General features: G+C 47.7%; 2 protein-coding genes across 2 annotated transcripts in view; both read left to right on the forward strand.

Annotated features, from left to right (window-relative positions):
• Positions 1 to 22569: 22569 nt before the first annotated feature.
• On the forward strand, positions 22570 to 93966 carry eif2ak3 (eukaryotic translation initiation factor 2-alpha kinase 3). Its single transcript, XM_042325049.1, has 17 exons — positions 22570 to 23228; positions 45731 to 45860; positions 53864 to 54058; positions 60814 to 60944; positions 63098 to 63398; positions 65780 to 65951; positions 66350 to 66478; positions 67920 to 68042; positions 68369 to 68598; positions 68860 to 68972; positions 72658 to 72780; positions 72867 to 73013; positions 75216 to 76029; positions 76474 to 76647; positions 83090 to 83191; positions 83315 to 83377; positions 90819 to 93966. The coding sequence occupies exons 1-17, from the start codon at positions 22909 to 22911 to the stop codon at positions 91002 to 91004; spliced, it is 3453 nt and encodes a 1150-aa protein (XP_042180983.1). The 5' UTR covers positions 22570 to 22908; the 3' UTR covers positions 91005 to 93966.
• Positions 93967 to 107959: 13993 nt separating this feature from the next.
• The window catches only part of atrn (attractin), a 224784-nt gene continuing 197038 nt past the window's right edge, over positions 107960 to 135705 (forward strand). The window contains 3 exon segments of the mRNA XM_042325050.1: positions 107960 to 108472; positions 129252 to 129335; positions 131665 to 131778. Coding sequence (XP_042180984.1) covers positions 108198 to 108472; positions 129252 to 129335; positions 131665 to 131778 — 473 coding nt within the window. The 5' untranslated portion in view covers positions 107960 to 108197.

Here is a 135705-nt window from a genome sequence, read left to right on the forward strand (position 1 = left end):
ACACCTGCTATACACCTGCTATACACCTGCTATTCTCCTGCTATACACCTGCTATTCTCCTGCTATACACCTGCTATACACCTGTTATACACCTGCTATACACCTGCTATACACCTGCTATTCTCCTGCTATACACCTGCTATACACCTGCCATACACCTGCTATACACCTGCTATACACCTGTTATTCTCCTGCTATACACCTGCTATACACCTGTTATTCTCCTGCTATACACCTGCTATACACCTGTTATTCACCTGCTATACACCTGTTATACACCTGTTATTCACCTGTTATACACCTGCTATACACCTGTTATTCTCCTGCTATACACCTGTTATACACCTGCTATACACCTGTTATTCTCCTGCTATACACCTGTTATACACCTGGTATTCACCTGCTATACACCTGCTATACACCTGTTATTCACCTGTCATTCACCTGTTATACACCTGTTATACACCTGGTATTCTCCTGGTATTCACCTGTTATTCACCTGTTATACACCTGCCATCCCCCCTTCTATTCACCTGCTATACACCTGTTATACACCTGCTATACACCTCTTATACACCTGGTATTCACCTGTTATTCACCTGTTATACACCTGGTATTCACCTGCTATTCTCCTGGTATTCACCTGCTATACACCTGCTATTCTCCTGGTATTCACCTGTTATTCACCTGTTATACACCTGCTATACAGCTGCTATTCTGGTATTCACCTGTTATTCACCTGTTGTACACCTGCCATCCCCCCTTCTATTCACCTGCTATACACCTAATATACACCTGCTATACACCTCTTATACACCTGTTATTCACCTGATATACACCTGTTATACACCTGCCATCCCCCCTTCTAGTCACCTGCTATACACCTGTTATACACCTGCTATACACCTGCTATACACCTCTTATACACCTGTTATTCACCTGTTATACACCTGCCATCCCTTCTATTCACCTGCTATACACCTCTTATACACCTGCTATACACCTGCTATACACCTCTTATACACCTGTTATTCACCTGTTATACACCTGCTATACACCTGCTATACACCTCTTATACACCTGTTATTCTCCTGCTATACACCTGCTATACACCTGTTATTCTCCTGCTATACACCTGCTATACACCTGTTATTCTCCTGCTATACACCTGCTATACTCCTGTTATACATCTGCTATACACCTGTTATACACCTGCTATTCTCCTGGTATTCACCTGTTATTCACCTGCTATACACCTGTTATACAGCTAATATACACCTGCTATACACCTGCTATACACCTCTTATACACCTGCTATTCTCCTGCTATACACCTGCTATACAGCTGCTATTCTCCTGGTATTCACCTGTTATTCACCTGCTATACACCTGTTATACACCTAATATACACCTGCTATACACCTGCTATACACCTCTTATACACCTGCTATTCTCCTGCTATACACCTGCTATACACCTGCTATACACCTGCTATTCTCCTGCTATACACCTTCTATACACCTGCTATTCTCCTGCTATACACCTGCTATACACCTGCTATTCTCCTGCTATACACCTGCTATACACCTGTTATACACCTGCTATACACCTGTTATACACCTGCTATACACCTGTTATACACCTGCTATTCTCCTGCTATACACCTGCTATACACCTGTTATACACCTGCTATACACCTGCTATTCTCCTGCTATACACCTGTTATACACCTGCTATTCTCCTGCTATACACCTTCTATACACCTGCTATTCTCCTGCTATACACCTGCTATACACCTGCTATTCTCCTGCTATACACCTGTTATACACCTGTTATACACCTGCTATACACCTGCTATACACCTGTTATACACCTGCTATACACCTGCTATACACCTGTTATACACCTGCTATACACCTGCTATTCTCCTGCTATACACCTGCTATTCTCCTGCTATACACCTGCTATACACCTGTTATACACCTGTTATTCTCCTGCTATACACCTGCTATACACCTGCTATTCTCCTGCTATACACCTGCTATACACCTGCCATACACCTGCTATACACCTGTTATTCTCCTGCTATACACCTGCTATACACCTGTTATTCTCCTGCTATACACCTGCTATACACCTGTTATTCACCTGCTATACTCCTGCTATACACCTGCTATACACCTGCCATACACCTGCTATACACCTGCTATACACCTGTTATTCTCCTGCTATACACCTGCTATACACCTGTTATTCTCCTGCTATACACCTGTTATACACATGCTATACACCTGTTATTCTCCTGCTATACACCTGCTATACACCTGCTATACACCTGTTATACACCTGCTATACACCTGTTATTCTCCTGTTATACACCTGCTATACACCTGTTATTCTCCTGCTATACACCTGCTATACACCTGCTATACACCTGTTATTCACCTGTTATACACCTGCTATACACCTGTTATTCACCTGCTATTCTCCTGCTATACACCTGCTATACACCTGCTATACACCTGTTATACACCTGCTATTCTCCTGCTATACACCTGCTATACACCTGTTATACACCTGCTATACACCTGCTATACACCTGCTATTCTCCTGCTATACACCTGTTATACACCTGCTATTCTCCTGCTATACACCTTCTATACACCTGCTATTCTCCTGCTATACACCTGCTATACACCTGCTATTCTCCTGCTATACACCTGTTATACACCTGTTATACACCTGCTATACACCTGCTATACACCTGTTATACACCTGCTATACACCTGCTATACACCTGTTATACACCTGCTATACACCTGCTATTCTCCTGCTATACACCTGCTATTCTCCTGCTATACACCTGCTATACACCTGTTATACACCTGTTATTCTCCTGCTATACACCTGCTATACACCTGCTATTCTCCTGCTATACACCTGCTATACACCTGCCATACACCTGCTATACACCTGTTATTCTCCTGCTATACACCTGCTATACACCTGTTATTCTCCTGCTATACACCTGCTATACACCTGTTATTCACCTGCTATACACCTGTTATACACCTGCTATACACCTGTTATTCACCTGTTATACACCTGCTATACACCTGTTATTCTCCTGCTATACACCTGTTATACACCTGCTATACACCTGTTATTCTCCTGCTATACACCTGTTATACACCTGCTATACACCTGTTATTCTCCTGCTATACACCTGCTATACACCTGTTATACACCTGCTATACACCTGTTATTCTCCTGTTATACACCTGCTATACACCTGTTATTCTCCTGCTATACACCTGCTATACACCTGTTATTCACCTGCTATACACCTGTTATACACCTGCTATACACCTGTTATTCACCTGTTATACACCTGCTATACACCTGTTATTCTCCTGCTATACACCTGTTATACACCTGCTATACACCTGTTATTCACCTGTTATACACCTGTTATACACCTGCTATACACCTGTTATTCACCTGCTATTCTCCTGCTATACACCTGTTATTATCCTGCTATACACCTGCTATACACCTGCTATACACCTGCTATTCTCCTGGTATTCACCTGCTATACACCTGTTATTCACCTGCTATACATCTGTTATTCACCTGCTATACACCTGTTATTCACCTGCTATACACCTGTTATACACCTGTTATTCACCTGTTATCACCTGTTATTCACCTGCCATACACCTGTTATTCACCTGCTATACACCTGTTATTCTCCTGCTATACACCTGCTATTCTCCTGCTATACACCTGTTATTCACCTGCTATACACCTGCTATTCTCCTGCTATTCACCTGTTATTCTCCTGCCATACACCTGTTATTCACCTGCTATACACCTGCTATACACCTGCTATACACCTGCTATACACCTGCTATTCTCCTGCTATACACCTGTTATTCACCTGCTATACACCTGCTATTCTCCTGCTATACACCTGTTATACACCTGCTATTCTCCTGCTATACACCTGCTATACACCTGCTATTCTCCTGCTATTCTCCTGCTATACACCTGTTATTCACCTGCTATACACCTGTTATTCACCTGCTATACACCTGCTATACTCCTGTTATTCACCTGCTATACACCTGCTATTCTCCTGTTATTCACCTGCTATACACCTGCTATTCTCCTGTTATTCACCTGCTATACACCTGCTATACTCCTGTTATTCACCTGCTATACTCCTGTTATTCACCTGCTATTCTCCTGCTATTCTCCTGTTATTCACCTGTTATTCTCCTGCTATTCTCCTGCTATACACCTGCTATACTCCTGCTATACTCCTGTTATTCACCTGCTATACACCTGCTATTCTCCTGTTATTATCCTGTTATTCACCTGCTATTCTCCTGCTATACACCTGCTATTCACCTGTTATACACCTGATATACACCGGTTATTCACCTGTTATACACCTGATATACACCTGTTATTCACCTGTTATACACCTGCCATACACCTGCTATTCTCCTGTTATTATCCTGTTATTCACCTGCTATTCTCCTGCTATACACCTGCTATTCACCTGTTATACACCTGTTATTCACCTGCTATACATCTGTTATTCACCTGCTATACACCTGTTATTCACCTGATATACACCTGTTATACACCTGTTATTCACCTGTTATACACCTGTTATTCACCTGTTATACACCTGTTATTCACCTGATATACACCTGTTATTCACCTGATATACACCTGTTATTCACCTGTTATACACCTGATATACACCTGCTATACACCTGTTATATACCTGTTATTCACCTGTTATACACCTGATATACACCTGTTATTCTCCTGCTATTCACCTGCTATACACCTGCTATACACCTGTTATACACCTGTTATTCACCTGCTATACACCTGTTATACACCTGTTATTCACCTGTTATACACCTGCTATTCACCTGCTATTCACCTGCTATACACCTGCTATACACCTGTTATACACCTGTTATTCACCTGCTATACACCTGTTATACACCTGTTATTCACCTGCTATACACCTGCTATTCTCCTGGTATTCACCTGCTATACTCCTGGTATTCACCTGCTATACACCTGTTATACACCTGTTATACACCTGCCATACACCTGCCATACACCTGCTATACACCTGCCATACACCTGCTATACACCTGCTATACACCTGCTATTCTCCTGCTATACACCTGCTATACACCTGCTATACACCTGCCATACACCTGCTATTCTCCTGCTATACACCTGCTATTCTCCTGCTATACACCTGTTATACACCTGCTATACACCTGCCATACACCTGCTATACACCCGCCATACACCTGCTATTCTCCTGCTATACACCTGCTATACACCTGCTATTCTCCTGCTATACACCTGCTATACACCTGCTATTCTCCTGCTATACACCTGCTATACACCTGCTATACACCTGCTATTCTCCTGCTATACACCTGCTATTCTCCTGCTATTCACCTGTTATACACCTGCTATTCTCCTGTTATACACCTGCTATACACCTGCTATTCTCCTGCTATACACCTGCTATACACCTGCTATTCTCCTGCTATACACCTGCTATACACCTGCTATTCTCCTGCTATTCACCTGTTATACACCTGCTATTCTCCTGTTATACACCTGCTATACACCTGCTATTCTCCTGCTATACACCTGCTATTCTCCTGCTATACACCCGCTATACACCTGCTATTCTCCTGCTATACACCTGCTATTCTCCTGCTATACACCTGCTATACACCTGCTATTCTCCTGTTATACACCTGCTATACACCTGCTATACACCTGCTATTCTCCTGCTATACACCTGCCATACACCTGCTGTACACCTGCTATTCTCCTGCTATACACCTGGTATTCACCTGCTATACACCTGCTATTCTCCCGCTATACACCTGCTATACACCTGCTATTCTCCTGTTATACACCTGCTATACACCTGCTATACACCTGCTATTCTCCTGCTATACACCTGCCATATTGTACACCTGCTATACACCTGGTATTCACCTGCTATACACTGCTATACACCTGCTATACACCTGCTATACACCTGCTATATACACCTGCTATACACCTGCTATACACCTGCTATTCACCTGCTATACACCTGCTATTCTCCTGCTATTCTCCTGCTATTCCTGTTATACACCTGTTATACACCTGCTATACACCTGTTATTCACCTGTTATTCACCTGCCATACACCTGCTATACACCTGTTATTCACCTGCTATACACCTGCTATACACCTGCTATTCTCCTGCTATACACCTGCTATACACCTGCTATTCTCCTGCTATACACCTGCTATACACCTGCTATTCTCCTGCTATACACCTGCTATTCTCCTGCTATTCACCTGTTATACACCTGTTATACACCTGCTATACACCTGTTATTCACCTGTTATTCACCTGCCATACACCTGCTATACACCTGCTATTCTCCTGCTATACACCTGCTATACACCTGTTATTCACCTGCTATTCACCTGTTATTCACCTGCTATTCACCTGCTATACACCTGCTATACACCTGCTATACACCTGCTATTCTCCTGTTATACACCTGCTATACACCTGTTATACACCTGCTATACACCTGCCATACACCTGCTATACACCTGCTATTCTCCTGCTATACACCTGCTATTCTCCTGCTATACACCTGCTATACTCCTGCTATAGACCTGCTATACTCCTGTTATTCACCTGCTATTATCCTGCTATTCTCCTGCTATTCACCTGCTATACACCTGCTATACACCTGCTATACACCTGCTATACACCTGCTATACACCTGCCATACACCTGCTATACACCTGCCATACACCTGCCATACACCTGCTATTCTCCTGCTATACACCTGCTATTCTCCTGCTATACACCTGCTATACTCCTGCTATACACCTGCTATACTCCTGTTATTCACCTGCTATTATCCTGCTATTCTCCTGCTATTCACCTGCCATACACCTGCCATACACCTGCTATACACCTGCTATACACCTGCTATTCTCCTGCTATACACCTGCCATACACCTGCTATACACCTGCTATACACCTGCTGTACACCTGCTATTCTCCTGCTATACACCTGCTATACACCTGCTATACACCTGTTATACACCTGCTATTCTCCTGCTATACACCTGCTATACACCTGCTATACACCTGCTATACACCTGCTATTCTCCTGCTATACACCTGCTATACACCTGTTATACACCTGCTATTCTCCTGCTATACACCTGCTATACACCTGCTATTCTCCTGCTATACACCTGCTATTCTCCTGTTATTCTCCTGCTATACACCTGCTATTCTCCTGCTATACACCTGCTATTCTCCTGTTATTATCCTGCTATACACCTGTTATACACCTGCCATACACCTGTTATACACCTGCCATACACCTGCTATTCTCCTGCTATACACCTGCTATACACCTGTTATACACCTGCTATTCTCCTGCTATACACCTGCTATACACCTGCTATTCTCCTGCTATACACCTGCTATACACCTGTTATACACCTGCTATTCTCCTGCTATACACCTGCTATACACCTGCTATTCTCCTGCTTTTCACCTGCTATTCTCCTGCTATTCTCCTGCTATACACCTGCTATTCTCCTGCTATACACCTGCTATTCTCCTGTTATTATCCTGCTATACACCTGCTATACACCTGCTATACACCTGCTATTCTCCTGCTATACACCTGCTATTCTCCTGCTATTCTCCTGCTATACACCTGCTATTCTCCTGCTATACACCTGCTATTCTCCTGCTATTCTCCTGCTATACACCTGCTATTCTCCTGCTATACACCTGCTATACATCTGCCATACACCTGCTATACTCCTGTTATTCACCTGCTATTCTCCTGCTATACACCTGCTATACACCTGCTATTCTCCTGCTATACACCTGCTATACACCTGCTATACACCTGCCATACACCTGCTATTCTCCTGCTATACACCTGCTATACACCTGCCATACACCTGCTATTCTCCTGCTATACACCTGCTATACACCTGCTATTCTCCTGCTATACACCTGCTATACACCTGCTATACACCTGCCATACACCTGCTATTCTCCTGCTATACACCTGCTATACACCTGCTATTCTCCTGCTATACACCTGCTATACACCTGCTATACACCTGCCATACACCTGCTATTCTCCTGCTATACACCTGCTATTCTCCTGCTATTCTCCTGCTATACACCAGCTATACACCTGCTATTCTCCTGCTATTCTCCTGCTATACACCAGCTATACACCTGCTATTCTCCTGCTATACACCTGCTATTCTCCTGCTATACACCTGCTATACATCTGCCATACACCTGCTATACATCTGCTATACACCTGCCATACACCTGCTATACACCTGCTATACATCTGCCATACACCTGCTATACACCTGCTATACACCTGCTATTCTCCTGCTATACACCTGCTATACACCTGCTATACACCTGCTATTCTCCTGCTATACACCTGCTATTCTCCTGCTATACACCTGCTATACACCTGCTATACACCTGCCATACACCTGCTATTCTCCTGCTATACACCTGCTATTCTCCTGCTATTCTCCTGCTATACACCAGCTATACACCTGCTATTCTCCTGCTATTCTCCTGCTATACACCAGCTATACACCTGCTATTCTCCTGCTATTCTCCTGCTATACACCTGCTATTCTCCTGCTATACACCTGCTATACATCTGCCATACACCTGCTATACTCCTGTTATTCACCTGCTATTCTCCTGCTATACACCTGCTATACATCTGCCATAAACCTGCTATACTCCTGTTATTCACCTGCTATTCTCCTGCTATACACCTGCTATACACCTGCTATTCTCCTGCCATACACCTGCTATACACCTGCTATACATCTGCCATACACCTGCTATACTCCTGTTATTCACCTGCTATTCTCCTGCTATACACCTGCTATACACCTGCTATACACCTGCTATACACCTGCTATACACCTGCTATACACCTGCTATACACCTGCTATACACCTGCTATTCTCCTGCTATACACCTGCTATACACCTGCTATTCTCCTGCTATTCTCCTGCTATTCTCCTGCTATACACCTGTTATACACCTGCTATTCACCTGCTATTCTCCTGCTATACACCTGCTATACACCTGTTATACACCTGTTATACACCTGCTATTCTCCTGCTATACACCTGCTATACATCTGCTATTCTCCTGCTATACACCTGATATACACCTGTTATACACCTGCTATTCTCCTGCTATACACCTGTTATACACCTGCTATTCTCCTGCTATACACCTGTTATACACCTGCTATTCTCCTGCTATTCTCCTGCTATACACCTGTTATACACCTGTTATACACCTGCTATACATCTGCTATTCTCCTGCTATACACCTGCTATTCACCTGCTATTCTCCTGCTATACACCTGCTATACACCTGTTATACACCTGCTATTCTCCTGCTATACACCTGTTATACACCTGCTATTCTCCTGCTATACACCTGCTATACACCTGCTATTCTCCTGCTATACACCTGCTATTCTCCTGCTATACACCTGCTATACACCTGTTATACACCTGCTATTCTCCTGCTATACACCTGCTATACACCTGATATTCTCCTGCTATACACCTGCTATACACCTGCTATTCTCCTGTTATTCTCCTGCTATACACCTGCTATTCTCCTGCTATACACCTGCTATTCTCCTGTTATTATCCTGCTATACACCTGCTATACACCTGTTATACACCTGCCATACACCTGCTATTCTGCTGCTATACACCTGCTATACACCTGTTATACACCTGTTATTCTCCTGCTATACACCTGCTATACACCTGCTATTCTCCTGCTATACACCTGCTATACACCTGCTATTCTCCTGCTATACACCTGCTATACACCTGTTATACACCTGCTATTCTCCTGCTATACACCTGCTATACACCTGCTATTCTCCTGCTATACACCTGCTATACACCTGCTATTCTCCTGTTATTCTCCTGCTATACACCTGCTATTCTCCTGCTATACACCTGCTATTCTCCTGTTATTATCCTGCTATACACCTGTTATACACCTGCCATACACCTGCTATTCTCCTGCTATACACCTGCTATTCTCCTGCTATACACCTGCTATACACCTGCTATTCTCCTGCTATTCTCCTGCTATACACCTGCTATTCTCCTGCTATACACCTGCCATACACCTGCCATACACCTGCTATACTCCTGTTATTCACCTGCTATTCTCCTGCTATACACCTGCTATACACCTGCTATTCTCCTGCTATACACCTGCTATACACCTGCTATACACCTGCCATACACCTGCTATTCTCCTGCTATACACCTGCTATTCACCTGTTATACACCTGCTATACACCTGCTATTCTCCTGCTATACACCTGCTATACACCTGCCATACACCTGCTATTCTCCTGCTATACACCTGCTATACACCTGCTATTCTCCTGCTATACACCTGCTATTCACCTGCTATTCTCCTGCTATACACCTGCTATACACCTGTTATACACCTGCTATTCTCCTGCTATACACCTGCTAAACACCTGCTATACACCTGCTATTCTCCTGCTATACACCTGCTATACACCTGCTATTCTCCTGCTATACACCTGCTATACACCAGCTATTCTCCTGCTATACACCTGTTATACACCTGCTATTCTCCTGCTATACACCTGTTATACACCTGCTATTCTCCTGCTATACACCTGCTATACACCTGTTATACACCTGCTATTCTCCTGCTATACACCTGCTATACACCTGCTCTTCTCCTGCTATACACCTGCTATACACCTGCTATTCTCCTGCTATACACCTGCTATTCTCCTGCTATACACCTGCTATACACCTGTTATACACCTGCTATACACCTGCTATACACCTGCTATTCTCCTGCTATACACCTGCTATTCTCCTGCTATTATCCTGCTATTATCCTGCTATTCTCCTGCTATTCACCTGCTATACACCTGCTATACACCTGCTATACACCTGCCATACACCTGCTATACACCTGCTATACACCTGCTATACACCTGCTATTCTCCTGCTATACACCTGTCATACCCCTGCAAATCGACTACCTCGTACCCCTGCATATCGGCTACCTCGTACCCCTGCATATTGACTACCTCGACTACCTCATACCCCTGCATATTGACTACCTCGTACCCCTGCATATTGACTACCTCGTATCCCCCTGCATATTGACTACCTCGTACCCCCTGCATATTGACTACCTCGTACTCCCTGCATATTGACTACCTTGTACCCCTGCATATTGACTACCTCGTACCCCTTCATATTGATTACCTCGCTACCCCTGCATATTGACTACCTCGTACCCCTGCATATTGGCTACCTCGCTACCCCTGCATATTGACTACCTCGTACACCTGCATATTGACTACCTCGTACACCTGCATATTGACTACCTCATACCCCTGCATATTGACTACTTCATACCCCTGCATATTGACTACCTCGTACCCTGCATATTGACTACCTCGTACCCCTGCATATTGACTACTTCTCCTGTACCCCTGCATATTGACTACCTCGTGCCCCTGCATATTGACTACCCTCGTACCCCTGCATATTGACTACCTCGTACCCCTGCATATTGACTACCTCGACTACCTCGTACCCCTGCATATTGACTACCTCGTGCCCCTGCATATTGACTACCTCGACTACCTCGTACCCTGCATATTGACTACCTCGTACACCTGCATATTGACTACCTCGACTACCTCGTACCCCTGCATATTGACTACCTCGACTACCTCGTACCCTGCATATTGACTACCTCGTACCCTGCATATTGACTACCTCGACTACCTCGTACTCCCTGCATATTGACTACCTCGTGCCCCTGCATATCGACTACCTCGTACCCCCTGCATATTGACTACCTCGTGCCCCCTGCATATTGACTACCTCGTACACCTGCATTTTGACTACCTTGTACACCTGCATATTGACTACCTCGACTACCTCGTACCCCTGCATATTGACTACCTCGTACCCCTGCATATTGGCTACCTCGACTACCTCGTACCCCTGCATATTGACTACCTCGTACCCCTGCATATTGACTACCTCGTACCCCCTGCATATTGAATACTGCTCTCTGTACCCCTGCATATCGACTACCTCGTACCCCTGCATATCGACTACCTCGTACCCCTGCATATCGACTACCTCGTACCCCTGCATATTGACAACCTCGTACCCCTGCATATTGACTTGGTACCGCTACTCATTATATAATCTCCTTATTGTGGTACTATTTCCTTTTTTATTTTTAGACAAATTGTTCTTACTTTTTAACTCTATCGACTACCTCGTACCCCTGCATATTGACTACCTCGTACACCTGCATATTGACTACCTTGTACACCTGCATATTGACTACCTCGACTACCTCGTACCCCTGCATATTGACTACCTCATACCCCTGCATATCGACTACCTCGTACACCTGCATATTGACTACCTTGTACACCTCATACCCCTGCATATTGACTACCTCGACTACCTGCCCCCTGCATATTGACTACCTCGTACCCCTGCATATTGACTACCTCGTACCCCTGCATATTGAATACCTCGTACCCCTGCATATTGACTACCTTGTACCCTGCATATTGACTACCTCGTACCCCTGCATATTGATTACCTCTACCCCTGCATATTGACTACCTCGTACCCTGCATATTGACTACCTCGTACCCCTGCATATTGACTACCTCGTACACCTGCATATTGACTACCTCGTACACCTGCATATTGACTACCTCGTACCCCTGCATATTGACTTGGTACCCTGCATTATGATAATCTCCTTATTGACTACTATTTCCCTGCATATTTTTAGACAAATTGTTCTTACTTTTGCATATTGATTACCTCGTTAAGGGCTTGCATATTGACTACCTGATGTATTCCCTGCATATTGACTACATTTTACTGCATATTGACTACCTCATCTTTACCAGGTATCTTCATGCATATTGACTGACCTCGTATTGCATATTGACTACCTCCAGTACCTGAGACATTGCATATTGACTACCTCTGTTGTTTGCATATTGAAAACCTCGACCTTACCCTGCATATTGACTCACCTCGACTACCTCGTACCCCTGCATATTGACTCCTCTACCCCTGCATATTGAAAGACCTCGACTACCTGTAATTTTCATGCATATTGACTACACTTCAACTATGCATATCAGACTACAAAATAAGCATAAAAATCCAGAAAATCACTGCATATTGACTACCTCGTATGCATTTTGACTACCTTGTGGCATATTGACTCACCTCGACTACCTCGATTTCCTCTGCATATTGACTACCTGTAACCCTGCATATTGGCTACCTCTGACTACCTCGTTACCTGCATATTGGCACCTCGTTTGAATTGACTACCTCGTCACCCCTGCATATTGAATACTGTGTTTATGCATATTTACTACCTCGTACCCCTGCATATCGACTACCTGTGACCCTGCATATCGACTACCTCGTACCCCTGCATATTGACAACCTCGCCCTGCATATTGACTTGGTACCGCTTTCATTATATAATCTCCTTATTGTGGTACTATTTCCTGTTTTTATTTTTAGACAAATTGTTCTTACTTTTAACTCAATCGACTACCTCGTACCCCTGCATATTGACTACCTCGTACACCTGCATATTGACTACCTTGTACACCTGCATATTGACTCACCTGCATATTGACTACCTGTATATTGACTACCTCGTACCCCTGCATATTGACTACCTCGTACACCTGCATATTGACTACCTTGTACACCTGCATATTGACTACCTCGACTACCTCGTGCCCCCCTGCATATTGACTACCTCGTACCCCTGCATATTGACTACCTCGACTACCTCGTACCACTGCATATTGACTACCTCGCATATTGACTACCTCCCCTGCATATTGACTACAAAGAGACCTGCATATTGAATACTTCGTACCCCTGCATATCGACTACCTCGTACCCCTGCATATCGACTACCTCGTACCCCTGAATATCGACTACCTCGTACCCCTGCATATTGACAACCTCGTACCCCTGCATATTGACTTGGTACCGCTACTCATTATATAATCTCCTTATTGTGGTACTATTTCCTTTTTTATTTTTAGACAAATTGTTCTTACTTTTTAACTCTATCGACTACCTCGTACCCCTGCATATTGACTACCTCGTACACCTGCATATTGACTACCTTGTACACCTGCATATTGACTACCTCGACTACCTCGTACCCCTGCATATTGACTACCTCGTACCCCTGCATATTGACTACCTCGTACACCTGCATATTGACTACCTTGTACACCTGCATATTGACTACCTCGACTACCTTGTACCCCTGCATATTGACTACCTCGTGGGCTCCCTGCATATTGACTACCTCGTACCCCTGCATATTGAATACTTCGTACCCCTGCATATCGACTACCTCGTGACCCCTGCATATCGACTACCTCGTGCCCCTGCATATCGACTACCTCATACCCCTGCATATCGACTACCTCGTTGCATATTGACTACCTCGGTACCCCTCGTATATAATCCCTCGTGAGCATATTTGACTGGCACCTCGTACCCCTGCATATTGACTCCTCGTACCCCTGCATATCGACTACCTCGTGACCCCTGCATCATATGACTACCTCGTACCCCTGCATATCTACTACCTCGCACCCCTGCATATTGACTACCTCGTACCCCTGCATATTGACTACCTCGTACCCCCTCGTGCCCCTATCGACTACCTCGTGCCCCTGCATATCGACTACCTCGACCCCTGCATATTGACTACCTCGTACCCCTGCATATTGACTACCTCGTGCCTGCATATACCACCTCTGCCCCTGCATATCGACTACCTCGTACCCCTGCATATCGACTACCTCGTACCCCTGCATATTGACTACCTCGTACCCCTGCATATTGACTTGGTACCGCTACTCATTATATAATCTCCTTATTGTGGTACTATTTCCTTTTTTATTTTTAGACAAATTGTTCTTACTTTTTAACTCTGCATTGTTGGTTAAGGGCTTGTAAGTAAGTGTTTCACCTGATGTATTCGGCGCATGTGACAAATAACATTTTACTTGAGATTGTTCATCTTTACCAGGTATCTTCATGTAATTGACTGAAATATTGTGAATATTTTCCTCCAGTATTAAATGAGACATTGCGAGTTAATAAATCTGTTGTTTGTCTTAAAACAGAGTTACAGTGGGGCAAAAAAGTATTTAGTCAGCCACCAATTGTGCAAGTTCTCCCACTTAAAAAGATGAGAGAGGCCTGTAATTTTCATCAAAGGTACACTTCAACTATGACAGACAAAATAAGACAAAAAAATCCAGAAAATCACATTGTAGGATTTTTAATGAATTTATTTGCAAATTATGGTGGAAAATAAGTATTTGGTCACCTACAAACAAGCAAGATTTCTGGCTCTCATAGACCTGTAACAACTTCTTTAAGAGGCTCCTCTGTCCTCCACTCGTTACCTGTATTAATGGCACCTGTTTGAACTTGTTTTCACGCCCTGGTCTTAGTATTTTGTGTTTATATATTTATTTGGTCAGGCCAGGGTGTGACATGGGTTTATATTGTGTTGCGTTTTCGTATTGGGGTTTTAGTAGGCATTGGGATTGTGGCTGAGTAGGGGTGTCTAGCATAGTCTATGGCTGCCTGAGGCGGTTCTCAATCAGAGTCAGGTGATTCTCGTTGTCTCTGATTGGGAACCATATTTAGGTAGCCTGGGTTTCACTGTGTGTTTTGTGGGTGATTGTTCCTGTCTCAGTGTGTTTGTATTCACCAGACAGGCTGTATAGGTTTTCACATTTCCATTTGTTGTTTTGTATTGTTCGTTTTCATCGTTATTTAACATGTATCGAACTAACCACGCTGTATTTTGGTCCGACTCTCCTTCAACGGAAGACCACCGTGAACAGAATCACCCACCACACCAGGACCAAGCAGCGTGGTGACAGGCAGCGACAGCAGAAGCAACAAAGAGAGGAATGGACATGGAAGGACGAATTGTTCGGAGAAGGACCCTGGGATCAGCCTGGAGAATATCGCCGCCCCAAAGAAGAACTGGAGGCGGCGAGAGCTGAGAGGCGCTGGTATGAGGAGAAGCAACAGCGGCAGCAGGAGCAACAATATCGGGACTACACTACTTGGGAGGAAATAGACAGGTGGGCTGTCGACCCAGAGAAAGTGCCGGAGCCCGCCTGGGATTCGCTGGAGCAGTGCGAAGCAGGTTATCGGAGAATGGAGTTGGCGAAGCAAGCATGGCGGCGCGGACGGAAGACCGAGAGTCAGCCCCAAAAATTTATTGGGGGGCTCAGGGAGAGAGTGGCAGAGTCAGGAGTCAGACCTGAGCCAACTCTCCCTGTTTAGTGAGGAGCCAAGGAGGAGACCAGAACCAGAGCCGGTGTTAGAGGTGAGCGAAGCAGAGACTGTGAAGGAGTGTTTGTGTTTTCGTATTGGGGTTTTAGTAGGCATTGGGATTGTGGCTGAGTAGGGGTGTCTAGCAAAGTCTATGGCTGCCTGAGGCGGTTCTCAATCAGAGTCAGGTGATTCTCGTTGTCTCTGATTGGGAACCATATTTAGGTAGCCTGGGTTTCACTGTGTGTTTTGTGGGTGATTGTTCCTGTCTCTGTGTTAGTTGTCATCAGACAGGCTGTATTAGGTTTTCACATTTCCGTTTGTTGTTTTTGTATGTTTCGTATTTATCGTCATTAAAGATGTCTCGATTTAACCACGCTGCATTTTGGTCCGACTCTCCTTCGACGGAAGAAAGCCGTAACACTTGTTATCAGTATAAAAGACACCTGTCCACAACTTCAAACAGTCACACTCCAAACTCCACTATGGCCAAGACCAAAGAGCTGTCAAAGGACACCAGAAACAAAATTGTAGACCTGCACCAGGCTGGGAAGACTGAATCTGCAATAGGTAAGCAGCTTGGTTTGAAGAAATCAACTGTGGGAGCAATTATTAGGAAATGGAAGACATATAAGACCACTGATAATCTCCCTCGATCTGGGGCTCCACGCAAGATCTCACCCCGTGGGGTCAAAATGATTACAAGAACAGTGAGCAAAAATCCCAGAACCACACGGGGGGACCTAGTGAATGACCTGCAGAGAGCTGGGACCAAAGTAACAAAGCCTACCATCAGTAACACACTACGCCGCCAGGGACTCAAATCCTGCAGTGCCAGACGTGTCCCCCTGCTTAAGCCAGTACATGTCCAGGCCTGTCTGAAGTTTGCTAGAGAGCATTTGGATGATCCAGAAGAAGATTGGGAGAATGTCATATGGTCAGATGAAACCAAAATATAACTTTTTGGTAAAAACTCAACTCGTCATTGTTTGGAGGACAAAGAATGCTGAGTTGCATCCAAAGAACACCATACCTACTGTGAAGCATGGGGGTGGAAACATCATGCTTTGGGGCTGTTTTTCTGCAAAGGGACCAGGACGACTGATCCGTTTAAAGGAAAGAATGAATGGGGCCATGTATCGTGAGATTTTGAGTGAAAACCTCCTTCCATCAGCAAGGGCATTGAAGATGAAACGTGGCTGGGTCTTTCAGCATGACAATGATCCCAAACACAAGAAGCATTTCAAGGTCCTGGAGTGGTCTAGCCAGTCTCCAGATCTCAACCTCATAGAAAATCTTTGGAGGGAGTTGAAAGTCCGTGTTGCCCAGCAACAGCCCCAAAACATCACTGCTCCAGAGGAGATCTGCATGGAGGAATGGGCCAAAATACCAGCAACAGTGTGTGAAAACCTTGTGAAGACTTAAAGAAAACGTTTGACCTCTGTCATTGCCAACAAAGGGTATATAACAAAGTATTGAGATAAACTTTTGTTATTGACCAAATACTTATTTTCCACCATAATTTGCAAATACATTTATTAAAAGTCCTACAATGTGATTTTCTGGATTTTTTTTTTCTAATGTTGTCTGTCATAGTTGAAGTGTACCTATGATGAAAATTACAGGCCTCTCTCATCTTTTTAAGTGGGAGAACTTGCACAATTGGTGGCTGACTAAATACTTTTTTGCCCCACTGTATGTATTTTCCCCACAAGGGGGTGACAAGTCTGTTAGAAATGTAGAATGTTCACACTTTGTAACAACAATGCAAAGGATTTATTTAGTCATTTAACATTTATAGAACATTTGAGCATGACGTTTATGACCCAGGGCATGTATCTGTTTGTTAGATTGCCACGGTATTAACCATCTGTATGAGGTTGTCATCTGTTTGTTAGATTGCCACTGTATTAACCATCTGTATGAACTATCTGTATGAGGTTGTCATCTGTTTGTTAGATTGCCACGGTATTAACCATCTGTATGAGGTTGTCATCTGTTTGTTAGATTGCCACTGTATTAACCATCTGTATGAACTATCTGTATGAGGTTGTCATCTGTTTGTTAGATTGCCACGGTATTAACCATCTGTATGAACTATCTGTATCAGGTTGTCATCTGTTTGTTAGATTGCCACTGTATGAACCATCTGTATTAACCATCTGTATGAGGTTGTCATCTGTTTGTTAGATTGCCACTGTATTAACCATCTGTATGAGGTTGTCATCTGTTTGTTAGATTGCCACTGTATTAACCATCTGTATTAATCATCTGTATGAGGTTGTCATCTGTTTGTTAGATTGCCACTGTATGAACCATCTGTATTAACCATCTGTATGAGGTTGTCATCTGTTTGTTAGATTGCCACTGTATTAACCATCTGTATGAGGTTGTCATCTGTTTGTTAGATTGCCACTGTATTAACCATCTGTATTAATCATCTGTATGAGGTTGTCATCTGTTTGTTAGATTGCCACTGTATTAACCATCTGTATTAATCATCTGTATGAGGTTGTCATCTGTTTGTTAGATTGCCACGGTATTAACCATCTGTATGAGGTTGTCATTTGTTTGTTTGTCTTTCCTGGATAAATTGGATCACCTCAAAGATGATGTTGACAAGACAGACATGGGACCCGCCCTAACAATGGAAATACACACATGCAGGCATCTCAACCTGACCCTGTGCCAAAGAACTCCAAGGTAACCTGTCTAAATGACTGCCACTCACATCTGCAGCCATGAAATGCTTTGAAAGGCTCAACAACACCATCATCCCATAAGCCCTAGACCCACTCCAATTCATCATCCCGACAACCTATAGGGAGGAGGTCATTGACCGGACAGTGTTGTGCCAGGACAACAACCTCTTCCCCCAACGTCAGCAAGACAAAGGAGCTGATCGTGGACTACAGGGAAAAGGAGGGCTGAACACGCCCCCATTCACATCGACGGTGCTGCAGTGGAACTTGTCGAGAGTTTCAAGTTCCTTGGTGTTCACATCACCAACAAACTAACATGGTCCAAACACACCAAGACAGTTGTGAAGATGACACGACAATGCCTCTTCCCCCTCAGGAGACTGAACAGATTTGTCATGGGCCCTCATATCTTCAAAAGGTTATACAGCTGCACCATTGAGAGCATATTGACTGGAATCCTTGACTTGACTGGCTGCATCACCGCCTGGTATGGCAACTGCTCAGCATCCGATCGTAAGGCGCTACATGGGGTAGTGCGTACAGTCCACTACATCACTGGGGCCAAGCTTTTTTAATTTTAAATGTTCAAATTGAACCTTTATTTAACTTGGCAAGTCAGATAAGAAAAAATTCTTATTTACAACGACGGCCTACCAAAAGTCCTCCTGCGGGGACAGGGCTGGGATTAAAAATTATACATTTTGATATAGGACAAAACACACATCACGACAAGAGAGACCTAAGACAACAACATGGTAGCAACACAACATGACAACAACATGGTAGCAACACAACATGGCAACAACATGGATGAAACACAACATGGCAACAGCACAACATGGTAGCAACACAAAACATGATACAAACATTATTGGGCACAGACAACAGCACAAAGGGCAAGAAGGTAGAGACAACAATACATCACGTGAAGCAGATACAACTGTCAGTAAGTGTCCATGATTGAGTCTTTGAATGAAGAGATTGAGATAAAATTGTCCAGTTTGAGTGTTTGTTGCAGCTCGTTCCAGTCGCTAGCTGCAGCGAACTGAAAAGACGAGCGACACAGGGATGTGTTTGCTTTGGGGACCTTTAACAGAATGTGACTGGCAGAACGGGTGTTGTATGTGGAGGATGAGGGCTGCAGTAGGTATCTCAGATAGGGACAGGTGACGCCTGACAGGGAGCTTCCTGCCATCCAGGACCTATATACCAGGCGGTGTCAGAGGGCCCCCCAAAAATGTCAAAGACTCCAGTCACCCTAGTTGTAGACTGTTCTCTCTGCTACCGCACGGCAAGCGGTACCGGAGCACCAAGTCTAGGACCAAAAGGCTCCTTAATAATAATAAAAAATAAGTTGTACCTTTATTTAACTAGGCAAGTCAATTAAGAACAAATTCTATTTACAATGATGGCCTACCCAGGCCAAACCCAGACGACACTGGGCCAATTGTGCGCCACCCAATCACAGCTGGATGTGATGCAGCCTGGATTTGAACCAGGTACTGCAGTGTTTTAGACCACTGCGCCAATCCAGAAGTTTAACAGCTTCTACCCCCAAGCCATAAAACTGCTGAACAATTAATCAAATGACGCTCCTCCCCTTTGTTTTTACACTGCTGCTACTCTGTTTATCTATGCAGTGTCACTTTAGCCCTACCTACATATTACCTCGACTAACCTGTATATAGCCTCGTTATTGTTATTGCATTTTTTAAAATTTAGTTTATTTAGTAAATCTGTTCTTAACTCTATTTCTTTGACTGTATTGTTGGTTAAGGGCCTGTTAGTAAGCATTACACGGTAAACTCGACACCTGTTGTATTCGACGAATGTGACAATTACAAATGAGATTTGATTTGAAAAGCGTCACGTAGCAAAATAGCAATTCAAGTTTTTGTTGACCGAATTCGACACTCAATAGCTACGTTTCCATTAAAGGTGTCCAGTGATTTTTGTGTGTCGAGATTTATAAAGTTTGCATTGAAAATAGACGCGGACAATTGCCCGCTAGGGTGCGTCTCCATTGAACAATCTTGAATCAATAAAAAATAGCTGGACGTAATGACATACACCCAAAACGGAAAACCAAGTGTGAAGAAAGTGAAGTTAGTGGTTGAAGTGTTTTCATTACCTATTTAGGAAAATTGCGTAAAAATACATGCGTGACAGCCTGCATGCCTTCCCACCTACCGGTTTCATGTCTCCGGTAGCCGGTGAAAGACAGCATGGATACAATACAATACTTGACTAATATTGACCATATTCTAATCATTCTCATGTGCCGAAGCATCGCCACGGTCCCTGTCATGGTGTAATTTACACTCCAGTAGATCTGATATAATTGGGTGGTGAAACTTGCCAGCCAACTAGAAAAGGAAGGCGAAGCAATTCAGGCGTTCTTGAAAGTCAGGACAATCCTTGTCCATCAAATAAAGATGATTTTTATAGTTGTAAAAATGAATTTTGCGGTAGGCATTTAGAATTAGATGTGGAGTGGAGTTTCTAGTTACGTGATAACCTTCATACTGTACTTTCAAACATTTTCGGCAATCATAATTTATTAGAAAAACACCGTTTGTCATTTGTCTCAAAGTTTGACAAAATAAAAATCCACTCCTGTCAAATGGATACACATACAGGTCTCCTATCTGCCGTTTCCATTACACATGTCGCAATGTTTATTTAGCGACATTGTTTTTGTCGAATACATATGGGTCAATGGAAACCTGCCATACAAAAAAAATCCTAACATAGTGGGTTTATTTTCGCCTCTTCCTCTCTGATCATTTTGTTGAGTTCAGAAGACTGCGGTGGCTGCAGTAACTCGTGATAAAACCGGAAGAGGAAACGTAGCGTTTACAGTCCGGCCACGTTGATCTTTCCATCTCGTCCCAGTTTCACTGCTCGTTCGCTGCCTTCTAATCCGCCTATTTAAATGCCACCGTAGCAACGACGGTGATTGACAGCTGGACATATCCACTTGGGGACCTCACTATCTTTCGCGGTCGTGTAAACCAACCAATATCTTTCTCCTGACTTCACAGAGCATTTATATTGGTCCAGCGATTACTATTTTAACCAATGATGTTTTAACCAGAGGACGCGCCACTAGAAACCTCCTGACGTCACCCGGTGCTTTCCCTTGTGGTGGCCGTGACGGCGCATGCGTAGACTCTACCTTGATTTTTGACGGATAGGCGCTTGTCCAATCAGGTTCAGTGTTTGGGGGGGGCCGGTCCGGACCACGGAAATGTTTTTTGAGCGACAAAGGTTTCGTGCAATCGGGTTCTGCTTAGTACACGACTTGTGCAGATTGATGGTGCAGGTGTGCAATCGGCTTTCTATGCTTGTCATTTTCTGTTTAGTTGCTACTTGTCTGTCCTATTGCTGTGTGGAGACGGGGAGGGAGCAGCGTTACTAAGGCCAGTCTTGTGTCAGGTATAAGGGAATAACAGTATGGTGCCTTAACGGTGGTTTGTTTACCTAGCGAAGGAAATGACTTCGAAGAAAGAACAACTCTTATCTACATTTACTTGTTCAAAACCTACTCTGCTATTTTTTAATTTTTACTTTTACTCTGGGCTTGGCATGTAAATAGTCTATGTACTGATGTGCCATTGTTACAAATGGAAAGGGAGTTTCACTTTGGGAACGTGAGCATATCCCTAGTGCTCATGTTGTTTTTGAGGGCTCTGACTGGGACGTCTCCAACTCTAAGCTTTACCTCCGGGAGAGAGCCTCAAACCGCAGCCGCTCTGGGGTCACACAGAGCCGGGGAAGATGGAAACGAAGGGGTGTTGGTGGAACGGGGCTTGGAAAGTATCGGCGGTCCTCTTCCGGGTGTTATCGGAGACGTGACCGTGGAGGATCATGATGATGAGAGCGGGGCGACCGGGAACGGAGAGGAGTCGTACGGAGAAAGTGACGGAAACATCAGACCGAAACGGTGAGAACCATGTTTAGTACTTAACAACTTATAGCGGTTTGTGGTGAGACCACTGCAACTGGCAAACTGTTCAAACCACAATGATTTCCCAACGAGGTGGTTCATCAACTCAGGCAGTTATTGTCTTGTTCTGTTGCAATGGTCGCCTGCTCCCAGTTTGAGAGGAGGGGGAGACAATTGGTGCGCAAACAATGTAACTAAACAGTTCTTTACTCCCAAGTTGGTTTTTCTTTCTTTCTGTTGGATGTAATAGCTACGAACTCGTTCTCAGTAATCTTTGGTACATTGTTCTCTTAATAGTGATCACTCATAACGTTTATGTGGCAAATGTATTTGAAAATGAAGTGATTTGTTGCTTTGCATCTGCTGATTCTGCTGAGTGCAGCAACAGAGCGAGAGCTGTCATCAAACCCAAAGTGTCACACGCTCTGTTATTCTCCAAACCTCTTCCATCATTAAAGTGCATCTGGCTGGCACCCGGACAAACCACTGGGCAACAACTGGTTGAATCACATTGTTTCCACGTAATTTCAACCCCTCCAAATCTATGTGAGGACTTTGAATCAACGTGGAAAACTAATTGGATTTACAAAAAGGGCATTTTCTATTGTTTTCACCCCAAAACATTGTTTACCCCTTTTTCTCCCCAATGTTGTGGTTTCCAATTGGTAGTTACAGTCTTGTCCCATCGCTGCAACTCCCGTACGGACTCGGGAGAGGCGAAGGTCGAGAGCCATGCCTCCTCTGAAACACGACCCTGCCAAGCCGCACTGCTTCTTGACACACTGCTCGCTTAACCCGGAAGCCAGCCACACCAATGTGTCGGAGGAAACACCTTCCAGCTGGTGACTGAAGTCAGCTAGCCGGCGCCCGGCCGCCACGTGTCGCTAGGGTGCGATGGGTCAAGGAAATCCTGGCCGGCCAAACCCTCCCTTAACCTGAAACGACGCTGGGCCAATCATGTGACACAGCCTGGGATCGAACCCGGGTCTGTAGTGATTCCTCAAGCACTGCAATGCAGTGCCTTAGACCACTGCGCCACTCGGGAGTTTTCACCCAACTTTTAACCTTAATCCAATGACACAGTGAAATGTTTTGTTGAATGCACGTTAGTTGACAACACAACCCAAATGTAAATCCAAACTAGACATTGAACTGACATCTGCCCAGTGGGAAGCGACAGTCACTTTACAGAATGGACTGTTCTTTAGTTAATGTATAGCTTGAACCAGTATCTGGGCAGAGGAGAGGATATCATGAGATCTCGTCTATACACAGTTAGCTGCAATACATTGTCCCATTAGGGCGGCGCACAATTGGCCCAGCCTCGTACATATTAGGGGAGGGTTTGGCCGCGGTATGTCATCATTGTGAATTAAGAATTTGTTCTTAACTGACTTGCCTAGAGAAATAAATAAAAGAACACTTGCAGAGCTGTCAAAGTTTTATGTCAAAATACCGTTGTTAGATTACCAACTAAATATGGAGTTTCGCTGGGCAATAAATCATTTACTGCCCTTACGTCCGGTATTTACTACCAAAAAACATCTAAATATGTATGTACATGTCCACTAGGTCAATAACAATATATATTGTGTAGTGGACATGGCAGGAGGATTTGGTCAAAAACAATACATAGATAATTGTACATTTTTATTTAGATGTTTTTGGGAAGTACAGTACTGATCAAAAGGTACCTCCTCCTCCCACCTCCTCCTACCTCCTCATTCCACAGTTCTTTATTTGGACTGTTTTCTACATTTGTAGAATAATAGTGAAGACTTCAAAACTATGAAATGACACATGGAATCATGTAGTATCCAAAAAAAGTGTTAAACAAATCAAAATATGTTTTATATTTGAGATTCTTCAAAGTAGCCTTGATGACAGCTTTTGCACACTCTTGGTATTCTCTAAACCAGCTTCATGAGGTAGTCACCTGGAATGGATTTCAATTAACAGGTGTGCCTTGTTAAAAGTTAATATGTGGAATTTCTTTCCTTCTTAATTTGTTTGAGCCAATCAGAACACTCTTGGCATATATATATGTGTGTGTGTGTATGTATGTATGTATGTATGTATGTATGTATGTATGTATGTATGTATGTATGTATGTATGTATGTATCTAAATATGTATGTGTGTGTGTGTGTGTGTGTGTGTATGTATGTATGTGTCTGTGTGTAAATGTGTGTGTGTGTGTATGTATGTATGTGTGTGTGTGTACAGACCGTAGGTCTGTCCATCTATATATATATGTGTGTGTGTGTGTGTACAGACCGTCAGGTCTGTCCGTCTAAATATATATATGTGTGTGTATGTATGTATGTATGTATGTATATGTGTGTGTGTGTGTGACCGTGTCTGTCCGTCTATATATATATATGTATGTATGTATGTATGTGTGTGTATATATGTGTGTATATATCATACACTATGTATATGTGTGTGTATGCATAAGGAACAGCTGCTCTTTCCATGACATAGACTGACCAGGTGAATCCAGGTGAAAGCTTTGATCCCATATTGAGGTCACTTGTTAAATCCACATCAATCATGTGTGTGTAGATGAAAGGGGAGGAGACAGGTTAAAGATGAAAGGGGAGGAGACAGGTTAAATGTATGTGAAAGGGTGGTAGACATGGTTAAAGATGAAAGGTGTGTGTGACAGGTTAAAGATGAAGGGGAGTCAGACAGGTTAAAGATGAAGGTGTGTGTGTAGACAGGTTAAAGATGAAGGTGTGTGCAGACAGGTTAAAGATGAAAGGGGAGGAGACAGGTTAAAGATGAAGGGTGTGGAGACATGTTAAAGATGTATGTATGTATATAGACAGGTTAAAGATGAAATGTATGTGTGACAGGTTAAAGATGAATATCAGGAGACAGGTTAAAGATGAAAGGAACAGACTGGTTAAAGATGAAAGGTGAATCAGACAGGTTAAAGATGAAATTGAGGTCACAGGTTAAAGATGAAATCAAGACAGGTTAAAGATGAAAGGGGAGGAGACAGGTTAAAGATGAAAGGGGAGGAGACAGGTTAAAGATGAAAGGGGAGGAGACAGGTTAAAGATGAAAGGGGAGGAGACAGGTTAAAGATGAAAGGGGAGCAGACAGGTTAAAGATGAAAGGGGAGCAGACAGGTTAAAGATGAAAGGGGAGCAGACAGGTTAAAGATGAAAGGGGAGGAGACAGGTTAAAGATGAAGGGGAGCAGACAGGTTAAAGAAGGTCTTTTAAGCCTTGAGACAAATGAGACATGGATTGTGTATGTGTGCCATTCAGAGGGTGAATGGGCAAGACACAATATTTAAGTGCCTTTGAACGGGGTATGGTAGTAGGTGCCAGAAACACCGGTTTGAGTGTGTGAATAACTGCAACACTGCTGGGTTTTTTACACTCAACAGTTTCCTGTGTGTATCAAGAATGGTCCACACCCAAAGGACATCCAGCCAACTTGACAAAACTGCGGGAAGCATTGGAGTCAACATGGGCCAGCTTCCCTGTGGAACGCTTTCGACACCTTGTAGAGTCCATGACCCAATGAATTGAGGCTGTTCTGAGGGCAAAAGGGGGTTTAACCTCAATATTAGGAAGGTGTTCCTAATGTTTTGTGCACTCAGTGTCTAATCTGGACTCTGACATTCTATTTTAATTATGTGCCTATTGTTTTGTATTGTTTTCTAGGTATTATTATCACTGTTGGAAACACAAGCATTTCACTGCACCTGTGATGACATCTACAAATCTGTGTGCATCCTAAAGAACACAGTTGATAGGCTATACACCCTAAAGAACACAGTTGATAGGCTTTACACCCTAAAGAACACATTTGATAGGCTATGCATCCTAAAGAACACAGTTGATAGGCTATACACCCTAAAGAACACAGTTGATAGGCTATACACCCTAAAGAACACAGTTGATAGGCTATATACCCTAAAGAACACAGTTGATAGGCTATACACCCTAAAGAACACAGTTGATAGGCTATACACCTAAAGAACACAGTTGATAGGCTATACACCCTAAAGAACACAGTTGATAGGCTATACACCCTAAAGAACACAGTTGATAGGCTATATACCCTAAAGAACACAGTTGATAGGCTATACACCTTAAAGAACACAGTTGATAGGCTATACACCCTAAAGAACACAGTTGATAGGCTATACACCTTAAAGAACACAGTTGATAGGCTATACACCCTAAAGAACACAGTTGACCCTAGGCTATACACCCTAAAGAACACAGTTGATAGGCTATACACCCTAAAGAACACAGTTGATAGGCTATACACCCTAAAGAACACAGTTGATAGGCTATACACCCTAAAGAACACAGTTGATAGGCTATACACCCTAAAGAACACAGTTGATAGGCTATACACCCTAAAGAACACAGTTGATAGGCTATACACCCTAAAGAACACAGTTGATAGGCTATACACCCTAAAGAACACAGTTGATAGGCTATACACCCTAAAGAACACAGTTGATAGGCTATACATCCTAAAGAACACAGTTGATTGGCTATACACCCTAAATGACACAGTAGATAGGCTATACACCCTAAGTGACACAGTAGATAGGCTATACACCCTAAAGGACACAGTTGATTGGCTTTTCACCCTAAAGAACACAGTTGATTGGCTTTTCACCCTAAAGAACACAGTTGATAGGCTATACACCCTAAAGAACACAGTTGATAGGCTATACACCCTAAAGAACACAGTTGATAGGCTATACACCCTAAAGAACACAGTTGATAGGCTATACACCCTCAGGTCTGTCCGCCTGCTCACCGTCACGTCTGTCCGTGTGCTCACCGTCAGGTCTGTCCGTGTGCTCACCGTCAGGTCTGTCCGTCTGCTCACCGTCAGGTCTGTCCGTCTGTTCACCGTCAGGTCTGTCCGCCTGCTCACCGTCAGGTCTGTCCGCCTGCTCACCATCAGGTCTGTCCGCCTGCTCACCGTCTGCCGCCTCTCACCGTCAGGTCTGTCCGTCTGTTCACCGTCAGGTCTGTCCGCGTGCTCACCGTCCGGTCTGTCCGCCTGCTCACCATCAGGTCTGTCCGCCTGCTCACCGTCAGGTCTGTCCGTCTGCTCACCGTCAGGTCTGCTCGGTCTGTCCGTCTGCTCACCGTCAGGTCTGTCGGTCTGTCCGTCTGCTCACCGTCAGGTCTGTCCGTCTGCTCACCGTCAGGTCTGTCCGTCTGCTCACCGTCAGGTCTATCCATAGCCTACCAAGGCCTACATAATGTCTGTGACATCATTGCTTCAGTCCTTGTTTATGCCACAGGGCTAAATAGTTTAAATAGTTTTAATGTTTCCAAATAGTAGGAACCACTTTGTGGGCTAAGCTGTTTCCACTGGGGCAGCTTTCTGTGATGCACCTTTCTTCTCCACAATGGATAATCACTTTTAAAACAAACAAGTCTTGGTGTTCCATAAACAACTGGATCTAAAATCCCTTGAAACACTTTACCCATCTCCCTCTTAATAAATATAAATAGTCCCTCTGAGTAAACAACAAGCTACACACCATACTGTAGACGCTGAGTGGACTGAACCCACTGTAGACGCTACTGCCGCCTCTCCTTCCAGTTCTCTGCTGCCAATGACTGGAACGAACTACAAAAATCTCTGAAACTGGAAACACTTATCTCCCTCACTAGCTTTAAGCACCAACTGTCAGAGCAGCTCACAGATTACTGCACCTGTACATAGCCCACCTATAATTTAGCCCAAACAACTACCTCTTTCCCAACTTTCCCAACTGTATTTAATTGAGTGGACTGAACCCACTGTAGACGCTGAGTGGACTGAACCTACTGTAGACGCCGAGTGGACTGAACCAACTGTAGATGCCGAGTGGACTAAACCTACTGTAGACGCCGAGTGGACTAAACCTACTGTCGACGCCGAGTGGACTAAAACTACTGTAGATGCTGAGTGGACTAACCCACTGTAGACACTGAGTGGACTGAATCCACTGTGGACGCTGAGTGGACTAAACTTACTGTGGACTAACCCTACTGTAGACGCTGAGTGGACTAACCCTACTGTAGACGCTGAGTGGACTAACCCTACTGTAGACGCTGAGTGGACTAAACCTACTGTAGACGCTGAGTGGACTAAACCTACTGTGGACTAACCCTACTGTAGACGCTGAGTGGACTAACCCTACTGTAGACGCTGAGTGGACTAAACCTACTGTAGACGCTGAGTGGACTAAACCTACTGTGGACTAACCCTACTGCAGACGCTGAGTGGACTGAACCCACTGTAGACGCTGAGTGGACTGAACCCACTGTAGACGCTGAGTGGACTGAACCCCTTGTAGACTCCGAGTGGACTGAACCCCTTGTAGACTCCGAGTGGACTGAACCCAGACTGTGGACTGAACCCACTGTAGACGCTGAGTGGACTGAACCCACTGTAGACGCTGAGTGGACTAAACCTACTGTGGACTAAACCCACTGTGGACGCTGAGTGGACTGAACCCACTGTGGACGCTGAGTGGACTGAACCCACTGTGGACGCTGAGTGGACTGAACCCACCGTGGACGCTGAGTGGACTGAACCCACCGTGGACGCTGAGTGGACTGAACCTACCGTAGACGCTGAGTGGACTGAACCCACCGTGGACGCTGAGTGGACTGAACCCACCGTGGACGCTGAGTGGACTGAACCCACCGTGGACGCTGAGTGGACTGAACCCACCGTGGACGCTGAGTGGACTGAACCCACCGTGGACGCTGAGTGGACTGAACCCACTGTGGACGCTGAGTGGACTGAACCCACTGGACGCTGAGTGGACTGAACCCACTGTAGTGGTGGACTGAACCCACTGTAGACGCTGAGTGGACTAACCCTACTGTAGACGCTGAGTGGACTAACCCTACTGTAGACGCTGAGTGGACTGAACCCACTGTAGACGCTGAGTGGACTAAACCTACTGTGGACTAAACCTACTGTAGACGCTGAGTGGACTAACACTACTGTAGACGCTGAGTGGACTAACCCTACTGTAGACGCTGAGTGGACTAACCCTACTGTAGACGCTGAGTGGACTAACCCTACTGTAGACGCTGAGTGGACTGAACCTACTGTAGACGCTGAGTGGACTGAACCTACTGTAGACGCTGAGTGGACTAACCCTACTGTAGACGCTGAGTGGACTAACCCTACTGTAGACGCTGAGTGGACTAACCCTACTGTAGACGCTGAGTGGACTAACCCTACTGTAGATGCTGCTGAGTGGACTAACCCTACTGTAGACGCTGAGTGGACTAACCCTACTGTAGATGCTGAGTGGACTAACCCTACTGTAGATGCTGAGTGGACTGAACCTACTGTAGATGCTGAGTGGACTAAACCTACTGTGGACTAAACCTACTGTAGACGCTGAGTGGACTAACCCTACTGTAGATGCTGAGTGGACTAACCCTACTGTAGATGCTGAGTGGACTGAACCCACTGTAGAAGCTGAGTGGACTGAACCTACTGTGGACGCTGAGTGGACTGAACCCACTGTGGACGCTGAGTGGACTGAACCCACTGTGGACGCTGAGTGGACTGAACCCACGCTGAGTGGACGCTGAGTGGACTAAACCTACTGTGGACTAAAACCCACTGTGGACGCTGAGTGGACTAACCCTACTGTGGACGCTGAGTGGACTTGAACCCACTGTGTAGACGCTGAGTGGACTGAACCCTACTGTAGACGCTGAGTGGACTGAACCCACTGTGGACGCTGAGTGGACTGAACCCACTGTGGACGCTGAGTGGACTGAACCCACTGTAGACGCTGAACCCACTGTGGACTGAACCCACTGTGGACTGAACCCTACTGTGGACTGAGTGGACTGAACCCACTGTAGACGCTGAGTGGACTGAACCCACTGTAGACGCTGAGTGGACTGAACCTACTGTATTTTACCCCCTTTTCTCCCCAATTTCGACCGTCTCTCTTCTCTGCTACTCCCCAACGGGCTGGGGAGGAAAAGGTCGAAACATGACCCGCCAAACCGCGCTTCTTAACACCTACCCACTTAACCCAGCCACAACAATGATGTCGGAGGAAACAAAGTTCAACGCCCGGCCCGCCACATGGAGTCGCCAGAGCATGATGAGCCCCCCTGTCCAATCCCCGGACGACGCTGGGCCAAACCCTCCCCAAACCCGGACGACGCTGGGCCAAACCCTCCCCAAACCCGGACGACGCTGGGCCAAACCCGGACAACGCTGGGCCAAACCCCAGACGACGCTGGGCCAAACCCTCCCCTAACCCGGACGACGCTGCGACGCTGGGCCAAACCCTCCCTAAACTGGACGACGCTGGGCCAAACCCTCCCCTAACCCGGACGACGCTGGGCCAAACCCTCCCCAAACCCGGACGACGCTGGGCCAAACCCCGGACGACGCTGGGCCAAACCCTCCCCTAACCCGGATGACGCTGGGCCAATTGTGCACCGTCCTATGGGACTCCCGATCACGGCCGGTTGTGACAGTTGGGATCGAACCCGGTTCTGTAGTGACGCCTCTAGCACTGAGATGCAGGGCCTTAGACCGCTGCGCCACTTGGGAGGCCTCACAAATCCACATTCTAATTAAGAGGACCATCGCTCTCTCCCAAAAAGATTTGTTGGTGCATGAAACCAGTGAATCTAGATAAGCCTAAATGTACGCACAAGGATGTTGCATAAAGCTGATTCATTACACCTCAAGTCCACATTCTAAGGTGTGGGCTAGGCTGTATAATCCTACTGGACCGGCTATGTAAGCAGTTTGACTTGATAGTAGGTCTACCTGGCAACTGTAGGTCAAACACACCGTGTGGACAGGAGAGACCGTTGTGGTAGCAACACTGTTCAAAAGGCACTTTTGTAGAAACGTCCTGACAGAATCAGTCTGGCTGGGAGGATTGTTGTTTTTAATTCTCCTTTTTAATATTTGTATTGTCTGATATCTCTTTGCTCTTGAAGTCTCTTTCACAGGCTGTCCTAAGTAGGACCCTATTCCCTATATAGTGCCATTTGGGACCTACACTGTTCTGTCTATCAGATCTATAAATAGCGTCAGCCCTCTATGGCGATCTCACTATGATCTGCAGTTTCTGGGCAGCTTACAGTTCTCAGAAGACTGAGAAAAGAAAGTCACCTCACTGGGCTGTGTTGCCATAGTTAAGGGGGTTGATTAGACTGGGCTGTGTTGCCATAGTTAAGGAGGTTGACTAGACTGGGCTGTGTTGCCATAGTTAAGGGGGTTGGCTAGACTGGGCTGTGTTGCCATAGTTAAGGGGGTTGACTAGACTGGGCTGTGTTGCCATAGTTAAGGGGTTGACTAGACTGGGCTGTGTTGCCATAGACTGGGCTGTGTTGCCATAGTTAAGGGGGTTGACTAGACTGGGCTGTGTTGCCATAGTTAAGGGGGTTGACTAGACTGGGCTGTGTTGCCATAGTTAAGGGGGTTGACTAGACTGGGCTGTGTTGCCATAGTTAAGGGGTTGATTAGACTGGGCTGTGTTGCCATAGTTAAGGGGGTTGATTAGACTGGGCTGTGTTGCCATAGTTGGGCTGTGTTGACTAGACTGGGCTGTGTTGCCATAGTTAAGGGGTTGATTAGACTGGGCTGTGTTGCCATTAAGGGGTTGATTAGACTGGGCTGTGTTGCCATAGTTAAGGGGTTGACTAGACTGGGCTGTGTTGCCATAGTTAAGGGGGTTGACTAGACTGGGCTGTGTTGCCATTAGACTGGGCTGTGTTGCCATAGTTAAGGGGGTTGACTAGACTGGGCTGTGTTGCCATAGTTAAGGGGGTTGATAGACTGGGCTGTGTTGCCATAGTTAAGGGGGTTGACTAGACTGGGCTGTGTTGCCATAGTTAAGGGGGTTGACTAGACTGGGCTGTGTTGCCATAGTTAAGGGGTTGACTAGACTGGGCTGTGTTGCCATAGTTAAGGGGTTGATTAGACTGGGCTGTGTTGCCATAGTTAAGGGGGTTGATTAGACTGGGCTGTGTTGCCATAGACTGGGCTGTGTTGCCATAGACTGGGCTGTGTTGCCATAGTTAAGGGGGTTGATTAGACTGGGCTGTGTTGCCATAGACTGGGCTGTGTTGCCATAGTTAAGGGGTTGACTAGACTGGGCTGTGTTGCCATAGTTAAGGGGGTTGACTAGACTGGGCTGTGTTGCCATAGACTGGGCTGTGTTGCCATAGTTAAGGGGGTTGACTAGACTGGGCTGTGTTGCCATAGACTGGGCTGTGTTGCCATAGTTAAGGGGTTGATTAGACTGGGCTGTGTTGCCATAGTTAAGGGGGTTGATTAGACTGGGCTGTGTTGCCATAGTTAAGGGGTTGACTAGACTGGGCTGTGTTGCCATAGTTAAGGGGGTTGACTAGACTGGGCTGTGTTGCCATAGTTAAGGGGGTTGACTAGACTGGGCTGTGTTGCCATAGTTAAGGGGGTTGATTAGACTGGGCTGTGTTGCCATAGTTAAGGGGGTTGATTAGACTGGGCTGTGTTGCCATAGACTGGGCTGTGTTGCCATAGACTGGGCTGTGTTGCCATAGTTAAGGGGGTTGATTAGACTGGGCTGTGTTGCCATAGACTGGGCTGTGTTGCCATAGACTGGGCTGTGTTGCCATAGTTAAGGGGGTTGACTAGACTGGGCTGTGTTGCCATAGTTAAGGGGGTTGACTAGACTGGGCTGTGTTGCCATAGACTGGGCTGTGTTGCCATAGTTAAGGGGGTTGACTAGACTGGGCTGTGTTGCCATAGACTGGGCTGTGTTGCCATAGTTAAGGGGTTGATTAGACTGGGCTGTGTTGCCATAGACTGGGCTGTGTTGCCATAGACTGGGCTGTGTTGCCATAGTTAAGGGGGTTGACTAGACTGGGCTGTGTTGCCATAGTTAAGGGGTTGACTAGACTGGGCTGTGTTGCCATAGACTGGGCTGTGTTGCCATAGTTAAGGGGGTTGACTAGACTGGGCTGTGTTGCCATAGTTAAGGAGGTTCATTAGACTGGGCTGTGTTGCCATAGTTAAGGGGTTGACTAGACTGGGCTGTGTTGCCATAGACTGGGCTGTGTTGCCATAGTTAAGGGGGTTGATTAGACTGGGCTGTGTTGTCATAGTTAAGGGGTTGACTAGACTGGGCTGTGTTGCCATAGACTGGGCTGTGTTGCCATAGACTGGGCTGTGTTGCCATAGTTAAGGGGGTTGATTAGACTGGGCTGTGTTGTCATAGTTAAGGGGTTGATTAGACTGGGCTGTGTTGCCATAGTTAAGGGGGTTGATTAGACTGGGCTGTGTTGCCATAGTTTGATTAGACTGGGCTTGACTAGACTGGGCTGTGTTGCCATAGTTAAGGGGGTTGATTAGACTGGGCTGTGTTGACTAGACTGGGCTGTAAGTTCAAACCACTTTAAAGTTTGCTGATTACATCTGGGCTGTTTAGCCATGTTTTAGAGGGGGTTGACTAGACTGGGCTGTGTTGTCATAGTTAAGGGGGTTGATTAGACTGGGCTGTGTTGCCATAGTTAAGGGGGTTGATTAGACTGGGCTGTGTTGCCATATTTAAGTTCAAACCACTTTGAAAGTTTGCTGTTTACATCTGAACATTTAGCTGTTTTAGAGCTGTGGTGGTAGGAGGACCCTGCTCCATAGGACTGTCAGGAGGTGTTGTTTTAGAGCTGTGGTGGTAGGAGGACCCTGCTCCATAGGACTGTCAGGAGGTGTTGTTTTAGAGCTGTGGTGGTAGGAGGACCCTGCTCCATAGGACTGTCAGGAGGTGTTGTTTTAGAGCTGTGGTGGTAGGAGGACCCTGCTCCATAGGACTGTCAGGAGGTGTTGTTTTAGAGCTGTGGTGGTAGGAGGACCCTGCTCCATAGGACTGTCAGGAGGTGTTGTTTTAGAGCTGTGGTGGTAGGAGGACCCTGCTCCATAGGACTGTCAGGAGGTGTTGCTTTAGAGCTGTGGTGGTAGGAGGACCCTGCTCCATAGGACTGTCAGGAGGTGTTGGTTTAGAGGAACTCTGAGCCGCTGCCAGTAGCTGGCCGGCTCCTACAGCTTACTGCTTAGCAACAGCCAATCAGCCGGTCTGAGTTGGGGAAACTTGTTGGCCAATTACGCTGAAGGACGGGGATAGTGCTTGAGTTGAGGAAGAACAGTAGGCAAGTGAAGGGGGTTGAGGAGAGAGGGGAGGAGGTTTGAGAGGAGAGGGGGTTTGAGAGGAGGAGAGGGAGAGTTGGTTTAAGAGAAGATGGGGAGGAGAAGAGTGGGAAGAAGGTTTGGGAGCAGAGGGGGTAAGGAGTTGAGGAGGGGAGATTTCATGTCATTGTTTTCTTTGTCTCACTAGATTGTCCTGTAACCGGGGAAATTGTTCTGTAACCGGGGAAATTGTTCTGTAACCGGGGAAATTGTTCTGTAACCGGGACGATTGTTGGTGTATAAATACAACTTCTGACCAAAATGAAGTTCCTGTCATTGAGTAAATGTGAGGCTCGTTGTCTTCTCTCTCCCAACTCCTCCGCGAGGAGGCTCGTTGTTTTCTCTCTCCCAACTCCTCCACGAGGAGGCTCACTGTCTTCTCTCTCCCAACTCCTCCACGAGGAGGCTCACTGTCTTCTCTCTCCCAACTCCTCCATGAGGAGGCTCACTGTCTTCTCTCTCCCAACTCCTCCATGAGGAGGCTTCTCTTAAGAAATAGTAGCATACTCAGCTGAGGAGAAAATATTGTTGTAAGTTGTAACTAAATTGTCATCTATAGTCATTGAATAGTTGTTTTCAGTAGTTTAGTTGTCAAGTTTATACTGTAACACATGAAGTAGCAGTCCTTGACATGGTTCTAAAACACACCCTAAAACAGACTGTTCCAGTAGAACTATCACACCCTAAAACAGACAGTTCTACTGGAACAATCACACCCTAAAACAGACTGTTCCAGTAGAACTATCACACCCTAAAACAGACTGTTCCAGTAGAACCATCACACCCTAAAACAGACTGTTCCAGTAGAACTATCACACCCTAAAACAGACTGTTCCAGTAGAACTATCACACCCTAAAACAGACAGTTCTACTGGAACAATCACACCCTAAAACAGACTGTTCCAGTAGAACTATCACACCCTAAAACAGACTGTTCCAGTAGAACCATCACACCCTAAAACAGACTGTTCCAGTAGAACTATCACACCCTAAAACAGACTGTTCCAGTAGAACCATCACACCCTAAAACAGACTGTTCCAGTAGAACTATCACACCCTAAAACAGACAGTTCTACTGGAACAATCACACCCTAAAACAGACTGTTCCAGTAGAACTATCACACCCTAAAACAGACTGTTCCAGTAGAGCTGTATGTTTTAGGGTGTGATAGTTCTACTGGAACAGACTACTCCAGTTGAACTAGTGCCAGTAATATCCTTATAACAGGTTGGACTGATGAATAATTCATGATCAATGACGGTGTTATTAAACTCTGCTGTTGAAGTACATTATTTCATTAATATATTAGTCGCTGTGGACCCATCCTGCACCACTGCAGTATTGGGTGGGGTAGAGGGGAAAGGTGGGGTAGGCGATGGATAGAGGGAGGGAGGGAGGTAGACAGCAGGAGGGAGGGAAACGGAGGGAGGGAGGTAGACAGTCGTTAGGACCATGATGCCATGTTGTTCTGTACATCGCTCCTCACTGCTTAGCAACAACCAATCAGCACCACAGACCAAGACCAGGTACTGACAAATCAGTGGGCTGGAGCATGGTGCTACAGAGTTTGGATTTCACCACATGTGAGGAGAGTAGTGGAGAGAGGAGAGATGGAGAGAGGAGAGATGGAGAGAGGACAGGAGAGGAGAGAGGACAGGAGAGGAGAGAGATGGAGAGAGGACAGGAGAGGAGAGAGGACAGGAGAGAAGAGAGATGGAGAGAGGACAGGAGAGGAGAGAGGACAGGAGAGAAGAGAGATGGAGAGAGGACAGGAGAGAGAGAGAGGAGAGAGAGAGAGAGGAGAGAGGAGGACAGGAGAGGAGAGAGATGGAGAGAGGAGAGGACAGGAGAGAGAGGGATGGAGAGAGGAGAGAGGACAGGAGAGGAGAGAGGACAGGAGAGGGAGAGAGGACAGGAGATGAGAGAGGAGAGAGGACAGGAGAGAGGGAGAGATGGAGAGATGGAGGAGAGAGAGAGGACAGGACAGAGAGAGAGATGGAGAGAGATGGAGAGAGATGGAGGAGAGGAGAGGAGGAGAGGAGAGGGAGAGGGAGAGGATGGAGAGAGGAGAGGAGAGACAGGAGAGGAGAGAGATGGAGAGAGACAGGAGAGGAGAGAGAGAGAGAGAGGACAGGAGAGGAGAGATGGAGAGAGGACAGGAGAGGAGAGAGGAGAGGAGAGATGGAGGAGAGGACAGGAGAGGAGAGAGATGGAGAGAGGACAGGAGAGGAGAGAGATGGAGAGAGGACAGGAGAGGAGAGAGATGGAGAGAGGACAGGAGAGGAGAGAGATGGAGAGGGACAGGAGAGGAGAGGGATGGAGAGAGGACATGAGAGGAGAGGGATGGAGAGGACATGAGAGGAGAGTGATGGAGAGAGGACAGGAGAGGAGAGTGATGGAGAGGACAGGAGAGGAGAGTGATGGAGAGGACAGGGGAGGAGAGTGATGGAGAGGACAGGGGAGGAGAGGTTGGAGAGGACAGGGGAGGAGAGTGATGGAGAGGACAGGGGAGGAGAGTGATGGAGAGGACAGGGGAGGAGAGTGATGGAGAGGACAGGGGAGGAGGAGAGTGATGGAGAGGACAGGGAGGAGAGTGATGGAGAGGACAGGGGAGGAGAGTGATGGAGAGGACAGGGGAGGGGAGGAGAGTGATGGAGAGGACAGGGGAGGAGAGTGAGGACAGGGGAGGAGAGTGATGGAGAGGACAGGGGAGAGAGTGATGGAGAGGACAGGGGAGGAGAGTGATGGAGAGGACAGGGGAGGAGAGTGATGGAGAGGACAGGGGAGGAGAGTGATGGAGAGGACAGGGGAGGAGAGTGATGGAGAGGACAGGGGAGGAGAGTGATGGAGAGGACAGGGGAGGAGAGTGATGGAGAGGACAGGGAGGAGGAGAGTGGGGATGGAGAGGACAGGGGAGGAGAGTGATGGAGAGGACAGGGGAGGAGAGTGATGGAGAGGACAGGGGAGGAGAGTGATGGAGAGGACAGGGGAGGAGAGTGATAGAGAGGACAGGGGAGGAGAGTGATAGAGAGGACAGGGGAGGAGAGTGATAGAGAGGACAGGGGAGGAGAGTGATAGAGAGGACAGGGGAGGAGAGTGATAGAGAGGACAGGGGAGGAGAGTGATGAAGAGAGGACAGGAGAGGAGAGTTCTCTCCTATACTCTCTCGATCCCGCAGGTCAAGAAGCCGGATGTGGAGGTTCTGGGCTGGCGTAGTTACACGTGGTCTGTGGTTGTGAGGCCGGTTGGACGTTCTACCAAATTATCTAAAACAACTTTGGAGGAGGCTTATGGTAGAGAAATGTTCTCTGGCAACAGATCCGGTGGACATTCCTGCAGTCAGCATGACAATTGCACACTCCCTCAAAACTTGAGACATCTGTGGCATTGTGTTGTGTGACAAAACTGCACATTTTAGAGTGGCCTTTTATTGTCCCCAGCACAAGGTGCACCTGTGTAATGATCATGCTGTTTAATCGGCAGGTAGCCTAGTGGTTAGAGCGTTGGGCCAGTAACTAAAAGGTTGCTAGATCAAATCCCCGTTCTGCCCCTGAACAGGCAGTTAACCCACTGTTCCTAGGCCGTCATTGTAAATAAGAATTTGTTCTTTAACTGACTTGCCTAGTTAAATAAAGGTGAAATAAATCAGCTTCTTGATATGCCACACCTGTCAGGTGGATGGATTATCTTTCGAAGGTGAAATGCTCACTAACAGGGATATAAACACATTTGTGCAAAACATTATAGAGAAATTAGCTTTTTGTGTGTATGGAACATTTCTGGGGTCTTATATTTCAGCTCATGAACATGGGACCAACACTTTACATGTTGCATTTTATATTTTTGTTCAGTGTAGTTTTAGTGGAGCTCTTTTTTTCTGCATTCTCTCTCTCTTTCTCTCTGTCTCTCTCTGCAGCCATAACTTTCTCCAGGTGCTCCCCATGTTGCTATATTTTCATTGTGCAGGGCGCGGCTCTCCTCTTCTGCTGTCTGTCTGGTCGGGGAGGGCAGAGGAGGGAATGGAGCAGAACAGCAACACACCAGCATGTAACCAGGGCTACTTGCTGTTGCATGGTTACAACCAGACACTCTCTCTCATTTGCTCAGAACCTGAAGAGGTGCTCCTTGATTGGCTAAGTGAGGAGCGGAGTTGTGGTGTGATTGGTTGTGGCTGGAGGCAGGCTGCTGTGATTGGTCTAGATGAATGATAGGGGCTCCTTGGAGACTGTGCCAGTGTAAACATCCTGGGTACTATTCTTCAATGGAGCTGAAGACTGTTCAGCCCTAGCTCTCATGAACTGCTCTCTCTGTGTCTGTCTCTGTTTACCAGCTCTGGTCTGTCTGTGTGGACACCTTGACGTCTCTCTGAGGACCTCTGTTCTGTGTTTCTGTGGAGAGGAGCGTGGCTAATTGGCTGTGTTGGCACAGACGGCACTATTGTGAAACTTGGGAAATAGTACAGCGTGGGGCAGTTCTCATTCAATACCGTATGTAGTGACCAATATTATTAGTTCATCCTGACGTTGTGGCCCCCCCACGGGCCCTAGTCAAAGGGGCAGTAGGTAGGCTAGCGCAGCGGTCTAAGGCACTGCATATCAGTGCTAGATGCGTCACTACAGACCCTGGTTCGATTCCAGCCTGTATCACAACCGGCCGTGAATGGAAGTCCCATAGGGACGTCGTTAGGGTTTGGCCGTTCGTCGGCCGTCATTGTAAATAAGAGTTTGTTCCTAACTGACTTGCCTAGTTAAATAACGGTTCAATAAAATAAATACAAATTTTAAAAAGTAACAGAAAGTTTGCTGGTTCAAATCCCAGAGCCGACAAGGTGAAAAACCTATTGATGTGCCTTTGAGCAAGACTCTTTACCCTGATTGCTCCTGTATAAGAGCGTCTGCTAAATGACTTCCATGTAAATATCAACAGTAGGTCACTATATAGGGACATTTGGGACACGGTCTTCTTCTCTGTTCTATATTCAGTGTCTAAGGGGGGCGTGGCCTGCACAGTCACCCCGTCCAGCTTCCTGTGTCTCAGAATGCCTACTGCTTAGCAACAACCAATCAGCCTAATATTTTTGGCAGCGTTGAGCAGCCAATCGTGCACGTGAAAGCAAGCTTGTTTGGTGCTGGAGCATTATGATTGGCTGAGAGGAAAACGGTTGATCTGCTGCTGCTCTAGACAGCGTGGTGGTGGTATAAATGAAAACAGATTGGCTGAGAGGAAAACGGTTGATCTGCTGAGAGAGAGAGCTGCCTCTACGGCTCCTCCTGCTGAGAGAGAGAGCTGCCTCTACGGCTCCTCCTGCTGCTGAGAGCTGCCTCTACGGCTCCTCCTGCTGCTGAGAGAGAGCTGCCTCTACGGCTCCTCCTGCTGCTGAGAGAGAGCTGCCTCTACGGCTTCTGCTGCTGAGAGAGAGCTGCCTCTACGGCTTCTGCTGCTGAGAGAGAGCTGCCTCTACGGCTCCTGCTGCTGAGAGAGCTGCCTCTACGGCTTCTGCTGCTGAGAGAGAGCTGCCTCTACGGCTTCTGCTGCTGAGAGAGAGCTGCCTCTACGGCTCCTCCTGCTGAGATAGCTGCCTCTACGGCTCCTGCTGCGGAGAGAGAGCTGCCTCTACGGCTCCTGCTGCGGAGAGAGAGCTGCTTCTACGGCTCCTCCTGCTGAGAGAGCTGCCTCTACGGCTCCTCCTGCTGCTGAGAGAGCTGCCTCTACGGCTCCTCCTGCTGCTGAGAGAGCTGCCTCTACGGCTCCTCCTGCTGCTGAGAGAGCTGCCTCTACGGCTCCTCCTGCTGCTGAGAGAGAGCTGCCTCTACGGCTCCTCCTGCTGCTGAGAGAGAGCTGGCTCTACGGCTCCTCCTGCTGAGAGAGCTGCCTCTACGGCTCCTCCTGCTGCTGAGAGAGCTGCCGCTACGGCTCCTGCTGAGAAAGGGCTGCCGCTACGGCCCCTCCTTCTGAGAGAAGGCTGCTGCTACGGCTCCTCCTGCTGAGAGAGCTGCTGCTATGGCTCCTCCTGCTGAGAGGGCTGCTGCTACGGCCCCTCCTGCTGAGAGAGCTGCTGCTACGGCTCCTCCTGCTGAGAGAGAGCTGCTGCTACGGCCCCTCCTTCTGAGAGAAGGCTGCTGCTACGGCTCCTCCTGCTGAGAGAGCTGCTGCTATGGCTCCTCCTGCTGAGAGGGCTGCTGCTACGGCCCCTCCTGCTGAGAGAGCTGCTGCTACGGCTCCTCCTGCTGAGAGAGCTGCTGCTACGGCTCCTCCTGCTGAGAGAGAGCTGCTGCTACGGCTCCTCCTGCTGAGAGAGAGCTGCTGCTACGGCTCCTCCTGCTGAGAGAGAGCTGCTGCTGGCTCCTGCTGCTGAGAGAGAGCTGCTGCTACGGCTCCTCCTGCTGAGAGAGAGCTGCTGCTAGAGAGCTGCCTCTACGGCTCCTCCTGCTGCTGAGAGAGAGCTGCTGCTACGGCTCCTGCCTGCTGAGGCCCCTCCTGCTGAGAGAGGGCTGCTGCTACGGCTCCTCCTGCTGAGAGAGCTGCTGCTATGGCTCCTCCTGCTGAGAGGGCTGCTGCTCCCCCTCCTGCTGAGAGAGAGCTGCTGCTAGGCTCCTCCTGCTGAGAGAGCTGCTGCTACGGCTCCTCCTGCTGAGAGAGAGCTGCTGCTAGGCTCCTCCTGCTGAGAGAGCTGCTGCTACGGCTCCTCCTGCTGAGAGAGAGCTGCTGCTATGGCTCCTGCTGCTGAGAGAGAGCTGCTGCTACGGCTCCTCCTGCTGAGAGAGCTGCTGCTACGGCTCTTGCTGAGAGAGCTGCCTCTACGGCTCCTCCTGCTGCTGAGAGAGAGCTGCTGCTACGGCTCCTGCTGAGAGGGCTGCTGCTCGGCCCCTCCTGCTGAGAGAGGGCTGCTGCTACGGCTCCTCCTGCTGAGAGAGCTGCTGCTATGGCTCCTCCTGCTGAGAGAGGGCTGCTGCTACGGCTCCTCCTGCTGAGAGAGAGCTGCTGCTACGGCTCCTCCTGCTGAGAGAGAGCTGCTGCTACGGCTCCTCCTGCTGAGAGAGAGCTGCTGCTACGGCTCCTCCTGCTGAGAGAGCTGCTGCTACGGCTCCTGCTGAGAGAGCTGCTGCTACGGCTTCTGCTGCTGAGAGAGAGCTGCTGCTACGGCTCCTGCTGCTGAGAGAGAGCTGCCTCTACGGCTCCTCCTGCTGAGAGAGAGCTGCTGCTACGGCTCCTGCTGAGAGAGCTGCTGCTACGGCTCCTGCTGCTGAGAGAGAGCTGCTGCTACGGCTCCTGCTGAGAGAGAGCTGCTGCTACGGCTCCTGCTGAGAGAGAGCTGCTGCTACGGCTCCTCCTGCTGCTGGGAGAGAGAGCTGCCTCTACGGCTCCTGCTGAGAGAGCTGCTGCTACGGTTCCTCCAATCATTGCGCAACAATTCTAAATGCAATCTTATATTTAAAACTATTTTGATGGCCACGATTTAAAAATAGCTACTATGTTTATTTCTCAACTGGTTATTGAAGCTTGTTCCCCATTAGCCTTTCAAGTGCTTCGCCTGCCTACCGTTGCCTATCAGCACGGCAAACACCACTTTGCAATGAGCTGGAGGCAGTATGCATTTTGAAAACATATGCTTAATTGGTTGAAACCTTAATATGTTACTTCATATTATGAGGCATGTCTTAAATTGCTTCAAAGTAGCAAAACCAAAATTTATTTCTAGAAACGTGGTGGCAATTATTTTATAAAGACTTGCCTTTGAAACCATTCGCTTTTTTCTCTCATTTTCTATTGGTTTTCAAATCAACTTTCTTTCATTGTCCAGCAGCCAAAGGCACAATCCTAGTCATATTAGCACTCCATGCTAGTTGATGATAATCCTAGTCATATTAGCACTCCATGCTAGTTGATGATAATCCTAGTCATATTAGCACTCAATGCTAGTTGATGATAATCCTAGTCATATTAGCACTCCATGCTAGTTGATGATAATCCTAGTCATATTAGCACTCCATGCTAGTTGATGATAATCCTAGTCATATTAGCATCTCTTGCTAGTTGATGATAATTCTAGTCATATTAGCATCTCTTGCTAGTTGATGATAATCCTAGTCATATTAGCACTCCATGCTAGTTGATGATAATCCTAGTCATATTAGCATTTCTTGCTAGTTGATGATAATCCTAGTCATATTAGCATCTCTTGCTAGTTGATGATAATCCTAGTCATATTAGCATTTCTTGCTAGTTGATGATAATCCTAGTCATATTAGCATCTCTTGCTAGTTGATGATAATCCTAGTCATATTAGCACTCCATGCTAGTTGATGATAATCCTAGTCATATTAGCATCTCTTGCTAGTTGATGATAATCCTAGTCATATTAGCACTCCATGCTAGTTGATGATAATCCTAGTCATATTAGCATTTCTTGCTAGTTGATGATAATCCTAGTCATATTAGCATCTCATGCTAGTTGATGATAATCCTAGTCATATTAGCATCCCATGCTAGTTGATGATAATCCTAGTCATATTAGCATCTCATGCTAGTTGTTCCATCTTTCAATTTCTAATGGATATTTTAATCTGTCACATGAGACCGCTACCATGTGCCGTGTGCTTTTTACAACTGCGTTGTCCTGCTAATTGCATTATGGAACTAACATTTTTAAGCTAAACTTTCTGATCTGTTGCATTAGCCTCAATGCTGTTTTAAAGTGATTTTATTGTATGAATTTGGGATCTATCGTCTTGTTTGGAATAGGCTATTTCTTAGGTGAACTTTTCTACCATGGTGGATTAGTAATTGACACAGGCTAGTGATGTTGCTGTTCTTTCCTCATCTTGTCGGCTGAGGAAAAGTAAATGCGGACAGTGATTCTAACATCTTCGTAGTGCTCATCAGAATTCAGTCAGAAGGACGGACGCCGTTGCATCCTCGACTTGGATGTTCTGTTATTCTGAGCACCGTGGGTGGACACCCTAATCAGGTTACTCTGAGCACTGTGGGTGGACACCCTAATCAGGTTATTCTGAGCACCGTGGGTGGACACCCTAATCAGGTTACTCTGAGCACCGTGGGTGGACACCCTAATCAGGTTACTCTGAGCACCGTGGGTGGACGCCCTAATCAGGTTACTCTGAGCACCGTGGGTGGACGCCCTAATCAGGTTACTCTGAGCACCGTGGGTGGACGCCCTAATCAGGTGACACACCCAATGCATATGGGTCCGGTATATATTTTTTCAAATGTCCACATTTTTCCCGAATGAAAACCCTCCTGTAGAGTACCAGAAGTAGACCAGGGAACTAATGAAACCCTGCTGTAGAGTACCAGAAGTAGACCAGGTGTTTTTAAACAGACAGCCTTACCCAGAGGGTTTTACCCTATAGGTTTTCAAGTGTGTGTGTGTGTGTGTGTGTGTGTGTGTGTGTGTGTGTGTGTGTGTGTGGTAAGGGAGGGCTGTATCTGCAGATACCCATTGACTCACACTGATCTGACTAATAGGTGGATAAATCCCCTGCTCCACTGATCTAATAGGTGGATAAATCCCCTGCTCCACTGATCTAATAGGTGGATAAATCCCCTGCTCCACTGATCTAATAGGTGGATAAATCCCTGCTCCACTGACTGATCTCTAACTAATAGGTGGATAAATCCCCTACTCCACTGATCTAATGGGTGGATAAATCCCCTGCTCCACTGATCTAATGGGTGGATAAATCCCCTGCTCCACTGATCTAATAGGTGGATAAATCCCCTGCTCCACTGATCTAATAGGTGGATAAATCCCCTGCTCCACTGATCTAATAGGTGGATAATCCCCTGCTCCACTGATCTAATAGGTGGATAAATCCCCTGCTCCACTGATCTACTGATAGGTGGACTGAAAGCCCCTGCTCCACTGATCTAATGGGTGGATAAATCCCCTGCTCCACTGATCTAATGGGTGGATAAATCCCCTGCTCCACTGATCTAATAGGTGGATAAATCCCCACTGCTCCACTGATCTCTGACTAATAGGTGGATAAATCCCCACTGCTCCACTGATCTAATAGGTGGATAAATCCCCTGCTCCACTGATCTAATAGGTGGATAAATCCCCTGCTCCACTGATCTAATAGGTGGATAAATCCCCTGCTCCACTGATCTAATAGGTGGATAAATCCCCTGCTCCACTGATCTCTGATCTAATAGGTGGATAAATCCCCTGCTCCACTGATCCAATAGGTGGATAAAGCCCCTGCTCCGTTGATGCTGTGTGACTACAGGCGGCGTAGGTATTAACCCTACGGTCTTCCCTTTTTCCCCAGCTCTCTGGTGATCATCAGTACTCTGGACGGTCGTATCTCAGCTCTAGACCCCTACAACCAGGGACGCAAACAGTGGGACCTAGACGTAGGGTCAGGATGTCTGGTCTCATCCAGCCTCAGCAAACCAGAGGTAACCTATGACATAACATATAACCTATAACATAACCTATAACATATAGCCTATTACATATAACCAATGACAACCTATGACCTAACCTATAGCCTATGACATAACGTATATCCTGTGACATACAACCTATGACATAACCTATAGCATATAGCCTATGACATAACATATAGCCTATGACATAACATATAGCATATAGCCTATGACATAACATATAACATATGACATAACATATAACCTATGACATAACATATTGCCTATGACATAACATATAGCATATAGCCTATGACATAACAAATAGCCTATGACATAACATATAGCCTATGACATAACATATAGCCTATGACCTAACATATAGCCTATGACATAACATATAGCCTGTGACATAACATATAGCCTGTGACATAACATATAGCCTGTGACATAACATATAGCCTATGACATAACATATAGCCTGTGACATAACATATAGCCTGTGACATAACATATAGCCTATGACATAACATATAGCCTGTGACATAACATATAGCCTATAACCTGTGATATAACCTATAACCTGTGACATAACATATGACCTATAACCTGTGATATAACCTATAACCTGTGACAACATATGACCTATAACCTGTGATATAACCTATAACCTGTGACATAACATATGACCTATAACCTGTGATATAACATATGACCTATAACCTGTGATATAACCTATAACCTGTGACATAACATATGACCTATAACCTGTGATATAACCTATAACCTGTGACATAACATATTACCTATAACCTGTGATATAACCTATAACCTGTGACATAACATATGACCTATAACCTGTGATATAACCTATAACCTGTGACATAACATATGACCTATAACCTATGACATAACATATGACCTATAACCTGTGATATAACCTATAACCTGTGATATAACCTATAACCTGTGACATAACATATGACCTATAACCTGTGATATAACCTATAACCTGTGATATAACCTATAACCTGTGACATAACATATGACCTATAACCTGTGATATAACCTATTACCTGTGATATAACCTATAACCTGTGACATAACATATGACCTATAACCTATGACATAACATATGACCTATAACCTATGATTTAACCTATAACCTATGACATAACATATGACCTATAACCTGTGATTTAACCTATAACCTGTGACATAACATATGACCTATAACCTGTGACATAACATATAACCTTTGAAAAGATGGCGCTGAAGAACATGGCTGAAGTTTTACATTCTCCCAACTTAATTGTGCTATTTTGTTATTTTTCCGTTTTGTGTAACTTACTTTTTTACTCATTGTGTAAATGTTGCTGCTACCGTCTCTTATGACCGAAAATAACTTCTGGACATCAGAGAAGTGATTACTCACCGCGGACTGGAAGAAACTTTTTCCTTTAGAGTCCGACGAGAAGGATATCCTGCTTTCATGCCCGGCCCGGACCAACTGTCGAGTGTCTTCGCAAACATTTTCAACCTCTCCCTGACCAAGTCTGTAATACCTACAGTGGGGAGAACAAGTATTTGATACACTGCCGATTTTGCAGGTTTTCCTACTTACAAAGCATGTAGAGGTCTGTGATTTTTATCATAGGTACACTTCAACTGTGAGAGACGGAATCTAAAACAAAAATCCAGAAAATCACTTTGTATGATTTTTAAGTAATTAATTTGCATTTTGATCACCTACCAACCAGTAAGAATTCTGGCTCTCACAGACCTGTTAGTTTTTCTTTAAGAATCCCTCATGTTCTCCACTCATTACCTGTATTAACTGCACCTGTTTGAAATCGTTACCTGTATAAAAGACACCTGTCCACACACTCAATCAAACAGACTCCAACCTCTCCACAATGGCCAAGACCAGAGAGCTGTGTAAGGACTTCAGGGATACATTTATAGACCTGAACAAGGCTGGGATGGGCTACAGGACAATAGGCAAGCAGCTTGGTGAGAAGGCAACAACTTTTGGCGCAATTATTAGAAAATGGAAGAAGTTCAAGATGACAATCACCCTCGGTATGGGGCTCCATGCAAGATCTCACCTCGTGGGGCATCAATGATCATGAGGAAGGTGAGGGATCAGCCCAGAACTACACGGCAGGACCTGGTCAATGACCTGAAGAGAGCTGGGACCACAGTCTCAAAGAAAACCATTAGTAACACACTACGCCCTCATGGATTAAAATCCTGCAGCGCACGCAAGGTCCCCCTGCTCAAGCCAGCGCATGTCCAGGCCCCTCTGAAGTTTGCCAATGACCATCTGGCTGATCCAGAGGAGGAATGGGAGAAGGTCATGTGGTCGGATGAGACAAAATAGAGCTTTTTGGTCTGAACTCCACTCGCCGTGTTTGGAGGAAGAAGAAGGATGAGTACAACCCCGAGAACACCATCCCAACCGTGAAGGATGGAGGTGGAAACATCATTATTTGGGGATGCTTTTCTGCAAAGGGGACAGGATGACTGCACCGTATTGAGGGGAGGATGGATGGTGCCATGTATCGCGAGATCTTGGCCAACAACCTCCTTCCCTCAGTAAGAGCATTGAAGATGGGTCGTGGCTGGGTCTTCCAGCATGACAACGACCCGAAACACACAGCCAGGGCAACTAAGGAGTGGCTCCGTAAGAAGCATCTCAAGGTCCTGGAGTGGCCTAGCCAGTTTCCAGACCTGAACCCAATAGAAAATCTTTGGAGGGAGCTGAAAGTCCGTATTGCAGTGACAGCCCCGAATCCTGAAGGATCTGGAGAAGGTCTGTATGGAGGAGTGGGCCAAAATCCCTGCTGCAGTGTGTGCAAACCTGGTCAAGAACTACAGGAAACGTATGATCTCTGTAATTGCAAACAAAGGTTTCTGTAGCAAATATTAAGTTCTGCTTTTCTGATGTATCAAATACTTATGTCATGCAATAAAATGCAAATTAATTACTTAAAAATTACTTTAAAAAATCAGTTCTCGATTTTTGTTTTAGATTCTATCGCTCACAGTTGAAGTGTACCTATGATAAAAATTATAGACCTCTACATGCTTTGTAAGTAGGAAATCCTGCAAAATCGGCAGTGTATCAAATACTTGTTCTCCCCACTGTACATGTTTCAAGCAGACCACTATAGTCCCTGTGCCCACGCACTACATAACCCCACTCGCACTACATAACCCCACTCGCACTACATAACCCCACTCGCACTACATAACCCCACTCGCACTACATAACCCCACTCGCACTACATAACCCCACTCGCACTACATAACCCCACTCGCACTACATAACCCCACTCGCACTACATAACCCCACTCGCACTACATAACCCCACTCGCACTACATAACCCCACTCGCACTACATAACCCCACACGCACTACATAACCATACACTACATAACCCCACACGCACGACATAACCCTACACTACATAACCCCACACGCACTACATAACCATACACATATAATATAACCTATAACATACGAACAGTGGGACCTAAACGAAGACATAGGGTCAGGATGTCTGGTCTCATCCAGCCTCAGCAAACCACGTGTACAAAACATGAGGACAGACTGACCAGGTGAATCCAGGTGAATCCAGGTGATCCCTTGTTGATGTCATTTGTTAAATCCACTTCAATCAGTGTAGCTGAAGGGGAGGAGACAGGTGGTTAAAGAAGGACTTTTAAGCCTTGAGACAATAGAGACGTGTATGTTCAGACCTTCACCCCCATGTTCAGACCTTCACCCCCATGTTCAGACCTTCACCCCCATGTTCAGACCTTCACCCCCATGTTCAGACCTTCACCCCCATGTTCAGACCTTCACCCCCATGTTCAGACCTTCACCCCCATGTTCAGACCTTCACCCCCATGTTCAGACCTTCACCCCCATGTTCAGACATTCACCCCCATGTTCAGACATTCACCCCCATGTTCAGACATTCACCCCCATGTTCAGACCTTCACCCCCATGTTCAGACATTCACCCCCATGTTCAAACATTCACCCCCATGTTCAGACATTCACCCCCATGTTCAGACATTCACCCCCAGATGTTCAGACCTTCAACCCCCCCATGTTCAGACATTCACCCCCATGTTCAGACATTCACCCCCATGTTATACTATCTGTTGTGGGGACTTTTGTGGATGTTAAGTTCCCACAAGGATAGAAGAACAGACACAGGCGCACACATGCACACAGGCACGCATAGGCACACAGACACACGCACACAGACACACACACAAGACACACACACGCAGAGACACACGCACACAGGCACACAGACACACACACACACAAAAGACACACACACGCAGAGACACACACGCACACAGGCAACGCATAGGCACACAGACACACGCACACAGGCAACGCATAGGCACACAGACACACGCACACAGGCAACGCATAGGCACACAGACACACGCACACAGGCAACGCATAGGCACACAGACACACGCACACAGGCACGCATAGGCACACAGACACACACACACACAAAAGGCACACACACAGAGACACACAAAAACAGGCTTACGCCTACACAGAAACAGTTGAAAGGCTATAGAGTGAAGAGTAGCCTGCAGCTAGACCAGTGGGCTGTCTGTTTAAAAACACCCTCTCTGGGTAAGGCTGACTGTTTAAAAACACCCTCTCTGGGTAAGGCTGTCTCTAAGTAGTGGACTGTTTGACGATGGGCCCGGTGTGACGAGGGGCCCGGTGTGACGAGGGGCCCGGTGTGACGAGGAGCCCGGTGTGACGAGGGGCCCGGTGTGACGAGGGGCCCGGTGTGATGCCCTAGGAATACCATTGTATCTCATGTTATTGTTCTACATTCTAAAAGCCTAAATGTCCACAAGCTTTAAACTAGCTGCAGAGGGAGGAGTGTGGTTGTGCATGTCGGTCTGTCAGACAGTCATTGTGAATAAGAATTTGTTCTCAACGGACCTGCCTGGTAAAATAAAGGTACCAAAAAAATATGGGTGAGGGGACGTCAGTGTGTTGACACGAGAGCATCTCATACCTTCTCACCCGTTCAAATCCCCAGCTCCCTGGGATGCCCGACTGCAAGGGATCCATCGCTTTGATTGTCTCAGAGCCCCAGCTGGCCCCTCCCCCAGCCCCAAAGCTATGCAACAGTACGGTGTGATAGGCAGTCGGCACAGTGTCCCTCAACAGTACAATGTGATAAGCGGTCGGCACGGTGTCCCTCAGGCACCAGTCTGCTTGGTGATTAGGGGGGTTGCCCCCGCACCATTGGTTGTTAGGGCCGTGCAGGGAGGAGCAGTCACCTATAGGAGCACACAGAATATTGAGGAGAGAGCGATTGGGAGGGGACCAACTAGAATATTGAGGAGAGAGAGAGAGACAGGGAGGGGATCAACTAGAATGTTTAGGAGAGAGAAAGAGACAGGGAGGGGATCAACTAGAATGTTGAGTAGAGAGAGAGAGGGGATCAACTAGAATGTTTAGGAGAGAGAGACAGGGAGGGGATCAACTAGAATGTTGAGGAGCGACTGGGAGGGGATCAACTAGAATGTTTAGGAGAGAGATGGGGAGGGGATGAACTAGAATGTTGAGGAGAGAGAGAGACGGGGAGGGGATCAACTAGAATGTTGAGGAGCGACTGGGAGGGGATCAACTAGAATGTTGAGGAGAGACTGAGAGGGGATCAACTAGAATGTTGAGGAGAGACGGGGAGGGGATCAACTAGAATGTTGAGGAGAGGGAGAGACGGGGAGGGGATCAACTAGAATGTTGAGGAGAGAGAGAGAGAGACGGGAGGGGATCAACTAGAATGTTGAGGAGAGAGACGAGGAGGGGATCAACTAGAATGTTGAGGAGAGAGAGAGATGGGGAGGGGATCAACTAGAATGTTGAGGAGAAAGAGAGATGGGGAGGGGATCAACTAGAATGTTGAGGAGAGAGAGAGAGATGGGGAGGGGATCAACTAGAATGTTGAGGAGAGAGAGAGAGATGGGGAGGGGATCAACTAGAATGTTGAGGAGAAAGAGAGATGGGGAGGGGATCAACTAGAATGTTGAGGAGAGAGAGAGATGGGGAGGGGATCAACTAGAATGTTGAGGAGAGAGAGAGAGATGGGGAGGGGATCAACTAGAATGTTGAGGAGAGAGAGAGAGATGGGGAGGGGATCAACTAGAATGTTGAGGAGAGAGAGAGACGGGGAGGGGAGGGGATCAACTAGAGGGGATCAACTAGAATGTTGAGGAGAGAGACTGGGAGGGGATCAACTAGAATGTTGAGGAGCGACTGGGAGGGGATCAACTAGAATGTTGAGGAGCGAGAGAGAGACGGGGAGGGGCTCAACTAGAATGTTGAGGAGAGAGAGACTGGGAGGGGATCAACTAGAATGTTGAGGAGAGAGAGAGATGGGGAGGGGGGATCAACTAGAATGTTGAGGAGAGAGAGAGACTGGGAGGGGAGGGGATCAACTAGATTGTTGAGGAGAGGGAGACGGGCGAGGAGGGGATCAACTAGATTGTTGAGGAGAGACGGGGAGGGGATCAACTAGATTGTTGAGGAGAGGGAGACGGGGAGGGGAGGGAATCAACTAGACAGCATTGTCTGTAGAAATGAGCTGTCATTTCAAAAGAGAGCGATGGAGGAAAAGAGGGATGTAGGGGGGAGGAAGAGGGATGGAGAGAAGCCGGTGTGGAGTGAGTCATGCGAGGGGGGTAGGGAGGGAGGAAGGTGGTGAGTGTGATTAGGATGAGGTAATGCTTTAGCCCAGGGATGATGTCATCCCACAGCCCAGATCCCCCCCCCCCACACCCCCAAACACATACTTTATGCACCTTGTGGGGACCTAAAATGTATTTCCATTCTAAATCCTATTTTCTCTAACCACTTCACCCTAAACTTAACTCCTAAACCTAATTCTAGCCTTAACCTTAACCCTAATCTAACCCTAATATTAACCTAAACCTAACCCTAATTGTGACCCTAAAACTATCCCCATAACTTAAAATAGCCCTTCCACTCATGGGGATGTGGGCAATGTCCCCATCAGGGACAATTTTCCTTGTTTTACTACCCTTGTGGGGAATTTTGGTGATTTCAGGTCCCCAGGAACATAGTAACACTCACTCTCAGGTCTCCAGGAAGATAGACAGTAACACTCACTCTCAGGACCCCAGGAAGATAGTAACTCTCACTCTCAGGTCTCCAGGAAGATAGATAGTAACTCTCACTCTCAGGACCCCAGGAAGATAGATAGTAACTCTCACTCTCAGGACCCCAGGAAGATAGATAGTATCACTCACTCTCAGGACCCCAGGAAGATAGATAGTATCACTCACTCTCAGGACCCCATGAAGATAGATAGTATCACTCACTCTCAGGTCTCCAGGAAGATAGTAACTCTCACTCTCAGGACCCCAGGAAGATAGTAACACTCACTCTCAGGACCCCAGGAAGATAGTAACTCTCACTCTCAGGACCCCAGGAAGATAGTAACTCTCACTCTCAGGACCCCAGGAAGATAGATAGTATCACTCACTCTCAGGACCCCAGGAAGATAGTAACTCTCACTGTGAAACATAGGATGTTTTTGATCTGTAAATAATAGCCTGATGAGATCAGTGAATCATTAACATGTGTTTTCCCTCTGTCTCCTCCAGGTTCTCGTGTTGGTTATTAACTGGGGCGGTAGTGTAGCCTAGTGGTTAGAGCGTTGGACTAGTAACCGGAAGGTTGCAAGTTCAAACCCCCAAGCTGACAAGGTACAAATCTGTCGTTCTGCCCCTGAACAGGCAGTTAACCCACTGTTCCTAGGCCAGTTAACCCACTGTTCCTAGACCAGTTAACCCACTGTTCCTAGGCCCTCATTGAAAATAAGAATTTGTTCTTAACGGACTTGCCTGGTTAAATAAAGGTATAAAGAAGATTTAAAAAACTGGTGTCCCTGTTTCAACAAGTGTTGAATTAATAGATTATATATTTTCTGTGCCTGTCTCCGTCTCCAGGTGTTTGGTAATAAGATGTTCATCCCATCATTGGACGGAGAGTTGTTCCAGTGGAATAGAGACAGAGAGAGCATGGAAGCTGTTCCCTTCAGTGTCGAGTCTCTCCTGGAGTCGTCCTTTCGCATCGGGGAAGACACGGTCCTGGTGGGGGGAAAGAGTCTCACGAGCTACGGTCTGGGAGCCTACAGCGGCAAGGTGAGAGGTCAGAGGTTAGGTCCTGGTGGGGATGCAAGACCCTGACCACTTACAGTCTAGGAGTCTACAGTGACAAGGTCAGAGGTTAGGTCCTGGGAGTTTACAGATTGGCGGTACCATGACCACATCTTTCCGTAGTGGTCCAACCGTTCAGACCGATTTGCTGTTTGTCTCCTGGTCTGACAAACACCGCTGTAGCTCGGCCACCTTCCATCCCTGTAGCTCGGCCACCTTCCACCCTTGTAGCTCGGCCACCTTCCACCCCTGTAGCTTGGCCACCTTCCACCCCTGTAGCTCGGCCACCTTCCACCCCTGTAGCTCGGCCACCTTCCACCTCTGTAGCTCGGCCACCTTCCACCCCTGTAGCTCGGCCACCTTCCACCCTTGTAGCTCGGCCACCTTCCACCCCTGTAGCTCGGCCACCTTCCACCCCTGTAGCTCGGCCACCTTCCACCCCTGTAGCTCGGCCACCTTCCACCCTTGTAGCTCGGCCACCTTCCACCCCTGTAGCTCGGCCACCTTCCACCCCTGTAGCTCGGCCACCTTCCACCCCTGTAGCTCGGCCACCTTCCACCTCTGTAGCTCGGCCACCTTCCACCCCTGTAGCTCGGCCACCTTCCACCCCTGTAGCTCGGCCACCTTCCACCCCTGTAGCTCGGCCACCTTCCACCCCTGTAGCTCGGCCACCTTCCACCCCTGTAGCTCGGCCACCTTCCACCCCTGTAGCTCGGCCACCTTCCAACCCTGTTTTTTTATTTTTATTATGCCACATTCCACCCCTGTTTAGCTCGGCCACCTTCCACCTCTGTAGCTCGGCCACCTTCCACCCCTGTAGCTCGGCCACCTTCCACCCCTGTAGCTCGGCCACCTTCCACCCCTGTAGCTCGGCCACCTTCCAACCCTGTAAAGCTCGGCCACCTTCCAACCCTGTAGCTCGGCCACCTTCCAACCCTGTAGCTCGGCCACCTTCCAACCCTGTAGCTCGGCCACCTTCCAACCCTGTAGCTCGGCTACCTTCCACCCCTGTAGCTCGGCCACCTTCCACCCCTGTAGCTCGGCTACCTTCCACCCGTGTAGCTCGGCCACCTTCCACCCGTGTAGCTCGGCCACCTTCCACCCCTGTAGCTCGGCCACCTTCCACCCCTGTAGCTCGGCAGTGGATTCAGACACAGCCCATGCAAAACCCTGATATTTCTACCTTAAACAAACATATTTTGATTTTTTTTTATTATGATATTAAAATATTAAACTCTTCTGTTTAAATCTGCTGGAAAACTCTTCTGTTAAAACGTTTGGACATTGCTCCATCTGACTACTGTGTGCCGCCATCTTGATAACGTGTCTTCAATGGCATCACTTGAATGGTTCGTCTGACAGGCTGCCCAAACTACACTGAACAAAATCATAGTGTTGGTCCCACGTTTCATGAGCTGAAATTAAAGATCCCAGAAATGTTCCATACGCCAAAAAATATGATTTCTCTCAAATGTTGGGCATAGATTTGTTTCCAACCCTGTTAGTGAGCGTTTCTACTTTTCCAAGATAAACTATCCACCTGACAGGTGTGGCATATCAAAGAAGCTGATAAAACAGCATGATCATTACACAGGTGCACCTTGTGCTGGGGACAATAAAAGGCCACTCTAAAATGTGCTGTTTTGTCATACAACACAATGCAACAGATGTCTCATGTTTTGAGGGAGCGTGCAATTGGCATACTGACTGCAGCATAAAAAGACTCCACCAGAGCTGTTGCCAGATAATCTAATGTTATTTTTGTTCAGTGTACAATGCAGGCGTCTTTTTAAAGGCTGTATCCTGTTAGAGACTAGCCAGGTAACATGGCATGAATGAAGCTGTGCAAGGTGGGCTATCACAGCCAGCTAGTCCAAAACCACGGCAAGCTCGGCTATCATTGGTGGATATTGTGCTAGCTAGTGCGGTTAGCGGAACAGCTTGCTACCGTGCAGGGTTTCAGTATGGATTATGGATTTCACTACGTAGCATCATTTGGTACATCTCACAACTAGCTGGGATTGATTTAATATGACTGTTAACAGCCCTACATGTCTGGAGCTAACTCTTTCCGAACAGACAGACATCTAGCTAGCTAGATATAATTTAATACTCCTTTTTCTAGCCAGCCGTGTCTAGCCCAGCTAGCTAGCTAGCCTCTACTATGTTTGGCACATCTGAAGTCCCTCGCTGTAAACCATATTGAATACCGTTCCATGCATAGTGTGCACGATCTGCCTGCAAAAGTGACTGTCATTATTGTGGGCATTGCCATGCAGTTAGCTAGCTTACTAACCTTGTCAGCTCGGTGATTCGATCCAGCAACCTTTCGGTTACTGGCCCAACGCTCTAACCACTAGGCTGCCTGATGGTTACTGGCCCAACGCACTAACCACTAGGCTGCCTGATGGTTACTGGCCCAACGCACTAACCACTAGGCTACCTGCTGGTTACTGGCCCAACGCACTAACCACTAGGCTGCCTGATGGTTACTGGCCCAACGCACTAACCACTAGGCTGCCTGATGGTTACTGGCCCAACGCACTAACCACTAGGCTACCTGCTGGTTACTGGCCCCAACGCACTAACCACTAGGCTACCTGCTGGTTACTGGCCCAACGCACTAACCACTAGGCTACCTGCTGGTTACTGGCCCAACGCCCACTCTAACCACTAGGCTACCTGCTGGTTACTGGCCCAACGCCTCTAACCACTAGGCTACCTGCTGGTTACTGGCCCAACGCACTAACCACTAGACTACCTGCTGGTTACTGGCCCAACGCCTCTAACCACTAGACTACCTGCTGGTTACTGGCCCAACGCCTCTAACCACTAGGCTACCTGCTGGTTACTGGCCCAACGCCTCTAACCACTAGACTACCTGCTGGTTACTGGCCGAACACTCTAACCACTAGTCTACCTGCTGGTTACTAGTCCAACGCTCTAACCACTAGGCTACCTGCTGGTTACTGGCCCAACGCCTCTAACCACTAGGCTACCTGCTGGTTACTGGCCCAACGCTATAACCACTAGGCTACCTGCTGGTTACTGGCCCAACGCACTAACCACTAGGCTACCTGCTGGTTACTGGCCCAACGCCTGGCCACTAACGCTATAACCACTAGGCTACCTGCTGGTTACTGGCCCAATGCCTCTAACCACTAGGCTACCTGCTGGTTACTGGCCCAACGCCTCTAACCACTAGGCTACCTGCTGGTTACTGGCCCAACGCACTAACCACTAGACTACCTGCTGGTTACTAGTCCAACGCTCTAACCACTAGGCTACCTGCTGGTTACTGGCCCAACGCCTCTAACCACTAGGCTACCTGCTGGTTACTGGCCCAACGCTATAACCACTAGGCTACCTGCTGGTTACTGGCCCAACGCACTAACCACTAGGCTACCTGCTGGTTACTGGCCCAACGCTATAACCACTAGGCTACCTGCTGGTTACTGGCCTAACACACTAACCACTAGGCTACCTGCTGGTTACTAGTCCAATGCTCTAACCACTAGGCTACCTGCTGGTTCTGGCCCAACACGCTAACCACTAGGCTACCTGCTGGTTCTGGCCCAACACGCTAACCACTAGGCTACCTGCTGGTTCTGGCCCAACGCTCTAACCACTAGACTACCTGCTGGTTACTGGCCCAACGCCTCTAACCACTAGGCTATCTGCTGGTTACTGGCCCAACCCTCTAACCACTAGGCTACCTGCTGGTTACTGGTCCAACACTCTAACCACTAGGCTACCTGCTGGTTCTGGCCCAACGCTCTAACCACTAGACTACCTGCTGGTTCTGGCCCAACGCTCTAACCACTAGACTACCTGCTGGTTCTGGCCCAACGCTCTAACCACTAGACTCTAACCACTAGACTACCTGCTGGTTCTGGCCCAACGCTCTAACCACTAGGCTACCTGCTGGTTCTGGCCCAACGCTCTAACCACTAGACTCTAACCACTAGACATCACGTTCAACAAGGATACCTAACATTGATATGTAAAACAATGTTGTAGGCTGATTTGAGCATTTCACTTTAAACAGGAAATCTTTGTCCTTCTCTCTCTTTCCCTCCTGTCCTCTTTGTCCTCTCTCTCTCCTGTCCCCTTTCTTCTTGTCTCTCTCTCTCTCCTGCCCCCTCTCCTCTTGTCTCTCTCTCTCCTGCCCCCTCTCCTCTTGTCTCTCTCTCTCTCTTGTCTCTCTCTCTCCTCCTGCCCCCTCTCCTCTTCTCTCTCTCTCCTGCCCCCTCTCCTCTTCTCTCTCTCTCTCTCTGTCCCCTCTCCTCTTCTCTCTCTCTCTGTCCCATCTCCTCTTCTCTCTCTCTCTCTCTCTCTCCTGCCCCCTCTCCTCTTGTCTCTCTCTCTCCTGCCCCCTCTCCTCTTGTCTCTCTCTCTCCTGCCGCCTCTCCTCTTGTCTCTCTCTCTCCTGCCGCCTCTCCTCTTGTCTCTCTCTCTCTCCTGCCCCCTCTCCTCTTGTCTCTCTCTCTCCTGCCCCCTCTCCTCTTGTCCTTCTTTTTCTCTCTGGCTCCTCCCTTCCCTCCTGTCCTTCTCTCTCTCTCTCCTCCCCCTCTCCTCTTGTCTCTCTCTCTCTCCTGCCCCTCTCCCTCTTGTCTCTCTCTCCTCTCTCTCTCCTCTCTTCCCCCTCTCCTCTTCTCTCTCTCCTGCCCCCTCTCCTCTTGTCCTTCTTTTTCTCTCTGGCTCCCTCCCTTCCCTCCTGTCCTTCTCTCTCTCTCTCTCTGCCCCCTCTCCTCTTGTCTCTCTCTCTCTCTCCTCTCTCTCTTGCCCCCTTGTCCTCTTGTCTCTCTCTCTCTCTCCTGCCCCCTCTCCTCTTGTCTCTCTCTCTCTCCTGCCCCCTCTCCTCTTGTCCTTCTCTTTCTCTCTCCTCCCTCCCTTCCCTCCTGTCCCCCTCCTCCTCTTGTCCTTCTCTTTCTCTCTCTCTCCTCCCCTCCCTTCCCTCCTGTCCCTCCTTCTCTTTCTCTCCTGCCCCCTCCCTCTTGTCTCTCTCTCTCCTGCCCCCTCTCCTCTTGTCTCTCTCTCTCTCTGCCCCCTCTCCTCTTGTCTCTCTCTCTCCTGCCCCCTCTCCTCTTGTCTCTCTCTCTCCTGCCCCCTCTCCTCTTGTCTCTCTCTCTCTCCTGCCTCTCTCCTCTTGTCTCTCCCTCTCTCCTGCCCCATCCCCTCTTGTCTCTCTCTCTCTCTCTCTCCTGTCCCCTCTCCTCTTCTCTCTCTCTCCCCTGTCCCCTCTTCTCTCTCTCTCTCCTGTCCCCTCTCCTCTTCTCTCTCACTCCTGCCCCCTCTCCTCTTGTCTCTCTCTCTCTCCTGATCCCTCTCCTCTTGTCTCTCTCTCTCCTGCCCCCTCTCTCCTCTTGTCTCTCTCTCTCCTGCCCCCTCTCCTCTTGTCTCTCTTTCTCTCCTGATCCCTCTCCTCTTGTCTCTCTCTCTCCTGCCCCCTCTCCTCTTGTCTCTCTCTCTCCTGCCCCCTCTCCTCTTGTCTCTCTCTCTCTCTCCCCCTCTCCTCTTGTCTCTCTCTCTCTCTCCCCCTCTCTCCTCTTGTCTCTCTCTCTCCTGCCCCCTCTCCTCTTGTCTCTCTCTCTCCTGCCCCCTCTCCTCTTGTCTCTCTCTCTCCTGCCCCCTCTCCTCTTGTCTCTCTCTCTCTCCTGCCCCCTCTCCTCTTGTCTCTCTCTCTCTCTCTGCCCCCTCTCCTCTTGTCCTTCTTTTTCTCTCGCTCCCTCCCTTCCCTCCTGTCCTTCCCTTCCCTCTTGCTCCATCACCTCTTGTCTCTCTCTCTCTCCTGCCCCCTCTCCTCTTGTCTCTCTCTCTCTCTTGCCCCCTCTCCTCTTGTCTCTCTCCCCCCTCTCTTGCCCCCTCTCTCTTCTTGTCTCTCTCTCTCTTGCCCCCCTCTCTCTGTCTCCCCCTCTCCTCTTGTCTCCCCCCCTCTCCTCTTGTCTCTCTCTCTCTCTCTTGCCCCCTCTCCTCTTGTCTCTCTCTCTCTTGCCCCCTCTCCTCTTGTCTCTCTCTCTCTCTTGCCCCCTCTCCTCTTGTCTCTCTCTCTCTCTTGCCCCCTCCCTCTTGTCTCTCTCTCTCTCTTGCCCCCTCTCCTCTTGTCTCTTGTCTCTCTCTCTCTTGCCCCCTCTCCTCTTGTCTCTCTCTCTCTCTTGCCCCCTCTTCTCTCTCTCTCTCTCCTGCCCCCTCTCCTCTTGTCTCTCTCTCTCTCTTGCCCCCTCTCCTCTTCTCTCTCTCTCTCTCCTGCCCCCTCTCCTCTTGTCTCTCTCTCTCTCTTGCCCCCTCTCTCCTCTTGTCTCTCTCTCTCTCTTGCCCCCTCTCCTCTTGTCTCTCTCTCTCTTGCCCCCTGTCCTCTTGTCTCTCTCTCTCTTGCCCCCTCTCCTCTTGTCTCTCTCTCTCTCTTGCCCCCTCTCCTCTTGTCTCTCTCTCTCTTTGCCCCCTCTCCTCTTGTCTCTCTCTCTCTTGCCCCTCTCCTCTTGTCTCCTCTTCTCTCTCTCTCTCTCCTGCCCCCTCTCCTCTTGTCTCTCTCTCTCTCTTGCCCCCTCTCCCTTTGTCTCTCTCTCTCTCTGCCCCCTCTCCTCTTGTCTCTCTCTCTCTCTTGCCCCCTCTCCTCTTGTCTCTCTCTCTCTCTTGCCCCCTCTCCTCTTGTCCTTCCTCCTGCCCCCTCTCCTCTTGTCCTTCTCTCTCTTTCTCCCCCTCCCCCTTCCTTCCCTCCTGTTCCCTTTCCTCTGTCTTAGCTGAGGTATATCTGCTCAGCAGTTGGTTGTAGCCGCTGGGGGGAGGAGGAAACAGAGCCTGAGGATGTGTTGCTGCTGCAGAGAACCCAGAAGACCGTCAGGGCCGTGCGACCACGCTCCGGCTTGGAGAAGTGAGTCATAACTAACACACATCCCATCCACCTGACTATCCTACCCCGACCATCTTTATGACATAACCCCAGTACTTCCTGTCCTATATTAACCTTAACGTTCTCTCTCTAGGTGGAACGGTAGCATTCTGGTTCTCTCTCTAGGTGGAACGGTAGCATTCTGGTTCTCTCTCTAGGTGGAACTGTAACATTCTGGTTCTCTCTCTCTCTAGGTCGAACGGTAACATTCTGGTTATCTCTCTCTCTAGGTGGAACTGTAACATTCTGGTTCTCTCTCTCTCTCTAGGTGGAACGGTAACATTCTGGTTCTCTCTCTCTAGGTGGAACTGTAACATTCTGGTTCTCTCTCTCTCTGTAACAGGTGGAACTGTAACATTCTGGTTCTCTCTCTCTCTAGGTGGAACTGTAACATTCTGGTTCTCTCTGCTCTCTAGGTGGAACTGTAACATTCTGGTTCTCTCTCTCTCTCTAGGTGGAACTGTGACATTCTGTAACTGTAACATTCTGGTTCTCTCTCTCTCTAGGTGGAACTGTAACATTCTGGTTCTCTCTCTCTCTGGTGGAACTGTAACATTCTGGTTCTCTCTCTCTCTAGGTGGAACTGTAACATTCTGGTTCTCTCTCTCTCTAGGTAGAACTGTAACATTCTGGTTCTCTCTTTCTCTCTAGGTGGAACTGTAACATTCTGGTTCTCTTTCTCTCTAGGTGGAACTGTAACATTCTGGTTCTCTCTCTCTAGGTAGAACTGTGACATTCTGGCTCTCTCTCTAGGTGGAACTGTAACATTCTGGTTCTCTCTCTCGGTGGAACGGTAACATTCTGGTTCTCTCTCTCTAGGTGGAACTGTAACATTCTGGTTCTCTCTCTCTAGGTGGAACGGTAATATTCTGGTTCTCTCTCTCTCTAGGTGAAACTGTAACATTCTGGTTCTCTCTCTATCTCTAGGTGGAACTGTAACTTTCTGGTTCTCTGTCTAGGTGGAACTGTAACATTCTGGTTCTCTCTCTAGGTGGAACTGTAACATTCTGGTTCTCTCTCTCTCTAGGTGGAACTGTAACATTCTGGTTCTCTCTCTAGGTGGAACTGTAACATTCTGGTTCTCTCTCTAGGTGGAACTGTAACATTCTGGTTCTCTCTCTCTCTCTAGGTAGAACTGTGACATTCTGGCTCTCTCTAGGTGGAACTGTAACATTCTGGTTCTCTCTCTCTCTAGGTGGAACTGTAACATTCTGGTTCTCTCTCTCTCTAGGTGGAACTGTAACATTCTGGTTCTCTCTCTCTCTAGGTAGAACTGTAACATTCTGGTTCTCTCTTTCTCTCTAGGTGGAACTGTAACATTCTGGTTCTCTTTCTCTCTAGGTGGAACTGTAACATTCTGGTTCTCTCTCTCTCTCTAGGTAGAACTGTGACATTCTGGCTCTCTCTCTAGGTGGAACTGTAACATTCTGGTTCTCTCTCTCGGTGGAACGGTAACATTCTGGTTCTCTCTCTCTAGGTGGAACTGTAACATTCTGGTTCTCTCTCTCTAGGTGGAACTGTAATATTCTGGTTCTCTCTCTCTGGTTCTCTCTCTCTAGGTGAAACTGTAACATTCTGGTTCTCTCTCTATCTCTAGGTGGAACTGTAACTTTCTGGTTCTCTGTCTAGGTGGAACTGTAACATTCTGGTTCTCTCTCTCTCTCTAGGTGGAACGGTAACATTCTGGTTCTCTCTCTCTAGGTGGAACTGTAACATTCTGGTTCTCTCTCTCTCTAGGTGGAACTGTAACATTCTGGTTCTCTCTCTAGGTGGAACTGTAACATTCTGGTTCTCTCTCTCTCTCTAGGTGGAACTGTAACATTCTGGTTCTCTCTCTCGGTGGAACTGTAACATTCTGGTTCTCTCTCTCTAGGTGGAACTGTAACATTCTGGTTCTCTCTCTCGGTGGAACTGTAACATTCTGGTTCTCTCTCTCTAGGTGGAACTGTAACACTCTGGTTCTCTCTCTAGGTGGAACTGTAACATTCTGGTTCTCTCTCTAGGTGGAACTGTAACATTCTGGTTCTCTCTCTAGGTGGAACTGTAACATTCTGGTTCTCTCTCTAGGTGGAACTGTAACATTCTGGTTCTCTCTCTCGCTAGGTGGAACTGTAACATTCTGGTTCTCTGTCTAGGTGGAACTTCAGCGTGGGGAGCTTTGAGCTGAGGTTTGTTCCCGACAAACAGCTGACCAGCAACTTCCTGGAGGGAGAGATGGCGAGCGGCGAGGCCATGTGGAAGGAGGAGCAGAGGAACAGCGGGCAGAAGGTTATCATGGAGGAGACCACAGACAACCACAGACACACAACCACAGACACGCACACTGACACACCTGGGTCTGGGACACCAGACCTAGTCATCAAGGTGTCTGTTCCTGACTGGAAGGTGATGGCCTTCAGCACCCAGCCTGGAGGAAAGCTGGTCTGGGAACAGCAGGTAATTATACATCTATAACACCTATTAACAGTCCTGGAAGACAGCTGGTCTGGGAGCAGTTTTAATACCGCCCACTGTTCTTCATCATCATTATGCTATTGTTCTAAAGGAAATCACCCTCTTCATCCTCCTCATCATCCAGTTCATTGAAGTCACATGCTCCATTATGAGTTTCTATGTGGTTTCTGTCTCCCATTCATCCACTGACCACAGAATGTTTTAATTTCAAGATTGTTATGTTACTCTTTTTTGCTCATTAGACAGAGCTGCCGCGCGATTGGTCATGTGCTGAATGACAGCATGTTTTGTGGAAAAAGTGACATTTCTAAATGGAGTTGCGCCTCTTGAATTTGGAGTTATTTGACAAAGGGAAGTGTCATAGAAACGGCACATTATGCTCTTTCATATTCTATATAGAAATCACCGTGTTTTACCTGCATGTGACCGAAGGAGGATTTGATAAATCGATGCTCCTTTCCCTGCATCTATCAATTACAATATGCAGTTATCTATTCATGTTCAATTTGACAACTGATAATAGTGTCACTCATCAGATTATTGTCCATTTCATCTGGATGACTCTTAAAATGTGTGAAATTACTTTCCTGTGTAGTTCAGGTGTAGTTTCAATGGGCAGGTTGACTAGCATTGTATGTTTCCCGCTCATCAACTTGGATAGAGGATTTGTTTTGCATTATTCTGAGGGCAACACACAGCATGTTTTCATTTGTCTTACATGTGATTGGAAATAGAGTTTCAGCAGAGACAACAGTCCTGTAGCAGCTTCTTTTTTACACAGTAAAACGTGAAAGAGAAAAGTAATCAAACCCGCGAGACGCGCTGTCAAATGATTACCCTGAACGCTGAGAAATGGCCGTAGCACCAATTCCTCATTACACATATTGTTGTTCTAAATTAAATTGTCTTCTTCACCCTCGTCATTCAGTTCGATCTGATTTACATTGTGTAGCAGCTTGCACCGTTATCGTCCATTTGTCATTCAGTGGGTTGACGTCGTTTGCCTTCGCTGGATAGAGTCAAGGATATGTTTGTTATTATTCTAAAGGCCTACTGCAACACACAACATGTTTTCATTTTTCTACATTTGATTATTAATTTCTTGATGCACCCACCCAGTTAGCGGGATCATTTTCGTCAACATCCGCTGAATTGCAGAGCGCCAAATTCAAATTAAATTACTAAAAATATTTCATTTTCATGAAATCACAAAAAATCCACCTGGCGAGTCAGATTTCAAAAAAGCTTTTCGGCGAAAGCATACCAAGCATTTATGTAAGGACATCTCTCTCAGCAGACAAAATATTACAAACAGCTAGCAGCCAAGTAGATTGGTCACGAAAGTCAGAAAAGCAATAAAATGAATCGCTTACCTTTGATGATCTTCGGATGTTTTCACTCACGAGACTCCCAGTTACACAATAAATGTTCCTTTTGTTCCATAAAGATTATTTTTTATATCCAAAATACCGCGTTGGCGCGTTATGTTCAGAAATCCACAGGCTCGAGCGGTCACGACATCGCAGACGGAAATTCCAAATAGTATCCGTAATGTTCACAGAAACATGTCAAACGTTTTTTATAATCAATCCTCGGGTTGTTTTTAAAATATATAATCGATAATATATAAACCGGGACTGTCGCTTTTTCAATAGGAGAGGGAGAGTCAATGGCTGCCCCACTCTGTTGCGCAAGCAAAACTCTGCGAACACCCAGCCATCCAATGACGCGATGTGATCTTTCTCGCTCATTTTTCAAAATAAAAGCCTGAAACTATGTCTAAAGACTGTTTGACACCTTGAGGAAGCCATAAGAAAAGGAATCTGGTTGATATCCCTTTAAATGGAGGCAAGGCATCCAGTGGAACAGAGCGCCTTCAGGAAAAACAGCACTTCCTTGTTGGATTTTCCTCAGGTTTTCGCCTGCAATATCAGTTCTGTTATACTCACAGACAATATTCTGACAGTTTTGGAATCTTTAGAGTGTTTTCTATCATAATCTGGCAATTATATGCATATTCTAGATTCTGGGCCTGCGAAATAGGCAGTTTCATTTGGGTACGTTTTTCATCCAAACATCAAAATACTGCCCCCTACACTCAACAGGTTAATAGAGCTCTAGTAAATTCAGGGAAAGTCAGGGAAGGAGCAGGACATGGCAGATATTTTCAAACGTCAGTGGCTTTTGACCTATGGCGGTTCTACTGTTAGTTTTCCAACCTAGCCTGATCCCAGATGTATTTGTTCTGTCTCGAGAACTCCTATGGTCATTGTCAAGACAGCACAAACAGATCTGTGACCAGGCTATCTCCAACCTCTCTATTCGGTGTTCAGCCTAGTTTTGACACACGTTTCCCCCTGTAGTTCTGCACGCCCATAGCCTCTGCCTGGTTGGTTGGAGGGGGGAAGGTAACGCCCATCAGCCTGTTTGATGACACGCCCTACAGCAGTCGTCCTGACGCGGAGGAGCAGGAGGAGGAGGACGAGGACATTATGGAGGCGGCTCGGGGAGCTACTGAGTCCAGCGTATACCTGGGTATGTAAAACCCTAAACTCTGACCCCTAAACCGGACGCTAACACCAGACACCATAGGCCTACACAGTCACTACAGGGGAGGCTTTGGGAGCTACTGAGTCAAGCGTATACCTGGGTAACCAAACACGATCGGTAACAGACTATCACAGACACTGTACTGTCAGTCACTATGGGGGAGCCATTTCATTCATCTGTACCTGCTGTAGATCAGAATACAGTCTCAAGGTAGACATCTTGTTATCAGCTGCTGGCAGATTCACCAGACGGTTCTCAGGGGATTGAGTTTCTCACATAGCTGGAGATGTTTTTAAATAATGACTGTTAGTGTCAGTGATAAGCCTCTCCCTCAGGTCCTGTGATTGGTTGTCAGTATCAGTGCTAACCTTCTCCCTTCCCAGGTATGTATCAGGGCCAGCTGTACCTGCAGTCGTCCGTCAAGATCTCAGAAAGGTTCCCATCTAAAGCCCTAAACGGGCCCGGTCCGGACCCGGACACCATCCCTACCATCAGATGGAAACCTCTCATACGTACGTACTTCTATGACTGTATCTGCTGTCTGGAGTTACAGTGTGTCCAGCCTGCTGTCTGGAGTTACAGTGTGTCCAGCCTGCTGTCTGGAGTGATGTCCAGCCTGCTGTCTGGAGTGATGTCCAGCCTGCTGTCTGGAGTTACAGTGTGTCCAGCCTGCTGTCTGGAGTTACAGTGTGTCCAGCCTGCTGTCTGAGTTACAGTGTGTCCTGTCTGGAGTTAGTTAGTTTGTCCAGCCTGCTGTCTGGAGTGATGTCCAGCCTGCTGTCTGGAGTGGTGTCCAGCCTGCTGTCTGGAGTTACAGGTGTCCAGCCTGCTGTCTGGTGTGTCCAGTTGGAGTGTGTCCAGCCTGCTGTCTGGAGTTACAGTGTGTCCAGCCTGGTCTGGAGTTAGTTTGTCCAGCCTGCTGTCCTGAATTAGTGTGTCCAGCCTGCTGTCTGGAGTTACAGTGTGTCCAGCCTGCTGTCTGGAGTTACAGTGTGTCCAGCCTGCTGTCTGGAGTTACAGTGTGTCCAGCCTGCTGTCTGGAGTTACAGTGTGTCCAGCCTGCTGTCTGGAGTTACAGTGTGTCCTGTCTGGAGTTAGGGTGTCCAGCCTGCTGTCTGGAGTTACAGTGTGTCCAGCCTGCTGTCTGGAGTTACAGTGTGTCCAGCCTGCTGTCTGGAGTTACAGTGTGTCCAGCCTGCTGTCTGGAGTGGTGTCCAGCCTGCTGTCTGGAGTTAGTGTGTCCAGCCTGCTGTCTGGAGTTACAGTGTGTCCAGCCTGGAGTTAGTTTGTCCAGCCTGCTGTCCTGAATTGGAGTTACAGTGTGTCCAGCCTGCTGCCTGGAGTTACAGTGTGTCCAGCCTGCTGTCTGGAGTTACAGTGTGTCCAGCCTGCTGTCTGGAGTTACAGTGTGTCCTGTCTGGAGTTAGGCCTGTGTCCAGCCTGCTGTCTGGAGTTAGTGTGTCCAGCCTGCTGTCTGGAGTTACAGTGTGTCCAGCCTGCTGTCTGGAGTTACAGTGTGTCCAGCCTGCTGTCTGGAGTTACAGTGTGTCCAGCCTGCTGTCTGGAGTTACAGTGTGTCCAGCCTGCTGTCTGGAGTTACAGTGTGTCCAGCCTGCTGTCTGGAGTGATGTCCAGCCTGCTGTCTGGAGTGACAGTTACAGTGTGTCCAGCCTGTCCAGCCTGTGATGTCCAGCCTGCTGTCTGGAGTGATGTCCAGCCTGCTGTCTGGAGTGATGTCCAGCCTGCTGTCTGGAGTGATGTCCAGCCTGCTGTCTGGAGTTACAGTGTGTCCAGCCTGCTGTCTGGAGTTACAGTGTGTCCAGCCTGCTGTCTGGAGTTACAGTGTGTCCAGCCTGCTGTCTGGAGTTACAGTGTGTCCAGCCTGCTGTCTGGAGTTACAGTGTGTCCAGCCTGCTGTCTGGAGTGAGTTTTAATGCAGTGTCTCTTTCTCAGATTCTCCATCTCGGACTCCTGTTCTGGTTGGTTCTGATGAGTTTGACAAATGTCTGAACAACGACAAGTTCTCTCATGAAGAGTACAGCAACGGAGCTCTGTCAGTCCTGCAGTACCCGTATGGTAAGAACCTACTGTTATAACATGTTATAACCTCCTGTTATACTTTCAGTCCTGCAGTACCCGTATGGTAATAACCTACTGTTATAACATGTTATAACCTCCTGTTATACTTTCAGTCCTGCAGTACCTGTATGGTAATAACCTATTGTTATAACATGTTATAACCTCCTATTATACTGTTATAACCTCCTAGTATAAAATCCTAACCACCTCTTCTTGTTTTACCATGTTGTTCAAAATGACATGGAAATACATTGTTGATTTATAATAGTACAAGTTATTGAGTTTGTTTGATTGATTGACTGGTTCCTCTCTCTGTTCCCCAGACAACGGGTACTACTACCAATACAGTAAGCGTTACCGTGGGCGACGCGGCGTGGCGGAGGTGTCTCTGCTGAAGGGTGGTGGTGCAGCGGTGGAGAGGAGGAGAAAGGATCCGGTCCTGTTACTGCCCTGGTGGAAAGAGATTCTAGGGACCATGGTGTTCTGTATCGCTGCTACCACCTATATAGTCAGGAAGTTCTTCCAACCCCCCGCCCCGGTGGAGTACATACGGGTACGAACACACGCCACCTTCACATGTCAGCCACAGACAGAACGTTTTCTTCCTGTTCTTCATTAGTGCACACCGTAGCAAAATGTTTGGCAGCGGATACGTTCAAGGCGTTTCCAGTTTCGTTTTCATCGTCTGTTTGGTGTCTGGTGAATACGACCCTGTACGTAGAGGGGGGTGGTGTTCAGAAGTGTTTATTGTTGTTTATTGTTGTTTCTGGATCAATGTTAATTAATAATCCCGTCTCTATCCTCATCTCCGTAGCAACGCAAGGAGTCGGAGACTCAGTGTCAGACAGACAGCAAGTATGACCTTGAGGTGGCCGAACCCAAAGAGACGGTTGTCATGGAGACCCGCCCCAGTGAATATGTATCCAGGTATCGTACGGTGTTGACATTAAAACAGACCTGACAACTGATTCACTAAAGCTACGTCCAAAATGGAACCCTACTCATACTGATAGTCCCCCCAGTATTGATACTGTATAGTAGCTGATAGCCCCCCCCAGTATTGATACTGTATAGTAGCTGATAGCCCCCCCCAGTATTGATACTGTATAGTAGCTGATAGCCCCCCAGTATTGATACTGTATAGTAGCTGATAGCCCCCCCCAGTATTGATACTGTATAGTAGCTGATAGCCCCCCACTATTGATACTGTATAGTAGCTGATAGCCCCACCCCAGTATTGATACTGTATAGTAGCTGATAGCCCCCCCCAGTATTGATACTGTATAGTAGCTGATAGCCCCCCCAGTATTGATACTGTATAGTAGCTGATAGCCCCCCAGTATTGATACTGTATAGTAGCTGATAGCCCCCCAGTATTGATACTGTATAGTAGCTGATAGCCCCCCCCCCAGTATTGATACTGTATAGTAGCTGATAGCCCCCCAGTATTGATACTGTATAGTAGCTGATAGCCCCCCCCAGTATTGATACTGTATAGTAGCTGATAGCCCCCCAGTATTGATACTGTATAGTAGCTGATAGCCCCCCCCCAGTATTGATACTGTATAGTAGCTGATAGCCCCCAGTATTGATACAGTATTGATACTGTATTGATACTGTATAGTAGCTGATAGCCCCCCCCAGTATTGAGACTGTATAGTAGCTGATAGCCCCCCCAGTATTGATACTGTATAGTAGCTGATAGCCCCCCAGTATTGATACTGTATAGTAGCTGATTGCCCCCCCCAGTATTGATACTGTATAGTAGCTGATAGCCCCTCCAGTATTGATACTGTATAGTAGCTGATAGCCCCCCCAGTATTGATACTGTATAGTAGCTGATAGCCCCCCTGTATAGTAGCTGATAGCCCCCAGTATTGATACTGTATAGTAGCTGATAGCCCCCCCCAGTATTGATACTGTATAGTAGCTGATAGCCCCCCAGTATTGCTACTGTATAGTAGCTGATAGCCCCCCAGTATTGATACTGTATAGTAGCTGATAGCCCCCCAGTATTGCTACTGTATAGTAGCTGATAGCCCCCCAGTATTGATACTGTATTGATACTGTATAGTAGCTGATAGCCCCCCCAGTATTGATACTGTATAGTAGCTGATTGCCCCCCCCCCAGTATTGATACTGTATAGTAGCTGATAGCCCCTCCAGTATTGATACTGTATAGTAGCTGATAGCCCCCCCCAGTATTGATACTGTATTGATACTGTATAGTAGCTGATAGCCCCTCCAGTATTGATACTGTATAGTAGCTGATAGCCCCCCAGTATTGAGACTGTATAGTAGCTGATAGCACCCCCCCCCAGTATTGATACTGTATAGTAGCTGATAGCCACCCCCAGTATTGATACTGTATAGTAGCTGATAGCCCCCCAGTATTGATACTGTATAGTAGCTGATAGCCCCCCCAGTATTGATACTGTGTAGTAGCTGATAGCCCCCCAGTATTGATACTGTATAGTAGCTGATAGCCCCCAGTATTGATACTGTATAGTAGCTGATAGCCCCCCCCAGTATTGATACTGTATAGTAGCTGATAGCCCCCAGTATTGATACTGTATAGTAGCTGATAGCCCCTCCAGTATTGATACTGTATAGTAGCTGATAGCCCCCAGTATTGATACTGTATAGTAGCTGATAGCCCCCCAGTATTGATACTGTATTGATACTGTATAGTAGCTGATAGCCCCCCAGTATTGATACTGTATTGATACTGTATAGTAGCTGATAGCCCCCCCCAGTATTGATACTGTATAGTAGCTGATAGCCCCTCCAGTATTGAGACTGTATAGTAGCTGATAGCCCCCCCCAGTATTGCTACTGTATAGTAGCTGATAGCCCCCCAGTATTGATACTGTATAGTAGCTGATAGCCCCCCAGTATTGATACTGTATAGTAGCTGATAGCCCCCTCCCCCCCCCAGTATTGATAATGTATAGTAGCTGATAGCCCCCCAGTATTGATACTGTATAGTAGCTGATAGCCCCCCCCAGTATTGATACTGTATAGTAGCTGATAGCCCCCCAGTATTGATACTGTATAGTAGCTGATAGCCCCCCTGTATTGTATTGTTACTGTATTGATACTGTATAGTAGCTGATAGCCCCCAGTATTGACACTGGATAGTAGCTGATAGCCCCCCAGTATTGATACTGTATAGTAGCTGATAGCCCCCCAGTATTGATACTGTATAGTAGCTGATAGCCCCCCAGTATTGATACTGTATAGTAGCTGATAGCCCCCCAGTATTGATACTGTATTGATACTGTATAGTAGCTGATAGCCCCCCCAGTATTGATACTGTATAGTAGCTGATAGCCCCCCCCCAGTATTGATACTGTATTGATACTGTATAGTAGCTGATAGCCCCCCAGTAGTATTGATACTGTATAGTAGCTGATAGCCCCCCACTATTGATACTGTATAGTAGCTGATAGCCCCCCCACTATTGATACTGTATAGTAGCTGATAGCCCCCCACTATTGATACTGTATAGTAGCTGATAGCCCCCCAGTATTGATACTGTATAGTAGCTGATAGCCCCCCCAGTATTGATACTGTATATTAGCTGATAGCCCCTCCAGTATTGATACTGTATAGTAGCTGATAGCCCCCCAGTATTGATACTGTATAGTAGCTGATAGCCCCCCCCCACTATTGATACTGTATAGTAGCTGATAGCCCCCCAGTATTGATACTGTATAGTAGCTGATAGCCCCCAGTATTGATTGTATTGATACTGTATAGTAGCCGATAGCCCCCAGTATTGATACTGTATTGATACTGTATAGTAGCTGATAGCCCCCCCAGTATTGATACTGTATAGTAGCTGATAGCCCCCCAGTATTGATACTGTATAGTAGCTGATAGCCCCCCAGTATTGATACTGTATTGATACTGTATAGTAGCTGATAGCCCCCCCCCCAGTATTGATACTGTATTGATACTGTATAGTAGCTGATAGCCCCCCCAGTATTGATACTGTATAGTAGCTGATAGCCCCCCCAGTATTGATACTGTATTGATACTGTATAGTAGCTGATAGCCCCCCAGTATTGATACTGTATTGATACTGTATAGTAGCTGATAGCCCCCCAGTATTGATACTGTATAGTAGCTGATAGCCCCCCTGTATAGTAGCTGATAGCCCCCCAGTATTGATACTGTATTGATACTGTATAGTAGCTGATAGCCCCCCAGTATTGATACTGTATAGTAGCTGAAAGCCCCCCCCCAGTATTGATACTGTATTGATACTGTATAGTAGCTGATAGCCCCCCCCAGTATTGATACTGTATTGATACTGTATAGTAGCTGATAGCCCCCCAGTATCTACCACTCTCTGGGAAGAGAAGCAGCTGATTTGGGATCATATGCATTTCCACTGTACTTGTACATGTGGAACTAAAACTTGAAAATGTATGAACGGTGGTTGCCTGTGGCACGGGGCATATGGACAGCTTACCCCCCCACCCCATTCATCTCAAGTGACATTAACCACATGGACCACTTTGTTCATACGTTTGTCAGCAAGAGCAAGGGTCAAATCTCTGTGTCCATTCGACAATAGAGTCCTCATCTTCTGTCTGTCTCCCAGGTACCTGACAGACTTTGAGCCGGTACAGTGTCTGGGTCGAGGAGGGTTTGGTGTCGTGTTTGAGGCTCGGAACCAGGTGGACGACTGCAACTATGCTATCAAGAGGATCCGCCTTCCCAACAGGTAACGGGCTTCAGCATGGTTACAAACGAAGTACCTGTGTTTACTAAACCCGCTAGCCTGTGTATTGACCAGCTCTTACCCAACAGAGAGCTGGCCAGGGAGAAGGTGATGAGAGAGGTGAAGGCTCTGGCCAAGCTGGAACACCCAGGGATCATCCGTTACTTCAACGCCTGGCAGGAGAGCCCTCCAGAGGGCTGGCAGGAGGGACAGGACCAGCGCTGGCTGGAGGAGAGGTAGGAACCATAATGATGTTACACCAGGTAGGAACTATTACAGTGTAACACCAGGCAGGAGAGCCCCCCCCCCCAGGCCTGGCTGGGGGAACTTTTGTCAGAAGTGGACAGCTATTAATTGAGCGAGAGTCACAGCTACAGTTGAAGTCAGAAGTGTACATACACTTAGGTTGGAGTCATTAAAACTCGTTTTTCAACCATTCCACAAATGTGTTGTTAACAGACTATAGTTTTGGCAAGTCGGTTAGGACATCTACTTTCTGCATGACACAAGTAATGTTTCCAACAATTGTTTACAGACAGATTATTTCACTTATAATTCACTGTATCACAATTCAAGTGGGTCAGAAGTTTACATACACTAAGTTGACTGTGCCTTTAAACAGCTTGGAAAATTCAAGAAAATGATGTCATGGCTTTAGAAGCTTCCGATAGGCTAATTGACATCATTTGAGTCAATTAAAGGTGTACCTGTGGATGTATTTGAAGGCCTACCTTCAACCTCAGTGCCTCTTTGCTTGACATCATGGGAACATCTAAAGAAATCAGCCAGGACCTCTGAAAATAAATTGTAGACCTCCACAAGTCTGGTTCATCCTTGGGAGCAATTTCCAAAAGCCTGAAGGTACCATGTTCATCTGTACAAACAGTACGCAAGTATAAACCACATGGGACCACGCAGCCGCCATATCGCTCAGGAAGGAAACGCGTTCTGTCTCCTAGAGATTAACGTACTTTGGTTCGAAAAGTGTGAATCAATCCCAGAACAACAGCAAAGGACCTTGTGAAGATGCTGGAGGAAACAGGTACAAAAGTATCTATATCCACAGTAAAACAAGTCCTATATCGACATAACCTGAAAGGCAGCTCAGCAAGGAAGAAGCCACTGCTCCAAAACTGCCATAAAAAAGCCAGACTACGGTTTGCAACTGCACATGGGAACAAAGATCGGAATTTTTGGATAAATGTCCTCTGGTCTGAACAAAAATAGAACTGTTTGGCCATAATGACCACCGTTATGTTTGGAGGAAAAAGGGGGAGGCTTGCAAGCTGAAGAACACCATCCCAACCGTGAAGCACAGGGGTGGCAGCATCATGTTGTGGGGGTGCTTTGCTGCAGGAGGGACTGGTGCACTTCACAAAATAGATGGCATCATGAGGATGGAAAATGATGTGGATATATTGAAGCAACATCTCAAGACATCAGTCAGGAAGTTAAAGCTTTGTCGCAAATGGGTCTTCTAAATGAACAATGACCCCAAGCATACTTCCAAAGTTGTGGCAAAATGGCTTAAGGACAACAAAGACAAGGTATTGGAGTGGCCATCACAAAGCCCTGACCTCAATCTTATAGAAAATGTGTGGGCAGATCTGAAAAAGCGTGTGCGAGCAAGGAGGCCTTACAAACCTGTCTCAGTTACACCAGCTCTGCCAGGAGGAATGGGACAAAATTCACCCAACTTATTGTGGGAAGCTTGTGGAAGGCTACCCAAAACTTTTGACCCAAGTTAAACAATTTAAAGGCAATGCTACCAAATACTAACTGAGTGTATGTAAACGTCTGACCCACTGGGAATGTGATGAAAGATATAAAAGCTGAAATCAATCATATTCTGACATTTCACATTCTTAAAATAAAGTGGTGATCCTAACTGACCCAAGACAGGGAATTTTTACTAGGATTAAATGTCAGGAATTGTGAAAAACTGGGTTTCAATGTATTGGGCTAAGGTGTAAACTGGGTTTCAATGTATTGGGCTGAGGTGTAAACTGAGTTTCAATGTATTGGGCTGAGGTGTAAACTGAGTTTCAATGTATTGGGCTGAGGTGTAAACTGAGTTTCAATGTATTGGGCTAAGGTGTAAACTGAGTTTCAATGTATTGGGCTGAGGTGTAAACTGAGTTTCAATGTATTGGGCTAAGGTGTAAACTGAGTTTCAATGTATTGGGCTAAGGTGTAAACTGAGTTTCAATGTATTGGGCTGAGGTGTAAACTGAGTTTCAATGTATTGGGCTGAGGTGTAAACTGGGTTTCAATGTATTGGGCTGAGGTGTAAGTAAACCTCAGACTAGAAACTGTATGTTTCTAGAACCCATTGATCCTTGTCTCCATCTTGTTTAATGATGGTTGAAGCCATTTCCGTTCCTGAAATGTATGAAGTAGGGTGATGGCGATCGTAATATTCCTCTCCTCTCTCTCAGCACTACCGACTGGCCACTGAGCTCCCCCGACCACATGGAGGTGCTGTCTGTCAAAGTGCCCATCTCGTCTGTCTCCAGCCCTGTGAGATCTGCGTCTGGGCTGGGCGGGGCCTTCATGACTGACCACGACCAATCCATGCTCTCCAGATCCGCAGGCGGGGCCATGGGATTTGGCTGTGGGGCTATGGACTTCAGAGTTGGGACTGACATCCCCTTCCCCCTGCTGATTGGTCAGGACAGTATGATGTCAGAGCTGGACAGCCAACCAGACGCAGAGGCCTCGACTTCAGACACTCCCCACTCCTTTGAGCTATGCCCCCCCCGCGGCCCCAGCGACTGCACCTCGTCTTCCTTTGACATCGTGTTCGAGGACTCGGGCTGCGACCGTGACGCCGACCCTGACCCTGAGGTCATGATCCCCTCAGAAGCCTCCGGATTGGCCAGTACCCCGCTCACTGAGAAGGCTAGCTCCTCCTCCTCCCACACCAGAAGAACCGACCCTTTCCCCGTACCCGTCCCACCCTCCTCCCCCTCCATCCCTCCCTCCTCCTCTCCTCCACGCCCCACCTCGCTCTCCCTCTGCCTGGCCCCAAGCCCCTCCCGGACCCTCCCAACTCTGCGGCCCCAACCCTCTCCTAAAGTCTACCTGTACATTCAGATGCAGCTGTGTCGTAAAGACACCTTGAAGGATTGGATGTCTCAGAGATGTCTGCCTGAACACAGGGAACATTCTCAGTGTCTGGGCATATTTCTGCAGATCTCTGAAGCCGTTCACTTCCTCCACAGCAAGGGCCTGATGCACAGAGACCTCAAGGTGAGGACATCGACACAGATACATACACACACAGGAATGAAGACACATGCACAGACAGATGGGCACCCACCCACACAATCCCCAGCCCTACCTTCACCAGTATCTAACAATTCTCTCTCTCCTCTCTCATCCTTCTTTCTCCTCTCTCCCTCTCCTCTCTCCTCCTTCCCTCTCTCCTCTCTCCTCCTTCCCTCTCTCCTTCCCTTTCTCCTCTCTCCCTCTCCTCTCTTCTCTCCTCTTTCCTCCTCTCTCCTCTCTCTTCCTTCCCTTTCTCCTCTCTCCCTCTCCTCTCTCCTCCTTCCCTCTCTCCTCCTTCCCTCTCTCCTTCTCCCTCTCCTCTCTTCTCTCCTCTTTCCTCCTCTCTCTTCCTTCCCTCTCTCCTCTCTCCCCCTCATCTTCTCCTTCTCTCTCCTCTCTCTCCCTCCTCCCTCCTCGCTCCTCCAGCCCTCCAATATCTTCTTCACAGTAGATGATGTAGTGAAGGTTGGAGACTTTGGTCTCGTGACAGCCATGGACCAGGAAGAGGATGAGGATGATTCAGGGCCCCTAACTCCCATGCCCAGCTACGCCCGTCACACTGGACAAGTCGGCACCAAACTATACATGAGCCCAGAGCAGGTAAGACCGACCAGACACTACATGACCAACAGTATGTGGACACCTGCTCGTCGAGCATCTCATTCCAAAATCATGGGCATTAATATGGAGTTGGTCCCCCTTTGCTGCTATAACAGCCTCCACTCTTCTGGGAAGGCTTTCCACTAGATGTTGGAACATTGCTGCTATAACAGCCTCCACTCTTCTGGGAAGGCTTTCCACTAGATGTTGGAACATTGCTGCTATAACAGCCTCCACTCTTCTGGGAAGGCTTTCCACTAGATGTTGGAACATTGCTGCTATAACAGCCTCCACTCTTCTGGGAAGGCTTTCCACTAGATGTTGGAACATTGCTACTATAACAGCCTCCACTCTTCTGGGAAGGCTTTCCACTAGATGTTGGAACATTGCTGCAGGGACTTGCTTCCATTCAGCCACAAGAGCATTAGTGAGGTCGGGTACTGATGTTGGGCGAGTAGGCCTGGCTCGCAGTCTGCGTTACAATTCATCCCAAAGGTGTTCGATCGGGTTGAGGTCAGAGCTCTGTGCAGGCCAGTCTTGTTCTTCCACACTGATCTCGACAAACATTTCTGTATGGACCTCACTTTGTGAATGGGGGCATTGTCAAGCTGAAACATGAAAGGGCCTTCTCCAAACTGTTGCCACAATGTTGGAAGCACAGAATATTCTAGAATGTCATTGTATGCTGTAGCGTTATGATAGCGTCCCTTCACTGGAACTAAGGGGCCAAGGCCGAACCATGAAAAACATCCCCAGACCATTATTCCTCCTCCACCAAACTTTACAGTTGGCATTATGTATTGGGGTAGGTAGCGTTCTCCTGGCATCCACCAAACCCAGATTTGTCCGTCGGACTGCCAGATGGTGAAGTGTGATTCATCACTCCAGAGAACGTGTTTCCACTGCTCCAGAGTCCAATGCTCTGCTATGAAAACTTATTTACATAAGTATTCAGAACCTTCGCTATGAAGCTTGAAATTGAGCTCAGGTGCATCCTGTTTCAATTGATCATCCTTGAGATGTTTCAACAAATTGATTGGAGTCCACCTGTGGTAAATTCAATTGATTGGACATGATTTGGAAAGGCACACACCTATCTAAACTCAGCAAAAAAAGAAACGTCCTCTCACTGTCAACTGCGTTTATTTTCAGTAAACTTAAATGTGTATGAACATAGCATTCAACTACTGAGACATAAACTGAACAAGTTCCACAGAAATGTGACTAACAGAAATGGAACAATGTGTCCTGAACAAAGGAGGGGGGGGGGGTCAAAATCAAAAGTATCAGTCAGTATCTGGTGTGGCCACCAGCTGCATTAAGTACTGCAGTGCATCTCCTCCTCATGGACTGCACCAGATTGGCCAGTTCTTGCTGTGAGATGTTACCCCACTCTTCCACCAAGGCACCTGGATGTTCCCGGACATTTCTGGGGGGAATGGCCCTAGCCCTCACCCTCCGATCCAACAGGTCCCAGACGTGCTCAATGGGATTGAGATCTGGGCTCTTCGCTGGCCATGGCAGAACACTGACATTCCTGTCATGCAGAAAATCACACACAGAAGGAGCAGTATGGCTGGTGGCATTGTCATGCTGGAGGGTCATGTCAGGATGAGCCTGCAGGAAGGGTACCACATGTGGGTGGATGATGTCTTCCCTGTAACGCACAACATTGAGATTGCCTGCAATGACAACAAGCTCAGTCCGATGATGCTGTGACACACCGCCCCAGACCATGACGGACCCTCCACCTCCAAATCGATCCCGCTCCAGAGTACAGGCCTCACTGTAACGCTCATTACTTCGACGATAAACGCGTATCCGACCATCACTCCTGGTGAGACAAAACCACGACTTGTCAGTGAAGAGCACTTTTTGCCAGTCCTGTCTGGTCCAGCGACGGTGGGTTTGTTCCCATAGGCGACGTTGTTGCCGGTGATGTCTGGTGAGGACCTGCCTTACAACAGGCCTACAAGCCCTCAGTCCAGCCTCTCTCAGCCTATTCAGGACAGTCTGATCACTGATGGAGGGATTGTGCATTCCTGGTGTAACTCGGGCAGTTGTTGTTGCCATCCTGTACCTCTTCCGCAGGTGTGATGTTTGGATGTACCGATCTTGTGCAGGTGTTGTTACATGTGGTCTGCCGCTGTGAGGACGATCAGCTGTCCGTCCTGTCTCCCTGTAGTGCTGTCTTAGGCGTCTCACAGTACGGACATTGCAATTTATTGCCCTGGCCACATCTGCAGTCCTCATGCCTCCTTGCAGCATGCCTAAGGGACGTTCACGCAGATGAGCAGGGACCCTGGGCATCTTTCTTTTGGTGTTTTTCAGAGTCAGTAGAAAGGCCTCTTTAGTGTCCTCTAAGTTTTCATAACTGTGACCTTAATTGCCTACCGTCTGTAAGCTGTTAGTGTCTTATCGACCGTTCCACAGGTGCATGTTCATTAATTGTTCATGGTTCAATGAACAAGCATGGGAAACAGTGTTTAAACCCTTTACAATGAAGATCTGTGAAGTTATTTGGATTTTTACGAATTATCTTTGAAAGACAGGGTCCTGAAAAAGGGACATTTATTAGTTTATATATGGTCCCACTGTTGTCAGAGCAAAAACCAAGCCATGAAATCAAAGGAATTCTCCGTAGAGCTCCGAGACAGGATTGTGTCGAGGAACAGATCTGGGGAAGGGCACCAACACATTTCTGCAGCATTGAAGGTCCCCAACAACACAGTGGGCCTCCTCCATTCTTAAATGAAAGAAGTATGGAACCACCAAGACTCTTCCTAGAGCTGGCCGCCTGGCCAAACTGAACAATCAGGGGAGAAGGGCCTTGGTCAGTGAGGTGATCAAGAACCTGATAGTCATTCTGACAGAGCTCTAGAGTTCCTCTGTGGAGATGGTTATTCTTCTGGAAGGTTCTCCCATCTCTTCAGCACTCCACCAATCAGGCCTTTATGGTAGAGTGGCCAGACGGAAGCCACTCTTCAGTAAAAGGCACATGACAGCCGGCTTGGAGTTTACCATAAGGCACCTGAATGGTCTGATGAAATCAAGATTGAACTCTTTGGCCTGAATGCCAAGTGTCATGTCTGAAGGAAACCTGGCACCATCCCTACGGTGAATCATGGTGGTGCCAGCGTCATGCTGTGGGGATGTTTTTCAACGGCAGGGACTGAGAGATGAGTCATTATCGAGGGAAAGACGAATGGAGCAAAGTACAGAGTCAATGTGGAGGCTATATACAGGGGTTACCTGTACAGAGTCAATGTGGAGGCTATATACAGGGGGTACCGGTACAGAGTCAATGTGGAGACTATATACAGGGGGTAAATAGTCTGGTAGCTGTTTGATTAGATGTTCAGGAGTCTTATGGCTTGGGGGTAGAAGCTGTTTAGAAAGCCTCTTGGTCGTAGACTTGGCACTCCGGTACCGCTTGCCGTGTGGTAGTAGAGAGAACAGTCTATGACAAGGGTGACTGGAGTCTTTGTCAATTTTTAGGGCCTTCCTCTGACACCGCCTGGTATAGAGGTCCTGGATGGCAGGAAGCTTGGGACCAGTGATGTACTGGACTGTATGCACTACCATCTGTAGTGCCTTGAGGTCGGACGCCGAGTAGCTGCCATACCAGGCAGTGATGCAACCCGTCAGGATGCTCTCGATGGTGCAGCTGTAAACCCTTTTGAAGATCTGAGGACCCATGACAAATCTTTTCAATCTCCTGATGGGGGAATAGGTTTTGTTGTGCCCTCATCACGACTGTCTTGGTATGTTTGGGCCATGACAGTTCATTGGTGATGGAACTTGAAGCTCTCAACCTGCTCCACTACAGCCCCGTCGATGAGAATGGGGGCGTGCTCGATCCTCCTTTTCCTGTAGTCCACAATCATCTCCTTTGTCTTGATCACGTTGAGGGAAAGGAGGTTGTCCTGGCACCACACGGCCAGGTTTCTGACCTCCCCATAGATTGTCTCATCGTTGTCGGTGTTGTGTCATCGGAAAACCTAATGATGGTATTGGAGTCGTGCCTGGCCGTGCAGTCATGAGTGTACAGGGAGTACATGAAGGAACTGAGCATGCACCCCTGAGGGGCCCCCGGGTTGAGGATCAGCCTGGCGGATGTGTTGTCACCCTGTCCTGCTTAATTCTGGTTCACCCTGTCCTGGTTAATCCTGGTTCACCCTGTCCTGGTTCATCCTGTCCTGGTTCATCCTGGTTCACCCTGTCATGGTTCATCCTGTCCTGGTTCACCCTGTCCTGGTTCACCCTGGTCTGGTTAAACTTGGTTCACCCTGTCCTGGTTCATCCTGTTTCGTCCTGGTTAATCCTGTCCTGGTTAATCCTTGTTCACCCTGTCCTGGTTAATCCTGGTTCACCCTGTCCTGGTTAATCCTGGTTCACCCTGTCCTGGTTAATCCAGGTTCACCCTGTCCTGGTTAATCCTGGTTCACCCTGTTCTGGTTAATCCTGGTTCACCCTGTCCTGGTTCATCCTGTCCTGGTTCATCCTGGTTCACCCTGTCCTGGTTCACCCTGTCCTGGTTCACCCTGTCCTGGTTCATCCTGTCCTGGTTCATCCTGGTTCACCCTGGTCTGGTTAAACTTGGTTCACCCTGTTCTGGTTCACCCTGTCCTGGTTCACCCTGTCCTGGTTCACCCTGTCCTGGTTCATCCTGGTTCACCCTGTCCTGGTTCATCCTGGTTCACCCTGTCCTGGTTCATCCTGTCCTGGTTCATTCTGGTTCACCCTGTCCTGGTTCATCCTGGTTCACCCTGTCCTGGTTAATCCTGGTTCACCCTGTCCTGGTTAATCCTGGTTCATCCTGTCCTGGTTAATCCTGTCCTGGTTCATCCTGGTTGACCCTGTCCTGGTTTACCCTGTCCTGGTTCATCCTCGTTCACCCTGTCCTGGTTCATCCTGTCCTGGTTCATCCTGGTTCACCCTGGTCTGGTTAAACTTGGTTCACCCTGTTCTGGTTCACCCTGTTCTGGTTCACCCTGTTCTGGTTCACCCTGTCCTGGTTCACCCTGTCCTGGTTCATCCTGGTTCACCCTGTCCTGGTTCATCCTGGTTCACCCTGTCCTGGTTCATCCTGTCCTGGTTCATTCTGGTTCACCCTGTCCTGGTTCATTCTGGTTCACCCTGTCCTGGTTCATTCTGGTTCACCCTGTCCTGGTTCATCCTGGTTCACCCTGTCCTGGTTCATCCTGGTTCATCCTGTCCTGGTTAATCCTGTCCTGGTTCATCCTGGTTGACCCTGTCCTGGTTTACCCTGTCCTGGTTCATCCTCGTTCACCCTGTCCTGGTTCACCCTGGTTCACCCTGTCCTGGTTCATCCGGGTTCACTCTGTCCTGGTTCATCCTGGTTCACCCTGTCCTGGTTCATCCTGTCCCTGTTCATCATGGTTCACCCTGTCCTGGTTCATCCTGGTTCACCCTGTCCTGGTTCATCCTGGTTCACTCTGTCCTGGTCACCCTGTCCTGGTTCATGCTGTCCTGGTTCACCCTGGTCTGGTTAAACTTGGTTCACCCTGTCCTGGTTCATCCTGACCTGGTTCATCATGTCCTGGTTCATCCTGGTTCCCCATGGTCTGGTTAAACTTGGTTCACCCTGTCCTGGTTCATCATGTCCTGGTTCACCCTGGTCTGATTAAACTTGGTTCACCCTGTCCTGGTTCATCCTGGTTCATCATGTCCTGGTTCATCCTGGTTCACCCTGTCCTGGTTCACCCTGTCCTGGTTCATCCTGTCCCTGTTCATCCTGGTTCACTCTGTCCTGGTTCACCCTGTCCTGGTTCATGCTGTCCTGGTTCATCCTGTCCTGGTTCATCATGTCCTGGTTCACCCTGGTCTGGTTAAACTTGGTTCACCCTGTCCTGGTTCACCCTGTCCTGGTTCATCATGTCCTGGTTCATCCTGGTTCACCATGGTCTGGTTAAACTTGGTTCACCCTGTCCTGGTTCATCCTGGTTCATCATGTCCTGGTTCACCCTGTCCTGGTTCATCCTGTCCCGGTTCATCCTTGTTCACCCTGTCCTGGTTCATCCTGTCCCGGTTCATCCTTGTTCACCCCGTCCTGGTTAATTCTGGTTCACCCTGTCCTGGTTCATCCTGGTTCACCCTGTCCTGGTTAATCCTGGTTCACCCTGTCCTGGTTCACCCTGGTCTGGTTAAACTTGGTTCACCCTGTCCTGGTACCCCCTGTCCTGGTTCATGTAATAGATATTTTAGACTGGTAAATTGTCTGTCTGGTAACTCCTCCTGTTAAACTCCTCCTGTTAGAGCTGTCTAATAGAGATGTAACCAAGATGTCTATCCGTGTCTTAACCTTTACTCTCACAAAGTAGATATCTACTCTCTTGTTACCCTGAACTGTGTAGTCTTCTAGATTAGAGATGGTTATCTATCTAACTGTAACCATAACCTTGCTCTCTCTCCTCTCCAGTTGTCTGGTGACTTGTACTCTCACAAAGTGGATATCTACTCTCTGGGTCTGATCCTGTTTGAGCTGCTCTGTCCTTTCAGGACACAGATGGAGAGGGTCAGGGTGAGTACCATACAATGGTGAATAGTACGAAATAAAAACTCACCGGGGTGAATAGTACTATATATAAACTCACCAGGGTGAATAGTACTACAGTATTGTCCATGATACCATGTTTATCTCCAGACTCTGACTGAAGTCCGAGGGCTGCAGTTTCCTGCTGTCTTCTCCAAGAACAACGTCCAGGAGGTAAGTAGTGTATATCTGCTCTCTGTCTGGCGCCTCCTACTGTCTCTGCTGGCTCTCTGGCGCCTCCTACTGTCTCTGCTGTCTCTCTGGCGCCTCCTACTGCCCCTGCTGTCTGTCTGGCGCCTCCTACTGTCTCTGCTGGCTCTCTGGTGCCTCCTACTGTCTCTGCTCTCTGTATGGCGTCTCCTACTGTCTCTGCTGGCTCTCTGCGTCTCCTACTGTCTCTGCTGGCTCTCTGGCGTCTCCTACTGTCTCTGCTGTCTCTCTGGCGCCTCCTACTGCCTCTGCTGTCTGTCTGGCGCCTCCTACTGTCTCTGCTGGCTCTCTGGCGCCTCCTACTGTCTCTGCTGGCTCTCTGGCGCCTCCTACTGTCTCTGCTGTCTCTCTGGCGCCTCCTACTGTCTCTGCTGTCTCTGGCGCCTCCTACTGTCTCTGCTGGCTCTCTGGTGCACCCTGTCTCTGGTGCTCTCTGTCTGGCGCCTACTGTCTCTGCTCTCTGTCTGGCGCCTCCTACCTCTGCTGTCTGTCTGCCTGGCTCTCTGGCGCCTCCTACTGTCTCTGCTGTCTGTCTGGCGCCTCCTACTGTCTCTGCTGTCTCTCTTGCGCCTCCTACTGTCTCTGCTGTCTGTCTGGCACCTCCTGCTGGCTCTCTGGTGCCTCCTACTGTCTCTGCTGGCTCTCTGGCGCCTCCTACTGTCTCTGCTGTCTGTCTGGCACCTCCTGCTTGCTCTCTGGTGCCTCCTACTGTCTCTGCTGGCTCTCTGGTGCACCCTGTCTCTGGTGCTCTCTGTCTGGCGCCTACTGTCTCTGCTCTCTGTCTGGCGCCTCCTACCCTCTCTGCTGGCTCTCTGGCGCCTCCTACTGTCTCTGCTGTCTGTCTGGCGCCTCCTACTGTCTCTGCTGTCTCTCTTGCGCCTCCTACTGTCTCTGCTGTCTGTCTGGCACCTCCTGCTGTCTCTCTGGCGCCTACTGCTGTCTCTGCTGGCTCTCTGGCGCCTCCTACTGTCTTTGCTGTCTATCTGGCACCACCTGCTGTCTCTCTGGCGCCTCCTACTGTCTCTGCTGTCTGTCTGATGCCTCCTACTGTCTCTGCTCTCTGTCTGACACCTCCTACCCTCTCTGCTGGCTCTCTGTCTGACACCTCCTACCCTCTCTGCTGGCTCTCTATCTGACGCCTCCTACTGTCTCTGCTCCCTGTCTGACGTCTCCTACTGTCTCTGCTCTCTGTTGGACACCTCCTACTGTCTCTGCTGGCTCTCTGTCTGACGCCTCCTACTGTCTCTGCTGGCTCTCCGGCACCTCCTTCTGTCTCTGCTCTCTGTCTGACGTCTCCTACTGTCTCTGCTCTCTGTCTGACGCCTCCTACTGTCTCTGCTCTCTGTCTGACACCTCCTACTGTCTCTGCTCTCTGTCTGACGTCCCCTACTGTCTCTGCTCTCTGTCTGACACCTCCTACCCTCTCTGCTGGCTCTGTCTGACGCCTCCTACTGTCTCTGCTGGCTCTCTGGCGCCTCCTACTGTCTCTGCTCTCTGTCTGGCGCCTCCTACTGTCTCTGCTGGCTCTCTGGCGCCTCCTACTGTCTATGCTGTCTCTCTGGCGCCTCCTACTGTCCCTGCTGGCTCTCTGGCGCCTCCTACTGTCTCTGCTGTCTGTCTGGCACCTCCTGCTGGCTCTCTGGTGCCTCCTACTGTCTCTGCTGGCTCTCTGGTGCACCCTGTCTCTGGTGCTCTCTGTCTGGCGCCTACTGTCTCTGCTCTCTGTCTGGCGCCTCCTACTGTCTCTGCTGGCTCTCTGGCGCCTCCTACGGTCTCTGCTCTCTGTCTGACGTCCCCTACTGTCTCTGCACTCTGTCTGACACATCCTACCCTCTCTGCTGGCTCTGTCTGGCGCCTCCTACTGTCTCTCTGGTGCCTCCTACTGTCTCTGCTGGCTCTCTGGTGCCTCCTACTGTCTCTGCTCTCTGTATGGCGCCTCCTACTGTCTCTGCTGGCTCTCTGGCGTCTCCTACTGTCTCTGCTGGCTCTCTGGCGCCTCCTACTGTCTCTGCTGGCTCTCTGGCGCCTACTACTGTCTCTGCTGGCTCTCTGGCTCCTCCTACTGTCTCTGCTGGCTCTCTGGTGCCTCCTACTGTCTCTGCTGGCTCTCTGGCGCTTCCTACTGTCTCTGCTGGCTCTCTGGCGCCTCCTACTGTCTCTGCTGGCTCTCTGGCACCTCCTACTATCTCTGCTGGCTCTCTGGCGCCTCCTACTGTCTCTGCTGGCTCTCTGGCACCTCCTACTATCTCTGCTGGCTCTCTGGCACCTCCTACTGTCTCTGCTGGCTCTCTGGCACCTCCTACTGTCTCTGCTGGCTCTCTGGCACCTCCTACTGTCTCTGCTGGCTCTCTTGCACCTCCTACTGTCTTTGCTGGCTCTGGCGCCTCCTACTGTCTCTGCTGGCTCTCTGGCACCTCCTACTGTCTCTGCTGGCTCTCTGGCGCCTCCTACTGTCTCTGCTGGCTCTCTGGCTCCTCCTACTGTCTCTGCTGGCTCTCTGGCACCTCCTACTGTCTCTGCTGGCTCTCTGGCACCTCCTACTGTCTCTGCTGGCTCTCTGGCGCCTCCTACTGTCTCTGCTGGCTCTCTGGCACCTCCTGCTGTCTCTGCTCTCTGTCTGACTCCTACTGTCTTTGCTGGCTCTCTGGCGCCTCCTACTGTCTCTGCTGGCTCTCTGGCGCCTCCTACTGTCTCTGCTGGCTCTCTGGCACCTCCTGCTGTCTCTGCTCTCTGTTTGACGCCTCCTACTGTCTCTGCTGGCTCTCTGGCACCTCCTGCTGTCTCTGCTCTCTGTCTTACTCTCCTACTGTCTCTGCTGGCTCTCTGACACCTCCTGCTGTCTCTGCTCTCTGTCTCTGTCTCTGCTGGCTCTCTGGCACCTCCTACTGTCTCTGCTGGCTCTCTGGCGCCTCCTACTGTCTCTGCTGGCTCTCTGGCGCCTCCTACTGTCTCTGCTGGCTCTCTGGCGCCTCCTACTGTCTCTGCTGGCTCTCTGGCGCCTCCTACTGTCTCTGCTGGCTCTCTGGCGCCTCCTACTGTCTCTGCTGGCTCTCTGGCGCCTCCTACTGCCCCTGCTGTCTGTCTGGCGCCTCCTACTGTCTCTGCTGGCTCTCTGGTGCCTCCTACTGTCTCTGCTCTCTGTATGGCGCCTCCTACTGTCTCTGCTGTCTCTCTGGCGCCTCCTACTGCCTCTGCTGTCTGTCTGACGTCCCCTACTGTCTCTGCACTCTGTCTGACACATCCTACCCTCTCTGCTGGCTCTGTCTGGCGCCTCCTACTGTCTCTCTGGTGCCTCCTACTGTCTCTGCTGGCTCTCTGGTGCCTCCTACTGTCTCTGCTCTCTGTATGGCGCCTCCTACTGTCTCTGCTGGCTCTCTGGCGTCTCCTACTGTCTCTGCTGGCTCTCTGGCGCCTCCTACTGTCTCTGCTGGCTCTCTGGCGCCTACTACTGTCTCTGCTGGCTCTCTGGCTCCTCCTACTGTCTCTGCTGGCTCTCTGGTGCCTCCTCCTGTCTCTGCTGGCTCTCTGGCGCCTCCTACTGTCTCTGCTGGCTCTCTGGCGCCTCCTACTGTCTCTGCTGGCTCTCTGGCGCTTCCTACTGTCTCTGCTGGCTCTCTGGCGCCTCCTACTGTCTCTGCTGGCTCTCTGGCACCTCCTACTATCTCTGCTGGCTCTCTGGCGCCTCCTACTGTCTCTGCTGGCTCTCTGGCACCTCCTACTATCTCTGCTGGCTCTCTGGCACCTCCTACTGTCTCTGCTGGCTCTCTGGCACCTCCTACTGTCTCTGCTGGCTCTCTGGCACCTCCTACTGTCTCTGCTGGCTCTCTTGCACCTCCTACTGTCTTTGCTGGCTCTGGCGCCTCCTACTGTCTCTGCTGGCTCTCTGGCACCTCCTACTGTCTCTGCTGGCTCTCTGGCGCCTCCTACTGTCTCTGCTGGCTCTCTGGCTCCTCCTACTGTCTCTGCTGGCTCTCTGGCACCTCCTACTGTCTCTGCTGGCTCTCTGGCACCTCCTGCTGTCTCTGCTCTCTGTCTGACTCCTACTGTCTTTGCTGGCTCTCTGGCGCCTCCTACTGTCTCTGCTGGCTCTCTGGCGCCTCCTACTGTCTCTGCTGGCTCTCTGGCACCTCCTGCTGTCTCTGCTCTCTGTTTGACGCCTCCTACTGTCTCTGCTGGCTCTCTGGCACCTCCTGCTGTCTCTGCTCTCTGTCTTACTCCTCCTACTGTCTCTGCTGGCTCTCTGACACCTCCTGCTGTCTCTGCTCTCTGTCTGACGCCTCCTACTGTCTCTGCTGGCTCTCTGGCACCTCCTACTGTCTCTGCTGGCTCTCTGGCGCCTCCTACTGTCTCTGCTGGCTCTCTGGCGCCTCCTACTGTCTCTGCTGGCTCTCTGGCGCCTCCTACTGTCTCTGCTGGCTCTCTGGCGCCTCCTACTGTCTCTGCTGGCTCTCTGGCGCCTCCTACTGTCTCTGCTGGCTCTCTGGCGCCTCCTACTGCCCCTGCTGTCTGTCTGGCGCCTCCTACTGTCTCTGCTGGCTCTCTGGTGCCTCCTACTGTCTCTGCTCTCTGTATGGCGCCTCCTACTGTCTCTGCTGGCTCTCTGGCGTCTCCTACTGTCTCTGCTGTCTCTCTGGCGCCTCCTACTGCCTCTGCTGTCTGTCTGGCGCCTCCTACTGTCTCTGCTGGCTCTCTGGCGCCTCCTACTGTCTCTGCTGTCTCTCTGGCGCCTCCTACTGTCTCTGCTGGCTCTCTGGCGCCTCCTACTGTCTCTGCTGGCTCTCTGGTGCACCCTGTCTCTGGTGCTCTCTGTCTGGCGCCTACTGTCTCTGCTCTCTGTCTGGCGCCTCCTACCCTCTCTGCTGGCTCTCTGGCGCCTCCTACTGTCTCTGCTGTCTGTCTGGCGCCTCCTACTGTCTCTGCTGGCTCTCTTGCGCCTCCTACTGTCTCTGCTGTCTGTCTGGCACCTCCTGCTGGCTCTCTGGTGCCTCCTACTGTCTCTGCTGGCTCTCTGGCACCTCCTACTGCCTCTGCTGTCTGTCTGGCACCGCCTGCTGGCTCTCTGGCGCCTCCTACTGTCTCTGCTGGCTCTCTGGCGCCTCCTACTGTCTCTGCTGGCTCTCTGGCGCCTCCTACTGTCTCTGCTGGCTCTCTGGCGCCTCCTACTGTCTCTGCTGGCTCTCTGGCTCCTCCTACTGTCTCTGCTGGCTCTCTGGCACCTCCTACTGTCTCTGCTGGCTCTCTGGCAACTCCTACTGTCTCTGCTGGCTCTCTGGCACCTCCTACTGTCTCTGCTGGCTCTCTGGCACCTCCTACTGTCTCTGCTGGCTCTCTGGCACCTCCTGCTGTCTCTGCTCTCTGTCTGACTCCTCCTACTGTCTTTGCTGGCTCTCTGGCGCCTCCTACTGTCTCTGCTGGCTCTCTGGCGCCTCCTACTGTCTCTGCTGGCTCTCTGGCACCTCCTGCTGTCTCTGCTCTCTGTCTTACTCCTCCTACTGTCTCTGCTGGCTCTCTGACACCTCCTGCTGTCTCTGCTCTCTGTCTGACGCCTCCTACTGTCTCTGCTGGCTCTCTGGCACCTCCTACTGTCTCTGCTGGCTCTCTGGCGCCTCCTACTGTCTCTGCTGGCTCTCTGGCACCTCCTGCTGTCTCTGCTCTCCGTCTGATTCCTCCTACTGTCTCTGCTGGCTCTCTGACACCTCCTACTGTCTCTGCTGGCTCTCTGGCGCCTCCTACTGTCTCTGCTGGCTCTCTGGCACCTCCTGCTGTCTCTGCTCTCTGTCTGACTCCTCCTACTGTCTCTGCTGGCTCTCTGGCACCTCCTGCTGTCTCTGCTCTTTGGCTAACACCTCCTACTGTCTCTGCTGGCTCTCTGGCGCCTCCTACTGTCTCTGCTGGCTCTCTGGCGCCTCCTACTGTCTCTGCTGGCTCTCTGGCGCCTCCTACTGTCTCTGCTGGCTCTCTGGCACCTGCTACTGTCTCTGCTGGCTCTCTGACGCCTCCTACTGTCTCTGCTGGCTCTCTGATGCCTCCTAAGGTCTCTGCTGGCTCTCTGACTCCTCCTACTGCCTCTGCTGGCTCTCTGACTCCTCCTACTGTCTCTGCAGGCTCTCTGATGCCTCCTACTGTCTCTGCTGGCTCTCTGACTCCTCCCTACTGTCTCTGCTGTCTGTCTGACGCCTCCTGCTCGCTCTCTGGCACCTCCTACTGTCTCTGCTGGCTCTCTGGCACCTCCTACTGTCTCTTCTGGCTCTCTGACTCCTCCTACTGTCTCTGCTGGCTCTCTGACTCATCCTACTGTCTCTGCTGGCTCTCTGACTCCTCCTGCTGTCTCTGCTGGCTCTCTGGCACTTCCTCTCTCTCTGCTGGCTCTCTGACTCCTCCTACTGTCTCTGCTCTCTGTCTGACTCCTCCTACTGTCTCTGCTGGCTCTTTGGCGCCTCCTACTGTCTCTGCTGGCTCTCTGATGCCTCCTAAGGTCTCTGCAGGCTCTCTGACGCCTCCTACTGTCTCTGCTGGCTCTCTGACTCCTCCTACTGTCTCTGCTGTCTGTCTGGCGCCTCCAACTGTCTCTGCTGTCTGTCTGACGCCTCCTGCTCGCTCTCTGGCACCTCCTACTGTCTCTGCTGGCTCTCTGACTCCTCCTACTGTCTCTGCTGGCTCTCTGGCACCTCCTACTGTCTCTGCTGGCTCTCTGACTCCTCCTACTGTCTCTGCTGGCTCTCTGACTCATCCTACTGTCTCTGCTGGCTCTCTGACTCTCCTGCTGTCTCTGCTGGCTCTCTGGCACTTCCTACTGTCTCTGCTGGCTCTCTGACTCCTCCTACTGTCTCTGCTGTCTGTCTGACTCCTTCTACTGTCTCTGCTGGCTCTCTGACACCTCCTACTGTCTCTGCTGGCTCTGACTCTCCTACTGTCTCTGCTGGCTCTCTGACTCCTACTGTCTCTGCTGTCTGTCTGACTCCTCCTACTGTCTCTGCTGGCTCTCTGACTCCTCCTACTGTCTCTGCTGTCTGTCTGACTCCTCCTACTGTCTCTGCTGGCTCTCTGACTCCTCCTACTGTCTCTGCTGTCTGTCTGCTTCTATCTCCTACTGTCTCTGCTGTCTGTCTGACTCCTCCTACTGTCTCTGCTGGCTCTCTGGTGCCTCCTACTGTCTCTGCTGTCTGTCTGCTTCTATCTCCTTGTCCAAATGGAGAATTAAATAACAAAAACACTGTTACAAAGCTTGATACAATAATATCAATAATAATATCATAGATGGAACAAAATACAATCATGGCATGAAATGTGCTACTCTTAGGAAATGAATAAGTATTGTATCTGATCAGTTGGGTATGTTTTGATATTGATCAGATCGTAGTGTGTTTTGTCGTGTACCCTGATGTGTCTCTCCTGTGTACTCTAGCTGGGCATGGTCCGTAGCATGTTGTCCCTTAACCCGGCGGAGCGTCCTGAGGCTGCTGACATCACGGAGGAGCCTCTGTTTCAGGAACTGGAAGTTCCGTGTCGCCTGGCAGTCCGACAACGATCCCGGACATACAGCGCCTCGTCAGCCGGATGGCCTGCACGCACCTCTATAGCCTCTTCCTGAACACACACACACACCAACGCAACACACACACACGCAACACACAAGCAACACACACACACGCAACACACACACACGCACACACATGCCAGTCACCCCTGTTCCCCCATTCTCAGTCTAATGCCAGACAGAACCTCCTCCCTCTGACACACCACCAAAGAGACCCTGTTGGACATCTCTCTCACATCGTTCCTACAGTAACCCTACTACAGTAACCGTACTCTCACACAGTGTTTGTTCATTCAATCTCTCCCTCCTGCTGAGCCCTGCTGAACCCTGTACCTTATCAACCATATCTAGATGACACCTTGTTCTAACATGAACTGTCCTTAACAACTGGTAAACTAGTACTGAGAACTGGAGGCTGAGACAGACATGCCTGACTTGGGTGAAAAACCTTTTCCTGCTAGTTCTGTTTAAGATGATTTAAATGTATTGCTTTAGGCCTTAGTAGGTTTGTGAGGTGTTAACTGCCTTGGTGTTTGTGAATGCATCAGATATCTGACCTGCCTTGGACCAGGAGACCTGCTCTGCCCTTAATGAATGGTGCTGGGGAATGTTTCTACAGCATGATGGGGATTACAGGGCTAAGAATTCCTCAAGCTATCTTCTTTTCTTTTGTTGTAAATGTACAAAGTCAACTCTGTTTAAGTTGCTAGCCAGAGCAGGACAATGATTTTCCAAAATGTTCTCCCTGACAATTTTGTAAATAAGTAAACAAAAAAAATTCAAATGATTGTATGTTGTTAAAAGATGCGGTGTGGTCACACCTGTGTATATATACGGACTGAGACTGTAATACGGTTCCATTGCTTTGTAAATGGCACTGACAGAATGAAGCATTATGATATCTGATGAAGGGAGAGAGAGGATAGCTGCACTTGATCGCTAGCTGAATGTGATCTGGTCTCTTAAGCCCGGAGGATACTGTGTCATAGGTTCTTTCTATCTAAGAAATAGAAGGGAGAGTGGATGTATTTCTAAGTTAACTGTCACCTAGGGGCCAGATTCAGTCCGATCACGTCAGGTCCTCTCTGCACCTTTTAAAGACCATATTCCCATGTTTGCGTAGACCACATTCACGGAAAACGCTCCCTATGTTTTGTTTTTCCACCTTTTATTTAACCAGGTCGGCCAGTTGAGAACAGGTTCTCATTTACATGTTGTCATCTCATGTTGGCTTGATTACAACTGGCCTTTAAATGTCTATTGCTCGGTCTGTATTTCATTTAGAACAAGAATGAACTGATTCTAAGTTGAGGAGGACCTCCCAATAACATGTTGGACCTTTGATAAACACCATGTTTTCTCCTCTGGACAGGAGAGCAGTGCTTTAGAAAAGTCTGATCAAGTCCTTGTTACTCTTATCACTGATAATTGTAATGTACTATAATTATTGTTTTATCAATTGTACTTTTTCTAATGATTTTTGAAAGGCTTTTTTTCATATAATCCTGCAAGCTTTTTTGATTACTGTAAAGTTTTTGATTACTGTAAAGTTTTTGATTACTGTAAAGTTTTTGACTGAAGAAGCTGATAAATTTACAGCAGAGATCTGGTTCTGTTGAGTAGAGATGAGAGAGGAGAGTCTCCTGAGGTAGAGCTGGTTCTGTTGAGTAGAGATGAGAGAGGAGAGTCTCCTGAGGTAGAGCTGGTTCTGTTGAGTAGAGATGAGAGAGGAGAGTCTGCTGAGGTAGAGCTGGTTCTGTTGAGTAGAGATGAGAGAGGAGAGTCTGCTGAGGTAGAGCTGGTTCTGTTGAGTAGAGATGAGAGAGGAGAGTCTGCTGAGGTAGAGCTGGTTCTGTTGAGTAGAGATGAGAGAGGAGAGTCTACTGAGGTAGAGCTGGTTCTGTTGAGTAGAGATGAGAGAGGAGAGTCTGCTGAGGTAGAGCTGGTTCTGTTGAGTAGAGATGAGAGAGGAGAGTCTGCTGAGGTAGAGCTGGTTCTGTTGAGTAGAGATGAGAGAGGAGAGTCTGCTGAGGTAGAGCTGGTTCTGTTGAGTGGAGATGACAGAGAGTCTTCTGTTGAGTAGAGATGAGAGAGGAGAGTCTACTGAGGTTTGGTCAAAATAAAATCACTTATTTTTGATGTTTTTTTATAACCCAAACTGGGTTGAACCAATAAGGCTGAAACAACAGGGAGGGACCTTGCTGAACTTGTCCAATAAAAAAAACTCTGGTTTTCCATTGCAAAACGTTTTGCTACGGTGTGCACTAATGAATACACCCCTGGTTTAAATGTTCAGACTAGATCTTACAGTTTATAACCTTTTCCCTTTGACCTACTGTATCCGAGTCCCAGCAAAGAGGGTTGTTTTATTTGTATTCATGTTTTATGGACTATTATGAAGGAATTATCGTTCTTTGACTTTGCCTTCAAACTCTGAGAACAACTGCAGCAAGTACCTAAATTGTATTTCTGTCTGTCTGCAATCAAGAGTATCTAAGACCTTTAGATAATACTGTCATCTCTGCTTTTAGTTCTAGAAGTAGTGTTATAAATGACAACTATAGTTGAATTAGTTTATAAGATAGTTATCTAACGGATATTAAGTTTTTCTGTCTCCTTCTCTTCCTCCCTCCTCCTCTCTTCTTCTCTTCCTCCCTCCTCCTCTCTTCTTCTCTCCTCCCTCCTCCTCTCTTCTTCTCTCCTCCCTCCTCCTCTCTTCTCTTCTTCTCTCTTCTTTCCCTGGATGTCTGGTTCTGCACCTCTGACCTCTCCCTTGAACCCTAACCTTTGACCTGTAGTTAAATCTATCTGTCCATCTGATCTGGTAATGATGTAAATATGTTTATTTTGTTTTATTTATGTTTAATGCCGAAATCAATCAGTTTTGGGTTGGTGGTACATATATATATATATATATAAATATATGATGAATGCACTTCGTCCCATGAAGTGCATTGAAATATGGTGACTTCTTCCAAGTCTTACATTTAATAAACACTTCTATTACATTTGTAAAGTTTAGTGTGCTTTGGTGTGTTTTTGTTCCTGTGTGTGTGTGTGTGTTGGTCACTGTTTCAGACACCCTGAGCTGGCGGCCAGGCATCGGTCTCACACTGTGGGTACTTGCTACCCTCTCTCAGGTGAAGACCTGGAAGGCCAGACGTAACCTTCGTGGACATCTGTTGAGACCCTGGCCTCAGAACAGAGGACCTACCAGCTGTCATGAACAACAGAGAGCTATGGACTGTTGTCCAGCGCATTGTGGCACCATAAGCAAGTGGTCCAGTCATTAGGCTGTTTTCATGGTCCAGCCCTGAACCTTTTGATGGTCCAGCCCTGAACCTTTTGATGGTCCAGCCCTGAACCTTTTGATGGTCCAGCCCTGAACCTTTTGATGGTCCAGCCCTGAACCTTTTGATGGTCCAGCCCTGAACCTTTTGATGGTCCAGCCCTGAACCTTTTGATGGTCCAGCCCTGAACCTTTTGATGGTCCAGCCCTGAACCTTTTGATGGTCCAGCCCTGAACCTTTTGATGGTCCAGCCCTGAACCTTTTGATGGTCCAACCCCGAACCTTTTCATGGTCCAGCCCTGAACCTTTTGATGGTCCAGCCCGAACCTTTTCATGGTCCAGCCCTGAACCTTTTGATGGTCCAGCCCCGAACCTTTTCATGGTCCAGCCCCGAACCTTTTCATGGTCCAGCCCCGAACCTTTTCATGGTCCAGCCCTGAACCTTTTGACTGTGTTATTTCAGTCTGATATGAGTTTCCATAACATAATTTGCTATGCAGTATTTAAAATAAAATACTGTATACTGCACTAGGCAGTAGTGGGGATGTCACTAGTTAACACAACCACAGTCATAATTGACCCCTCTTCTTAAAATCAGATTTTAAACCTAACCCCACAGCTAGCTTTATGCCTAACCTTGGATTAAGACCAAAAAAAAACATTTTTTCCCCTACCTTTTTCAATTAGACTTTGCGGCTGTGTTATCTAGTGGAAAGCCAGAACTAGGCACTGCAGGGAAGCCCCTGAACAGATGCGGCAGCTGCTGCGATTGGTCAATATTTCACAACGCAGTGGACCGCCCATGTCCCTTGGCCCCTCCCCCCCAACCCTGCAGGACGGTTCGATGTGGACGTCATCATTCAGCGAAACGCCCTGGTAGAAGCTACCCAGCTATTCTGCCTCAGTATAAGGGTTGGCTAATGCTAATAAGCTACCGTTAGCACTTAGCATCCTTAAGCTATTGGGTGTCAGTCAGTTATTTATCAGTATTATTTAGTGAATGGGCAAGCTAAGGATATTGATTTAAGTCATAAAGTGTTTATTTCGAACGAGTGCATTTGATGAGTTTCGTTTCTGTAGCTGGCTTGGCTGGCTAGCTGCTTCCGATAGCTACTGGCTGGCTAGCTAGCTGAGACCGAAGAGATTAGTTTTTCTGACTGAAACATGTCTTCTGACAGTGACACAGTGCCCCCCGGTGGACTGAAGCTGAACTGTGATATTCATATTAACCCTGTTTAAACTGGGCAATGTTGAAGAGGTGGAACTGACCAAATTAATCATAAAGGTCCTATAATCAATAACATTCTACAAGTAAACATTCTTGGGTCAAAAACAAATGTAAAAAACGGGCCATTATTAAATTGGTCAAATTTAATTGAGCTTTTATTTGTTATTACTCTTTTTATTCACTTAGCTACTGACTTGTTCTATTGTTGCGTTGTCTACAGGTTAACCTGCAAGGAAGCATCTCAGTACACTGTGTACAGGCCGTGTATTTCATGTGTATATGCCAAATAAATGGGAAGTGGGGAGGACAGTCAGAAACACAAGAGAAAAGATGGCTTTGTGGTTAGAATTGTGAAACATATTGAAAATACATAGACCATTACATTATGTCTCCTCATGTTACGTCATCTAAAAACCATCAGCTGCTATAGCTGACGAAAGGAATTATAGAAGTCTTCAAACCTCTCCCATTCTACAGGTACATTAAAAAATATATTTAATAGGTTAGGTGCTATTATTTATTTTTTTTATTATATATTTTTTTCACCTTTATTTAACCAGGTAGGCAAGTTGAGAACAAGTTCTCATTTACAACTGCGACCTGGCCAAGATAAAGCAAAGCAGTTCGACAGATACGACACAGAGTTACACATGGAGTAAAAACAAACATACAGTCAATAATACAGTATAAACAAGTCTATATACGATGTGAGCAAATGAGGTGAGATAAGGGAGGTAAAGGCAAAAAAAGGCCATGGTGGCAAAGTAAATACAATATAGCAAGTAAAACACTGGAATGGTAGGTTTTAAGTGGAAGAATGTGCAAAGTAGAGAGAGAAATAATGGGGTGCAAAGGAGCAAAATAAATAAATAAATACAGTAGGGAAAGAGGTAGTTGTTTGGGCTAAAGTATAGGTGAGCTATGTACAGGTGCAGTAATCTGTGAGCTGCTCTGACAGCTGGTGCTTAAAGCTAGTGAGGGAGATAAGTGTTTCCAGTTTCAGAGATTTTTGTAGTTCGTTCCAGTCATTGGCAGCAGAGAACTGGAAGGAGAGGCGGCCAAAGAAATAATTGGTTTTGGGGGTGACGAGAGAGATATACCTGCTGGAGTGCGTGCTACAGGTGGGAGATTCTATGGTGACAAGCAAGCTGAGATAAGGTGGGACTTTACCTAGCAGGGTCTTGTAGATGACATGGAGCCAGTGGGTTTGGCGACGAGTATGAAGCGAGGGCCAGCCAACGAGAGCGTACAGGTCACAATGGTGGGTCGTATATGGGGCTTTGGTGACAAAACGGATGGCACTGTGATAGACTGCATCCAATTTGTTGAGTAGGGTATTGGAGGCTATTTTGTAAATGACATCGCCGAAGTCGAGGATTGGTAGGATGGTCAGTTTTACAAGGGTATGTTTGGCAGCATGAGTGAAGGATGCTTTGTTGCGAAATAGGAAGCCAATTCTAGATTTAACTTTGGATTGGAGATGTTTGATGTGGGTCTGGAAGGAGAGTTACAGTCTAACCAGACACCTAGGTATTTGTAGTTGTCCACATATTCTAGGTCGGAACCATCCAGGGTGGTGATGCTAGTCGGGCATGCGGGTGCAGGCAGCGATTGGTTGAAAAGCATGCATTTAGTTTTACTAGCATTTAAGAGCAGTTGGAGGCCACGGAAGGAGTGTTGAATGGCATTGAAGCTCATCTGGAGGGTTGTTAACACAGTGTCCAAAGAAGGGCCAGAAGTATACAGAATGGTGTCGTCTGCGTAGAGGTGGATCAGAGAATCACCAGCAGCAAGAGCAACATCATTGATCTATACAGAGAAAAGAGTCGGCCCGAGGATTGAACCCTGTGGCACCCCCATAGAGACTGCCAGAGGTCCGGACAACAGGCCCTCCGATTTGACACACTGAACTCTATCTGAGAAGTAGTTGGTGAACCAGGCGAGGCAGTCATTTGAGAAACCAAGGCTATTGAGTCTGCCGATAAGAATGCAGTGATTGACAGAGTCGAAAGCCTTGGCCAGGTCGATGAAGACTGCTGCACAGTACTGTCTTTTATCAATGGCGGTTATGATATCATTTAGGACCTTGAGCGTGGCTGAGGTGCACCCATGACCAGCTCGGAAACCAGATTGCATAGTGGAGAAGGTACGGTCGGATACAAAATGGTCGCTGATCTGTATGTTAACTTGACTTTCGAAGGTTTTAGAAAGGCAAGGTAGGATAGATATAGGTCTATAACAGTTTGGGTCTAGAGTGTCTCCTCCTTTGAATAGGGGGATGACAGCGACAGCTTTCCAATCTTTGGGGATCTCAGGCGATATGAAAGAGAGGTTGAACAGGCTAGTAATAGGGGTTGTAACAATTTCAGCAGATAATTTTAGAAAGAGAGGGTCCAGATTGTCTAGCCCGGCTGATTTGTAGGGGTCCAGATTTTGCAGCTCTATCAGAACTTCAGCTGGATTTGGGTGAAGGAGAAGCGGGAGGGACTTGGGCAAGTTACTGTGGGGGGTGCAGAGCTGTTGGCCGGGGTTGTGGTAGCCAGGTGGAAAGCATGGCCAGCCGTAGAAGAATGCTTACTTAAATGATCGATTATCGTAGATTTATTGGTGGTGACCGTGTTTCCTAGCCTCAGAGCAGTGGGTAGCTGGGAGGAGGTGCTCTTATTCTCCATGGACTTCTTTTTTTTTTCACAGTGTCCCAGAACTTTTTTTACTACAGGATGCAAATTTCTGTTTGAAAAAGTTAGCCTTAGCTTTCCTAACTGCCTGTTGTATATTTGTTCCTAACTTTCTAAAACATTTTGGAATTAGTGCTACAGCAAATTTCTGTTTGAAAAATGGGATTGTTTTGGTCATAACGTCAGTCTCATCCAAAACAGAGTTTTGTAATGGTGCGTTCAGGACAACTGGGTAAAATGTATCCAACTCTTTCTAGAGCTCCAACTTCTCCCACCTGAAGGTCACTGACATCTTTCTAGAGCTCCGACTTCTCCCACCTGAAGGTCACTGACATCTTTCTAGAGCTCCGACTTCTCCCACCTGAAGGTCACTGACATCTTTCTAGAGCTCCGACTTCTCCCACCTGAAGGTCACTGACATCTTTCTAGAGCTCCGACTTCTCCCACCTGAAGGTCACTGACATCTTTCTAGAGCTCCGACTTCTCCCACCTGAAGGTCACTGACATCTTTCTAGAGCTCCGACTTCTCCCACCTGAAGGTCACTGACATCACTTCAATAGAAAACATGGTTGCCCCTTCACTTATGGTAAGATTATTATAAAAGTTTGTTTTAAACTTTAGAACATTATATTTGGTATGTTTGGTCTGATCTTCCTACTGTATTATTGACTGTACGTTTGTTTATTCCATCTGTAACCCTGTGTTGTTGTTTTTGCCGCACTGCTTTGATTTACAGCCTCCCTGCAAACCAGCCAAGAGAGACAGTCCAGCCTCCCTGCTAACCAGCCAAGAGAGACAGTCCAGCCTCCCTGCTAACCAGCCAAGAGAGACAGTCCAGCCTCCCTGCTAACCAGCCAAGAGAGACAGTCCAGCCTCCCTGCTAACCAGCCAAGAGAGACAGTCCAGCCTTCCACTAGCACAGCCTCCCTGCTAACCAGCCAAGAGAGACAGTCCAGCGTTCCTGCTAACCAGCCAAGAGAGACAGTCCATGCTTCCGGCTAATCAGGCAAGAGAGACAGTCCAGGCTTCCTGCTAGCCAGCCAAGAGAGACAGTCCAGCCTCCCTGCTAACCAGCCAAGAGAGACAGTCCAGGCTTCCTGCTAACCAGCCAAGAGAGACAGTCCAGCGTTCCTGCTAACCAGCCAAGAGAGACAGTCCATGCTCCCGGCTAATCAGGCAAGAGAGATAGTCCAGCCTTCCTGCTAGCCAGCCAAGAGAGACAGTCCAGCCTCCCTGCTAACCAGCCAAGAGAGACAGTCCAGGCTTCCTGCTAGCCAGCCAAGAGAGACCATCCACCCTCCCTGCTAACCAGCCAAGAGAGACAGTCCATGCTTCTGGCTAACCAGGCAAGAGAGACAGTCCAGGCTTCCTGCTAGCCAGCCAAGAGAGACAGTCCAGCCTCCTTGCTATCCAGCCAAGAGAGACAGTCAAGGCTTCCTGCTAACCAGCCAAGAGAGACAGTCCAGCCTTCCTGCTAGCCAGCCAAGAGAGACAGTCCAGCCTCCTTGCTATCCAGCCAAGAGAGACAGTCAAGGTTTCCTGCTCACCAGCCAAGAGAGACAGTCCAGGCTTCCTGCTAGCCAGCCAAGAGAGACAGTCCAGCCTCCCTGCTAACCAGCCAAGAGAGACAGTCCAGGCTTCCTGCTAGCCAGCCAAGAGAGACCATCCAGCCTCCATGCTAACCAGCAAAGAGATACAGTCCAGCCTCCCCGTAGGACAGCCGCCCTGCTAACCAGACAAGAGAGACAGTCCAGCCTCCCTGCTAACCAGCCAAGAGAGACAGTCCAGCCTTCTACTAGCACATCCTCCCTGTTAACCATCCAAGAGAGACAGTCCAGCCTCCCTGCTAACCAGCCAAGAGAGACAGTCCAGCCTCCCACTAGCACAGCCTCCCTGCTAACCAGTCAAGAGAGAGAGTCCAGCCTTCCTGCTAACCATTCAAGAGAGACAGTCCAGCCTTCCTGCTAACCAGCCAAGAGAGACAGTCCAGCCTCCCTGCTAACCAGCCAAGAGAGACAGTCCAGCCTCCCTGCTAACCAGCCAAGAGAAACAGTCCAGCCTCCTGCTAACCAGCCAAGAGAGACAGTCCAGCCTCCCACTAGCACAGCCTCCCTGCTAACCAGTCAAGAGAGAGAGTCCAGCCTTCCTGCTAACCATTCAAGAGAGACAGTCCAGCCTTCCTGCTAACCAGCCAAGAGAGACAGTCCAGCCTCCCTGCTAACCAGCCAAGAGAGACAGTCCAGCCTCCCTGCTAACCAGCCAAGAGAAACAGTCCAGCCTTCCTGCTAACCAGCCAAGAGAGACAGTCCAGCCTCCCTGCTAACCAGTCAAGAGAGACAGTCCAGCCTCCCTGCTAACCAGTCAAGAGAGACAGTCCAGCCTCCTGCTAACCAGCCAAGAGAGACAGTCCAGCCTCCCTGCTAACCAGCCAAGAGAGACAGTCCAGCCTCCATGCTAACCAGCCAAGAGATACAGTCCAGCCTCCCCTAGCACAGCCTCCCTGCTAACCAGACAAGAGAGACAGTCCAGCCTCCCTGCTAACCAGCCAAGAGAGACAGTCCAGGCTTCCTGCTAACCAGCCAAGAGAGACAGTCCAGCTTCTGCTAACCAGCCAAGAGAGACAGTCCAGGCTTCCACTAGCACAGCCTCCCTGCTCCAGCTAACCAGCCAAGAGAAACAGTCCAGCCTCCCTGCTAGCCAGACAAGAGAGACAGTCCAGCTTCCTGCTAACCAGCCAAGAGACAGTCCAGACTTCATGCTAACCAGCCAAGAGAGACAGTCCAGACTTCATGCTAACCAGCCAAGAGACAGTCCAGCCTCCCTGCTAACCAGCCAAGACAGACAGTCCAGCCTCCCTGCTAACCAGCCAAGAGAGACCGTCCAGCCTCCTTGCTAACCAGCCAAGAGAGACAGTCCAGCCTCCCACTAGCACAGCCTCCCTGCTAACCAGTCAAGAGAGAGAGTCCAGGCTTCCTGCTAGCCAGCCAAGAGAGACAGTCCAGGCTTCCACTAGCACAGCCTCCCTGCTAACCAGCCAAGAGAGACAGTCCAGCCTCCCTGCTAACCAGCCAAGAGAAACAGTCCAGCCTTCTACTAGCACATCCTCCCTGCTAACCATCCAAGAGAGACAGTCCAGCCTCCCTGCTAACCAGCCAAGAGAAACAGTCCAGGCTCCCTGCTAACCAGCCAAGAGACAGTCCAGGCTCCCTGCTAACCAGCCAAGAGAGACAGTCCAGACTTCATGCTAACCAGCCAAGAGACAGTCCAGCCTCCCTGCTAACCAGCAAAGAGATACAGTCCAGCCTCCCAGTAGGACAGCCTCCATGCTAACCAGCCAAGAGAAACAGTCCAGCCTCCCTGCTAGCCAGACAAGAGAGACAGTCCAGCCTCCCTGCTAACCAGCCAAGAGAGACAGTCCAGCCTCCCTGCTAACCAGCCAAGAGAGACAGTCCAGGCTTCCTGCTAGCCAGCCAAGAGAGACAGTCCAGGCTTCCTGCTAACCAGCCAAGAGAGACAGTCCAGGCTTCCTGCTAACCAGCCAAGAGAGACAGTCCAACCTCCCTACTAACCAGCCAAGAGAAACAGTCCAGCCTTCCTGCTAACCATTCAAGAGAGACAGTCCAGCCTTCCTGCTAACCAGCCAAGAGAGACAGTCCAGCCTCCTGCTAACCAGTCAAGAGAGACAGTCCAGCCTCCCTGCTAACCAGTCAAGAGAGACAGTCCAGCCTCCCTGCTAACCAGCCAAGAGAGAAAGTCCAGCCTCCCTGCTAACCAGCCAAGAGAGACAGTCCAGGCTTCCTGCTAGCCAGCCAAGAGAGACAGTCCAGGCTTCCTGCTAACCAGCCAAGAGAGACAGTCCAGGCTTCCTGCTAGCCAGCCAAGAGAGACAGTCCAGCCTCCCTGCTAACCAGCCAAGAGAGACAGTCCAGGCTTCCTGCTAGCCAGCCAAGAGAGACAGTCCAGCCTCCCTGCTAACCAGCCAGTCCAGAGAGACAGCCAAGAGAGACAGTCCAGGCTTCCTGCTAGCCAGCCAAGAGAGACAGTCCAGCCTCCTTGCTATCCAGCCAAGAGAGACAGTCCAGCCTCCTGCTCACCAGCCAAGAGAGACAGTCCAGGCTCCTGCTAACCAGCCAAGAGAGACAGTCCAGCCTCCCTGCTAACCAGCCAAGAGAGACAGTCCAGCCTCCCTGCTAACCAGCCAAGAGACAGTCCAGGCTCCTGCTAACCAGCCAAGAGAGACAGTCCAGACTTCATGCTAACCAGCCAAGAGACAGTCCTGCCTCTCTGCTAACCAGCCAAGAGAGACAGTCCAGCCTCCCTGCTAACCAGCCAAGACAGACAGTCCAGCCTCCCTGCTAACCAGCCAAGAGAGACAGTCCAGCCTCCCTGCAACCAGCCAAGAGAGAGAGTCCAGGCTTCCTGCTAGCCAGCCAAGAGAGACAGTCCAGCCTCCCTGCACAGCCTCCAAACCAGCTAAGAGAGACAGTCCAGGCTTCCAGCCTGCTAACCAGCCAAGAGAGACAGTCCAGCCTCCCTGCTAACCAGCCAAGAGACAGTCCAGGCTCCCTGCTAACCAGCCAAGAGACATTTTAGCCTCCCTGCTATCCAGCCAAGAGAGACAGTCCAGACTTCATGCTAACCAGCCAAGAGACATTTTAGCCTCCCTGCTAACCAGCCAAGACAGACAGTCCAGCCTCCCTGCTAACCAGCCAAGAGACAGTCCAGCCTCCCTGCTAACCAGCCAAGAGACAGTCCAGGCTCCCTGCTAACCAGCCAAGACAGACAGTCCAGCCTCCATGCTAAACAGCCAAGAGAAACAGTCCAGACTTCCACAAGCACAATCTCCCTGCTGACCAACGATGTGTTCAGTTGAGAGCTAATCCTCTTTCTTGCAACATTCACCGCATCCCAGTGCAAGAGGCGTCACTACAGTCCCTGGTTCGAATCCAGGCTGCATCACATCCGGTCGTGATTGGGAGTCCAATAAGGCGGCGCACAATTGGCCCAGCATCGTCCAGGTTTGGCCGGGGTTGGCTGTCAATTTAAATAAGAATTTGTTCTTAACTGACTTCCCTAGTTAGATAAATAAAAATCTTATTGATTTAATGCGGAATAATTTAGAAGCGGGTGGCAGAGATTTGCCAAAAAGCCTTGCAGAAAAGAATGCCAGTGTGAAGACAGTTAAGGGGGAAATTAAATGACTTTGGTTGGATGTGGCTGCCAAGCTGTCCACCCAATACAGAGACCTTTGACCCAGATAACGTAGCCAGGAAATGGTCCACCCTTGAGGAAGCTTATCAAAAGACAATAACAGTACGACAGGGAGAATCTGTTCTCAGTATTTTAATGAAATGGAACCATGAAATAGATTATCCAGTTATCAGCACAGCAGCATGGAGATCAGGAGCTTTGGGAATTCACAGCCATGAAATGCCCACCAATGAGGCCCCGTCAACAGTGCCAACCAGGCAGTCCAGACTACCAACCCCTTCGCAGGCAGAGGGCAGACAACAGGGGTGGGTTGACCTCCTCTGTGGTTCTTGAGGAACTCTGAAGACACCAGCCAGACATCAAGAGATGCTCAACCAGTTGATATCCTCACAGCAGTCTTTTCACAACATTATGTGATTTTTATACTGTATTTTAACTTAGCAAGTCAGTTAAGAACAAATTCTTATTTATAATGACAGCCTACCAGGAAAAAGTGGGTTAACTGCCTTGTTCAGGGGCAGAACAACACATTTTTACCTTGTCAGCTCAGGGATTCGATCCAGCAATCTTTTGGTTACTGGACCAACACTCTAACCACTAGGTTACCTGCCACCCCAGGTGATATTTTGATAGAATTTAAGTTTCGAAGCTATACAGTGTTTGTTTACATTGAATGCTTGACATGGGCAGTAGCTCACCAGAGCTGAATACCGACACCTCAGATTTTCTACTGCATGAGCTCGTGTTCCTTTTATAGAATTTAAAATCTAAAGTTTTGTGGAGCTCCTACAGCTAAATGTAAACAGTACTGGTACCCAAAATGAGTACCAGATCCTATTTCAGTCCAAGACAAGTACTTTTTACATTTATGTTGTTACCAAACATTGCAGTAAAACAAGTTTATATGTTGGGTTCTGATGGGGTACAACAGTTGAACTAAGCTCAATGAGGCATTTAGAAGTTATATTCTTCAAGAATCAATGGGTACATATCGTTCCATTCAAAAAGTCCAAAAATGTATTTAGCAACTGCAGATTGTCCCTTTCAGTTAGGTTGGTTATGTGTTTCATGACCAAGGTGAACATAATGCTGTAATATGAAACAGGAAAATAAAATGTTATCTCTCCGAAAATGATGGGGGAGGAAGGTTCATTTCAAATGATTCAAGTACATTTAACTAGACAAGGTACAGTGTGTGTCGAACAAGGCAGTTAATCCACTGTTTCCTGGTAGGCTGTCATTGTAAATAAGAATTTGTTCTTAACTGACTTGCTAAGTTAAATTAAAAATATACAAAATAAAAATCACATGATGTTGTGAAGGGATGGGTTGACATTGTGAAGGGATGGGTTGACATTGTGATGGGTTGACATTGTGAAGGGATGGGTTGACATTGTGAAGGGATGGGTTGACATTGTGATGGGTTGACATTGTGAAGGGATGGGTTGACATTGTGAAGGGATGTGATGGGTTGATATTGTGATGGGTTGACATTGTGATGGGTTGACATTGTGATGGGTTGACATTGTGATGGGTTGACATTGTGAAGGGTTGATATTGTGATGGGTTGACATTTGACATTGTGAAGGGATGGACATTGTTGACATTGTGAAGGGATGGGTTGACATTGTGAAGGGATGGGTTGACATTGTGAGGGATGGGTTGACATTGTGGGGTTGACATTGTGAAGGGATGGGTTGACATTGTGACATTGTGAAGGATGGGTTGACATTGTGAAGGGATGGGTTGACATTGTGAAGGGATGGGTTGACATTGTGAAGGGATGGGTTGACATTGTGAAGGGTTGATATTGTGATGGGTTAACATTGTGAAGGGATGGGTTGACATTGTGAAGGGATGGGTTGACATTGTGAAGGGATGGATGTTGACATTGTGAAGGGATTGGGTTGACATTGTGAAGGGATGGGTTGACATTGTGAAGGGATGGGTTGACATTGTGATGGGTTGACATGGGATGGGTTGACATTGTGATGGGATGGGACATTGTGAAGGGATGGGTTGACATTGTGATTGGGTTGACATTGTGAAGGGATGGGTTGACATTGTGAAGGGATGGGTTGACATTGGTTGACATTGTGAAGGGATGGGTTGACATTGGATGGGATGGGTTGACATTGTGGGATGGGTTGACATTGTGAAGGGATGGGTTGACATTGTGATGGGTTGACATTGTGATGGGATGGGTTGACATTGACATTGTGAAGGGATGGGTTGACATTGTGATGGGTTGACATTGAAGGGATGGGTTGACATTGTGATGGGATGGGTTGACATTGTGAAGGGATGGGAATTGTGATGGGATGGGCTGATATTGTTGACATTGTGATGGGATGGGTTGACATTGTGAAGGGTTGACATTGTGATGGGATGGGTTGACATTGTGAAGGGATGGGTTGACATTGTGATGGGATGGGTTGACATTGTGATGGGAAGGGATGGGTTGACATTGTGACATTGTGATGGGATGGGTTGACATTGTGATGGGATGGGTTGACATTGTGATGGGAATTGTGGGGATGTTGACATTGTGATGGGATTTGACATTGTGATGGGTTGACATTGTGATGGGAAGGGTTGACATTGTGATGGGTTGACATTGTGAAGGGATGGGTTGACATTGTGAAGGGAAGGGTTGACATTGTGAAGGGATGGGTTGACAACTGGTGATTTGACATGAAAATAACATTTCATTCATTCATTTGATTCAATCCAACACAGAATGGAAATGTCTTATCAAACTTCAATTTGAACTTAATGAACTTAATGCCATTAGTGGTTATCGTCCCCCTTCCTTGGGCAACCCTGTGGATACTCATCACCCCTGTCAGCAGGACCAATATGCAGCGTGCATAGCGCCATAATGGTCTTCACCACCACATCTACTCTGGTGTTTTGGAGGTCCCTCCACTTGCATGTCATCCGGCCAAAGGTCTGATCAATGACCACCCTCCCATGACTCACACAGGCATTCTTGTTCTAGGATTGCAGGGCACCATTATCTCGTTTGGGCGTGACAGTGAAAAGGAAGGGTTGGCTGATGTACGTGCTGTCCCCCAACATCTTGTAGTCTCTCACCTTCTCCTGTCCGTAGGTGCAGAAGGTGGAGGACCTCAGCATTCACACATCGTGAACACTTTGTCCAGTCGATGGATCTGCCCATTTCATCCACGATGCCCTGGAGGACAACTGAATAGAATTACTTCCGATTAATGTATACCTAACGAGAATATAAACGCAACATGCAACAATTTCAAACATTTTACTGAGTTACAGTTCATATAAGGAAATCTGTCAATAGAAATAAATTCATTAGGCCCTAATCCATGGATTTCACATGACAGGGAATAGATATTTTTTTATTTATCTTTATTTCACCTTTATTTAACCAGGTAGGCAAGTTGAGAACAAGTTCTCATTTACAATTGCGACCTGGCCAAGATAAAGCAAAGCAGTTCGACACATACAACAACACAGAGTTACACATGGAGTAAGACAAACATACAGTCAATAATACAGTAGAAAAATAAGTCTATATACGATGTGAGCAAATGAGGTGAGATAAGGGAGGTAAAGGCAAAAAAAGGCCACGGTGGCGAAGTAAATACATTATAGCAAGTAAAACACTGGAATGGTAGATTTGCAGTGGAAGAATGTGCAAAGTAGAAATAAAAATAATGGGGTGCAAAGGAGCAAAATAAATAAATACAGTAGGGGAAGAGGTAGTTGTTTGGGCTAAATTATAGATGGGCTATGTACAGGTGCAGGTATGCATCTGTTGGTCACATATACACTAGATAACCAAAAGTATGTGGACACCTGCTCGTCGAACATCTCATTCCAAAATCATGGGCATTAATATGGAGTTGGTCCCCCCCCGTTTGCTGCTATAACAGCCTCCACTCTTCTGGGAAGGCTTTCCACTAGATGTTAGAACATTGCTGCAGGGACTTGCTTCCATTCAGCCACAAGAGCATTAGTGAGGTCGGAGACTGATGTTGGGTGATTAGGTTTGGCTCGCAGTCTGCGTTCCAATTCATCCCAAAGGTGTTCGATGGGGTGGAGGGCAGGGCTCTGTGCAGGTCAGTCAAGTTCTTCCACACCGATCTCGACAAACCATTTCTGTATGGACCTTGCTTTGCACAGGGGCATTGTCATGCTGGCATCTGCCAAAACCAGATTAGCCAGATGGTGAAGGGTGATTCATCACTCCAGAGAATGCGTATGTTGATCTTAGGGTGGTGTAAAGTTGCTCGCCACGGAAACCAATTTAATTAAGCTCCCGATGATCAGTTGTTGTGCTGCCGTTGCTTCCAGAGGCAGTTTGGAAATCGGTAGTGAGTGTTACAACCGAGGACAGACGATGTTTATGCCCTGTGCGCTTCAGCACTCAACACTTTAAATGCGGTCACCCTAAATAAACCTGAATGCAATTCTATTAAAAACATATTTATAAAGTGTAAGAAGGCATTAAATAATGTGTTCGATAAAACTGACCATAAACTTACTGGAACAAATTAAATTGGAATTCCCATAATAACATTCAAGTCCCCGCGCCATCTGTTAGTCATTACGCATTTCCGTGTGTTCTAAACCCCATTTCCTGATGTCAATATGCGGTGGTGGTATCGTAGCCACCGGAAAGATGTAAACGGAGAACGAGATTAGAATCATTCACAACAAGGAGATAGAAATCATTCTATCAACAACGGTGTCCCTCTCGAATTACCACAGAGCTTGAAAACCAAGCCGGTCGCATCCAGATACGACCAGGAGTGGGCTGGTGGCGCGGACTTGTTTCAGGCAGTAGACGTTAGGAGAATGGACGGGGCGATATGGCGGAGGGCCTGCTGTGATGCTGGCCGCAGCCGGAGCCTGACCAGCGGGCTGGTGGAGGTTAGTGGCCGGGGCTCGATGCTCCAAACACTGCTCCTTTTCTCCGTGTTCGGGCTGCTCTTTGGACTTCCCGCTGTCACCGAGGCGAAAGAATGCGACAAACCGTGCATGAATGGGCAATGCAACACGGTAACGGGCAACTGTGTGTGCAGCCCCGGCTGGATCGGGGACCAATGCCAACACTGCGGAGGAAGGTTCAGGTGAGAATCGCTGCCTACGACTGTGCTTATATTGACTACCTATCCTTATTGTTTGAATAATCTAGTTACATCGGTCCCACTTCTCTATTCATTCACAACCTAATCCAAATCATCTATAAGTAACATTATTGAATCCATTTGTTGATACTTTAGAATGAGTTAGACTTGAAGCGTGGAAATGCTAATATAGGTACCATTGACTTGCATTGGATTGGAGACACAAAATATAAAAAGCTAACATTTGAAACAGTTGCCAATTAAACCCTTAGTGTCAAATACAATCACCTAATAGCACGAACAGCACCATCTAGTGGTCATAGTAATGTAATGAAACAGGCAGGGAACAGGTCTGGAACCCTCGACCTTCTAGCCCGAAGTCCGGCTTGCTATCGAGTCAATTTCCGAGCTGATAAATCCAGGGGCGTTACAGTAATATCAGGATGTAGAATGGGACATGATTTTATTTAACTAGGCAGTTCAGAACAAATTCTTATCTTCAATGACGGCCTAGGAACAGTGGGTTAACTGCCTTGTTCAGGGGCAGAAGGACAGATTTTTTACCTTGACAGCTCAGGGATTCAATCTAGCAACCTTTTGGTTACTAGTCCAACGCTCTAACCACTAGGCTACCCGCTGGTTACTAGCCCAACGCTATAACCACTCGGCTACCTGCTGGTTACTAGTCCAACACTAACCACTAGGCTACCTGCTGGTTACTAGTCCAACACTCTAACCACTAGACTACCTGCTGGTTACTGGCCAACACTCTAACCACCAGGCTACCTGCTCGTTACTAGCCCAACGCCTCTAACCACTAGGCTACCTGCTGGTTACTGGCCCAACGCCTCTAACCACCAGGCTACCTGCTTACTGTTACCACTAGGCTACCTGCTGGTTACTGGTCCAACGCCTCTAACCACTAGGCTACCTGCTGGTTACTGGCCCAACGCCTCTAACCACTAGGCTACCTGCTGGTTACTGGCCCAACGCCTCTAACCACTAGGCTACCTGCTGGTTACTGGCCCAACGCTCTAACCACTAGTCTACCTGCTGGTTACTGGTCCAACACTCTAACCACTAGACTACCTGCTGGTTACTGGCTCAACACGCTAACCACTAGGCTACCTGCTGGTTACTAGCGCAACACTCTAACCACTAGACTACCTGCTGGTTACTAGCCCAACACTCTAACCACTAGACTACCTGCTGGTTACTGGCCCAACACGCTAACCACTAGGCTACCTGCTGGTTACTGGCTACCTGCTGGTTACTGGCTGAACACGCTAACCACTAGGCTACCTGCTGGTTACTGGTCCAACGCTCTAACCACCACTAGGCTACCTGCTGGTTACTGGCCCAACATTCTAACCACTAGGCTACCTGCTGGTTACTGTCCAACACTCTAACCACTAGGCTACCTGCCTCTAACCACTAGGCTACCTGCTGGTTACTGGTCCAACACTCTAACCACTAGGCTACCTGCTGGTTACTGGCCCAACGCTCTAACCACTAGGCTACCTGCTGGTTCTGGCCCAACGCCTAACCACTAGGCTACCTGCTGGTTACTGGTCCAACACCACTAGGCTAACCACTAGGCTACCTGCTGGTTACTGGCTGAACGCTCTAACCACTAGGCTGCCTGCTGGTTACTGGTCCAACGCCTCTAACCACTAGGCTACCTGCTGGTTACTGGTCCAACACTCTAACCACTAGGCTACCTGCTGGTTACTGGTCCAACACGCTAACCACTAGGCTACCTGCTGGTTACTGGCTGAACGCTCTAACCACTAGGCTGCCTGCTGGTTACTGGCTGAATGCTCTAACCACTAGGCTACCTGCTGGTTACTAGTCCAACACTCTAACCACTAGGCTACCTGCTGGTTACTAGTCCAACACTCTAACCACTAGGCTACCTGCTGGTTACTGGTCCAACACTCTAACCACTAGGCTACCTGCTGGTTACTGGCTGAACACTCTAACCACTAGGCTACCTGCTGGTTACTAGTCCAACACTCTAACCACTAGGCTACCTGCTGGTTACTAGTCCAACACTCTAACCACTAGGCTACCTGCTGCCCCAACAACTTAAATGACTGATTTCTCTGGACATGGAGGAGGGGGGAGGCATCACTGAGAATACATTACATAGGATGCAGAAACAATACTGTGAGCAGCAGCTCCATAGTACCAGTCAGACATAGTACCTGTTCTCTATCTCCTTGTTGTCGGGGTGGTGTGGGGAGTCCTTGGATGGCTTTTGACAACTTCTTTGGGTTTCTTACTCATTAGCGAGGTTTCCATGGTGACATATTTTCATGCATGTATTCTAAAATCTGAGTAAAGAAAATAATATGCAAATTTCCCCACCAGAGATGTTTCCACCAAATTGACTTGTTGCAGATCAAAAATCAGTGCGTGAAATGTACTCTTTTGCTGAAGTTTTCATGTATTAAATTTAAAAAACCTAATGTTTAATGTGCATTTTCAACTGTACCGAAAAGTTTTGTCACAAACTGTTACGTTAAATAGAAGACGTGACCCTGATCTTGCCACGAGCTCTCCTGCGAGCAGAGCTCCCAGATACAGCTCTGTGTGCAGGCTACATGATGAGGATGATGATGATGATGGATGAGCTCCAGAATGCTTTCATATGTCAACGAAAGTCGAGCATCAGTCATCAATCGCGTCACCAGGATAATACCGTCGACATCTATTGGAAAGGAGCATCAAGCTCAGGCCGTGCACTTTCACTACCCTGTGACGTTCATCATAACTTATTTCATCTGTAGCCTCATAAACTGCATGGCTTCCTGAGTCGTAGTGGGAGGACCACACACACCGTGTCATCGCGCGATTCCTAGTTTACTTAGATATGATGGGTATTGTATCGATATTTGCGCATCAAGGTGTTTCCATCGGCATTTCACAAAAAGATCCCACCATGTCGAGCGAACAAATGATCTGTTGGTTTTTAAAAATTGAAAAAAATAATAATAATCAATAATACGGTACGACTTTACTCACATGGAAATGAGGTCATTGTTAAAATAGAGTCTAAATCAGATATTTATTGAATATTATATGAATTGGTATGTCTATGGTAACGGAGGCCAGCTGACTGTCTATGGTAACGGAGGCCAGCTGACTGTCTATGGTAACGGAGGCCAGCTGACTGTCTATGGTAACGGAGGCCAGCTGACTGTCTATGGTAACGGAGGCCAGCTGACTGGCTATGGTAACGGAGGCCAGCTGACTGTCTATGGCAACGGAGGCCAGCTGACTGTCTATGGCAACGGAGGCCAGCTGACTGTCTATGGCAACGGAGGCCAGCTGACTGTCTATGGCAACGGAGGCCAGCTGACTGTCTATGGCAACGGAGGCCAGCTGACTGTCTATGGCAACGGAGGCCAGCTGACTGTCTATGGCAACGGAGGCCAGCTGACTGTCTATGGCAACGGAGGCCAGCTGACTGTCTATGGCAACGGAGGCCAGCTGACTGTCTATGGCAACGGAGGCCAGCTGACTGTCTGGCACGGAGGCCAGCTGACTGTCTATGGCAACGGAGGCAGCCCCTATGGCAACGGAGGCCAGCTGACTGTCTATGGCAACGGAGGCCCCTGACTGTCTATGGCAACCCAGCTGACTGTCTACCACATCCCCCTGTCTATGGCAACGGACCAGCTGAGTTACCACATCTCCCCCCAGCTAGTTACCACCAGCTAGTTACCACATCCCCCTGCACCAACTAGTTACCACATCCCCCCCGCACCAGCTAGTTACCACGCCCCCCCCTGCACCAGCTAGTTACCACATCCCCCGCACCAGCTAGTTACCACATCTCCCCCGCACTAGCCCCACGCCCCCTGCTCCAGCTAGTTACCACGCCCCCCAGCTAGTTACCACGCACCCCCCACACTTCACCAGCTAGTTACCACGTCCCCCTGCTCCAGCTAGTTACCACGACCCCCCACCCTTCACCAGCTAGTTACCACGTCCCCCCCTTCACCAGCTAGTTACCACGTCCCCCCTTCACCAGCTAGTTACCACGTCCCCACCTTCACCAGCTAGTTACCACGTCCCCACCTTCACCAGCTAGTTACCACGTCCCCACCTTCACCAGCCTAGTTACCACGTCCCCCCTTCACCAGCTAGTTACAACGTCTCCCCCTGCTCCAGCTAGTTACCACGTCCCCCTTCACCAGCTAGTTACCACGTCCCCCTTCACCAGCTAGTTACCACGTCCGTACAGATGTTTGATATGACGGGACCTGTAGAAGCCGCCCTAGTAACAGTAGCCAGACAGTGTTCTATGTGATCAATGTATTATGATGGGTCTTCCAGCAGGGTTATTGAGCAACAATGTTGTGCTGATGTTATGAATACAGGCCTTGTGTTCATCTCTCTCTAATGGTACAGCCCAATGTGTCTGTACTGCCCAGTTGTTTTGACTCTGCCTTGGTCTCCCCCTTGGTCTAATGGTACAGCCCAATGTGTTACACTATATCGGTGCTCAGCCTTGGTCCCCCTCCCTGTTCAGAATGGCCAAATGAAACCTTCCATACATGTTTGTAGAAGTGCTCAGAAACATACTTTTTAGACCTGAATGCCAAAACATTCAAGAAATAAAGGTGCTGAAGTTGACCAATCCTGCATACCCCCCGATACCATTAAACCAGGGTTCCACTCTGCGTACCCCCCGATACCATTAAACCAGGGTTCCACTCTGCGTACCCCGATACCATTAAACCAGGGTTCCAAATCAAATCAAATCAAATTTATTTATATAGCCCTTCGTACCCCTGATATCTCATACCATTAAACCAGGGTTCCACTGGCTGGAAAAACTCCCCCAAAACCTAGATACCATTAAACCAGGGTTCCACTCCTCTTCTACCCCGGGTGGATACCATTAAACCAGGGTTCCACTCTGACCAGTATGGTTGAATAATAATAAGGCAGAACAGTTGAAACTGGAGCAGCAGCACGATGGGGACCATTAAACCAGGGTTCCAGTCCTCTTCTGGCTGTGCCGGGTGGACCCCATGGCCAAGATGTTCAAATGTTCCATGGTCCAATAAACCAGGGTTCCACAGTCAGGTGGAAGTTGAAACTGGAGCAGCAGCATGGCCAGGTGGACTGGGGACAGCACATCATGTAAACCAGGGTTCTGGAACACAGTTCCACTCTGCGTAACCCCGATACCATTAAACCAGGGTTCCACTCTGCGTGTCCCCAGGGTTCCACTCTGATACCATTAAACCAGGGTTCCACTCTGCGTGTCCCCTCTGCGATACCGTAAGACCAGGGTTCCATTCTGCGTGTCCCCCAGAAACCGTAAGACCAGGGTTCCATTCTGCCCCCATACCGTAAGACCAGGGGTTCCATTCTGCATACCCCCAGATACCGTAAGACCAGGGTTCCATTCTGCATACCCCCAGATACCGTAAGACCAGGGGTTCCATTCTGCATACCGTAAGACCAGGGGTTCCATTCTGCATACCCCCAGATACCGTAAGACCAGGGGTTCCATTCTGCATACCCCCAGATACCGTAAGACCAGGGTTCCATTCTGCATACCCCCAGATACCGTAAGACCAGGGTTCCATTCTGCATACCCCCAGATACCGTAAGACCAGGGTTCCATTCTGCATACCCCCAGATACCGTAAGACCAGGGTTCCATTCTGCATACCCCCAGATACCATAAAACCAGGGTTCCATTCTGCGTACCCCCAGATACCGTAAGACCAGGGGTTCCATTCTGCATACCGTAAGACCAGGGTTTCATTCTGTGTACCCCCAGATACCGTAAGACCAGGGGTTCCATTCTGCGTACCCCCAGTACCAGGGGTTCCAGACCAGGGGTTCCATTCTGATACGTAAGACCAGGGTTCCATTCTGCATACCCCCAGATAAAACCAGGGATTCTATTCTGCGTACCCCCAGATACCATAAGACCAGGGTTCCATTCTGCGTACCCCCAGATACCATAAAACCAGGGATTCCATTCTGCGTACCCCCAGATACCGTAAGACCAGGGTTCCATTCTGCATACCATAAGCCCAGGGGTTCTATTCTGCATACCATAAGACCAGGGGTTCCATTCTGCGTACCAGGGTTCCCCAATACCATAAGCCAGGGGTTCCATTCTGCATACCCCCCAGATACCATAAGACCAGGGGTTCCATTCTGCATACCATTCCGATACCAGAAGCCCAGGGGTTCCATTCTGCATACCCCCAGATACCATAAGACCAGGGGTTCCATTCTGCATACCCCCCCAGGGGTTCTACCATAAGACCAGGGGTTCCATTCTGCATACCCCCCATTCTGATACCATAAAACCAGGGATTCCATTCTGCGATACCATAAGCCCAGGGGTTCCATTCTGCGTACCGTAAGCCCAGGGGTTCCACTCTGCGTGTCCCCCGATACCATAAAACCAGGGTTCCATCTGCGTGTCCCCCCCAGATACCGTAAGACCAGGGTTCCATTCTGCGTGTCCCCCAGAAACCATAAGACCAGGGTTCCATTCTGCATACCGTAAGACCAGGGGTTCCATTCTGCATACCCCAGGGTTCTATTCTGCGTAGATACCATAAGACCAGGGGTTCCATTCTGCATACCCCCAGATACCGTAAGACCAGGGGTTCCATTCTGCATACCGTAAGACCAGGGGTTCCATTCTGCATACCCCAGGGGTTCAGATACCATAAGACCAGGGGTTCCATTCTGCATACCCCCAGATACCGTAAGACCAGGGTTCCATTCTGCATACCCCAGGGATTCTATTCTGCGTAGATACCATAAGACCAGGGTTCCATTCTGCATACCCCCAGGGGTTCCAGATACCGTAAGACCAGGGTTCCATTCTGCATACCCCCAGATACCATAAGACCAGGGTTCCATTCTGCGTACCCCCAGATACCATAAAACCAGGGGTTCCATTCTGCGTACCCCAGGGGGGTTCCATTCTGCATACCATAAGGGGTTCCATTCTACCATAAGACCAGGGGTTCCATTCTGCGTACCCCCGTAAGACCAGGGGTTTCATTCTGTGTACCCCCAGATACCGTAAGACCAGGGGTTCCATTCTGCGTACCGTAAGACCAGGGGTTCCATTCTGCGTACCCCAGGGGTTCTATTCTGATACCATAAAACCAGGGGTTCCATTCTGCATACCCCCCAGATACCATAAGACCAGGGGTTCCATTCTGCGTACCCCCCAGATACCATAAAACCAGGGATTCTATTCTGCGTACCCCCCAGATACCGTAAGACCAGGGGTTCCATTCTGCATACCATAAGCCCAGGGGTTCTATTCTGCGTACCGTAAGACCAGGGATTCTATTCTGCGTACCATAAGACCAGGGGTTCCATTCTGCATACCCCCGATACCATAAGCCCAGGGGTTCCATTCTGCATACCCCCCGATACCATAAGCCCAGGGGTTCCATTCTGGGTACCCCCGATACCATAAGACCAGGGGTTCCATTCTGCGTAAGACCAGGGGTTCCATTCTGCGTACCCCCAATACCATAAGACCAGGGGTTCCATTCTGCATACCCCCCAGGGTTCTATTCCATAAGCCCAGGGGTTCCATTCTGCGTACCGTAAGCCCAGGGGTTCCATTCTGCGTACCGTAAGCCCAGGGGTTCCATTCTGCGTACCGGGCCCAGGGGTTCCATTCTGCGTACCGTAAGCCCAGGGGTTCCATTCTGCGTACCGTAAGCCCAGGGGTTCCATTCTGCGTACCGTAAGCCCAGGGGTTCATCAGTGGCTTTTGGCTGAATTTTTTGTTGTTGAAAATCTGCTGATAAATTGGCACCATTTGAGACCAAAAAAAATCCATTATGAATTAAATAATTTTAGCCTATTAATTAATAACATACCAGTTGATGGAAGCACATTTGGCTGGTCATGCTTATTGGTCATTTGCATAATTTAGTGGAATTAAATTGGCGCGTGTGTATATTTATCTATTTTACCACACGTGTACGGCATAGAGATATAGTGCCTCGGAGTGGAACATCTGTCAGACAGAAGACCAATCATTTCTCAATTCTAAATGCTATCTCGTGTTAATTGTTTTATGGCCACGATTTAAAAAATAATTGCTTATTTTATTTCTCAACGGGTAATTGAAGCACGCTTCCCATTCACCATTCAAATGCATAGGCAACAGAAGGCAGGTTTCACCAGCTGGAGGCAGTGTGCATTTTGTAAACTTATAGGTACTTTAATGGTTTGAAACCTGAATGTTTTACTGCATATTATGTGGCATGTTTTACCTTGCTTCAAAGTAGCCAGAATCTGACCCTATCCATTTAAACCAGTAGCCAGAATCTGACCCTATCCATTTAAACTAGTAGCCAGAATCTGACCCTATCCATTTAAACCAGTAGCCAGAATCTGACCCTATCCATTTAAACTAGTAGCCAGAATCTGACCCTATCCATTTAAACTAGAAGCCAGAATCTGACCCTATCCATTTAAATCTGACCCTATCCATTTAAACCAGTAGCCAGAATCTGACCCTATCCATTTAAACTAGTAGCCAGAATCTGACCCTATCCATTTAAACTAGTAGCCAGAATCTGACCATATCCATTTAAACTAGTAGCCAGAATCTGACCCTATCCATTTAAACTAGTAGCCAGAATCTGACCCTATCCATTTAAAAACCAGTAGCCAGAATCTGACCCTATCCATTTAAACCAGTAGCCAGAATCTGACCCTATCCATTTAAACCAGTAGCCAGAATCTGACCCTATCCATTTAAACCAGTAGCCAGAATCTGACCCTATCCATTTAAATTTAAACCAGTAGCCAGAATCTGACCCTATCCATTTAAACCCAGAATCTGACCATATCCATTTAAACCAGTAGCCAGAATCTGACCCTATCCATTTAAACCAGTAGCCAGAATCTGACCCTATCCATTTAAACCAGTAGCCAGAATCTGACCATATCCATTTAAACCAGTAGCCAGAATCTGACCCTATCCATTTAAACCAGTAGCCAGAATCTGACCCTATCCATTTAAACCAGTAGCCAGAATCTGACCCTATCCATTTAAACCAGTAGCCAGAATCTGACCCTATCCATTTAAACCAGTAGCCAGAATCTGACCCTATCCATTTAAACCAGTAGCCAGAATCTGACCCTATCCATTTAAACTAGTAGCCAGAATCTGACCCTATCCATTTAAACTAGTAGCCTATTGTTTTATACAGACTTCTGTATCCATTTAAACTAGTAGCCTATTTCTTTCTAGTGGTTTTCAACTTCCTTTCATTGTCCGGAAGACAAATGCACATTCGCGTGTATCCTAGTGCTTTGTGCACATGGGTGCCCTAATAATGTTATGAAATAAGTTGATCAACATTTTAATGTTCTGATCTGTTGCATCAGACTCATTGCTTTACACATGTTTTTATGTAGCCTAGGCCTACTGGTTGTATACATGTGGGATTTGCATACTCTTGGCATTCTCTCAACCAGCTTCACCTGGAATGCTTTCTTGAAGGAGTTCCCACATATGCTGAGCACTTGTTTGCAGCTTTTCCTTCACTCTGCGGTCCAGTATGAAGCATGATACTCACTCATACGGCATCAGAGTGGAACGTATGTTTGTTGTTGAACGCTGTCGAACGCTGAAACTGAAACCGGTCGAACGCTGAAACTGAAACCGGTCGAACGCTGAAACTGAAACCGGTCGAACGCTGAAACTGAAACCGGTCGAACGCTGAAACTGAAACCGGTCGAACGCTGAAACTCCTGAACTAAAGACCGGTCGGCTGAAACTAAAAGCTGAAACAAACCGTGTTTTTGATAAACCGGTACTTTTATTTTATTTTGAAACCTGCGCTGAAACTCAGCTGAAACTGAAACTGGCTCTGTTGAAACCGGTTAAACTAAACTGTGAAACTGAAACCGCTGAAACTGTCTGTCCTGGGAAACTCCTAACTGGCTCTGTTGGGTTAAATTACTGTGAAACAGGTCGAGCTGCTGTCTGTCCTGGGATCCCTAGCTTACTGGCTCTGTTGGGTTAAACTACTGTGAGAGCTGCTGTCTGTCCTGGGATCCTAACTGGCTCTGTTGGGTTAAATTACTGTGAGAGCTGCTGTCTGTCCTGGGATCCTAACTGGCTCTGTTGGGTTAAATTACTGTGAGAGCTGCTGTCTGTCCTGGGATCCTAACTGGCTCTGTTGGGTTAAATTACTGTGAGAGCTGCTGTCTGTCCTGGGATCCTAACGGGCTCTGTTGGGTTAAATTACTGTGAGAGCTGCTGTCTGTCCTGGGATCCTAACTGGCTCTGTTTATTAAATTACTGTGAGAGCTGCTGTCTGTCCTGGGATCCTAACTGGCTCTGTTTATTAAATTACTGTGAGAGCTGCTACCTTTCAAAGTTCTTGACATTTTCCGTATTGACTGACCTTCGTGTCTTAAAGTAATGATGGACTGTCGTTTCTCTTTGCTTATTTGAGCTGTTCTTGCCCTAATATGGACTTGGTCTTTTACCCAATAGGGCTTCTTCTGTATACCTCCCCTACCTTGTCACAACACAACTGATTGGCTCAATCAAATTAAGAAGGAAAGAAATTCCACAAATTAACTATTAACAAGGCACACTTGTTAATTAATTTACATCGTTTCAGGTGACTACCTCATGACGCTGGTTGAGAGAATACCAAGAGTGTGCAAAGATGTCCTCAAGGCAAAGCATGGCTACTTTGAAGAATCTCAAATATAAAATATATTTTTTGTTTAACACTTCTTTTAGTTATGACATTATTCAATATATGTGTTATTTCCTAGTTTTGATGTCTTCACTATTAAAACCATGGAATTCAACTTTTGACTATCACTGTCTGTCTAGATGGACATGGAACCCAACGCTTAGTTTGTTCTGTTGTTTGTCTAGAGGGTTGGTCCTTTACCTTAGTAGGACACACCTGGCCGTGCAGCGCACGTACACACACCTGGCCTGTGTTGTCAACAGCAGTAATTGCATCAGAAAGCATTCCCAGTAGTGGTATGTGCTCTGTGTTGGTCACACTGGACCTTGGACACCCAGGAGGATTGAATCATGCAGATGATGTGGTGAGCACAGAACTTCCTTTATCATGTTCTGTCCTCAGATGGCCTCGTGTGGAATCCTCCCAAATAGAACACTGTTCCCTACATAGTGCACTACTTGTAACCAGGGCCACTGTTCCCTACATAGTGCACTACTTGTAACCAGGGCCACTGTTCCCTACATAGTGCACTACTTGTAACCAGGGCCACTGTTCCCTACATAGTGCACTACTTGTAACCAGGGCCACTATTCCCTACATAGTGCACTACTTGTAACCAGGGCCACTATTCCCTACATAGTGCACTACTTGTAACCGGGGCCACTATTTCCTACATAGTGCACTACTTATAACCGGGGCCCCTGCATTATATTAGAGAATAGGGTGCTGTTTGGGATGCGGCCTGTTTGTGTCCCCCCTAGCAGCAAGGCTACCAGCAGGGCTACCATTCGGGCAATAAGTCTTACTGCTAGGGGACACACAGACAGGCTGCATCCTAAACAGAAACCTATTCCTTAATATAGTTTACTACTTTTGACCAGAGCCCATAGGGCTTCAATAGGGTTCTGGTCAAAGCAGTGTGCTATGTAAGGAATAGGGACGTATCCTCAGAACAGTGAAAGTGATATAGCCCTGCTCTCTCCTATCTGTATTCTGTACTCATTTACACTGTTCTGAGGATATATCCCGTAGTGCCCTATATATAGAGGACCAGAGTCCCGTAGTGCCCTATATATAGAGGACCAGAGTCCTGTAGTGCCCTATATATAGAGGACCAGAGTCCTGTAGTGCCCTATATATAGAGGACCAGAGTCCCGTAGTGCCCTATATATAGAGGACCAGAGTCCCGTAGTGCCCTATATATAGAGGACCAGAATCCCGTAGTGCCCTACATATAGAGGACCAGAATCCCGTAGTGCCCTATATATAGAGGACCAGAGTCCCGTAGTGCCCTATACATAGAGGACCAGAGTCCCGTAGTGCCCTATATAGGTCCAGAGTCCCGTAGTGTCCTATATATAGAGGACCAGAATCCCGTAGTTCCTATATATAGAGGACCAGAATCCCGTAGTGCCCTATATATAGAGGACCAGATTCCCGTAGTGCCCAATATATAGATAGAGGACCAGAGTCCCGTAGTGCCCTATATATAGAGGTCCAGAGTCCCGTAGTGTCCTATATATAGAGTCCCGTAGTGTCCTATATATAAAGTCCCGTAGTGTCCTACATATAGAGTCCCGTAGTGCCCTATATATATAGTGCCCTATATAGAGTCCCGTAGTGTCATATATAGAGGACCAGAGTCCCGTAGTGTCCTATATATATATACCATATATATATAGAGAGTCCCGTAGTGTCCTATATATAGAGTCCCGTAGTGTCCTATATATATATAGTCCCGTAGTGTCCTATATATATATATATATATATATATAGAGTCCCGTAGTGTCCTATATATATAGAGTCCCGTAGTGTCCTATATATATAGTCCAGTAGTGTCCTATATATAGAGTCCATAGTGTATATATATATATATATAGTCCCGTAGTGCCCTATATATAGAGGACCAGTTCCCGTCCGTAGTGCCCTATATATAGAGGACCAGAGTCCCGTAGTGCCCTATATATAGAGGACCAGAGTCCCGTAGTGTCCTATATATAGAGTCCCGTAGTGTCCTATATATATATATATAGAGTCCCGTAGTGTCCTATGTCCTACATATAGAGTCCCGTAGTGTCCTATATATATAGATCCCGTATATATAGAGAGTCCCGTAGTGTCCTATATATATATATAGAGTCCCGTAGTGTCCTATATATATAGAGTCCCGTAGTGTCCTATATATAGAGTCCCGTAGTGTCCTATATATATATATATATATATAGAGTCCCGTAGTGTCCTATATATAGAGTCCCGTAGTGTCCTATATATATAGAGTCCCGTAGTGTCCTATATATAGAGTCCCGTAGTGTCCTATATATATAGAGTCCCGTAGTGTCCTATATATATAGAGTCCCGTAGTGTCCTATATATATAGAGTCCCGTAGTGTCCTATATATAGAGTCCCGTAGTGTCCTATATATATAGAGTCCCGTAGTGTCCTATATATATATAGAGTCCCGTAGTGTCCTATATATATATATAGAGTCCCGTAGTGTCCTATATATATATAGAGTCCCGTAGTGTCCTATATATGTAGTGTCCTATATATATAGAGTCCCGTAGTGTCCTATATATAGAGTCCCGTAGTGTCCTATATATAGATTCCCGTAGTGCCCTATATATAGAGGACCAGATTCCCGTAGTGTCCTATATATAGAGTCCCGTAGTGCCCTATATATAGAGCACCAGATTCCCGTAGTGCCCTATATATAGAGTCCCGTAGTGCCCTATATATAGAGGACCAGAGTCCCGTAGTGCCCTATATATAGAGGACCAGAGTCCCGTAGTGCCCTATATAATGGTAATTAAGTTTGGATCAGTCACAGTGGTCAGGTATTCTGCCACTGTGTACTTTCTGTTTAGGGCCAAATAGCATTCTAGTTTGCTCGTTTTTTTGGTAATTCTTTCCAATGTGTCAAGTAATTATCTTTTTGTTTTCTCATGATTTGATTGGGTCTAATTGTGCTGCTGTCTTGGGGCTCTGTGGGGTGCGTTTGTGAACAGAGCCCCAGGACCAGCTTGCTTAGGGGACTCTTCTCCAGGTTAATCTCTCTGTAGGTGATGGCTTTGTTATGGAAGGTTTGGGAATCGCTTCCTTTTAGGTGGTTGTAGAATTTAACGGCTCTTTTCTGGATTTTGATAATTAGTGGGTATCGGCCTAATTCTGCTCTGCATGCATTATTTGGTGTTTTACGTTGTACACAGAGGATATTTTTGAAGAATTCTGCATGCAGATCTCAATTTGGTGTTTGTCCCATTTTGTGAAGTCTTGGTTGGTGAGCGGACCCCCAGACCTCACAACCATAAAGGGCAATGGGTTCTATAACTGATTCAAGTATTTTTAGCCAGATCCTAATTGGTATGTTGAATTTTATTTTCCTTTTGATGGCATAGATGGCATCTTGCCTTGTCTCTCAGATCGTTCACAGCTTTGTGGAAGTTACCTGTGGCGCTGATGTTTAGGCCAAGGTATGTATAGTTTTTTGTGTGCTCTAGGGCAACGGTGTCTAGGAGGAATTTGTATTTGTGGTCCTGGCGATTGGACCTTTTTTGGAACACCATTATTTTGGTCTTACTGAGATTTACTGTCAGGGCCCAGGTCTGGCAGAATCTGTGCAGAATATCTAGGTGCTGCTGTAGGCCTTCCTTTGTTGGTGACAGAAGCACCAGATCATCAGCAAACAGTAGACATTTGACTTCAGATTCTAGTAGGGTGAGGCCGGGTACTGCAGACTTTCTAGTGCTTTCGCCAATTTGTTGATATATTTGTTGAAGAGGGTGGGGCTTAAGCTGCATCCCTGTCTCACCCCACGGCCCTGTGGGAAGAATTATTATTATTTTTTTGCCAATTTTAACCACACACTTGTTGTTTGTGTACATGGATTTTACAATGTTGTATGTTTTACCCCCAACACCACTATCCATCAATTTGTATTGCAGACTTTAATGCCAAATTGAGTCAAAGGTGTTTTTGAAATCAACAAAGCATGAGAAGACTTTCCCTTTTGTTTTGGTTTGTTTGGTTGTCAATTAGGGTGTGCAGGGTGAATACATGGTCTGTTGTACGGTAATTTGGTAAAAAGCCAATTTGACATTTGCTCTGTACATTGTTTTCATTGAGGAAATGTACGAGTCTGCTGTTAATGATAATGTAGATGATTTTCCCAATGTTACTGTTGACGCATATCCCACGGTAGTTATTTGTCTCCACTTTTGTGGATTGGGGTGATCAGTCCTTGGTTCCAAATATTGGGGAAGATGCCGGAGCTAAGGATGATGTTAAAGAGTTTTAGTATAGCCAATTGGAATTTGTTGTCTGTATATTTGATCATTTCATTAAGGATACCATCAACACCACAGGCCTTTTTGGGTTGGAGGGTTTTTTATTTTGTCCTGTAGCTCATTCAAGGTAATTGGAGAATCCAGTGGGTTCTAGTAGTCTTTAATAGTTGATTCTAAGATTTGTCTTTGATCCTGTATATGTTTTTGCTCATTATTCTTTGTTATAGAGCCAAAAAGATTGGAGAAATGGTTTACCCATACATCTCCATTTTGAATAGATAATTATTCGTGTTGTTTGTTTAGTGTTTTCCAATTTTCCCAGAAGTGGTTAGTCTATGGATTCTTCAATTACATTGAGCTGATTTCTGACGTGCTGTTCCTTCTTTTTCCGTAGTGTATTTCTGTATTGTTTTAGTGATTCACCATAGTGAAGGCGTAGACTCAGGTTTTCTGGGTCTCTATATTTTTGGTTGGACACGTTTCTCAATTTCTTTCTTAGATTTTTGCATTCTTCATCAAACCATTTGTCTTTGTTGTCAATTCTCTTCTGGTTTTCTATTTGAGATTTTTTAGATTTGATAGGGAAGCTGAGAGGTCAATATATTGTTAATATGTTCTACTGCCAAGTTTACACCTTCACTACTACAGTGGAACGTTTTACCCAGGAAATTGTCTAAAAGGGATTGAATTTGTTGTTGCCTAATTGTTTTTTGGTAGGTTTCCAAACTGCATTCCTTCCATCTATAGCATTTCTTAATGTTACTCAGTTCCTTTGGCTTTGATGCCTCATGATTGAGTATTGCTCTGTTTAAGTAGACTGTGATTTTGCTGTGTTCTGATAGGGGTGTCAGTGGGCTGACTGTGAATGCTCTGAGAGACTCTGGGTTGAGGTCAGTGATAAAGTAGTCTACAGTGCTACTGCCAAGAGATGAGCTATAGGTGTACCTACCATAGGTGTCCCCTCGAAGCCAACCATTGACTATGTACATACCCAGCGTGCGACAGAGCTGCAGGAGTTGTGACCCGTTTTTGTTGGTTATGTTGTCATAGTTGTGCCTAGGGGAGGCATATGTGGGAGGGAATGCTGTCACCTGCAGGCAGGTGTTTGTCCCCCTGTGTGCTGAGGGTGTCAGGTTCTTGTCCGGTTCTGGCATTTATGTCGCCACAGACTAGTACATGTCCCTGGGATTGCCCCCTCCAGGATGGAGAAGCTGTCTTCATTAAAGTATGGGGATTCTAGTGGGGGGGATATAGGTAGCACACAGGAGGACATGTTTCTCTCTTAAGATAATTTCCTTTTGAATTTCTAGCCAAATGTAAAATGTTCCTGTTTTGATTAATTTAATGGAGTGAGTTAGGTCTGCTCTATAACAAATTAGCATGCCCCCTGAGTCCCTTCCCTGTTTCAAACCTGGTAGTTTGGTGGATGGGACTACCAGCTCTCTGTAACCTGGAGGGCAACCAGTGGGTCCATCTCCTCTATACCACCCACCTGGTAGTTTGGTGGATGGGACTACCAGCTCTCTGTAACCTGGAGGGCAACCAGTGGGTCCATCTCCTCTATACCAGGTTTCTTGCAGGATGACAATGTCTGTATTACCGATTTCTTTGGTGAAGTCCGGGTTCCTGCTCTTTAGGCCAAAGGCAGATGACTTCAGGCCTTGGATATTCCAGGATGAGATCGTGAAGGCTTTTGGTTCCATAAAGTGTCCAATGATGTTGGTCGTGTGGTTTGGCCTCAGGCCAGTAAGTGTGAGCAGAGCCTGCTGAGCATCTGGTACCAGCATGTTAAATGTGCAACCAGAGGTGAAAACTCTAGACCACCTTTACTCCACACAGAGAGACACATACAAAGCTCTCCCTCTCACTTCGCTTGGCAAATCTCACCATAACTGTATCCTCCTGATTCCTGATTACAAGCAAAAACTAAAGCAGGAAGTACCAGTGACTCAGTCCAGTGACTCAGTCCAGTGACGATAATCTACAGTGCTGTTTCGCACAGACTGGAATATGTTCCGGGCCTCATCCGCATTGAGGAGTTTACCCCATCAGTCACCGGCTTCATTAATAAGTGCATCGACGGCGAACCGTACATACAAATCCCAACCAGAAGCCATGGATTACAGGCAACATCCGCACTGAGTTCATAGCTGCCGCTTTCAAGGAGCGGGACACTAACATGGAAGCTTATTAGAAATCCCGCTACGACCTCCGACGAACCATCGAAAAGGCAACGCGTCAATACAAGACTAAATTCTACTCCTGCTACACCGACTCTGGCGCTCAACGAATGTTTTTTAAAAACTTTTATTTAACTAGGCAAGTCAGTTTAGAACACATTCTTATTTACAATGCCTAGGAACAGACCACAGCCTCCTGCGGGGACGGGGGATTAAAAATAAATAGGACAAAACACACATCACGACAAGAGAACCCCACATATAGACCTAAGACAACACAGCATGGTACCAACACAACATCACAACAATATGGTACCAACACAACATCACAACAATATGGTACCAACACAACATCACAACAATATGGTACCAACACAACATCACAACAATATGGTACCAACACAACATCACAACAATATGGTACCAACACAACATCACAACAATATGGTACCAACACAACATCACAACAATATGGTAGCAACACAACATCACAACAATATGGTAGCAACACAACATCACAACAATATGGTACCAACACAACATCACAACAATATGGTAGCAACACAACATCACAACAATATGGTAGCAACACAACATCACAACAATATGGTAGCAACACAACATCACAACAATATGGTAGCAACACAACATCACAACAATATGGTAGCAACACAACATCACAACAATATGGTAGCAACACAACATCACAACAATATGGTACCAACACAACATCACAACAATATGGTAGCAACACAACATCACAACAATATGGTAGCAACACAACATCACAACAATATGGTACCAACACAACATCACAACAATATGGTAGCAGAACAAAACGTGGTACAAGCATTACTGGGCCCAGACAACAGCACTAAGGGCAAGAAGGTAGAGACAACAGCACTAAGGGCAAGAAGGTAGAGACAACAGCACTAAGGGCAAGAAGGTAGAGACAACAATACATCACACAATGCAGCCACAACGTTTTCAACTTCTCCCTGACTGAGTCTGTAATACCAACATGTTTCAAGTAGACCACCATAGTCCCTGTGTCCAAGAAGGTAACCTGTCTAAATGACTACTGACCCGTAGCACTCACGTCTGTAGCCATGAAATGCTTTGAAAGGCTGTTCATGGCTCACATCAACACCATCATCCCAGAAACCCTAGATCCACTCCAATTTGCATACCGCCCCAACAGATCCACAGATGATGCAATCTCTTTTGTGCTCCTCGCTGCCCTTTCCCACCCGGACAAAAGGAAAACCTATGTGAGAATGCTATTCATTAACTACAGTGCAGCATTCAACACCATAGTGCCCTCAAAGCTCATCACTAAGCTAAGGACCCTGGGACTGAACACCTCCCTCTTCAAAATGATCCTGAACTTTCTGACGGGCCGCCCCCAGGTGGTGAGGGTAGGCAACATCACCTCCGTCACTCTGACTCTCAACACTGAGGCCTGACAGGGGGCTGAGGATCAGCAATAGAAGGAACCCTGTTTACCCCTGACTGCATGACCGCGCACGACTCCAACACCATCATTAAGTTTGCCGAAGGTTTTAGGCAGGTCAGCGACCTGGCAGAGTGGTGCCATGACAACCTCTTGTTTTCAACGTCAGCAAGACAAATGAGCTGATCCTGGACTACAGGAAACGGAGGCTCTCGCACGAGCCCATTCACATCCACAGGGCTGTGGTGGAGCAGGTCGATGGCTTCATGTTCCTCGCTGTCCATGTCACTAGGGATCTATCATGGTCCAAACACACCAACACCGTTGTGAAGAGGGCACGACCACGCCCCTTTCCACCGCGGGAGGCTGGAAAGATTTTGCATGGGTCCTCAAAGTTCTACAGCTGCACCATTTGACATGCCTGGCTGCTATGACAACGACTTGGCACTGCAAGGCGCTACAGAGGCCAGTGTATATGGCCCAGTACCTCACTTCCTGCCATCCAGGATCTCTATAGAAGGCAGTGTCAGAGAAAGGCCCCCAAGTCAGACTGTTCTCTCTACTACTGCATGGCAAGCGGTACCGATGTACCAAGTCTAGAACCAGCAGGACCCTGAACAGCTTCAACCCCCAAGCCATAAGACTGCTAAATAGTTAGGCCAGGAAGCTATTTGGTTAACTACACTGAACACAAATATAAACGCAACATGCAACAATTTCTAAGATTTTACTGAGTTACAGTTCCTATAAGGAAATTGGTCAATAATTAGGCCCTAATGGATATATTTAAAAATATATATTTTCAAATGAAATTTTATTGGTGAGATACACATAATTAGCAGATGTTAATGTGTAGTGAAATGCTTGTGTTTTTATACATTTCACTTTGTCATTATGAGGTATTGTGATGTCATTATGGGGTATTGTGATGTCATTATGAGGTATTGTGATGTCATTATGAGGTATTGTGATGTCATTATGGGGTATTGTGATGTCATTATGAGGTATTGTGATGTCATTATGAGGTATTGTGATGTCATTATGAGGTATTGTGATGCCATTATGAGGTATTGTGTGTAGAGATTCTAAAAAAACCCCACAATTTTAGATTTTAGCTGTAATGATCTTTTTTAATGTAACAAAATGTGGAAAAAATCAACGGTTCTGAATACTTTCTGCTTTGAGCATTAATTAATTACACTCTGGATGCTGTATTAATACACCCAGTCACTATAAAAATACAGACGCCCTTCCTAACTCAGTTGCCAGAGAGGAAGGAAACCACTCCGGGATTTCACCATGAGGCCAATGGTGACTTTAAAACAGTTATAAGAGAACATTGGATTTATTTCACAGTTCCTCAATGACAGTGAAAAGGAAGGAAGTCTGTACAAAATAAAAAATAAATGAAAAAAACAATTTGTTTGCAATCAGGCATTAAAGTAAAACTGCAAAGAAATGAACGTTATGTCCGGAATACAAAGCGTTATGTTTGGGTCAAATCCAACACAACACTGAGTGCCACCATGGTGGAGGCTGCATGGAACAGGCTTGTCATCTGCAAGGACTAGGGAGGTTTTTAAAATGAATTGAATATTGCTAAGCACAGGCAACATCCTAGAGGAAAACCTTGGTTGTCTGCTTCCCAACACATTCCATTTTCAGCAGGATAATAACCTGAAAACACAAGGCCAAATATCTCAGAAATGGGAGTCGGCCGGAAAAAAGGCAGGCCGTTTAAACGTAAACATTTTTTCCCCCATTTGTCAAATCCCTCTTCTCTACATAGTGCACACTTCTACCCTCATCTTTGTATAGTTCCACTTTCTTGGCCACTGGTTGGTGCTGCTGGACAGTCAAACTGATGAGAGCTTCCTTTTCAACAGTTTGGATTATTCTTCTCCTTTTCTCTCCTATTGGCTGACTGGCCTGACCTCTTTTCTCTCCTATTGACAGACTGGCCTGACCTCTTTTCTCTCCTATTGGCTGACTGGCCTGACCTCTTTTCTCTCCTAATGGCTGACTGGCCTGACCTCTTTTCTCTCCTAATGGCTGACTGGCCTGACCTCTTTTCTCTCCTATTGGCTGACTGGCCTGACCTCTTTTCTCTCTCTCCTATAGGTTGACGGGCCCCTCAGGGTTCCTGACAGATGGACCAGGAAACTATAAGTACAAGACCAAGTGCACCTGGCTCATCGAGGGAACGTGAGACACACACACACACACACACACGTCACACTATAGACCAATAGAAACACAACAATATGCCTCTACCCTGCACAACTCCACTGAAAGACAGGTCCAATATATCTAGCCATGCTAAAGATCAAACCAAAAGTATGTTTACAGTATTCATGAAAAGTCATAGCCCTAATAGATGGTCTAAGTGTCATAATATGATCATATATAATAATAATGATCTGTATTTAAATGGTTTTTCCGTGTTCATTCTGTACAAATCCAAATGTTTCACTGACGTAAAGCCTGGATGGGCAACTGGTCCCCTTTTTATAGGCCCTGGACCAATTATAAAATGATACAATACACAAACTGCAATGTAGAACACCAACATTAGTTTATTTATTGGTAAGTTAGTCTAACGTTGGAATTACGGACCGGGGCCCATTTGATCATCGTTAATATTAAAAACGGCAAACATGTGCCTCCATGCCAAATGTGTTGAAATGCAGGAAATTAGCTGTAAAACTGCACATTTTTCTTTCCGTCCAAAATGATGAGAATCCCATTAAACGAGTTAGAAAATTGCGGTATAATGGTATTTACAGTTTTGGTTTGTTAAATGTGATACACCGTGTGTAGCGTCCATTTTTCTAGTTTAATTCCCTACTTGAGTCATCTCTCTCTCCGTGCTGCTTTCCACTCTGACGAGGCCACGCCCCCTGTCACTCAAGGAGCGCATTTGTCGTTCCGCGAGACGCGTTCTTTCACTCTGCGTGATCGATGCAGCACAAGCAATGATGCTGTTTTCAATTTGCTTCTAATATCAATCCACGATAGTATCTTTGTACTCCCTGACAAAGGCCATGCAGACGAAAACGCAACTGAGTTTTAAGACGTTGTTTCACTTGATTATGCCGTACAAATAAAGGCATTTTAATGAATTATATGAAGAGTGCCTTGGTCTTTCTTTTTGATGACCAACTCACCCCTTTTTACCAAAGAGCCCCTTCTGTCTACAGATACCTACTTTCTACAAATGAACCTGCTAGTCTTCTATAATTACACTATTACTTTGTTTCTTACATCTGCAAACGGCTAGTTTCTTATCTTAGCAAGTTGGTCCTAAATTGTATTAGCCGTTAATGCTAATCGCTAGTTAGCTGGCTAGCTATCTCGCTAATAAATGTACTCAGTCAGCGCAAACGTAATTAGCTATACAGCCTGATAATAGCAGTGGTGGCGTAGGCCTAAATCAGCATGTTTGGGCAACAGTATCTTTATAAATTGAAGAGGAATAGGCGAAGCATGAATCTGTCATTCTGCCCCTGAACAGGCAGTTAACCCCCTGTTCCTAGGCCGTCATTGAAAATAAGAATTTGTTCTTAAATGACTTGCCTAGTTAAATAAAGGTAAAAAAATAAATAAGATAAGCTATAATTTAATAATCCATGTAAACATCCGCTTGTTCTACTGTGGAACTGGACTAGACTGGACTGACTGAGTCCCAAATGAAACCCTATTCCCTATATAGTGCACTACTTTAGACCAGAGCCCTATGGCACCCTATTCTCTATATAGTGCACTACTTTAGACCAGAGCCCTATGGCACCCTATTGTCTATATAGTGCACTACTATAGACCAGAGCCCTATGGAACCCTATTCCCTATATAGTGCACTACTTTAGACCAGAGCCCTATGGAACCCTATTCCCTATATAGTGCACTACTTTAGACCAGAAATTTTAGGGCTTGGGTCAAAAGTAGTGCACTATATAGGGAATAGGGTTCTATATGGGACGTATCGTTTAGTATAACCCCACTGACCTCCTGGACTGGGCGTCTAACCCCACTGACCTCCTGCACTGGGCGTCTAACCCCACTGACCTCCTGCACTGGTTTATCTAACCCCACTGACCTCCTGCATTGGGCGTCTAACCCCACTGACCTCCTGCACTGGGCGTCCTAGCCCCACAGACCTCCTGCACTGGGCTGTCTCCCCACTGACCTCCTGCACTGGGCTGTCTCTGTCCTGTAGGCCCAACAGCATCCTGCTGTGTCTGTCCACGTCCAGGTTTATTTCTGACTATGTTCTGTCTCTGTCCTGTAGGCCCAACAACATCCTGACTGTGTTCTGTCTCTGTCCTGTAGGCCCAACAGCATCCTGACTGTGTTCTGTCTCTGTCCTGCTGGCCCAACAGCATCCTGACTGTGTTCTGTCTCTGTCCTGTAGGCCCAACAGCATCCTGACTGTGTTCTGTCTCTGTCCTGCTGGCCCAACAGCATCCTGACTGTGTTCTGTCTCTGTCCTGTAGGCCCAACAGCATCCTGACTGTGCTCTGTCTCTGTCCTGTAGGCCCAACAGCATCCTCAGACTGAGGTTGGACCACTTTGCTACAGAGTGCAGCTGGGACCACCTGTATGTGTACGATGGAGACTCTATCTACACTCCTCTACTGGCTGCCTTCAGGTGGGTACAGGGAAGACGATGGTGGTGGTGAGCTGTATGGTGGTGGTGGTGGTGAGCTGTGTGGTGGTGGTGGTGAGCTGTGTGGTGGTGGTGGTGAGCTGTATGGTGGTGGTGGTGGTGGTGTATGGTGGTGGTGGTGGTGAGCTGTGTGGTGGTGGTGGTGAGCTGTGTGGTGGTGGTGGTGAGCTGTGTGGTGGTGGTGGTGGTGAGCTGTATGGTGGTGGTGGTGAGCTGTGTGGTGGTGGTGGTGAGCTGTGTGGTGGTGGTGGTGAGCTGTATGGTGGTGGTGGTGGTGGTGAGCTGTGTGGTGGTGAGGTGTGTGGTGGTGGTGAGCTGTGTGGTGGTGGTGAGCTGTGTGGTGGTGGTGGTGGTGAGCTGTGTGGTGGTGGTGGTGGTGAGCTGTAGCTGGTGGGTGGTGGTGGCTGAGCTGTGGTGGTGGTGGTGGTGGTGGTGAGCTGTGTGGTGGTGGTGGTGGTGGTGAGCTGTATGGTGGTGGTGAGCTGTGTGGTGGTGGTGGTGGTGAGCTGTGTGGTGGTGGTGGTGGTGTGGTGGTGGTGGTGGTGAGCTGTGTGGTGGTGGTGAGCTGTATGGTGGTGGTGGTGGTGAGCTGTATGGTGGTGGTGGTGAGCTGTATGGTGGTGGTGGTGGTGAGCTGTGTGGTGGTGGTGCTGTGGTGGTGGTGGTGAGCTGTGTGGTGGTGGTGGTGAGCTGTGTGGTGGTGGTGGTGAGCTGTGTGGTGGTGGTGGTGAGCTGTGTGGTGGTGGTGGTGGTGGTGAGCTGTATGGTGGTGGTGGTGGTGGTGCTGTGTGGTGGTGGTGGTGGTGGTGAGCTGTATGGTGGTGAGCTGTATGGTGGTGGTGAGCTGTGTGGTGGTGGTGGTGGTGGCTGTATGGTGGTGGTGGTGGTGAGCTGTGGTGGTGGTGGTGAGCTGTGGTGGTGGTGGTGGTGGTGGTGGTGAGCTGTATGGTGGTGGTGGTGAGCTGTGTGGTGGTGGTGGTGGTGCTGTATGGTGGTGGTGGTGGTGGTGCTGTATGGTGGTGGTGGTGGTGAGCTGTGGTGGTGGTGGTGGTGGTGACCTGTATGGTGGTGGTGGTGGTGAGCTGTATGGTGGTGGTGGTGGTGAGCTGTATGGTGGTGGTGGTGGTGGTGAGCTGTATGGTGGTGGTGGTGGTGAGCTGTATGGTGGTGGTGAGCTGTATGGTGGTGGTGGTGGTGACCTGTATGGTGGTGGTGGTGGTGACCTGTATGGTGGTGGTGGTGGTGAGCTGTATGGTGGTGGTGGTGGTGAGCTGTATGGTGGTGGTGGTGGTGACCTGTATGGTGGTGGTGACCTGTATGGTGGTGGTGGTGGTGAGCTGTATGGTGGTGGTGGTGGTGAGCTGTATGGTGGTGGTGGTGGTGAGCTGTATGGTGGTGGTGGTGGTGGTGGTGAGCTGTATGGTGGTGGTGGTGGTGAGCTGTATGGTGGTGGTGGTGGTGAGCTGTATGGTGGTGGTGGTGGTGGTGAGCTGTATGGTGGTGGTGGTGGTGGTGAGCTGTATGGTGGTGGTGGTGAGCTGTGTGTGTCTTTTAAAAAACTGTTTTAAGTAAGAAATAGGCATTGGTCCAAAGCCGAAAAAGAAAGGAAATTCACGTGCACCACAATGCCTCCTCCTCCCATGCTCCACCAAGGTTTTACAGCACCACAATGCCTCCTCCTCCCATGCTCCACCAAGGTTTTACAACTGACAGATTTGCTCTACTACAGTAGCTATGTTGGATTGTTCTCCAGAGACATCAGTATCTGTCTGTCAGAGTGCCAGGTCTCTCTCCATTCAGAGACATCAGTATCTGTCTGTCAGAGTGCCAGGTCTCTCTCTATTCAGAGACATCAGTATCTGTCTGTCAGAGTGCCAGGTCTCTCTCCATTCAGAGACATCAGTATCTGTCTGTCAGAGTGCCAGGTCTCTCTCCATTCAGAGACATCAGTATCTGTCTGTCAGAGTGCCAGGTCTCTCTCCATTCAGAGACATCAGTATCTGTCTGTCAGAGTGCCAGGTCTCTCTCCATTCAGAGACATCAGTATCTGTCTGTCAGAGTGCCAGGTCTCTCTCCATTCAGAGACATCAGTATCTGTCTGTCAGAGTGCCAGGTCTCTCTCCATTCAGAGACATCAGTATCTGTCTGTCAGAGTGCCAGGTCTCTCTCCATTCAGAGACATCAGTATCAAGCCTGTCTGGTCTGTCTCCATTCAGAGACATCAGTATCTGTCTGTCAGAGTGCCAGGTCTCTCTCCATTCAGAGACATCAGTATCTGTCTGTCAGAGTGCCAGGTCTCTCTCCATTCAGAGACATCAGTATCTGTCTGTCAGAGTGCCAGGTCTCTCTCCATTCAGAGACATCAGTATCTGTCTGTCAGAGTGCCAGGTCTCTCTCCATTCAGAGACATCAGTATCTGTCTGTCAGAGTGCCAGGTCTCTCTCCATTCAGAGACATCAGTATCTGTCTGTCAGAGTGCCAGGTCTCTCTCCATTCAGGGACATCAGTATCTGTCTGTCAGAGTGCCAGGTCTCTCTCCATCCAGAGACATCAGTATCAAGCCTGTCTGGTCTCTCTACATTCAGAGACATCAGTATCTGTCTGTCAGAGTGCCTGGTCTCTGTCCATTCAGAGACATCAGTATCCCTTCCGCTGATTCTACATTTCTTCACAGGGGCATGCTTATCACAATTCTGTCTGTGCTCACAAAACAGTCCTGTAGCTTAGCATCTGCGTCATCTGACCACTTCCGTTTTCAGCGAGTCACTGGTACTTCCTGCTTTAGTGTTTGCTTGGAAGCAGGAATCAGGAGGATAAAATTATGGGGAGGTTTTCCAAATGTTGGGCGAGGGAGAGCTTAGTGTGAGTTTCTGTGTGGAGTAAAGGTGGTCTATAGTTTATTTTCCTCTGGTTGCACATGTGACATGCTGGTAGAAATGAGGTAAAACAGATTTAAGTTTTCCTGCATTAAAGTCCCCGGCCACTAGGAGCACCACTTCTGGATGAGCGTTTTCCTGTTTCCTTATGGCCTTATACAGCTCGTTGAGTGCAGTCTTAGTGCCAGTGTCTGTTTGTTGTGGTAAATAGACGGCTACGAAAAATATAGATAACAACTCTTGGTAGATAGTGTGGTCTACAGCTTATCATGTGATACTCTACCTCAGGTGAGCAATACCTCAAAACTACATTAATTTTAGACAACCCGCACCAGCGGTTATTGACAAATAGACACACACCCCCACCCCTTGTCTTACCAGACGTATCTGTTCTGTCCTACCGATGGAAACACAGTCAACTGTATATTATCCTTGTCGTCGTACAGTTTTTAATGTCCCGTTGGTAGGAAAGGTGTGTGCCTTTCCAAATCATGTTCAATCAATTTAATTTACCACAAGTGGACTCCAATCAAGTTGTAGAAACATCTCAAGGATGATCAATGGAAACAGGATGCACCTGAGCTAAATTTCAGGTCTCGTAGCGAAGGGTCTGAATAGTGATGTATATAAGGTTTTACTGTTTCTTTCTTTAAATAAATGTGCATATTTTTTTTTTACAATATATTAGCTTTGCCTGAATACTTTGTGAATGTACTGTAGGTGCAGCTCCTACGTGGAGGTGGAAGCCGCCAATCTGTAAAAGTCTGTTTCCCCGTATGGTGCTAAGTGTTAGACGCCATTTTGGAAAAAGTCATTTATAAGCCACACATAAAACAGGTAGGAATCAGCTAAACGTTAATCCATCCACACAGGCTGATAGTCAGTTAGATTGAATCACACAGTGTGTAGGATTACCACTGTTTTAGGCAGCAAGCCAGAACCCAACCACAGACTAGAACCCAGCCAGCACTAGAACCCACAATAAACACAACCACAGACTAGAACCCAGCCAGCACTAGGACCCACAATAAAC

The sequence above is a fragment of the Oncorhynchus tshawytscha genome, linkage group LG08 (assembly GCF_018296145.1).
Source record: "Oncorhynchus tshawytscha isolate Ot180627B linkage group LG08, Otsh_v2.0, whole genome shotgun sequence".
Taxonomy (NCBI): domain Eukaryota; kingdom Metazoa; phylum Chordata; class Actinopteri; order Salmoniformes; family Salmonidae; genus Oncorhynchus; species Oncorhynchus tshawytscha.

Excerpts from the sequence above, each read along its gene's own strand:
- eif2ak3 (XM_042325049.1), top strand. The coding sequence starts at position 22,909 with ATGGAAAGGGAGTTTCACTTTGGGAACGTGAGCATATCCCTAGTGCTC. Across the intron at positions 60,945-63,097 it reads CCACGCTCCGGCTTGGAGAA|GTGGAACTTCAGCGTGGGGA; the intron begins GTGAGTCATAAC and ends TTCTCTGTCTAG. Across the intron at positions 68,599-68,859 it reads CCCCGGTGGAGTACATACGG|CAACGCAAGGAGTCGGAGAC; the intron begins GTACGAACACAC and ends TCATCTCCGTAG.